At 35.9% G+C, this 144,179-nt stretch overlaps 1 protein-coding gene across 1 annotated transcript; it reads left to right on the top strand.

Moving 5' to 3' along the window:
* Positions 1 to 46,800: 46,800 nt before the first annotated feature.
* On the top strand, positions 46,801 to 121,019 carry VEGFC (vascular endothelial growth factor C). Its single transcript, XM_068681261.1, is given in 9 exon segments — positions 46,801 to 46,906; positions 46,909 to 47,016; positions 47,019 to 47,251; positions 97,320 to 97,533; positions 98,696 to 98,886; positions 110,839 to 110,990; positions 114,820 to 114,929; positions 115,376 to 115,706; positions 120,310 to 121,019. Coding segments are annotated over 9 exon segments (1,545 nt in total). The 5' UTR covers positions 46,801 to 46,815; the 3' UTR covers positions 120,425 to 121,019.
* Positions 121,020 to 144,179: the final 23,160 nt, after the last annotated feature.

Genomic DNA, 144,179 nt, shown 5'->3' with positions numbered 1-144,179 from the left:
GTCCTGACTGGTGAACAGAGGAGAATCACCTGGTTGTTTTTTAGACAGTAAGAATCAAATAAAAGCTGAAGTACAGGGGCAAAAATGCCTTCTATTTAAGATTTAATTTGAAGATACTGTACTGGTTTGTCCAATTACATCTAAATCTCACTACTTATATTAGGTGCTGTGTCATCTCTGAAGATTCACAAAGTTAATTTGAACATACGCAACAGTAAGCTTTATTTATATTTATTTATATATTCTAACCAGGCTGACCCATGACTGAAAAATATACACACAAGCAGAGCAGCCTAGTCTCTCAGCAATACACAAGGCAAGATGAAGATATTTTGGATGTGGTTTCCCACTGCATTTGTTAGAATTCTTACTGTACCCAGGAAAGGAAAAAAACTACTTTTCTTCTCCTATTTTTGAAAACTATTTTTTTTAATGTTTATTTGAATTTAAAGATACTTATCTTTGGTTTCATACCTTCCCTATTAGCTATTAACTGTAATTCATACAGTTTTTGCTCTCTATGCTTGGTCATCATAGGGGAGCTAAAGCCTGTGCTAACTACCACTCCTTGGATTTTGATTAACATAAGATATATGGAGATCAGCAAATGTCACCTATGGTTGGGATTTATTCTGATATTAACTGGTTGAAGACCATACCAACATCAAAGTATACTAATGAAGAAATCCTCTTTTACTTTTATCTATTGCCCCTAGGGAATCTAAAGCACCATACATGCTTTGTTTATTTAACTAAAACCTTGAACAAAGCTCATTCAAGGAAGCTTCATTTAGGAACTATTCACTTCAGTAGGGTTGGATCAACCCCTATAATATCTATACTTACTGTATTTTATATGTATTGATAATATATAATATATATTATATATAAAATATAAGGTAATATATATACTATATATTATCTTGCATATACTATATACCATATATATCCCATCATATAGCATATACAATTTATGATTGATTATATATATGTAGTGTCAATGATTTACATAACATGTCTTAATGAAACAGATTTTCTATATTACTAATAAAGAAATGCATGCGAATTTGCTTGAATACAAAAGTTTTTCAATGAGTGCTACGATCTCTACAGTAGCTTTGTAGAGCTAGACTCCTACAGCAAGTGATTTCCTACACTTTATGAAATGCATCCAGAAAGAAACTGTTAGGTTTAGAGTATTACATAATACTGCCTGATACTATCTCATAATATGATATTTTTATATGATATGACATATAATCTTGTTACACTAAAAGAAAATATGCAAACTTACATTTAAAGTAAATAAATCTGTATCTGGATAAGACAATTAATTCAACAAGTAATAGACCAGTACAAATTTTTTCATGTTTGGTGTACAGCCAAAAATATGCTGAAATATGTACATTATTTTTGGCAAAGCTTGAATTCAACTTGGATCACACTACTGGTTACTCAGTTTTCTGTTACCACAGTTCAGCATAACTGCAGCATATATATTGAATATAACGATTAACGTAACAAGCTGTAAACTCTATTGCTTGTTTTTATCCCTGCTAGAGAAGAAAAGCATTTGAGAACACTTTGAAATACTGGGACATTTTAGGACTGAATTAACAGAAGTCTGCTAATTTTTCATCGTTAGTATAATACAGAAGCATACACTATCTAAATAAAAAGTTATAATTTAGTATGAAAATAAGCTCTTTCACAGTCAAGTGATATGAACATTGAGAAAGCGTAAGCAAAAGGAAAGGATACCGAAAGTAAAGAACAACTTCAAGAAACCCGTTTGTATATTATGGGAGTGTTTTGGCTTCTACTCTGTGTATTAAGTCAGAAGAGTTTTCTATCTTGTGTTTCAGAAACACAACTGAAATGCCAATTCTTCAGAACAGTAAAATTATTAAAAATATAAACAAAATATAAAATATAAAAATAAATATAAAATCATTCAAATATATAAAATTATTCAAAATATTAAAAATATAAATAAAATATAAATAAAAGTATTCAAGGTACTTTTTTTTTTTTTTTTTTTTTTTTTTTTTACAGTTTGCATCATCTGTGTATCAGAGTCCTGTGCAGACTGGGACTACAGAGTATTTCTGAAATGAAAATAATAATAGCATTTGTGTTTGGTTTTTTTTTGTTTTTTTTTTTTGTTTGTTTGTTTTTTACTGGGGGTGGGTTCTGACTATATAGAAAGTATTTCTCTTTAAGCAGTCTTTAGGATTTCCTCTGAAAAATTGACTTGTACTTGTAGCCTGAAACATCATTTAAATAGTAAATGCTTGGATGGATTTCTAGAATTCCACTGAACACAATTGCCAGGTTTCATCTCTTGTGAGACACAGGGTGCCCTTTACTAGAAGAAATCATGAGGGATTTGAGGGTAATCTGTAAATTATTTTTAAAAATGTAACAAAATATCCCTGTAGCTGTTTGACCTCCCACAGCTTTTAGTATCATTAGTTGGTAATGATTCTAAAGCAATCAGGTATAAAGAAGAGGGCAAAAGGACAGGCTTCTCTGGCACTTCTTGTAGATTATGTAGCTGTAAAGCCATTCCATTAAAGATTACTGATAATATGGAAGAGACACATAAAAATTCCTGCTTTGGCTAGCAAGAGAATTAGAGATGTTTGCTTACTGGAGATCTCAGTTAACTCAGAATATACTTTCAGTATGGACTAAAAACAGCTATGTTTCTCTTGTGTTAAAAGTGCCTAGTGGTCAGCTGTCTTTACTTAAAAAGACAGCCCATTTCCCAGCAGTTACCACACCGTGGGTTTTAAGATAATGCCTCTTACCCTTTTAGTATTTCAGATACCACTGTGTACTGACTTGGTAAATGTAGACTTTTAGTGTTCAGCTGAGCTGTCCAAATATTTAACTGATCAAAACCTCAGCTGTTTTCTTATTTTAATGGGGTCTTTTAGTGGTATTTATGTAGTACTAATATATGAGCACCAAGGAAAATTCTCTAAGTTTTTTATATTTGGAAAACCTGCCATCTTTGAAGTGGGAAGAAAAATGTCAAACTAGAGAACATGGCTGTACACACTGGTAAATAAGCAACAAAACATTTATTAATGTCTGGTCACAGACAACTCCATGACTAAATAGTGAAATGTAGCCCTTAGAAGTCACTACATCTAGGCAAAATTTATGCATTCAATATCTTTATTATAAAGATTTTTAAAAGCTTGTTTTAGCAAAAAGCTACTTACCCGTATGTGCTTTATGTAATATTGGTAATATTTCTGAGATATCGTAATGAAGTTTAAATGTTAACATAAAAAAAATGTGAGGAATTGCTTTGTTTATTTCCAGATGTACTATATGCAATTTATAGGAAATATTTTTCTTTTGAAATAGAACTTTTCCAGCAGCTCCTCTGAACCAAATAGTACGAGAGGAAAATCATAAGCCAAATAAAAACCATTATTCACAAGTACAAATTAACATAAGTGTAATGTGACAATTGTTAAATTAGAAGGTAAAACGTTACTTTGCAGAACCACAACCACAGTGACTCATGTCTGTTGTAGCTCCTCGTTAGGAATGTTGGCCTTGTGGTTATGGCAGGGAACTGTGACTTGGCAGATACCCTTTCAGTCTCTGGTTCCACTAGTTTTCCTGTGCAATATTTAGAAAGGAACTTCAGGCCGGATTAAAAATAACAAACAAGCTTGGTGATACAGTGCTGAGCAGCTCCGTGCCTAACTCTCACTTCATCCCCTTCACAATTCCTATACTGTGCAGAGGAAATGATCAACAACACTTGGAGCAGAGAGACACTTTCTGCTGGCCCAACATAAAACTGAAAACAGGAACGTGGTTCAAATCAAACCCTTATCCTGTATTTAGGTATTTTTCTCAGTCTTGCAGAGAAGTGTCTCCTCCCATTCAAGTTTCACAGCCCAAATCCTACTCTTCAGATAGATGCCTGTATTCTTTCTTTCAAAACCTGTCTAAAAGAGGTGATAGTGATGCCCTCTCACTTTTGCTTTTATACAGTACCTTACTGGTTAAAGCACACTCCTAAAATAAGACAAATCCAGATTCAATACAATATTTTCACTGAGAAATCTGAAACTACATTCTTTCAGCCTTTAAATTCCCATCCAAATGACCAACCTATAGGTCATGAAAAGATAGTACCATTTCCATCCTTCCTATTTAAACTTCTGTTAGGGAAAAACAGCAAAGTTATTAAATCAGAGAGAATGTCACAAAAGTAAGCAGGCATTTTAGCCTAATTGTAAAGATCTTCAACTAAAAGTGACAAGATAATAGTTATTCTGGTAAAACTTGATCCCTAGTTCTGTAGTTTTTGGAAGAGTTAAAAAAAAAAAAAAAGTGGTTTAAGTAGTTCTCTAGCTTACCCATGTATCTTTGTCATTCTAACTGTATTATGTATGACAGTGATAAGCACCTTCTGTGATGTGGCTTTTGTTTAAGGCACTGTTAATGAGGTCCATATGCAGGTTCATAAATGACAGATATGAAGGATGGACTAAAGTGTCAAACTGAAACTTTAATTATTGAAGGCACAATAATCCAATCTATTGCTGTGGAGTAGTGGTTACCACGTTACCAGTTTCCTTGCTACACAGATAATTCAGACTGTTCATACCATGTTCAGGATGTTTCAGGTATAAAGATCATTATGGGGAGGGTGGAAAAGGTCATTTTTACTCCCTATTTCCTTCTATCTGACTATGAATGTAAGACAGCCACAAAGACAGGTATGTTTTCTACAGTTAACACTGCTAGGCTTAGAAATTCAAGAGATACTTCCCTTATCCAAATGAACGCTGCTCCCAACTAGTCCATGGTTTATAAGATTACAGTTAATTGTCAAAGATCATATTTCTTCTTAAAAATCTACTACTTAGTAAATGCATACTTATAAATTACAAAAATATATATCTTCAGCTAAAGTCCCTGGCAGGGATTTTACTACGTACTTTGGTGACTCTTCATGGCATTTATCATCTTCACGTGCAGTTGTTGTATATTGCATTTGAAAACTGAACACCGAAAAGTTCTTGTAAAGCTTGAAGGTTAATGGCATTAGTCTGCCCCTTGACTATAGGAAGCTGTCGATCTATTTTAAACTAACAGATGTGCTTTTACAGCTGGAGCAGTACAGAGATCTTCAAGTTTTGGCCTTCTGGGAGAAACTAGTGGGTAAAATAGCAAAAAATGTCATTGAGCAATTTTTCTAGAAGAGATTGATCAAAGTTTGGAATGTGTCTGGTCCTGAGAAACCCCAGAAATTCATAGGAGTCTCTCCAAAACAACCTTATTTATTGGCTGAAAACTCAGTTATGCCAAAAAGAATTCATTATTATTGTAGAACTTTATGAAGATTATATTATATAATTTCAGCCAAATAATTGCTAGCATTTTGACAGATTCAGCGTATTAGACAAACCCACTAAATAATTTCCTCTCTACAGATGTTTTTTTCAATATTCTTTTCTGAAGAATAAATATATGGAGCAAAACTTTATTTTTGCATAATTTGTATGTTAATGAAGTAACAAGCAATATTTATGTTTTGGTGGACAGAATTTGAAATCTCCATAAATGTCAAACAAGGTATTTTTTCCAGAGATTATTTCCACAAAAGAACAGAAGTAGTGATTTTTGCAACGTCTTTTTGATTTTCTTTTCATGTAAGAATACCGAGGTAAATTCTAGCTCATAATGTGTTGCACCATGTCAGGAAGGGAACCTTTTTAAACTACTTTTAAAAAGGAATTTCCTACATTTATGGAATAAATTATACAACATGTTCTTTATTACAACATATAATGTTCTTTGTAACCCAGAAAATCCCTTTCAGTCCTGTGATATCCTAAATAAGCACAAAGGCTGCTCTGGCTTCAGAATAATCATTCACATCACAAAGGCTGAAATGTTGCAGGTTTTTATCTTAAAAATCTTTTGCAATACAGAAATCTTGCATAATTATTCTATTAGCCTATTCTAAGAGAATAATTACAACACATATAAAACATTGGATTTGAGAGTCATTTCCTCATTCTTTGTAGAAAGTGAAGAAAGTGGTACGAAAAGTGCTACTGTTGATCTCTAAGGGCTAGCACTGAATTCCCCTGAGATAATACACAGATAGCATCTAAACGTTTGTTTGGAGTAGGACTGCACTGAGGTCACTGTTCAAGACAACAAACTGTCTGCTGCATTCTCTGACCCTGAAAGGTTAGAGTTTAGGAATTTCCTGGAGAGATTCTGTTTGGTCTAACATTTTTATGAAAGTATCAAGGGGATAGTTAAGAGCAATAGTAAGGTTATTTTCCCCAGAGTTGTAAAACTCTTTTATCTAGCCAAAAATACTTGCAGGGAGATGCCTGTTAAGGCTGTGTGAATGCAGAGGAGAAATGAGGAAAAGGAAACTATTTTTTCTGTAGAAGTCTAAGAACACAACAAATGTGTGTTTTTTTTTTAATGGTTTTATATTTAATTATCATAACACTTTCTTGTGACTACATTTTTTTCTACGTGAAAAAAATAAAAGATTATTTAACAGTATATTAATTTTATACTTATTTTCATGTACAAAATGATTTAAAAAATGAAAGAAAACAGACATTTTTATGTTGGTGCAATGAGTTTGCTAATAACGTGTCCTGACAAAACAGCTGGACACAGCTGACTGGACTCTACAAGATACAATTGTATTCACGATAACCAAGAGGAAGTCACAGGGAACTTAGCTATGTCATAATTGTATTTGTTCATTTTTTTCCACACGATTTGTGCCATTTTTAGATTCTGAACATGAACTGTATGTACATCATGCTATTATGAGATAAAGCCATCTTAATGAAGAAGGCAAATTAGTATAACTTCACAGTCCAGTCCATAAGGCTGATAATATTACACCAGAAAAACTGATTGTGTCTTTCAAGAGAATCAAATATTTTAACCTTAAGTCAAATTCACCATGTGTTCTTCATCAGTGTCTAGTTTTGGGTGTTAGTAATAGCTGATTGGTATATCTTTCAGTACAGTATCAGTGCAAACTCTGTCAAGCCAAGGCAGGCAACACCTCTGAAACAAGACAATGCTGGGGTCAACTATCAACATGGTGGTTAAAAGTCAGTAGTGTGACTGCTAGTAGCACTATATAGCCAACATCCCTGAGGTATGCTAAGCCAGAGTTTCATATGGAAAAAACATGAATAATCTGGTGGTAAACAGAGACCAGTAATATAGATTTTCAAAGAGCAAGTTAGCTGTAGACACTCTAATGACACATCAGAAGCATTCTAAAACAGTAATAGGTGTTAAATGCAAGTTGTATTTCATACATATATTAATTGTGACTGCTAGTCACTAGTCATCTAACCTCATCCATTTCTACCTTCTTTGCCTCCATTCATTAAGGCAGCAACAGCTTGAATTAATATCCAGATTTAGGACTTGCATCTTGACTAACTTTCAGCATTGACTTGTTTTCTGAGTACTTAGTCCTAATCTTTAAAGGTCTGTTCAAGTTTCAGCCATACATAAGTTTGTTCTTGTTCACTGTAGTACTTCTTTATCCTCATTCCATCAACCAATTTTCCTTCTTACACTCTTTTTTTTTTCACAGTCCACTTTTTGTTTAGGGCCATACAGAAGGTTATAACTATATTTGGAATGGCCTCTCCATCCTTATTTTTCATATTAATGTTCAAATTTTCCCCTCTAAGTCCTACAAATACAAACACTTAAGAGTAACAGGGTCATCCTCCACATAGACTTAGTCTTTAGGAATAACAGGGTTACCCTTCATATACATTTACTGTTAATATTTTACTATGCTAGACTGTTGCAGGTTTTTTGTTTGTTCATTTGTTAGACTGTTTTTCTTATTTTGTTGCTGTTGATTTTTAAAGTGGTGTCCTTCAATAAAAGCTTTTTTTTTTTTGGTAAATGATCTATATTTTTGAGCTATCTATTGCAAGATCTTCAAGACAGAGACTATGTCTGCTTATCGTTTTGTCAAGCAAGTCATTTGACCTCCATCTCACAGCCATACAAAGGATAGACCAGACTGCATGTAAAATATCAGCAACAACATTCTGCCAGTTGGATCCAATTTTGGTTATCAGAATCAAAACCCAAACAAATATTCCCTGTCCATCATGATTCCTCTCATTCTCTACCAGTGAAGGAGACATGTCTGAATGATACAACCTAAAAGGGTCAGTTCAGTTTGAATCAAAGGTCAAACTGGTATGTTACATAAGGAGAACCACTGAGCTTAAGCAATATTTTTTTAACATGTTTATCTATTTCTAAGAAAAATCACACACACATATCTTTTTATGAAATAATAGATTTGACTTTTTAATGTTAGCAGTATAATAGAGCTTTCAACTGATCAGTCATGAGATGTTTATGTAGCTACTAATAATGTATATTAAATGACACAGTCTAATAATAAGCACCTTGTGCACAATTCAGATCTTGATATAATATAAATTGGGGTTTTGATACATTGAAGTCTGCATTTTCATTCAACTCCTGAATTACTTGGTAAAAAAACTCATTCAGAAGCAGCAGCAGTAGAAGCAGCACTTATTCTGGCAAAGAGTCCCATTGATTAAGAAAGGAGCCAGCACATGCAAACCAAGATCTGACTGAATTTCAAGAGTCAAGGAATATTCAGTTTATTCACAGCATAAGATCTACAAAAAGCTACAAGTATTTTGGAATCATTTTCTATATTTTTTTCTATTTCTATTTTGTATTTGTATTTCTATTTTGTTTCTATTTCTACATTTTTTTTCTATTTCTATTCTGTATCTATTAGCAAGGAGGTTATATCAACCACTTGTATGGTTGTATCGTTTAGAGAGGTTTTACATGACAGTCTTTGTCTGCTTTACAGGGGAGAAAACAAACAAACAAAAAACCCCACCTTTTAAGTATTCACTTACAGGTTTTAGGAAAAGGAAGATGGTTAGTCACCAGCAAATGAGAGTAGCCCTTGAACCAGTAATTGCCTGGGTTAGGATGGTCTGATAATTAAGTTCATGAATATTATTCTTCTAGTCTCTTTTAAGAAACAGATTTCTCTATTTTCTTTTCAGAAATACATGAGGTGTTATCATCTGGTACCAACCAGTAGGCCAATGAAATCATCTATTTTCTGTCATTAAGAATGGAGATAACTGCTAGTTATGTACCCATCCAAATTTGGTAAGAATGGAATCATGACTTTTCAGAATTCCCAAATGAATTAAGTTATAAATTTATGAATATAAATTAAGAAAAAAATAATCAAGATATCTTGTACTCTTATTATATTGCTTTTATGTCTGGAATCAAGATCGTGTTGTGTTGTTAACTCAATGCTAACATGGCCAATTTTATTTTATTTTTTTGCCTGCTGCACCTCAGATGTCATGGCTCTTCAAACAAAATTTTAAAGATACTTTTCACAACAGGAGGCATAACAACTAACTTGGAAATTCCAAGTTTTCATAATGACTTTGCACTTGAATAGCTACTTTTATCCCCAGTGGCACTTAAACTTAATTGCAGCAAAGTGGTTTAGAACAGGATGTAAAGAATCCTTCCTGACTGAAACTCTGTGGCAGAAAGAGCAGCTAAGTGGTATTATTTCATAACTACAGCAATTCCAACAATTCTGTGAGGAATTCTGTATGTGGAACAGAAAAGGAGACCTTTTTTCCTAAAATAAGCTTTTACATATGTGAATTTTAGTTATAGGTGTCAATACATGTCTTTTCCCAAGGTTTTGTCACTGAATAATGCTTAGCTTTATGTTTTAAGCAAAATAAAAATAACCTGATAAAATTATCAGCTTCAAAAGTACAAATAAAAATATTTTTTAAATTGTCCTGCAAAAATTGTAGTATATTATGATGAAAATAGAATAGGTATGAAAATCTTTCTGACGCCATGTCTCATCAGGATGAAGTACAGGTTTATAACATGTACATTCTATCTGAAACAAAAAAAATATCATTTTTAAAGTGAAATTTAACCTCAAGTAAAGCATGCATAAATGAAAAATCTTCACATTTCTAATGCTGCTTAATAGTCATTTAATGGACAATAAAGCTTAGTTCCTAAATGCATTATACTCTGTAGTTTGTCCTCAAATTCTCAAATAATGCATTGGTACCAGCTGCTAGGAGTACACCATGCTAATATTAGTAAGAGGTATCATTAAAGCTACTAAGTGTGAAAGGAAGAGTATTTAAGCTACTGTGATCTGGAACATAAATAAACACTGCTACTTCGTATCCTCTATTCAACACTCTTTCTCTTAGTCTCTGTGGCAGTGTTTATACCTTCCTGCTGGGACATACACTACAGTCCAAATTAGATTGTGTTCAGGGAGCATCATGATCCTGGCTCTCATCCAAATCACAAGTCTGTGAAGAATAAAAAACAGGTCGTGAGGAAAAAAAAAAAAAAAAAAAAAGTTAAATCTTCCTGGATTTTCTTTCAAACTCTGTGGCTGTAATAATTTTAAAGTTTCCCAGTTCCTAAAGTCTTTATTCGGTCCTTCACTGGAAAAATACCATCTGAATGGATAACATTAAAGGAGAGGAATTACTTTACCATTTGACTCAAAAAGCAGTAATTGTACTTGCAACTAACATAACAGTGCAACTGCTGAAGTCTCTTTGCTTAAGTCCATCTTCCTCTTTGCCTCCTCCTATGAAAGAAGAGGCAAAGGGTAAGAAATTTGTTAGGTACCTTCATCTCTAGATTGTATTCCACGAGCAATAACAAGTCATATCCTACTTCCATACAAAAGAAGCCAAAGGTTGAAATAGAATATAGAATATAAAATGGGAAACTTTGCTGCTCTTAGGAGGTTTCTAATTTATAGTCCTCTGCTTGTTTTCCCACCAAACACCAATAAACTTGAGAATATGTATTTACAAAGCATTAAATATTAGAGAGCATAAAACCAAACATTGCAGAAAGCCTGAGACACATGCTGCCCAGTGCAATGTAAATTGTTAGACTTAGTAACCTGTAACAAGTTTCAGGAGACAAGCAGAATGTAGAACGATATACTTCAGGATACGATCTGAAGATTAGGGTTCATAATGTTGCTTGTTCATATCTTCAAAGAGAAGTGATACTCAGAGTACACACTTTGTATTAGGTCAAAGAATAATAAAACATAACCTCAATAGATAGGGAAAGAAAATACAACCAGTCTTTTCTTTTTCTTTTCTTTTCTTTTCTTTTCTTTTCTTTTCTTTTCTTTTCTTTTCTTTTCTTTTCTTTTCTTTTCTTTTCTTTTCTTTTCTTTTCTTTTCTTTTCTTTTCTTTTCTTTTCTTTTCTTTTCTTTTTTCTTTTCTCTTAATTAGGTACTTTACTTTTGACAATGGCAATTCTGCAGCATATCCATATATATTAAACTTATTACACTACTATAACTGTATGTACACCGAAATAAAACTTAACTGTTTAGATAGTATAACACTTTTATTCTATTAATTATTCTACTCATTATCTCATATATTCTCTTTTATTTTATATGAGCTTAATGCAGCAAGAGGGGAGAAAGGCTTTGTTTTGTAGCAGTCCCCAGTTCAAGAAACACAATTCTTCAGTCTGCATGTTCATCCTTTGAGTTCTGGTTGTTAAGTGAAAGTTATGATACGCTGCCTGATTTCACTGTTCCCAGCAATATGGCATGACTTTGAAAACTCTGGAATGAAAGACAACATGAATAAAAAGTCTTGCATTCCAGAGCAGGGGGTATACTCAAGAAGGGGAGGGAATAGTGGGGAGAGGAGAACTAGGGCTTTGTCTTCCAAAGCGTAACAGCATGTTTATAATAGAGGAAACACATACCCTTTTAAAACTGACTTGATTGGAAGAAAATTACTTTTTGCCGGCCACTGAAATCCCTAAGCACATGCTGGTTTGTTTAATGGGAACCGATTTTGAAAGCATTTATGGAATGTATAGAGGGATCCTGTCTGAAAACATATACAAGGAAGGCATACCAGCTGCAGTTATTCCCTTCATCCTCACCGACATTAGCAATTTAAGATTTAGCGAAGCACAAAACACCCATGACCTTCTGAGCCATGCAGTCCCAAAAGAAAGTGGTTGAACTCTGCAGTTAGTCTGGGAATTATGAACAAACATCACCATACCATGGAAGACCTAAAATAAATTTGCAACAGTATTGAGAACTGGGAGACAATAGAATAAGACAAATTAAAAACCTCTGTTTTCCTTCATATACTGCAATATTCTCTTCTGAGGATCTTCGTGCCCTGTAAAGCTAGCCAGTGAACAAGACTGAGGACCATAACTGCATGTTTAGCTCCTATTGTTTCCTCTGCTATTACTTTTCTATCTTTGTAAGTCATCGAACAGAAAATGTTGAATCATGCTTCTATCTGTTTTCTACCTGTTCATGTAGAAAAAATGTAATCCAGGGTTTACACAAATGCTTGTGTAATATATGACTCTAAATACTTCCTGAAATAAATGCTGAATAGTTCCTTTTATATGCCCTATAAGAAACTTGCAGAAGAATAATATTGTACCATTACAGTTCCACAGGCTGCCTTTTAAAAACACGTGTTCACTACAGGAAATTTGCATGCTTCAAGTGTGGGTTTTTTTGTTTGTTTGTTTTATTGTTGCTTTGTTTTGTTTTCAAACTGAGTATATAATCACTTAAAACACACGTTGAGTATATTGATATTTCTTTAGTTAACTTTCTTTTTTGTTTTTAAGAACCTTTTTCTGTGATCCAGTTTACAATATCACTCTCCAAACAAGTGTATCAACCTGAGTTGAGGGAGAAGGTGAAAAGAGCAAGAGAATGAGATGCTGGAGACAAAATGGGAGTGGGAATTTTCTAAGCTAAATCACTAATTTACAGTTTTAAAACCTACTCTAAAGACATTAGTGTGGGACTTGTTATTACAACTTTCTTAGTTTCTTCCTCAAAATGGAAGAATGTCTACAGAAGGGATTCAGAAAAATTCCCAAAGTACTTTTTGGCCTTTTACCTTTGACAGGTAAAGCACTGTCTAGGATGAGAGGATCCCTGCAGGCTCTTCTGTCATCAATGAGTTCTCCTGACCCTGAGTTATAAAATAACTCAGAGAACATCCCATTCCATGCCAAAATGTTTTTTTAATGTCCAAGCTATTCATCTGCTTCAATTACAAATTCAAAAAGTAGTTTGGGATAAGTAGAATTGTATTTGGAAGTCAAATGAACAATTATTTGCAATAGAACAACAAAAAAATATCCAGCTCAACTCCTGAATTAGGTTTTCTAGGCAAAATCTGGCTCACTTTAATAAAAACTTCTTGTATCTTTTACAATATATGATCATATGATTAAAATTGATTTTATGATACATAAGGCTCTAGAGTTGTTATAGTCAACATTCATCTTCACAATAAGATTTCCTCCTGAGAAGAGAAAAAGATGGGAACTTTCCCAGATGGCTCTTGTGAAACCTCAGCAGGTTTTTTTTGTTGCCTTCCATAGGGAAAATAAAAGAAGGCATGGTGATTAATGTTGCCTGCATTTTTGGCAACACTAAAAAATATACTTAGCTCCTGAGTCCATAATTCTTAATAATATTGTTATAAATGTGCTTAGTTAATGGTGTGCATAATATTATAAAACTTTTGAATGCATTAGGAAAGTTCAAAAAGTGCCCAAGGCACACTAAAGTAAGCACAGGGAATTCTGAGGTCATTTTTCACTTTTATTTTAACAAGAGCAAGTACTCCTAATAAAAATGTGGTGTTAATATGTAATAAAAATTTCTTTCTCGTCAGCATTACCAAATGTGTTTTTCATTGATCAAAACCTACAGTCACAAATTAATTCTTTTAATAATGGAATTAACTTTTGCACACACTGTCTTATATTACATTTCTGTTTATTATTTCTCTCTTTCTAAAACACGACTGAGAAATAAGGGCTTCTACTCTCTTATTATTAACATGAACATTTAACTGTTTTACAGCCCCATAGCATATCAAAATTGTATTTCATAGGGAGACTAGGAAAGAAAAAATCTGTCATTCATATGATTACTGTGACCCTTTCTATCATATTCTCTGGAACCTGTCACCTTCTACTTTGGACATTTCCAATACAAAGGTTTCTTCATGGTCATAGTCGTTCTCCTGGACTGTATCTGGTTATGTGTTTTTTGATTTTATTGTTTTTGATTTGAATGACAGAAAGTCATTATCTCAACTCAAGCCTTGTTTTACACCTTTATTATATAAAAAAGAAGTATGAATACTCTCTAAAGTGTTGCAAATAAGACTCGTGTATGGGCCCAGAAGTATTTATGAAGATAAAAAGATTTTTTTTTCCCTACTTAAGAATTGTGAAGCGAGACTTACTGAAGAGTTATGCTGTCAAATGCTTTTCACCACTTCATGTGTCAGCAACTGGATTTGGGCAGGTGCTATTAGAAAACTAGAGCATGTGCTTCAACAGCCCTCTGGAGCAATTCTTTACTCACACTACCATTTGGGTTGCATTCAGCACCTGTTTTTCACATGGATAAACATACCGCACAGTTCTGGTTTTGCAGAAGACAGTAGTGTTTAATGTGGGACACTGAATAGAGATACACTGGCAAGAGCTATGATACATGGGCTAATGCTGAGAAAAGGACAGGAGATGAATATCAATCCTGTACAACTGAGAGATCTCTTTTCCTAGGTGTGCCAGTACAGAAAGTAAATCACTATAAGGTCTATGCTATTGCTAAGATGCCTGCTCTATGAAACAAGGAATAGAGATAGAGAAAAAAATATTTGAACAGTAAACTTCCATAGAAAAGTTGGTTTTGTGGGCAGTAGTCTGAGGACAACCATGCAAAGATATCCTGAAACCATAATGTAAAAAAATAATAAATTATGGAGTGTTTAAAAATGCAATGAATTTGAAGCTACAGTTCTGAGATTTTATAACAAGCTTTTTGAGACTTTTTTTTTTTGAGATTTGACTTGACATTTTTATTTAATCTTTTCCATTGATCTTTAAAATATTGATACACTTACAGTCATATAATGAAATAAAAAAAGGAGAACTTACTGTTCATCTAAGTGAATTTAGGTTAAACTCATGTTTCCCAAAATGAACTGGCTAATATTTACCTGAGAATAGGGTTCTTCTGATTGCTTGGTCTGGGCATGGAATTTGATCAAAACAACTTTACAGGGTGAAAGCACGGTCTTAAACATTTCTCATGATATACCTTGTCTATCTGAATGTCTCTGCTTACATCAGTCTGACAAACTGACATTACAACACTCTGCCAGACTTATATCAGTCTTTACTTATCAGGCTATCAGTCTGATAGAGTATATGAACATGCATAATAATCCAAATGAAAGAAGCCATGGCTGATCATTTACTTCCTACACATGAATTCAAACCAGCAGTCAGGCAACACACAAGTGAAGCTCTTTTCTCCTTGTCTACTTGCCTCCAAGCAAGTTCTCTTTGTCCTTGTTTGCTTTTATGTTGCGTGTTAGGTTTCCTTTTTTCATTTTCAAGATATTTCTACTGTGAAAAACAACAACAACAACAACAACAACAAAAAAACAGCACACACAAAAAAACAAATCAATATCACTGTGGCTTCAGTCTTCCTAGTTAAGTGACTTAGCTAATGAAGTAAAACATAGAAGAATTAAAAATTCTCCCCTGGCCTCTAATGTTTTTCTAGTTATTAAAATTAGGTTCAGTCCCTTGATTTACCACATACTATTACTCAGTGGCCTATGTACTACAAGTGGAAGGATAACACGGTAAGGAAGCACTGCAAAGTCCATTGCTTTTATTTAGCCTAGAAAAGATGACAGTCAAGTATGTGAAAATATACGGCTTTCAACTGGGAACATTAAAGTGCCATTGTTGGACAACCATACTCAGCAATAGCTGGGCTCCAGTCCAGCAAAGCTCCTAAGTATAAATGCAATTCTGAGCTGAAGAACATACTTAGTAAAGCAAATAAAACTAGAAAAGTAATAAACTTATATATACATTGAAATGTGTTTGGAGCAAATCTCAGTGCAGTAGTTGTGTGCAGCTTGCTGGGCGATACACTGGACATCATTATGAAATTAAAAGTATTCAAGAGAAGTTCTAGTATATAGCATATAGAGCAGCACACATTACACAAATTGTGATTTGTACTTATTTTTGCAGCTAAGTGCAATATGTTGAAACTGCTACTAAACATTGAAATCGGCAATTAAGAATTAGTTCACCTGAGTAAAGAGCATGCTTTGTTCAGTTTCAGGTGAGGTGAAGGCTGTAAATAACACAATGCCTTACCTTTGCCCTCTTTTCCCTCACTGTTTTTACACAGATATTTCTATTAGAAAATTCCCTAGTTTCACCAACCAATGTAAAAAGTACTTATACTGCTCTAAATTCACAAGAACATCTTTATTCTTTTGAAGAAGATAGCTTTAACCACCACTGTTAGCCAACCTCCTGTTTCAACAGCCATTAGCTTTATTCAACCCCACTAGGACTCCACAAACCAGCCACCCCTAATCTGATCTCCTTTCAAAGCTGAGCAGCAGGGAGAGAAAGATTCAGGTGTTGTCACTTACTTTTAATTCCTGTGTGCTGATGCCCAGCTGTGGAACAATCAGCATGCTCCTGCAGACAGTATTTCTCTGAGTTTTCTAGTTGGCCTTCATATCCATCAGTTGATGTCTCAAATATCCAACAACTGCTTCTACAGAAGTTTGGGTAGGCTTTTTTAAAATTATTATTATTTATTTATTATGTGTAAGTGTTGAATAATATCCATCTAAGGTTAGAGTGTTAATTTTCTGTATAAAAGGTGATGTTATTTTGCCTCTAACAGAGTAGTTGCATGTGTGGATTTGTACTTCCTGAGGGGGTGGGGGGAAGCCTAGTTTACTAAGGTCTTCTGTCAGTATTTTTACCTAAAAAATTGATTTTATGTTATTCTAAAGCCATGGCTACATAACCCAGAAGCCTTAGGGAATGAATAGAAGTGAAGTAAAGAAGCACTTGTAAATCTTAATACCTGTTTCATCCTAAATGTATCTTAGTATCAGTATTCATGTAGTAGTGGTTGTTGTTATTGTTATTTCAATGGTTTTTAATATTTCAGTATGTTAGGAGAAGAGTTAAAGTTAACACGAATATTCTCAATATTTTGTAAGAGAAATTACAGTGCAAAAAATGGTTTATATTTGTGACACTTTAAAATGAAGCCTGAATATATGGATTTAACCTTGGGATTTTTTTTTTTTTTTTCCCCCAAGGGAACTTGTTATTCCTGCAGTCATTAGATCAAATTGTAGTTAATCTATTTTAGATTTGTCCCCAGAATAACTGAGACACTTAACTATAATGGTAATATTATTTATGTTATAAACAAATGTTGATTGTGTTTCTCCTGACAATAAAACTTCTGCTGTGTAACACGTGGGAAACGAGTTTAGAAAAGCTTAAAAGGAATTAGTCCATATGTTGTTAAGGGAGTATATGTCTGTGTGAACGTTTCAGACCTGATTTTATTATACTCGTAGGCAAAGTTCTTATTTCAGTAGAAATATGATGTCTGCTGATGTGAGTAGTTTAATAAACACTTGTGTTCTCATCTAAGTGCTTTGTTTACTTTTTTAAGTAGGGGAGTAGTGAAATAGTACAAAACAGAAAGAATGGAGGAAAGAGTAATGTAAGATCATGAAAAAGAAATATGCTTACTTGAAAAAATGAAGTATTTCTGGAATAATGTTTCTGTAATGTGAAACTAGATCAACAGGAGTGAGTATATACATTATGTCGTGACAGTTTGCAAGCAAAATCAGTACATCTCTGTTGATGTTAAGACAAATGTACCATTTTACAGATTGATTTCACTAGTGTAGAGAGAGAAAATATAGGCCAATCAAGCTTACTACCTTGCTCTGTATAATTATGTTTTAGCTAGACAGCTCTTCCTGAAAACTCTTCACCTCAGTGAATGTCTTCATATTATGTCTAACACTGCACAACTTACTAATAATGACTCTTTTTTTCTTCTTACAGTACTATAATTTACAAATGGAAAACTGTTTATAGTAGGCGCTATCTAGGGACTCTCAAAGCAACTTTTACCCTTTCTTCCAATACCTTTTTAATTAGTGAGTGTATTTCTGGAATTAGTAGGTAAACAGAATGAGAAACAGCCATTTCAGGAGCTGTGTGGAGGCCTGTTAATCCTTTGGGATTCACTGGTTGGGTCAACACACAGGCAACCGTATCTGATACAGTTTCCCTTAAAAGAATTTTCAATAGATGTATCAGATGTATTATAATGCAATTTGAGTGGCCCAGGTCATTTAAAAAAAGGATGGGGGGGACTGAACTTGGATGGTCAAATGAAAGAAATTGAACCACAGTTGACAATTGGTAACTGGAGGAAAACTAATGGAGTAACTGTAGAGAAAAAGAAAAAAATCAAATGAAATGGGATCTTCCTGTGAAAAAAATGCTATTTCGTCTCAGATTGAAAACGTGGTCATTAGAAAGGTGTTATTCTTACTTAAGATTTTAGTGTTTGGACCTGTTTTACACTGTTGTCAGGTTTTTTACTCTTATAAATACTTTGGGACATGAAAGTCTAAGAAACTACTGTACTGTGCCCTGCTCAGTGGACTTGGACAAATTAATACGAAGCATACCAAGAAAAGGCAACTTTAGATGTGTAAAATGTGCTAGTTCATAATCTGTAATTTGACTCTTTATTCTTCATGGTGAGCAATTAAAGTTCAAACATAGGCTTATTTTTTTATTATTTTTTTCCTCATATTTGCAGATATGGCAGGCTAACATCTACTTAACAAATACCATCATGCCTAAACAGATAATTATTTTTAATTCCTGAAAATTTCAGTGGAAGAGATCAAGAAAAACCAAATGTAATTTCTTATTTTTTCAGGCTTAGTGCTATTTTTATTAACTCCTATGCAGCCTCACAGTGCAGGTTGATCACATGCAGATAAAATTTTGACCAAAAAGACTAAGCAGAAAAAAATAAAGGGGACTAGAACATCTAGGAAGATATTTTTCCAAAATGTTTCATCTAAAATCTTCTATCTTGATTCTTAATTTGCCATAAGTCTTTTTTCTTTTTTTTTCTTTTTTTTTTTCTTTTTTTTTTTTTCTTTTTAAAAGGAAGCTGGAAAAATCTAACATCCCTTCCCCCCCCTCCACCTCCCCCCCTTATTGATTTACACATGTTATTACATTTATCAGGAATAATGCTGAAACAGTTGATTGGAGTGTACTTGCATTTTCAGTAAGGATGGATGTGGTGTTAAATACAATAAAGAGAGCTTGTTTCTGAATTTTAAAATGTTGTTACTTCATTAAAAAAGTACTATGTACTAAAAAAATCCAACTCTAGTTATTTAAGAAGACTACAAACTTTTGATGGAAATACTTGCAGTGAATGTGTGGGACATTTGGGAGCTGGAAAGGGAATCTAGTATTCCCTAACTGATAATCTGAATTATTTTTGGTTGAAGAGACATCCTTACCTCAGTTCATTTTGGAATATGCTGATCCTGAATCAAATGAAGAATGCCTCTTAAGCTAATATTCTTGTCACTTTAATTCTGTGTTGTCCTTGCAGGTGCTCTTGTTGTTGTTCCTGTTGTTAAAGTACTTCAGGTGATATTAATGTAGAAGCAAAAGACCAAAGATTCAGATTCCATTTTGCTGATACTCTGTTGGTATGCATTTGTGCCATCTATGGCATCATGTACATCATGGAAAACGTGTTTAAGTCCCTTATTAAAATATCAAATTTTCAGTAACTTTCAGTTAATAAGATAGTAACACAAGTTATGTAGGATTTAGAGGTATCAGAATTCTTACATGCTAGAAAAATACAAAATTTTTCAGTCTGCAGGTTTTTGTGGCTTATTTACTCTTGCAGTAACAAGTAAATGGGTGACAATGCACTTGAAATACAATGCTTTTTTTTTTTTACCACCTAAAAATTAATTACTTAGCACTCAAAAGGTCACAATACCTATCCTGTCCTCAAACAAAAATATCATCTATCATAAGCCTCTAGCAGCTCTATATGGGCAGAGAGACTGTCACATTACTGAACTTCTATAATCATTCCAGGAAGATGTTACTGTAAAATTATATATATATCATTTTGTTTAAACTCTTTGCGGGTTTTTATGTGGTCTGTTAGGTGACTGTAAGATAATAAGAAAATGGTAATCTCTTTGTCATGCAGGGCTTGTCCAACCTTATTCCTGAAGTCTCCTTGATAAGCCTACACTTTTTTTCAGTATTTAATGAAAAGGCAAAACAGAGAAATTTAGGAAGCCTGAACTGGATAAGGGATCTAAAACGTAACATGGTTAGTAAATAGCTGAAATAAGTGGCTTAGGAACTGTATTTGAAAACTGAAATCTTGTAAAAATGTTTAAATGCTTCATATATGGACTGTGTAACTTGGGGAAAATGAAACATAATACCCCATAGTTATGATTTAAAAAAAAAGATAATAGAGTAATGCTATGTTCTGCATACTGTGGAAAAAATTGTTCATTCTTAGTTAAACCTTCTTCATTTTATCTATGAAAAGTCCCTCTGATTAGTTATATATTGCCTAAAACAAGAAGTTCAAGGTCAGTTAATATAGTATTGAGCACTCCGACCTAAAGGGATGCTCTCTGCAACTGGGATACCTCTTATTACATACAGCATCTAATTTTATTACATCTATTTAACTTCCTTTTCTAGCATAATGCTGTTGACCTTACTGTTTTGCACATACAATGAAAAGACATTCAGAAACCAGGTATCACTTAAGTTCTTAGTCTATTAGATTTCTTAGTGTTGTTTTGAATACCACAGTTAAATTCGTGTTCAAAAAAGTTAAAACTTTATAAAGCTTATCTGACTTATTAGACTCCTATTATGTTTAGTTAGAAATATAAAAAGAATAGAAAGTCAAAAATTGATCAGCTATGTGGATTTCCTTTAATTTTGCCTTTTCTTAAGGGAAGATGAGCAACAAAATTATAGAACAACATTTTAATGTTTGAACTAGATAGTAGAATAGGGACCAAGTAGTACCAGGCACTCAAGAAACAGTTGCTACATTGAAAATAACTGTAAAAAAAATATATATATATTTTTTTTAGTGGTGATTTAGAAATACTTAAAAATGAGATTTATCATTCTGTTGCAAGAATTCCATTGCCTCTGTCTCTTTGATAAGCCCTCCTTTTTTTTTTTTTTCTTTTACCCATGGCTAGACTATTATTTATTTTTTAACATAATTTTCAGCATCTGGCATAGAAGAAAAAAACATTCTTAAATTAAGGACAGGAAAAAGTCAGTTTTTAATGTCATAATAGCACTACCAGATGTTCAGGAAATGTTCATTAAAATAGGAAATTATTTTCAAAATGTCAGTATTAAGCTTTGTGCAAATTATTCAAAAAATAAGCATTTAACTTTTGTATTACCTACCCAAGGAGTAAACATGATTCTGTTGCCTAAACCTTGGGGTTAGGGGGAGGATGATTTCAGTCTCTGGACTCCCGATGAGTTCCGCATTCCCAATAATGAGTACTGGATATGGACATATCTATTAATTGTTGGTGATTTAAGTATGGTTTGCAAAGGCACTGAACTGAAGGAAAAATAAATGAGATTTAATGCAATTTAAGAGGGAATGATTCCAGCAAGAACTATCTCATTTCTCACTTTATCATCTACTGAAATATGGCAGGGTTATATATGCATATCTTTAGATGGAGAAAAGTAAAATAGTAACTATTCCTTTCTACCGGTGGAAGTATGAGCTTCTTTTTACCCCCTAAAACACAAGTTACTTTATTTTAGGTTATTGTATGCATAAAACTAACATGTTTCTGAATGCAGTAGCAATATAGACACCTAGACAAGCCGCTATTCTAACCTGCATTTTTTTTCCTGATTCTACATTAGATTTTAAGTATTTTTATTAATGACTGCATATAAAATGAAATACTGAATTCAGCTAAATCAAAAATCACTCTAGTAAATTAGGGATGGAGAGCTGATGGTTTCCTTTTCATCTGCTATGTCATATTTCTAACAAATAAGCAAACTCGAATTAAATGTTTATGGTAACTCAGACCAGCTACATTCCTAAAACAAAGCAGCATCACCATTACAATTCGAAAACTAAATCATCATGCCATTGCACAGGCATTATTTAAAAGGCTTAAGCAGACTTCCCAGGGAGGCTCATTTCCATCCAAATCAAATCTATCCCAAATGTAACCCTACCCTATTTGTAGTGCCTGGTGGGACACTTAGGGCTTCTGTTGTTTATGAAGTATTGCAGTGTAAGTAATTTGCCTGCATAAGAGATCTATAGCTTGAAGGTGAAAGGTCTTGATCGCCTGTGACCCAGAAACAAGAAGTGTTTAGCCTTTTTGTGTATATATAGTATGACCACTTCAAAACCTTTTGAATGTGCCTGTGCTGTGCCCCTGCAGCTTTATGTGAGCCTTCTCTCAACACTAATTGTTTTAAAAATTCCTTTAAAAGTCGTACTTCCAGGGACTGTTTGGCCTGCTAGAATGTGAATGGAAAAATTCACTTTCACAATTAAGCTCTCATAAGTGAATGATATACTTGCTCAGTAATTTGTTCCTAATTAATAATTCACTTGCTACCTAAAGCAGCAGCCTACAGTGATTTCAGTGATAGAAGTGAAACAGTGATTTCACAGATAGCATATATCTTCATAGTTTTAATGATCTGTGCAACTTGGGATATGCCTTAGTATTTTTTTCCATATTCCTTAAAATCTCAGCTCATCTTAATGCAGTATATATGAATAACTTGCATATCTTACCTGAGAAAAGGAACAAATTTGGTTAACTTCAGGTATCTCTTAGATGAATGAAAGGATTTTGCCAAACAATCTGGAATTTATTACTGCAGCTGCTGGATCAAGGAGCAAGGAAAATAATCCAAAAATATGCTAAAAATCTGAACACAAACAAAGATTTTAATGCAGTCTCCTACCCAGTCTTGAGTATGATCTGAGCAACGTTTTAACACTTTTACTTAAAGTGTGCTAAACACTGTAAGATGATCTTTCAAGACTCTTGGCAATGAGATTTTAAGGGATATTTAAATCTCTATCTTACCTAGGGTTCCATGTTAGTACTCGAAATAGACTTTTCTTTTTTTCCCAAAGTATCGCTATTTTAAGAACTATATTAATACATATATATACACAAATATCCTAGATCAATAGTAGGTGAGAATGGTCAAGCAAATTTATTTAGGTATCCAGTTTGTAGATTAATTTCTTATTACTACTGATGAAGAGTCTGGTAGCAGAGCAGGATCCTAAGAGTGCAAAAAATCAACAACAGGGGGGAAAAAAAGATTATGTTGTAGAACTAGCAAATATTAATGGAGCTAATGAGAAAGGGTGGCTCTTGTCCATTACTTAACAGGACAAAATTATTTTGATTTGTAAGGAAAAGCCCACCTTGACATTACCACAGCAAAGAGCTTCTCTTACGCAACTCTGCTGATCTCTTTCCCCATATACTGCTGAAAGGGCATGAGGTACAGTAGGCAAGTCATGGTGAAGTATGATTAGGATGAGTTCATACGTGGGACCTTGCATCAATTCTAGAAGTCATCCAGACTTGTTTAAAGGACACTCCATTTCTGCAGAATGTTTTTCGAGTTGCATATTTATTTAGCTTTTTTAGTGTATAAGCCAAATATATTACTTGACTTATTTTTTTATATGGGCCATATCTCTGAGCTTTGTTCTCAGAATCTTTGCAAGCATTTCCTTTTTGCCACCTTTTCTTATGGAGATGGGGACTAAAAAAGAAGAGTATATTGTGACTGAAATATTTAATATCCTAATATGTAATTAATTTAACTTCCTTTTGAAATATACTTAAATATTTTATCTCAAGGGTGAAGGCAGGGATAAGAGAAGAAATGTGACTGAATAATTAGTAGTCAAGTAAAGCAGTACTTTCATTTCATTGGTCTACTTCACTGAAAAATCATTTATTTTTATCATTATTTATATGAAAATCATGTTTCAGTTCTTAACTTTGCTCCAGTTATCTCAAGTAAACTTCAGAAAAATATTTTCATAAATTTGATTATGCTAAATATTTGCTTTTATTATGCAAAGCCCTGTGATTGAAAAAGCTTGTATGTAGTTGAACAGCAATCCTGAACAGTGGGGTTGAACGTACATGCTTAGTGTTTTAAAAGGTCTCTGCTGCCTTGAAGCTTTTTTGTTATATCCCAGTTGAGCAAAAGTAGAATGACAACTGACAAACCTAGACAGAAAGAAAAACTAGTATTGCAATAGTGACCAGGAGCGACTTCTTCTGTGTGGTTTGTACATTTATTCATATTGCTCTTTTATTTATTTTGGTGATATTGCTAACTTGCTGTAAGAAATTACAGCTGTTCAGAAAAATGCTCTAACTTGGAATATAATGTGCTTTTCTAACTGCAGCTTATTTACGTATCATAACATGCTTTAGCAGTAGATACAACTGTAGTGTTGCATGGAAAAGGTAAAATGAAGAGCAACTATTCAAGATAAACAGTTTAATTGTAATTCTGAGATGGATATGGCACGCCTGTGTTTACTGATTGTAAGCCATGACAATTAAAGTTAAGCTGTGACAATGTTTTATCTCTCCTATACATGGCTCATAGCTCTTCATAGATTAGGTCCAACTATTAATTTCTCTTGAAGGGATGGGCACTTGCAGGTCAGAGTGTTCACTTTTAAAATACTGTTTAGTTTTACAGAAAGTTGAGTAGCCTATTGATCATGTGGGCTGCTTCTCACTTTGGAAGATACCAATAATTGTAATGCTATTTGTCATTTCATGAGTTGGAATATGATTCAAGTTCCTAGGCCCACATACCAACACTCATACCTCTCGGGAGTAGTTCTACTAGCCTACTGCTAACTTTGGCTCATTATACCAAGATCATTGAACGTTTTGTCCTTTTGATGTACTATACGTGTGATATATGAGAATGATAAGTGGGTGTTTCTTGGAAATTTCCTCTGTTCATCTGTAATATAAACAGGCCATACTTACTAGTCCTTAGGTAACTAGTTTCTGGCTCAATGTTTAATCTTTGGTATTATGGAAAGATTGTATTTTGGACCTGATTCTGTTTGTATTAGAAAATTATCTAGAGTTTGTAGAAATTATGATTTACTATACAGGATTATACAATAAGATTTACATGTATATATAACCTAAATTGAATGCCCTGATAATTCCTTTATGCTATGTATCATAGACACTTCAGCAATAAATTTTTCTAATCTTTGGGTTAGGCAGTATACCTCAGACCCCTACAAAATCTTTTCTTCGTATTTTAGAGGCTGTATCCACTAAACTGAAGTTCTTTAACTCATGAGCTAACTGTGCTGTACTTCATTGCTTTTTCCTAACTGCTTGCTCCGTAATGCCATCACAGTTATGTGTTTTTATATATATGTATATACATATGTAATTTATTAACTGTTTTTATACAGTAAATCACCTTATGATAGTAATTTAAAAACATTCATTCTTGCTTTCAATTCTGCTATTCCAGACTCTTAGAATTAGAAAACTGGAAGGTGGCAGGGAGGAGTTTGTGTTCCATCAATTGTGTTTTTTCTCATGACGCTCGTAGTGTGTACTTGTATTGCATTTACCACCTCTTGTACTGATAGCATGACTTCGTACTACCTGTTCTACCTTGTCTGCAAATGATAAATGATCTCTCTTCTCAATATGGTGAAAAATCACACTTTACACTTTTTTTTCCAACTAGAGTTTGGAAAATATGGTCAGATGCCCAGTTAGGAGAAACAGATTCCTATTCTTCTGCATTTGCAGAAAATTTTCAAGGTGGGTTTTTGGGTCTTCCATCTTAGGAATGCTTTAAGATCTCTGCAGTGTCTTCATCTGTGAAGTCCTGCTAAATGGTGCATGGCTAATGTTCCAGCATGTGCTGCTGTATGCAGATGACTTCAGAGAGTTAATCGCTCTTGTTCTCTCTTCTGTTTTGTTCCGTTTGGACTCTATGCTATCCATCTATTATGATGGTTATTAAACAAATAAAAAAATCTCTTTTCTACTATAGAGTGAAACATCTGTATAATGCTAGTTGCTTTGCTCTTTGGGATTGCTAAAAAGTCTTTCTGGTAGCTTCATCTGACAATGTTTCCTTACAGCAGGAATGAATGCCTCCTTCTTTCTCCAAGCACAAACTACCAGTCTGCACCCCTTAGTCTCTGTGTACTGTTTTTCCTATTGTTTTCAGACATGGGAAAGAAAAATCATTGGCACCCAGATTTGTTTATCCAAGTCTTTGGTTTCTCATATGCTGTAATGCTTACAAAGTATAATTCTTTTATATACACTAGCCTGCACCTCATGCATGGGGAAGAAGTCCTTTTATTCAAAAGCAAGGAAATCATTATGCATCTGGAGTAGCTAAAAACACTTTCTCCCTTGTCTTCTCCACACCTGTCACCTAGTGTAAAGACAGAGTTTACTGCAAGCAATCACTCTTCCATTCTAGCATCTCTTCAAGTAGTTATCAATTTGGCCTCTCCAGCAAATGAGCTGCTAAGCAGCAAAATCTTACGTATTGACACAGCGGTCAATCCTTCGGTCCTCAGAGGACCAAATTTAAGGAAAGAAAAAAAAAGCCTCCCTTGACAGTTTGTTTCATTTAAAAAAAAAAAAAAAAAAAGCACAAAGGCAAAACACAAGAACCTAGATGTTACCCCCTGTGACCCAGTATTTTAGGGTAAATACTACTTTAAAAACATGCAGGAACTCTCTCCTGCCTTTTTAAAAAAATAAAAAATGCACCCAGCCTTCTAGCAATACCTATTTAATTATCAAAGGTTTATCAATAGCTGTGTCTTTCTGACACCTGCGTTCCTCTGTAACAGCACAGCTTTAAAAGTGTGGGTGCAATGCAATACACAGTAATCTCAGCCAAGGGAACTGGTTGTGAAACAAATTTTTGGAAAAATCACATTATTCAAGCATTTTGTCTGAAAAATGTGGCAACTGTTAATTATTGTTACATTACAGGGTATATTACAATGAATGGGAAAGAATTTCGTGAGTTTCAGCAAAGACTACAGATGCTATTGCCATCAGAGGAAAAAAAAAATTACACACTGGTCAAGCTGTAGCTTAAAAAATTCTGGACTTTTGCCAGAGCTGTTACTTCTGTTACTTGGAGTTGTTAACGCTCACAGCACTTTCTTTCCTTCCCTTTTTAATTGCTGGGGGAGGAGTTAGCTCTTAGACTCTCCTTCCAGTCTAACTCTTGATGAATTCACACATTATGCAATGTGCCATGTATCTTTTTTAAGATAACCCTCCTATACTGATTTTGTGTACATAGAAGGGAGGACAAGGAAAGTCTTATTGCCAAAGAGGATAGTTTGTCTTATTCTTAAGTGGCAATAGTAAGTTGCTTGCAAGTCCAACTACAAAGGTATAAATGAAAGCAGTCATAAAATCCTCTTGTTTAAAACTGAAGACTTCTGGTTAAAAATAAATCACTTCAGGTGAAGTAATTCATACTGAAATACAAGAAAACTACATTTCTGTGTTTCAGTTAGAGAAAGCATAACCTGCTAATCTTTCAAAACTACATATATATGCTTTTGATCTTCCAAATAATCAAAAAGGAAATTCGAAGGAAACCTCTTGTAATTTATAGCTTGACATGTTTAAACATATTACTATTTTATATTGTGTGATTCCATTAAGGTAATAGAAGCTTTTGATGGTTCTCTTTAATTATATTCTACTTCTATGAAGTTTTGTTTAGGTATTAACTTCAAAAGTCTTCTTGTTAGGTAGAGTTTCAGAGGTGCTACAAATACTAGTCAAGAAGTAAAGCATGTCAGAGATGGAGCTTATTACCCACTTGTTGTTTACTACTCACTTGAGCAAATTAACTTGCTAGTTCAACCCTTAGCACATACACATCAATTTTCATAGAATCAGTGGCTTGGGTTGGAAGGGACCTTAAAGATCACCTAGTTCCCACCTCTCCCACACTATGGGCAGGGATGCCACTCACTAGATCAGGTTGTCCAGGGCATGTCCAATGTGGTCTTGAGCACCTCCAGGGTTGGAGCATCCACAGCTTCTGTGGGCAACCTGTGCCAGTGCCTCACCACCCTTGGAGTGAAGAATTTTCCCCTAACCTCTAATCTAAATCTCCCCTATTTTAGTTTAAAAGCATTTAAAAACCATTCCCCCCTGTCCTGTTGATATCTGACTAAGCAAAATGTTGCTCTGCATCTTTTCTTATAAGCCCCCTTTAAGTATTGAAAAGCTTAAATGAGGTCACACCGGAGCCTTCTCATATTCAGGCTGAACAGCCCCAGATCTCTCAGCCTTTCTTCATAGGAGAGGTGCTGCAGCTCCATGATCATCTTTGTGGCCCTCCTCTGGACCTGCTCTAACAACTCCAAATCTTTCTTGTATTGGGGGCCCCAGACCTGGATGCAGCACTCCAGGTGGGGCCTCAGAAGGGCAGAGCAGAGGAGGGCAATCACCTCCCTCACCCTGTTGATGCAGCCCAGTCTGTACAAGTCTGGGATTGCCCCAACCCAGGTGCAGCACTTTGCACTAAGACTTGTTGAACCTCATTAGGTTCACATGGGCCCACTCCTCAAGCTTACCAAGGTCTGTTGGAATGGCATCCCTTCCTTCTGCTGTACCAACTGCACCACGCAGCTTGGTGTCATCTGCAAGCTTGCTGAGGGTGCACTCAATCCCTATGTCATTGATAAAGATATTAAATAGTACTTATTTCTGTCACTTACTCTGTGTTTGCTTAAGTTTTCCATGATGGGCAGATGAAAAGGAGAAACAGAAAAGTAGTGAGAACAGGAAACTACAACTGGCAGCTTGGCAATTAATGTAGCTGGAGCTTTTATCTGAGGATTGCACAGTTTGTAAGGTGACAATTGAAGCCATACTGAAATTTCTAAGTCCATATTACAAGTGTGAGTGAATGTGGGCTTAAACAATAATGAATGTCTTCTGTTTTATCGCCTTTTTTGCTGAATATATTGGTGCCAAAATACTATTTAAATACAGTATGTTCACATGTATGGATTCTGAAAGAAAGATAATGTTCCTTTCAAGCTGTTACCATGCACTTCGTATTTTCTCAGCAACAAGAGCAAGGCCATCTGATTAGAAGTACCGATAGTACTAATATTTTATCTTCCTGGGAAGCTTTCCCTGGGGGGGTGGGTGAAATGAATCCTATACTCCCAGATTTGAGTCTGATCAGACAAACATAACACAGCATATAAGAAGTTGTTACCTTGTCTTGTACCCTAGAGTATGTATTCAAATGTGCCCACATCTGACTGGAAGATCTATAGTGGTAGTTTGTTTCAGTGAGCATCTCACCAATTACAAACATATTATTTATTTTCATTAGTACTTGCTTTGGTTTTCAGGGTGTTGTTGGAGTTATATTTCTGCTAGATTAAATTATAATTTCTTAACATCCATTGTTTGGAGAATTTATCTTGCTTGTTTTGAGCTTTTCAAAGCGAAATGCCAAAAATAAAGGCAACACTAGGTTTTCAGCAAGCCTGAAGATGTATCCTACATTGTACTTGATCAGTTAAGTTTTTCTGCTCTTTGACAAACCCTAAAAGCCAAAACGAGTGCTTAAAATTATCTTTTACGGCAATAGACAACTCAAACCGAATGTTATAAATCTTTTGAGAGCTGGCAGCCACAAACGACCTCTTACCATGAACATAACTGAACACTTTATCTTACAATTACACATTTTTGCTTATGAATGTAATTTTCCAGAAATAACCGTTAGTTGAATGACTTTGACAGATGTCACTGTCAGTTGCCTCCTCTGATAACGCTGATCAGTACATCACCTTCAGCCTTTACATTTGTAGAGGCACATTCACCTTCTGTATGTAGTACACTTGGATCTTACAGGTGTTTACTATAAGTTACTCTCCATTACATAGCAAAAGATTTCTAGTCCAGTGAGGTAACCTGGGGAAAGAAGAGATGGGAATGGTAGCAACTATTCTGATTCTACTAGAAAGAGTATTGATAGCTCCCTTTGCATGTTATAATGCAATTTTGAGTCTTATCAGTAGAGTAGAAGCCTAAATTATTAAAATGAACATGAGCTTCTTAAGAAATAAAGATATAAGGCATTTCTGGATGGCCTGTATGAATAAGAAAAGATTTCAGGGGAAAAAAAAAAAAAAAACAAACACGTTGCACCATGACAATGTCAAGTGTTATGTCTCCGTAAGGTTACAGATGCTATGGCTTAATACAGAAAGCAGGCATAGTGTGATATGTAATTAGCAATATAACTTATGGTAGTACAGAAGAAATAAAGCCAATTTTCTTCTTTTGTATTCTTGAGAGAACATACATACTTGCATTTGAAATTCACAAAATAAATATAACTTATTCTTAGAAAACAAAGCAGATATTGTTTTACAATTTGCAGGATAAGTTGCATGTTGTAGCCTGTCATGACCAAGTAACCTTAGCCTGATTCTGTTGATTCTGTTTCACCAGTTCCTGTTGCAGGTCTTTAAAAATGCACAAGAAGTAGAAACAATCCAACTCTTTGGTATTACCTAAATAAACAGTTCTTGCAGTATATTCACAGTAAATTAATTCTTGCCTGCTGTAATGAGCAGAAGTGTTTTATCACCTTTTTCAGTAAAATATTTAAACAAACAAGGATCGTTGTTTAAAAATCTAGTAATGTCAACATATGAAAATGTACCTTTCTGTAAAAAGATTGCATCTTAAAAGAAAGAGGACAGTAAAAGACCTCATGTATGTTAAATCAATTAATTCAGTATATGTTGCTCTTCCTTGAACCCTAGATGGTATCAGCATGTATAATTTTAAAATCTTCTTAACTTTCTCTTATTTGTACAACAGAAATAGATAATGGTTTTTAAACTTATTAATTTTCTTTTTAACATAAATTCTGCAGAGTCATGGTCTTATGCTTCACCTGAAGACCTGTAATTTTTCATCTTTATTCAGCTTTCAGATGTCTTAGAAAGAAAAGAAAAAACAGCTATCTTTTCTCAAATGTCTGTACACAATTGAATTTTGAATCCATATCTAAGTAAAATTCTTTTGTCCAACAGTATGTGATTGGTTGCATGTGATCTTGAGCTCTGTAAAGGTTCTGGTTGCTATGCATGAATTTACACTGGGAATGACAGAGATCAGAAAAATTACTAGTCAGTAATTCAGTCAGTACTCTCATGTAAAATTAGTTTCTGCTTTGTGCCATTAGTAGTTGGATATAATGCCTTTCATAGTCATGGGCTCACTCTCCACCACTGATCCCTGAAATGGAGACATTGTTTAGCATCACTAAGGAGAGACTTTTATGTGGGAACTGACACCTAAAAAGTACCATTTCCTCCAAAAATTGCAGCAGTGAGAGAAATTGCAGAGATGGTGCTCAGTCTTCTTTTGTATTACATTAAATATTCTGAATGTGTTGCCCAAATCTTGTATGGGACATATTAAGAGGTACAGCACATAAAATACACATGGAAACATCTGTGATTTCAAGTCAAACTACCATCAACTTCAAGGTTGCTTAATTTGAAGTTTGCTTAATTTTCTCAGATACATGTTAGTGGGAATTTTCTAGGCACTAATAAATATCAATACCACTTTGAGACAGAAGTTCTTCTAAGGCTATCTTGAGATAGCCTTAATGTTAATTTGATGCTTCTTGTTTTACTATTTTTGGTTGAGTGCATGCATATGTACAATGATGGGTACCTTTCAGTACATGTGATGTTAACTGACTTGTCTCTAAATAAATCCTGGATCTCCACAAAGTTTCCTGGTTGGAGGAGTCTCAGCACAGTTGCATTGTCATGGTGCAACGTCTTTTTTTTTTCTTCTTTTTTTTTTTTTTTCCTGAAATCTTATCTTATTCATACAGGCGATCCAGAAATGTCTTGCATCTTTATTTCTTAAGAAGCTCCTGTTCATATTTATATTATAAATATTATATAATAAATTATTAATATTAGTTATTAAATTAAATTTGCTCTTTTTAATGTGCTCAAATTCTCTCAGACCTTTATTGGTTTCTTTGTGAACATTTCATATACTTTTCAAGGTTGAACAATATATTTTATATTCACTGAAAAAAAAGTTCTATTAGTGTCCATTACATATGAGCAAAGTAACTCATCTGTTACATGCTGCCTGAAATACTACTATAGTTGTCATGTCCTCTCTTTAATAGAAGTTAAAATACTGTGGCAATAAGGGAGATGGAGTAGATGCTTTATTTCTTTTTTTAAAATCATTCAATCTGTTATATTCTGTTTTTTTTTTTTAATTATTTTTGTCTGAACTGAGATTATTTTATTAATCATTTTTCTTACTAGTTTAATAATTCTCTTATTTTCTTCTGCCCTAATTCTTTTTTTTCCTTTTATTTCCCCTACTTTTCAAAGCGAGAAAGTTTCTGTACAAAATCCCAATTCATTTAAGAGAATTTCTTTCAAGAATCCACACAAAACATTTCCCAGTTGTAGGATTAAATTTTGACAGCACTGAACTATACACTTCACACTTTTCTTCTGTCTAATCATATTAATTTCATTAGAATTGCTTAATGTACAGTGTTACAACTATGTGCACTATATTAAAAACTCCTGGAGCTTAAGCTTGTGGACAGTCTATTACCTTTGAAAATTTCTCTTTTTAATTCATGCTTTGTCATGTAACAGTACCTACTATTTCAATACCTTATTTCTATTGATAGAAATAAGAGGCAATTTTGTGTGACCTTAGAAAATAGGACCAGATTATATAAGAGCTGAAGTTTCAAATAAAAATTACGTTTTACGTGATACCAAGTAAAAGAAACTTGGTAATATGTGGTTTTGGTTTCAGGTTTCTGTTCTGTAGTGGTTTGTTGCTGGTTTCTGGTAGTCATTCATAACTGTATTGCTCGAGAAATACAGAGGCTTGTATGGTTACACTGTGTCTGATGAAGTTTTATGGCTTTGGAAACACTATTATATTACCCTTGCTTAACATTTTAACAAGTGCATAATAAGTTAAAAGAAATTTATTAATTCCTCTTTGAAAATTAAAAAAAAAAATAGTAGGATAGGAAGTGTTGAGTATCTGGAGAGAAAACTTGCGGTTTTGGAGCCATTTCCTTTATTATAAACTGTTTTCTTATTACTGTTCTTCAGTGTTGCAAGATAAAGTACCATGCTACTTGCTACTTTTTTTTTTTTTTTTTTTTTGGGGGGGGGGGGAGGAAGAATTTTGTTCCTTTGATTTTCTTTTTATCAGTCACCAAGTATAAGTATTTCCAGAAGCATACAGTTGTGCATCACGTTGTTTCCTTTCTCCATCAGCCATTGTGTTGGGGTGGGGGAGTCCTGCTTTAACAGAGGGAGATGAACCATTTTAGCCTTGTCCTTGCTTCCTGAATGCATGCACCTGTAAATTACCATAGTTTAAGATGAATATTTCTGTGAGAGTTGTTTGTTAGAATGGCATTACGTGCCTAGAATCTTTTCTTTCATTCTTCTAATCTAAATAAATAATATTTCTATATAGGAAAGAAAACACTTTTGTCATGATAGAATCAGCTTACTGTAAGCCTCATCTTGTCCTTAAATTACATTTTCATTCCTATAGAATGAAGAAATAGAAAGCTATGTTGCTGAGTATGCCAAGTTGAAAGAGGAACACTTCCCTTGCTTTCAATACAGGACTGAACTTGATGGAGAATCAGAGATTTACAGCATTTTGTGTTGCAAAAACAATTTTGTCTTGCCAAGGCATTTGGAATCTATAGATTTCTTTATATAGTGTTCTGCCTAAAAAGCAAAACACTGGGAATTAAATTTCTCAGTGAGGATAGTAGAAAACTGTTAATATTGTTAGGTAAACTGGCTTTTACTAGCAATAGTATTGGGACCCCCCCCCTTTTTTTTTTTTCTTCCTAAGCCATAATGAAAACAGGATTCTAAACCATAACGCTGATCTGAATCAAATTTATGGATAAAACTTGGTAAGCGCTTTTACTACTTAAGTACAAAATTGATTCATATTTCATCCTAACACTTTGGTCTTTGAACACAAATCAAAGCCTCTCTGAATGGAAATCATGGCATGGAGGGAACTGGGGAAGTAGAGAAAGCAAATTTTAAACCAGAACAAAACAGTGCTTTCCTAGGTAAATATCAGATGTCAAAGGAAAAACAGATATTTGTTTAAATCCCTTAACTTTAAATTGGATTTAAATTTATATATTATAAATAGCATGCAGGGTGATGTGTTTTTTTCCCTCCCCACCCCTGTGGGTTAAGCAACATTTTAGTAACTGCCAGTTACCAAATCACATGGCTACATGTTTCATTAATTCGATATTATGTATTCTGGTAGCGTGTGTATGACTGAGCAGCAGGATGTCTTTCATGTACAAAACACTAGCCAAATATTAATAAAACTGTATTCCTGTCAATCTTGAACATAAGCCAAAAAACTTTTAGGCCCTAGAAGACCTAATAAAGGTTTGTTGCTTTCTACTTCTGCTGGATGATTAGAAGTCTGTGAGGGTAGCAAATTGAAAATTTCTGATGTGAGTGTAAACAAATAATTTCATGAAGTATAAGTGTACTGTACATGTATTAGTGACATGCTTTCTATTTCCTGTAGATGTATTATGACATTCTGTCTGATCTTTGGAAACCGTAACTGTGACACCAATGTATTCAGTGCTATTGTCCCTGTTGTATTAAAGAGAGGGGAGGGGGAGGGGGGAAAAAAAAAAAAAAAAAAAAACAGAACTTGGAATAAGATATTCTGTTTAAGACACTCTTTGGACAAGCCGGGGGGTAAATCTGCCTGGGAAAATGGGATTTAAGTGTCTAGAAAACAAGATTAGCCTTTTCTATTTGATCTTTGGTGAAATCATGTTGAACTGAGATGTTTCATTGCTGACAGCTCCTAGTGAATTCGCTTTTTTTTCATTTTACTGAATTGGAGAGCAGAGGCCACAGGCCCTGCTGCCCTTTCATTGTCTCCTAACTCTGTTGAGTCAATTCTCATGCAAGATCTTCTGCTGCATGTGTTGAGTAGCTAAGGCTTCACTAATAGTATCTGACGTTATAATAGCTTTCCACCCAAAATTCTCGAGAAAGATTAGATGGACTCAAATCTCTGTGATTAATAGGATATGTTACTTCATGCAACTTTTTGCTTCTTTGAAGTAAGAATACATAATGAATGCCATAATGTAATTACAGTCTGTGACCTTCTAGAATTACTACCTCATATAGGTGGCAAAAAATAATAAAAATAATAAGGTAAATAACTTCTTCCTTGTTCTAAAAAAAAAAAAAAAAAAAAAAATGAGTATAAGCCTCTGTAGTGGATGTAAAGCAAGTTATGTGCTTCTCATTATTTAATTGTGTAATGATTAAGGCCATATACATGGTATAATCTAAAAGGGAATGAAAAGAAATATTAGCACAGCTGTGGAATTTATTTTTGTCAGACCAACTAAATTCAGGAGAACAGAATGTCTTCAGTAGAATTATTGTCTGTTCATAATTTTGTAACAGAAATTCAGCATCCTAAATGGAAATTAAAAGTACAGTGCCTTGGAGGAACAAACCTCTCACATGGAAGTTATATCTCAGTTGGCTCTCTCTTTCTTCTCTGCTATTAATTCAGTTGAGCAGTTTGCATTTATTGCACAAGAAACTTAGCATGGATAATTGTAGAATTTCTTCATCCACAGGTAGGCATGTTCTGTTTGCAATAAGAACTTCTCTTCAGACATGTCCAAAAATTATGAGATCTGTCATACCTTTCTTTTTTTGTTGTTCAGTAAACTCTCAGCTAAAAAAGAATGAACAAGAAATAACTCTAAAATGAAGGCTTAAAGTCAGTCAGTTGAGAAACATTCCTATTTGATCAAATATGCTATTATTACCATTGCTCCATTTTGATAGTCAAATTATCAACATAGAGACTAATTCCATGGATTTAATTATGTGTCTCAATCATATTCCTGCCCACTTTTCCTCTGTATACTTTTTTGACTTCTCATTATAATGTGGGGGCTTCCCACGGACAGGATGCAGATACTCCACATGAGACTTCTCTTCTATAACTTTAGGTATCTCAAAGTTGGGTATATAGTCTAAGTTATGCCACCCTCACCCTCTTGCTACTAACTGAGAACAAATAAATTTTAGTACATGTCCTAAAATAAATGCCAAAGAAAGGGAAAATGAGTTCCCCTTTGGAAAGGGCCTATTGCTCTTCATTGACCAGACATTTGGCTTTAGGCTAGAACCTTAACTCTGACAGCAGGGAGGTAGGATCCTCTTCCCCATGTTTTACTTTTCCCGGGTGTGGTTAGTTTTGTTGAAAATGTGCCCACATATGACTACTGTTAAGAACCATTGTAATTCTCCTTTTGGATTTCGAGTTCTTTGGCCCTGTGTGAGTAAGTGAATGCTGGCATGATGTAAGAGGAATGTGGAATAAGGCAACGGTGCCCTGGAGGCATCCTGGCATTTGCATGAATTTGGGGACTTCTGTGTATTGTACAGTTCAACTGATGAACTGAAGAAAAGCTCAAGCAAACAAGAACTTTTTAAAATATATGCAGAAATGTTAGAAAGTATCTTTTTTTTTTTTTCCTAATCTATAGTGAAAGAAAACAGTTAAATGTGCATCAAAATGTCAATTTGACATTTGTTTTGTTAAAATCAAATGGTTTAGCTTTTCATCATGGGGGAGGGGGGAAAAGGAGTTTGCTTATAAGGTCAAGTGTTCAAGCCAACCTGAAAGAATGAGTAGTGTTATAATTACTCCCACTGCTGTGCAAACATGAAGCTGACTGAAATTAGCCTTCTTAATTATCAGCTTTGATATTGTATATTTAGGGTAACCTTTTGAAAACTCACTGAGTTTTGTCCTAGCTCTTTTCCAACTTGACTGCAAATAGATTGAATTTGAGAAGTTGTTTTATTCCTGCTGGCACTCAGAATTATTACTTAATGAGGCATCTGCTACAGTTAAACTAAACATGTCACACAATAAATATGCAAAAAACAAACAAACAAACAAAAAAAATCCACTGCTGTACTATGATGTCTACTTCTGATTTGGGGGAGGGGAAGAGAATATGCTTTTCCTTTTTATTTTTAAAACTTAAATTTTCAAGATCTCCTATGTACGTGAACAGACTTACTGTTTATATCACTATATGAATACATTTCTTTCCCAGCTGAGTGAGAAAGAATCTTATCCTTTTCAGATAGTCAACATACTTGGATAAAGAAAATCACTTTTAAAAATTAGATGTGATTTGAAAGGAGCCTATTGCAATTCATAAGGCTCTAATTGCAATTAAGAGCTGCTCCTAATCCCCGCTGGCTGCTTTTGAACATTTTGGTACAAAGACTGTAGACTATAGATGTTAGGCTATCAGGTGAAAAATACTCATCTCAGAATTGTGTGGAAATAAATGTGCTTTTGGACTACTCTAACTTCTATATAGCTTTGCCAACTAGAATATTAAGACTCCAAAATATTAAGATCCACCAGAAAACATCTACTTTATTTATAAAAGCTGAGTGATTTACTAGGAGTAACCTGAGAGCAAAAAGTATGTGGTATGGCCCTCTGTGCACTCCCTCATTAGCCTATAAAGATTTTTAAAACTATGGTGTAGCTCATATAATCTCTTGAGTAGCTGCTTTTGTAGCTGGCAGCAGCAGCATGTAGGCTCATTGACTGTCGGACCTTCTCCATAATCCTGTAACTGAGGCAGCTCAGAAGCCATGACCACATTCCCTGACCACATAGTGCTTCAGTGGTGAAGAAAAATGAGATGGATGTATGAGCAGGGCTTTTCTGTATCCTGCGTAGGTGAGGTAGCTATGAGTGGCCCTATAAGTTATACAAATGGACAGGAACATAATTATGACTAACCTTCTGGCATGATTAAGGAGGAAAAACAAAATCTGGCTCTAAAACTAGTGATGACTAAGCAGGCTCTTTTGATTGCTCAGAGTGTTTTGTTTTATTTTTTTAAAGTGAATTCTGTGCATCTCTGAAAATTATTTTAATATTATATTTTGGAACCTGTCCTCTTATACAGAATATCTGCACTTTTTTTTAATGCATCTATCTATCTATCCATTCTTTTTACCTCCTCCCATATCGCCTGGTTGCCCTGGGAAGATGCCATCGCTGCAGGGAGTCTTACTAAGAGGCTGGAGTTGTTCTGAGTTTTGAATACACTCAGGCTTATATTCATTATCAATAGAGAAGATTAGGTTGAGTTCCACAGCTGGAACCTGCTACTGAAAATGGTCTGTTGCTCTACCCTTTGCACTCAAGAGTTTTATGCTGGGACAGATTAGTTGAAGTGTCCCTGTGGAGTATAGCTGTAGGTTTGTGATGGGATAGGAATTTTTAAAATAGATTAGGCCCAGCATGCTATCCGCTTTTTAGATCAGTAGTAGCTGCTTAAATTCAGGTTACAAAGAGATAAGCAAGCAGAAGGACGATGGATGTGCTGTACTGAAGGCTGCTTTGCTCAGTGGTGAGCTGGTTCCATGTTATATGCATCAGCTGCTTCGTCTAGCCTGAAGTATTAAAAGTCAACAAGAGGCTAAAGGAATCAAAGAATCATTATGGTTGGAAAAGACCAGAAAGATATTAACAGGTTGTGCAGAAACAGTTCGGAACTGGTCTAACAATGTCTCTCATTAAATAAGTTAATTAATGATGAGGGGGAAAATTAGCACAGCTTTTGCCATATTGCAGGGAATTACGATCTGTATCACTCAGTGTTAATGTCATGTGATTAGGAAAATGAAGTTTCCTGGCTAGATGGTGAAGGAGGGAATTGTTTGTGGCCTCTGATGCAATCTGCATATCAATGCACCTTTGTTCTTTAATTCTTTGTCATCATGTTTGTTTTATTTTATTTTTAGTAGATTTTGGAAAATTAAAAGGTTGGGGATTTAATTTTGAGTTCTCACACATGGTGGATCCTCATCCTCTGGTCTTGAGCCCAGAATATATCCTTAGGTCTAATAGCAACAATAACACTCTTGATTCAGTGCAAAACACAGCTTTTTGAAAGAAACATGTTATGGTTTTTATTAAGTAATTGTTTAGCAGAGACAAACCTTCATAGTGACCAAGTTAAGCATGGTGCCAATTCAAACTGTTAGTAATGGTAACTTCCTCATCAAAAATGATGTGTTTGTGTGAGTGTGTGTGTGTATATATATATTTCTTTTTAAGATGGAATGATAAAATCTATTTTCCATTGTGATGGCAATCGCACTTGTTATTAATTTCATTTTGGATTATAAAGAATATTTTACAGATTGGATTTCCTGTGTACTTGCTTCCAATCCTATCTGTTGGACTGACTTCTGCTGCAATACTGATGCGTAAAAATAAGGTTTTTTTGTTATGACTAAGCGTACGTGGTCTGAACATGAGACTGAAAGACAAGAACAAATTTACTTTGTGGTTTGGACCTGAATCAATGAGGAATTGATTCAGTTTGCCTCAAAATATAAGAAATGCCCTATTGGCTCAGACAAACTGTCTGTCTAGACTGTCTATCTAGTTTTCTGTCTCCAACAGTTGCAATTGGAAATGTTATTTAGGGAGAGCACACAAGACTGTCTGCTTTCTGCAGTCCACTTCACTCATATTCTTGCAGCACCTGTATCCACTGAATTAGGGATGCATGGTGGTAGTCTTCCACTCCTACATCATTTATTTATTTATTTACTTATTCTTAGTACCCATTTATTGTCCTGATTTCCATTATTTTTCTGATCTTTTTAAACTTTGTGGTTGTGTATGCCTACACAGCTTCTCACAGTATCAAATTTCAGAAGTTAGCTACCTGGTGTTTCAAACAAAAAACACGTATCTTCCCCACCCCTGCCCCTGAGAGGAAAAAAAACACACAACAAACCAAAGTAGAACCCCCACAAACCTCCCTTTCATCATTTTTAAACTAATTTTTAAACTACTTTCAACTAGTTTCCTCATGTGAAAAATGAAGACAAACCTAAGCAAGAGTGTTGGATCTGCATGTCTCCTGATTTGTATTTCACACTTCTGAATCAGTAACATGTGCTGAAGTGAAATTCAAAGTCTGAACCAGCACCTGAATTTTTAGAACTTCAGCCAAATCTTGCAATGTATCACTAACAATGCTATTGTTGACCCTAACGAATGAAGGGTGATGTTGGCGGAATATACTATTAGTTTGTTATATTTACAGAAAAGATCTAGCTAGCAGGGACAGCACAGACAGATAGACTTCAAATTGGAAATAATTTTCATAAAGTCAAGAAATGACAGGAAGAAATGGGAGATAATGGACACTGTTCTGTTCGGAAATGTGAATGCTCTACTTGCTTTGGAAGAGTCAGATCTACAACTGGAGGAAAGGGAATATCTAGCTGGGTAGAAATTCCTCAAAAAAAATCAAAAAAAAAAATCAGAAGTTTAATCTGACCACAACCTGAATATGAATCTGCCAAATATGTAAGTACCATATAGGAACATACAGGCAGAAGAGTGTTTTATTACTGTACTATTATCAGCACTTTGTTTTGCTCAGTACAGGTCAGTTTTGAAGTACTCTTTTCCAGTGTTGGACATCATCTTTCAAATGATGTCTGGATCAATTAAAGAATATTCCAGGGACAATTATAAGGATGAGTAGAACTTCAAAAAATGAAAATCTGTGCAGAAATTTTGGAAAAGCTTATTATTTTGCCTAAAACAAGATGGCTAAGTAGGGAGGGAATAAGTGTTCAAATACATAAAAGGCTTTTATAAAAAGGGTAAGAGAAGAATTAACTTTAGTAAGGAACCTATTAAATAATAAGGAAAAAATGTAGATCATAACAAGTAACAACACATTGCTCTGTTCTGGGCTTGGAAATGAATTCATCTTGATACTGCTTGATAACTTTTGGTGGAAGACTTAATACTTCAATTTTTAGTTGAAGGGTTCAGCATATTCTAAACTCCCAGAACTGCCACAATATTGAACAGAAGACTTGAGGCGCTGAATAAAAAAGTGGAGAATGCAGCTGAAGATACACTAGTGGAGAAAGAGGTATGCAGGAACACAGTTAATGGAAACTGCATCTCTTTACAGAAATAATTAGTTGGGCCATTGTTTTAGCAACTATAGGAAAAGGGGAGAATTCTGAATACATTCTTTGTCTTATTAGGCTGTCAGTTGGAAGGCTACTGCTGGAATGTTTGTAACATTGTAAGAGTTTGTGTGTGTAGTGGTCATATGGTGTTGAGTCCTACTATGTTTTGTTGAATCTAATTTTATTTATATAGTGATGTGGCTTCAGTTATACACAATTTAGTTTACACACAGCTTTCAGCTAAGAGGTAACATAAGCTTACAATCTGTCATTTTATTGTTTATAGTCAGAGGTTATAACTACGAACAACATCACTACATAGAGAGATTAATTTACAGGAAGTTAATGTTCTCTGCGTGCCTGCTCATGTGTGAGACCTTAAACACCAGACGAAAGAGGCACTATGATAAAGAGAGAGATTCTAATGTAAGATGGCTGAATAAAATGCATGAGAGCAACTTCCAAGATATTTAACTTGGCTCAGGGAATTCAAACATTTTCCTTTCCTTGAGATGCTGCTTTGTGCTGCACCTTTTTACATCATAACGTCCCCTTAATATGGCAAGATTTGATAGGGTTTTATGCTATTGCAGATGGCCAGTCAATAGCATAAAGAAGTTCTAATGTTAAATGCCAATAGTCTTGATTTTAAGAGTTTAGAAATAGAATCCCTGAGAACAAAGAAATTCTAAGAATCCTGTAATCCTTGAATATCAATGAGTGTCAAAGGGCTGAAGACGAAAGGTTCCTGTCTTGTCAGTTAATTTTCAAGAGGGATGAATACCTATACCAAAAAAAAGAGACATTTCCAGATGATGATTTTAAAAAATAAAAAATACTGGAAATATTAAAATAAAAATCCAGAAAATGAAAAGCACTAGGCCAAGCAAAGCATCATAGAAAATGATTTTGCAGATATGCTATCTCTCATTAAATTAAAACTATTCATTCTGTCAATATTTCTGATTAAAGTTACATTTCTGAGTCCCCAGTTGTGGGTTTTGTGTAGAACAGTACCCCATGGGTTAAGTTGTACAGTAAGGAATCCCGATCAAAGTCAAGGAAAGATTTCAGTTACTTATGGTGATCTTTAAGCCCCCACTCTTTAAATCCTTTTCTAGGATCGTATAAGGAAATATTAATTGAGGGCCTGTACAAATTATGCCTTTAAATCTTCTTGTGAGGAATGCGGAAGGCCATTATGCACACAATGAAATTTCAGTACTCCAAAATGTTTCCAGTAAATCATATATGTTTTATGTAAACAAGAGGATTTGTGGCAGAGAAGTGGACTACAGCCTCAAATCCACTGCATCGTCTTTTTCAGTAGCTAATTGTTCCCTTGCATAAAACTAGTTACACATGGTAGATAAGTAGTAGGATAAGAAATGTGTAATAGGAGTCGGGACTGAAAGATTCAACTGTCAGAAAATTCATTACTGATCAGCTGTTCTGATAGTTTGACACTGAACCCTAAGTGCCTTCTCCCCTCACACATTAGGCTTGTTTACAGTATTTTACATAGGACTTTGCTAGTTAAGATACTAATTAACATCCATTTTTTTTCTTCCATACTTTTAAGCACTGGAGGAACAATGGGAATACATATCTGTAGGAGAATTAAGGACTAAGTTTACAATAGCACCTTCATTCTTTTGAGTTACTCCATAATAGCAGTTCAAGTTGCTGAGCTTGGGGAAAAATGTCTCTATCTTTGAGATTTACATTAAATACAGATACCACCAAAACTCACCAGTAAATGTGTTTGTGGAAACAGAAGCAAACTTGCCGTTTTAACTCCTGGATATGTTTCTAAGAACAGAGCACAAAAGAGATTGATTCAAACCAAATGCAAGGCATTAAGAATAAGGAGAATGGAAATGACGTTGTGTGAAAGGAAAACATTCAACAGCTTGTTTTTCAGTCCTGAAAGATCTAAAATAAGCAAACTCTATAGTAAGCAAACAGACCAAATTACAACAGCATGCTACTGACTTTTGTTGCTGCTATTGACACTTTTCTGTTCCCCATTCTTGGCTCATGTTTCCTACGGTGGTTCATCTCTGACTTTTCTATCTCCATTCATTAGCAGTATGAAAGCAAGTAGTGAAATATATCTGCCAAATATATTGGAGAGGACTGTTAACAGATACATACATAACATACATCTACGAAACACATTCTTCTACAGCATCTAGATGTATGTTACACCAACTTCACCATCAGAATGAGGCCTGGATATATTTTAAAGCAATTTTAAAACAAGACCAAGAGAATTCATTTGAAGGAATTTTATACCTGACATGAAAAACTTCCTTTTTTTGCCAATAGTAGCTATTACCACTGTTAAAGCATTACATGCCAAGAGCTAGAACTATATTTCTACACTACTGGAGATATCTCTTTAATCATTTGTGTTTATAAGGTCAGTTCACTGCCAAGACTATTAAGAGCTGCTGAAAATTAATTAAATTGTCCTGTAGGCCTTGCATGGATATTTTCATATAACTGAAAATTATCAAATAATCTCTGTATTGAAATTTGAAAATAAGAGGAAGGATATCTATTGCTAAGCTCCAATGAGAAAAGATTTTAAATCAGCAAAACTTTAAATTATCCCGTCTTTTAGGGGACTGAAAGAATCACAGAATCACAGAATTTCTAGGTTGGAAGAGACCTCAAGATCATCGAGTCCAACCTCTAACCTAACACTAACAGTCCCCACTAAACCATATCCCTAAGCTCTACATCTAAACGTCTTTTAAAGACACCCAAGGATGGTGACTCCACCACCTCCCTGGGCAGCCTGTTCCAGTGCCTCACAACCCTCTCAGTAAAGAAGTTCTTCCTAACATCTAACCTAAAACTCCCCTGGCGCAACTTTAGCCCATTCCCCCTCGTCCTGTCACCAGGCACGTGGGAGAACAGGCCAACCCCCACCTCACTACAGCCTCCTTTAGGGTATCTGTAGAGAGCGATAAGGTCGCCCCTGAGCCTCCTCTTCTCCAGGCTGAACAAACCCAGCTCCCTCAGCCACTCCTCGTAGAACTTGTTCTCCAGGCCCCTCACCAGCTTCGTCGCCCTTCTTTGGACCCGCTCAAGCACCTCGATGTCCTTCTTGTAACGAGGGGCCCAAAACTGAACACAGTACTCGAGGTGCGGCCTCACCAGAGAAGAAATAGAAGAAAAAAGAAAGAAAAAAGAAGAAATAAAAGAAAAAGAAAAAAATAGAAGAAAGAAATACAGCCTGAATTGACAGAAGTCTGTAAAATGACTCCAAGCCAATGTAGTATTCATTTACTTGTAAACTGAAGACAATTGAAATTTATGATACTTTTATTTTAGAACCTTTAAGCTTAGACTATGACTTGAGGTGTTATGAAACCGTGATTATGAGCTTTCCATCATGATGGTTTAAACTTGCTACACAGAGCAATTGGTGGAAATGCTCTCTTGTGTAAAAGTATTTCATGCCATGAAGGATGTTCTGTGAATCAAGAGAAAAGAGTGCTGCTGAAGTGGGAAAAGAGACAAGGAAGCCAGCTGATATAATGATAGCATAGCATGAGCATCATGTTCCATTTTTTGTGATTTAGCAATGAAGAGATGCTCTTTGCATGACACTCCATTGAAATATCTGTGCATGATTTTGTCACTTTCTGCAGCAACATGATGTTTCTTAGAGATTTTTGAGTGTTTAAAACTCAATCAAGTAATGCTGTGTTTGTTTAGATGTATTTTGCATCCTGGAGTATGCTTGCTGGCTTTAATCCTGTGCTTTGATCTGTAGCACTGCAAGGGTCTGTTGAAGAACAACAGGCTTTGTAAATTATACTATTTGGTGTCTTCATAGGGTTTTACTCAATTTCTACCACTGTCATCTATTCATTGCTTCACTGTGTCCTGGAGATATTAAAATGTTAGTGCTTCAATAACTTTGTAGTAACTATGAAAACTGTTTATAAACATCTCTCTATCCAAACTCGAGATTTCATTCTGACTGCAAGTTAAATGATTGCTTCCTAGAATCAAAATAATTCCTTTGTGCAGCAGCAAGCTGTGAAATGCCATTTTGAGAAGGGTAAGGAATGACACAGAAAGAACAGAAGGTGCCTACAGGCCTGCTAGAACCCCCTGTGTGTAAACTTTAGGTTGGCGCTCCCTGGAGAGTCACATACTGGGGCTCCCAAGGAGAGGAGCAGTGAAACATGAGCAGGGTGCCAGCAGCCAGCTAGAGCAGTCCGGGATCTGCCCACACAGTATGTTCCCATATAGTATTGTATCCAGAAGATGTTTATGAGGGATGCAGAACAGTTTGAAAAGCAATTTTAAACATATACGTGTTTCAAAAATGCTCTTACATCAAGCAGTGGTGGAACAGGGAATATAACTTCTTCCGTTTGCATAGCAGAGGTTTGGGCAGGCTGTTCTCTATTATTTCATTAGCACTGTGCAATTTGCTTTGGTTTAACATTTGACTTTTTATTTTGTTGTAAGCTTTGATCAGTGTTACCATAGCACAGCGTCTGTGTTGTTTTACTTCGGACTCTGAACAGGGTGGCACTTCTGTTCCGAAGTGGCTCCAAGCTGTCATTGATAGGGAGACTGCAAATAAGTAAGAGATACCCTCTGGGGTATTCAGTTTTTCACTTGACAAATGTTTTCCCTCCAGCCAAAAAAGCTGCATGCCTGCTACGCTCTCTCAAAGGGAGCTGCCAATGCTGCTCAACAAGTAGCTGGTTAGGATTAAAGGCAAATCTTGCAAAACTTCACACGGGCTCAGAGTGCATTGTAACCAACTTGATCCAGCGGTTTCGGAGCTGAACGCAGCCAGCGGGGAACTTTGATTCCCCCTCGGGGCTGGGACCTAGAGCGGGCTTTTTTTTTTTTTTTTCTTGGCAGAGGCGCAAAGATTGGGGCTAGACAAGCCGGGCTCGGCCACCCGCACCTCCTGGGGCTCCCCCTCCTCTCCTCCGCTCTCTGGCGGAGCGGGGCTGCCTCTCCCTCTCCCTGCCCGCGGCGCGGGGCGCTGCGCTCCGCTCCGGGGCCGCCGGCGGCAGGCGGCGCACCAGCAGCAGCAGCAAGAGGAGGAGGAGGAGGAGGAGGAAGGCCGGCCCCCTCTCTCCGCCCGGAGGCGCAGGCAGAGGGCGCTTTCGCCATGCGCGGCCCCAGGCGCCGTGCACCCCCCGGCCGCGCCGCCGCTGACAGGCGTCGGGCGAGCGCTGCGCGGAGCCCTGCGGAGCCCTGCGGGCCGGGCCGGGCCCCGCGGGAGGGCGCGCAGGGGCCGCGCCGCCAAGGGGGAGCTGCGGGTGGCTGCGCCGTGCCGCTCTCCTTCCCTCCCTCTCTCTTTCCTTCCCTCCTCCTCCTCCTCCTCCTCCTCTCTGCGCTTTCCACCTCCCCTGCTCCTGAGTGAGCGCGGCCTCGGATGTCCGGTTTCCTGGTGGGTTTTTTACCTGGCAAACTCCGGATAACTTCGGTGAGAATTCGCAAAGCGGCCGGGAAAGTTGGGAACTCCCCTGCAGGCGTCTAGGAGCTGCTGCTGCTACCGCATCTTCTCCATCCCGCGGATTTTACTGCCTTGGATATTGCGAGGGGAGGGAGGGGGGGACAGGACAGCGAAAGCCGGGGTGGGGAAAGAGAGGACGAGAAGGAGCCCCGCAGCTCTGCCCGCATTCCTCCGCCCGCCCCGCGGCCCCCCGCCCTGCCATCTTAGCACAATGCACTTGCTGGAGGTGCTCTCCCTCGGCTGCTGCCTCGCTGCCGGCGCCCTGCTCCTGGGACCCCGGCAGCCGGCCGCCGCCGCCGCCTACGAGTCCGGCCAGGGCTACTACGAGGAGGAGCCCGACGCCGGGGAGCCGAAGGTAAGGCCGTGCCCCGCGGAGGATGCCAAGCTTGCCCCACGGGGCATCGGGCTCCGAGCCCCCTTGGGTGCGCCGCTCATAAGTCGGACCGGCGAGGAAAAGAGATAGGGGAGGAGGGGAAGAGGTGTTCTGGGGGGGAAGGAAAAGAAAAAAAAGAAGGCTGCACGGGGAATAGCCGCGTTCACAAAGAAACGCGAAGCATCTGATGGGCAGCCCAGAGGCTGCGCGTCCCGGGGATGGGGATGGGGATGGGGATGGGGCTGTGCCCGGCAGCAGAAACTTTCCTGAGCCGGCAAAGCTCAGGGCTTCTCCGGCATGGGAGAAGCTGGGGTGTCCCGGCAGCGCCGGCGGCTCTGTGCAGCCCCCTTCAGCGGGCTGAGGTGCAAGGAGCCCGGTGCTGCTGGAGGAAGGGCTGCGAGAAGCAGCTGGGCACAGGGATGGAGCAGTGAGGAAAACGTGGGGGACGGTGACAGCAGAAATGGAGACTTTCCACTTGTTGAAAAGTCTCTCTTGGAGCTATTGACACTTCGGATGACTTAGTGCTGCGTGACAGCGCGTACAGAAGGTGTGATGTGACACACCAATCTGAACCTTGCCCAGGCATGCGGATCGGGTCCTGCTTAAATCCTCCAGTTCTAATCACAGATACTTGCAGGGCTGCCTTAACTTCTATTTGCATAGGAAATTTTGTAACTTAGTGTTTGAGTACATCTCAGCAGTCATTGTGGTTTTGCAGTTCTTGGTATGCTGATGCATAAAAATGATGCATAGAAAGTGATTGTATATGCATGTGACATTATTAGATAGACCTCTGAAGCCTGAGCTTTATAACAGCTCTTCCCCTCATCTCATTGTTTTGAAGACTCGTGTCATGCTTTTGGAAAGCAATCAGGATCAAGTTTATTCGTTATTCATTTGGCAGGGGGAGTATGTGGATTACAAGCTGAGCTGGTATTCTGACTTCTTTTTTCTAGGTTTGCAGTGATAGTTTTGATCTGGTTGGAGAAATAAACGCAATGTAACAGTGCTGTTTGGTTTACTGAACAGGAGTTTTGGGAGTTTTTACAGTAGCTACATGGGAAATCAAGTGTTGACCGTGTACACATCAGCTGTACATGTATTTTGGATATCCAGACTGTTGCAGACCATATGTTGTTCACAGGCTTCATGCATTTCAAGTAATATTCTGTATGGAGAAGGTTGCTGAGTACGCTGTAGTCTCCCTCCAAATATTTTAATTACCAATGAATGTTATCAATTGTAATGTTCTAAATGCTAGTATGCTGTCAGCTTTCATATTGCTTAAATGTTTACTAGGTACTCTTCAAATCTAAGTATTAAAAGTTAGGAACACAAAATAAACCTGGTCACTCTTAACACTTAGGCTATTTATAAAAAAAAAAAAAAAAGTGAAACTTACAAAAGGGTAAAAATACCTGGACTCTCTCCAGCATGTGACTGACTATAAGCCAGTGAACTGAGTGAAACTGATGCTAGAGGTGTGTGCCCTCAGACTATCTTGTGCTGAAAAGGTAGGGAAAAAAAACGGAACATGGTGCATCCTTTGCACACTGAAGTGGCTGAGATCGAACAGCTGATTGTGAAGAAATGCCGGAGTGATGCCGTGCGTTCTCATGCACGTGTTGCAGGCAGTCACTGTGTTTCTTAAAGAAACTTCAAAGTCTTTCAGAGCTGCCGCTGTAGAGCACCATACAGAAGTGCAAGCACTCCCTGGAAAGAAGGGAACTGTGAACAAACCAAAGGAAGAAAGTCAAGAGACAGGGAAGTGAGTGGGATAGTGTGTGTTAAGCTATTACATTAACAGAAAAGTGTTTTTGTGCCTGGCTACTGGCGAGTAGCAGAGAGTGAGAGAGATTGTGCATCCCAGCAGGCTTAGTCACGTTGGGAGACTTTAGCTGGGAGTTTGTTGCTTCTGATGGAACTGTTGGAGTGAGTGAGTATTGTGCACAGTTGTTGCTGTGATGAGAGAATGTGGGATGACTCTCAAGTAATTAGAAAGGATTAAATAAGTAAACTGTAAGTAATTGTTTCAAGGAAAATATGATTATATTGTCAGTAAAAAGACATTTGTTTGAACTTTCTGAGCTTGAATGAAAAATGCACGATCACTTCTGTTTGTAGATACTACGCTTCCTGTGTTTTAACTTTCTACCCCATACTGCTGCATTTTATACTGATGCCTAAGTGCAAGTTATATAGCCTTTTGGGTTGACGTTTTTACAACTTTTTTTTTATTCCTCTTTGCTTCCTATTTTAAGAAGGTCAGCTTTAGAAATGTTTCTCGAGAGCATGGGTGAAGTTGAGCGTCCTCCAACACAGGAGGCAGAAAATAGTGTTGTGTTTTTATGCAGGTGAGTGTTATGTATTAGTTTTGTCCTGGAGATATGCAGCAACTTGGAAGCATTACAGATAAAAATAGTAGTGCGTCTTCATATATAGCTCTTGCAAAGGCATGCTCTGCTGCAGCTGGCCACTGATAAGCTTGTGCAACACTGCCTTCTCTCCCCTCCTCTCCCTTTTTTTTTTTTTTTTTCTTCTGCCAAAGGGTAGTGTTCATTATATGACAAGATTACAGGGTCCAGATTAAGACTTCTCAGATGAACTGTCTGATCAGTGGATAGGGAGCGACCCTTGCCCGTAAATCATCTCCTTCAGATTTCCTGCACCACCAGGGAGTTCTCCCAGCACACAGAACCTCACTCAGCTGGCTCCGCTGCCTCATCCCCTGGCACCCAGCCATGCCCCCAGTGCTTCATGCCTGTGGCACGTCTTTAAATCGACAACATGCAGCGAATATGTGCTGCCTACCCAGGAGGTCAAAGTGTACTTAGTAATAATAATAATATCTTATTGTTTGGCAAAAGCTTAAAAACGAGCTGGAGGGGCTACGTGGGCATTTTGGGTATGAACTAAAATTCTGAAGTTACTGAAATGAAGGCGTGACAGTGGCATGTACTTAGACTGAATTAATGGGAATGTGGTAACAATAGCAGGAATAGGTTATTATGGTAACAATAGTGGTAACATTAGCACAGTAACAATAGTGAGAAAGAAGCTAGTGACACAGCTGGGAAGTCTTGCTGAAGTCCCACCTTCGTCTTGCTATGTAGTCAAACCTTTAGGATTATGTGGCAATGCAAAAGCAGTGTTGATCAATTGTTCCACATCAGTTCAGGCAGTTTGAAACTATAAATACACAAGAATTCTTAGTATTGCATTAAAATTAGAATAACAACTGAAAATTTGATTTTTATTTCACTGTTTTAGGTGTGTCCCTGAAAGTAGCAATGGGGCCTCTCTGTGCACACAGCCATACAGAACAGTCTTTGTCCTTTGATTTTGTGGATTTTCTTTTTTTTTTTTTTTTTCCCACCCTCATGAAAATAGGTGCCCTTACATGAGCTCCCATTATCTTAAATGCTATCTCAGCTGAGACATGCCTTTATCATCTTAATTTTATTTTAAATCTGACCTAATCATAAAGTGCTACCAGTTGATGGCTAATGATGTTTAATACCATTCATGTGGGAGTGGGAGGAAAGCAGTCTGTCAGTTTCTGAGACTTCTTCCTTTTCCTACATCCTGATGGTATCTCAAATCTACCATGTCATGGCCAGCTCTAAGTTTATGAAGTGTGCCTTAATGCTTGCTACGCACACTGGTAAGAAATGAGGCTGGGTTTTCCGGTCTGCTAGAGCACTGCTATTTTTCATAAACCTCATGCCCAGTAATCAAGCAGTGCTAAAATGAATAGGCAGGGGGAAGGTTATTTTTCTTCTGCTGTTACTATTTTGTCTCCTGCAACTTCCTATAAACGTGGCCACTCTTTTTTCAGATGAACATGCGAAGATGCTGTCTTTTTGGGAGGCATGACTTGTATCAAATGCAACTAGATGAATCTGAGTAATGTAATAGGACCTACTGTGAAGACTAAGTACAGCTTCTGCAAGTGAAATTGTTAAACCTTTGCCTAGTTTTCTGTGTGAGGAGAGTACAATACTAAGCTCCAAGAGCTCATGGCACTTCCTAGTTCTTGGTGTATGTACGTGCATTCCTGGGTATCTTGTGTAAGCACACTTATGTGTCTGTGAGGGATTTCACAGGATTGCTGCTGACAAATAACTGCGTTTCTGAAGGCTCTAAAAAAACCCTTTGAGGATTATTTTAACTAACTGCAGTGCTTGAAGGCTTACAGAAACATCCCTTCAAAAATATTATTTTTAAGCTCATTTAGGTTTAATGTCTTTTAAGCTTCTGCATGTTCTTCAAGGGTGTGTGTTCACTTATTTTGGAAAAAATAAACCAAGATTGCTGTTTTTGCTGTTGTAGCTGGAGTGGTGGTAATAATCATCTCCTGTTGATACCCTGCATCCAGAATAGGCAGTCTGGCTAGAACCTCATGTTCAGCTGCTGCTTTTTTGAATGTGGTCAGTGATTCATTAAAACAAAATGCTTGGAACAAAGGAAATCCATATGAAGTCAGACTGGTATCCTATCAAGTTTAATATCTTTGTTTAATGTAAAAAATGTGCTACAGCTGTGTGTAGAATGAATTATAAGAAATTCCAAGTAAGGTTGTTATTTGAAAGATGTAAGCTCCTTCAGAGTTGCAGAAGAGTTATGTCTTATAAAGTCTTGAATTTTGTTTAGTAACTGGGATAAGTATAGTTTCATTAACTATTATACATATTCAATAGCTGTACTTTGGGAGGAAGGGATTTCCATCCTGAGTGATGTTTAAGTACCACGCACATATAAGAATCTGTGTCAAAGACAGTAATGGCTGAGTAAATTGCAACAGAGTTTTAATTTAAAACATTGATAGCTTAGAGGGATCACGAAGGGATTGTCTCAATTCTTATTTTATATGAATTTGTCAGCTTTTTTTCATAGTATTAAAAACTGTTTTCTGTTTATGTCACCAAAAGTTTTTTCCAATGACTCAATATTAATGCATTGCTCTGTTTGCTCTCCTTTGTTGCATTTCAGAATTTAGTTATGAAGTAGCTAAATCATAAGTCATTTACTCTTCTGTTCTCATGTTGTCATCATTGTAAATCAATCTATCTCTTTCATAATTTTTTTTAATTTTCTTGATTTTCTTTAGCCATCTTTCTAAGATGGCTAAAACTCCTTGCAGATATTTAGAGAGTTTATTTGCTGGTAGAATGAATATTTTGGTAAGGTGCTCCAGTTAGCAAAGTAACCAGGAGGAATGCAGTTCATTCAGAAGGAAAATAAAAAGCATAAGAAAAAACAGCTGACAACTGGAGGGAAAAAAATCTAATAGTAGTAGTTAGTAGATTTTGGATAGGCTGTAGTTCTCCCCAGGTATGGGTGACTTCTGTTTTTGTCATCTTCTTACAGGATGAGTTGTCTTCCTAAGAGTGGTTACTAAGTATTACAGCAGTAGTAGTTACCTCTGTATGGAATTCTTGGTTCCTTGATTAGGGTTAACTTCAATGAACATTGATTATGGAAGTTAACCACACAAATTTTCTGATATTGCCATCACCCTGAACCCTGTTGAAGTTGGTTCAAATCCTGTTCCTCATAAAAAAGAGCAGGCCTTTTGTCCTGGGTAAGGGAAAATACTGCAGAAGAGCTTGGAGACCTCTTGGAAGACACCAGAAGGCTGCAGGGGGGTGGTGGTGTTTGTGTCTGGTGTTGTAGATGTTGCATTCCCTGTGTTACTCTTGCATTCTTGTGGCTGTGTTGTGACATAAGCAATTTCAACAATGATATGACATCTGCCTGTGTCATCCCAAGCAAAGTCCTTTACACCATATAATGTCTTCAATTTTTGACTCATTCAAGATCTGTGCTCAGTTGCCAGAGAGAAAAGAGCAATTTATCAGAGGGGATTACTTCTTTGAACAGTAGTTGTGCTTGATAATTTCCTCAGTCTTTTCCAAAGGAAATCTGTAGCACCCCCACGTGTGAAATTTCCAGGACTTTGTAAAGATGTAAAACTGTAGATTTCCTACTAGAGATTATTCAGAAGAAACAAAAGTAATCCCTAGCTGCCCTTCAATTTTCTTTGACTGCAGAATTTGTCAGACCCAAATGTATTTGTGGTGGACTGCTCCAGCTGTCTAGAGTGTACTTGCCGCATCACACTATTTACAGCCAAGTTGTAATACTTAGAGCCAAGAGAAAAACTGGCCAAGTGAAACTTCGCATGTTAGCTGCTGTCTGCTTACTCATGTTTGTGATTTGGGGGTTTTATGGGTGTGGTTTTTGGTTTTCCAGATTGGCCAAGAGAGATGCAGCTAGTAGTAACTTCTGCAGTCTGCTGAAAAAATAACATTCTCATCAGAGAAACAAGGAAAAGCAATTGTAGAGGTTGAGGTATTACTTCCAGGTCAAACATTAGTTTTGGCAGAGCTTTTGTAATTCTGATACAAGAGCCCATCCCTCCTTTTCCAAATAGGTGGCTTAATGTTTGTTACCTCCAAGTATCCGTATACACAGCCATGTGAGGAAAATTTGATAGTTGTGTGCCATGTGCTGCCAACAGATGTTGAGATCCAAGGTCCTGCTCCGCTGACTGTCATCCCAGTTTTGTGGGATCCTTGCTGGTGAAGTGGTTGATGGCAGCTTGCAGGGATTCCCTTTTATGAGCCCCCTGGGACCCAAAGCCAGCCCAAGCAGATAATGCTGTGAACCTGTTTTCATGTTCAAGGTGCTCATAAACACCAAGACGGGGAGCTGTGGACTTGGTTTCACATTTATTTGCACTTAAAAGTGCTCTAAAAATTGAACTCCAGGAACTGCCTTGTCCAGGTGCTCTCACTTTGAGCTGTATACATATTACAGAAACTTAACATGGAGAAAGAAAAATTTCTGAATAGCTTAAAATATAAGGAGAGCCTAAACCAAATAAAACTTTAAGTAGAAATGTGCTTGAATGGCTTTGCTTTTATTTATTCATTTGGGAGTGGGATGGGGGGAGAGAAATTTCTACAATTCTTGGATATCATTTTGGTATATTTTCAAAATAAAAATCAGATTTTCTCTGGAAATCTTGCCTTTATTGCTCAGAAAACTCACCACAGACTTGATCTCTCACTCTTCTTAACCAACATCTTCTAAGTATTGCAAACTGCGGCAGCATTGTATTTTCTGTAATCTGGAGGCTAAGATGACGCCATGAATTGTGGGTTTCACTGGAAGTCAAAAAAAAAAAAAAAAAAAAAAAGCATTTGCCTTTCTTATCCCTAAAAGGATAGTTTATTTGATGTAATACTGATGAAAAAATCTCTGCTTGCTTCCAGTCTCTCTGTTACTTGGAGAACATCACTCCTACTATTTCTCTTTATTTCTAATGCAGAAAAGGCAAATTATGTAACATCAGTTGTTCTGGTTATGGATGTTTGTATCTGGCAGCAGATAAACTTGATAGAAAAAGAACACTGCCTGTGAATGTAATAGGGCCAAGACTCTAGATAGACACCGTGTGTATCCCTTTTAGAATTCCTACTTACGGTTAGAGTGACAGAGTAATTAACCAAGGAAACTAAGAGATGTACTTGTGAGGTAACAGCTTACTGACATTTGTCTCTTGCCTAGGGACAGATGTTTCCAAATAAAAGCAGAGCCTATGACTTCCTCTTCTCCCCATCTGCTCCCCAGCAAGTCTTGCATAACAGGCAGAATGCTGCTGTGGTACAAACATGACCATTTACTTCATGTTTCTTTTTTTTTTTTTTTTTTTTTTTTTATGTTATTCATGGATGTCAAGGCACTCTTTTTTAAGATTTCAATATTTCTTTTTGGTAAGGATTTTTTTTTTTAATTTCCTTTATATCTTCAGAATTGAATATTCTGTTACTTGGAAGAAGTCAGATAATCTTGCTAATAATCAGCAGGCTGTTATTGTTGAATCACTGTAGGTTCAGTAAAGATGGAGAAGTGTTTTTTTCCAGGAAGGAAGATAGCAATGGACAATTATTTTGTCCTTCCACTTGGGTGTGTTTCTGGCTGGCTATAGAGGAACAAAATGTCAGTTTCATTTTAAAATACCAAGAACCATGACGTACGGGCCACTGGGCACACCTTTTAGGAGAACATTAACAGTGACATGACTGCATATCACGACTGTTGGCCTGTGTCCTTTGTAAAGTTTCATATCCTTTCACAGAGGTTTCATCTAAACTGTCAGGCAGCAGAAGCCAAGAAGTTAGACTCAAAATCAAATTTCCAGGGGATCTCCTTGATGGACCATTAGTGGTGCTGAATCTGGGGCTTCTGCCTTGTGTTCCCAGGTGTACCTATGGCATGAGAACATAGTTTTTTGAACATACAGTTCAGAAAGGTCTGCTTACTTGCTGCTCAGCAGAGCCCAGCAGCTTGGGCAGCTCTTGGCTGTGTGACTTTTCCCCTGCCAAGCGGTAACACCATAGTGCTGGGCACATGAAATTGTCTGGACCATCCGTAGGAGGGGATTTGCTGTGTCTGCACTGGGGAAGGTGGGTTTGATAGCGGCCTGGGCTCAGGTGAAGATCAGGCTGTCTCAGAATAGCAAATTGTGCTATATAGTGGTGTCTTTGCAGGTACAGTTCCTTCCTAGGACTGTGGCAATCAAAAAGACTAAATGCAGCCTGTGCAACTAAAAAGGGTGGAAAAAATGCTTGCTTGTTTTTGTTGTTTTTTCTCCTTACCTAATAAGAGCCTACCTATTTTGCCCTGATCATCAACTGTGAAGAATGATCAGGATCCTTCAGATTAATGAGAACCCTGCTTGTTTTCTTCTCTGGGTGGCTGGCTCAGCAAATGATCAAATCACTAGAAACAAATGAAAGGAGTAAAGCCCTGGAGAGAAGTTCCAAGTACTTTATTATTCCAAATAGCAGTGGAAGGACTGATAAGGCAGTAAAAGCATATTGAACTGTGATCTTGCAGCAGGAAGTAGATGGGAAAATGGGGAAAGTAGCAGGGAAGGATTTTCAGAGGCCAGGACCACATTCTTCAAAGGAAGGGAGAATTAGGATGCCTTATTGCATGAGGTAGAACCAAAGAGTTAAGCAAACTCTAAGCTGAACAGTCGTCATTAATCTGGATTAATGGCATAAAAAGGTCTTTGTAGTAATGAAACTCTTTGAATATCTTAGCATAGCTAACAGTTTCAGAAAATTAATGAAACTTTCAAATCCTCATCTCTTATGACAGATGGATGATCTGTGTTTTTCTCTTGAGCCTTTAAGTCACTGCTTTATTCTGATAGTTTACTTGTGGTATTTATTTTGAGTATTGAAGTGACATTAAAGTAGAAGAATGGTGGCTGTACCTGGTCAGACAAAATGCCTGGTTAGCCCTTTATGTTCTTGTGATGAGGAGCAGTCTGTCATGCTTCTCCCCAAGTTTGTTCCACCTGTAGCCAGTAAGACTGTTCCCACTGAGTCCTGATCCCCCAAAATTTCTTTTCTAACCTCTGTCTGGTGAGCTGCCCTGCTTGCCCCCTGCACATAGCATCCAGCTGGTTTGTCCCCATACCACGCCATGGAAACAACTCAGTGGGTTCATGAGCTATTTGCTTTGTTTCTTCTCCTTTGCATCCCACAGAGCGAGCTCAGGGGACTGCCTGCAGCCCTGGTGTGTGAGCATGTACTTGCTGCTGGTTCCATGGCCAACTGGGGACTTAAGCTGGAAAATTTTGACAGCAGGCATTGACAGGGGCAGTGGAGAGAGATGCTTGCAGAGTCTTGGGCTCATGATGTTTTTTGGAGTGAGAGGGCAACCATGGTAACATGCACCTGGCTACAGCCACTCTGCTGGCCCTTCCAGTACCTCTTAGGTTGTTTTTTGGCTGGGCTTTTTCTTTCCTTTTTTATTTATGCCCTTACCATCTAAAGCCTTGCCAAATTACAGAACCTACTTGAAAACCTCATTCTAAGCAAAAGAAATGGGAAGTGTCACGACATGCTTACAGACTGCTGGCAGCAGGGTAGCCTGTGGGCCTCATCCCATTAAATGATGGGGGGAGGTATTTTTCTAATGTTTCACTTGACTTTTCTCCTGTGTGTTATCCCACACAGAGGCTTTTGACATCAACACCTCTTTGTAGTAAGAAGTTTAGTTTTAGGTGGCTGTTCTGTTTGTTTATATGTACATATAAATGTTATACATATATATGTAATGTTATATATAATAATATTATATATTATATATATATATATATATGTATGTATAAAACAACAATGAAACTGAAAGCAATTTGTCTTGAGCCTGACACTTGTGAGTTATGTATGAATCATCCCTAGTCCTTATCCTAGACAGAGCAGGGAGTAATTCTGTCCATGCCACTTGTGATTTTACTGAGTTCTCTCCTTAGTTGTTCTTTTCCTGGCTAATAGTCCTTTTTTTATATAACATGTTTTTGGTAATGAAGCCGTTCCTTACCTTTGATCATCTGACTTCATAGCTTTCCTAATTCTCTGAGCAGCAGAACAAGGAGAGGGGAAAGCCAGGAATGCCTGAAGTATTCCAGATATGGGACACCACGGATGTGTGTAGGAACACAATGACGTTTTGTTCTTTTCCCTAATAATTCCACTTATTTTAAGTCTCTTGATTGGAGAGTATTTCATAACATGTCCAACACAAGTATGATTAAAGTGCCTCTTCTAAAGAAGTTTTAGAAGTATTTATATTGAAGGATTAGATGGGGGAAAACATTTTGTAGTTATTTTCTTCCTCAAAATTCTCATAAAAGCTGTTCTTAGAGGCCTCTGTTAAGACAATGTACAGTTATTTAACTTATGTGCTCATAATGCTATGAGTTTTTCTGCCTGCCATATGTGCATGAGAGGTTTAGTGGGACTAGCTATCTTCCGAGTTATAAGCCATGAGCAGTATATTTAATGTTTCTAATGACTTTTTCTTTTTTTTTTTTTTAAGAAATGTGTTCTCAAAATAATCTGTAAAATATACCAGCAAGCTTGTAAAGGTTGTCTATACCTGTTAACAATAAAATGTGACTCTTGGGCAAGATTTGTGAGAGCTTGGTTATATGCACTAACCAGGTGCATATGACTAAGCAAATTTATCTTGAATCTACCCACCCATGCTTGCAAATTTGTGCCAAGCCTGGCCTAAAGCATCAAATGTACGAAATGCCCTTCTGAGGGTATAGGTAAAACACCTAGACAAGTGTTTTGCCTCTAACAGTCTCAGCAGAGCGTGCTGTTTAGGGAGAACAGTTGGGCTTAGTCTCTTTCTGCAAGTCACTCACTCATGCCCTCCAAACACTCATAGTTAGAGGATACATCCCTGCCCCTTCTCTTTAGTATCTGTTTATGGACATCTTGTTCATGGATTTGTCTCAGTTCATACTGAAGACAACACAGTAGATTTAGAGCTACTTCATGCCATGACTGTGACAGGAGTGTCTCTGATTTTGATGACCAGCAATATTTATAAAGAGTTGTTCATTTTCCAGTTTGTTTGCTTTCTGAAGCTTATATTGTATTGTTGGTGGTGTTTTTTTTTCTTTTTTATTATTATTCCTTTAAGTCTTGTGTATCACAAGAATCAGACACAAAAGTAATTTCCAGTAGTGAGAGAAGAAAATTAATGTTTGTTTGGGGATCTGGGATATGTGTCTTGAGATTTTCAAAGTCTGAAGAAGAAACACAAGGGTTATTTGATTCTTTCAAAAAATACTTAAATACAAATGTATTTTGGCCAGTCATGGGGACTAGGGCCAATGTCAAATTGCTTCCTCCCACCCCTCACAACCGCTCTCATTGAGAAGCCACTTTTACTTTAAGCTTTAGACATTTATTATATGTGCAATGTCTTTTCAGTTCCTTTCTGCCTGGGGTTTTGACAACTTTGTGCAGAACTTTTCCAAAGTACTACAGTACTTTCCCAGAGCACTACAGGTCAGAATCAAAATCTGGGCCTCTTTGAAGATGCTTTGTTGATGGGAACTTTTATTATGGGGTTTGTAGGAACTTCCACATTCCAAATGTCACTTGATGAGCACAACTGCAGTACACTGAGTACAAAAGTAAAGCAGAGGATCCTAGTTTGGTCTTGATGCCCTACTGCATTTAAAAACGTGGGAAGAGTTGCAGGGATATTTAGAGAAGGAAAGTGAAGGAGTTGGGTTGTCCACACTTGAGTCCAAAATTTCCATTCATTCCCCCATCTAATTTTCCAGGACGAAGGAAAAGGTAAGGGAGTTAAAGGAAACCTTTCAGGTAAGGGTTATATAGTATGAACTGCAGAGGGTATCCAGCATTATCCCTTTAGAAACATCTGTATTATCCCAAAGAAGATTCTTAGTTCATCTAGGCTTTTTTGTAATGGTGGATATCTTTCTTTTCCCTCAGTAGAGAAGTAAAATTTGCTTCTCTGAGGAAATTGTGCACTTTGTTAAGGGTTCTGAATACATTTATGTTTAAATTCATGTGATCATCTGTGAGATGTTGTCTGGCAAGTGATACAGTGAATAAAATGGAAGCTAGTCTTTTCTGAATAATCCTCAGCTTCTTATTCTAAGTCTCTGTTCCATGTTTGTGCTAACCTATTTTATTTTGCTATTGTTCTACATATTCTTTTACAGAACTCTGAAAACTGTATTTGGAATAACTTCAGTTTTATTCTTTTTTCCTCCATAAATAACATGTACAATACATTCCTCAAAATCCCTGTTATAGTCTTTATCATACAAGCCCTAATTTACAGATTATCTATTTAACAAATGTACTTGTAAAGGCTTACATTTTTATAATCACCGTCTATTTAACTTTTCAACTGCCTTATGAGGAAGCTATAAAATTGAAAGTTTATTCTGAGCCAAAGCAGGGTGTGTTCATTAGCTCACTGGTTTCATTAGAATGGGAATTTCCTTTCTATTTTATGGGTTACAGTGCAGTGTTGAGACTTTTAAAGTAAAGGCAAAGTATTGCTAAGATATGGAATTGCTTATCTTATCGTAAAACTTGCACCGATATCTGAGTAGTAATCTTAAAATAAAAATGGAATTAGTAAACATTGCTTTTGGTAATCATTAAGGTGACTGAATTTCATACAAAAACTACTTTTATCCACCGCTTACCAGTTATTTTCCAATGTCCTTCTATAAAATTAGAATCATTTTGCAAGCAGTGTCCTGATACTTTAGCTGGACCAAAATATTGGCTTCAAAGTCTTCTGGAAGATTGAAAGAAAAACAAACAAATTCTACAACCTGTCTGGCTCTACTCAATGCTGATCATAACAGAGGAATTTTTACCGCTCATTTTGGGGGCAATTTCTCTATTTTATTCCAAACTCTGGCAGAGCTGTACCTGGGAAAGACAACTTGAGACTTTATATATAGACTTTATATATAGATAAAAGTTTATATCTATATATAAAATTTATATATAGAGAGAATTTTGTTTGTTTGTTGTTGTTACTGAAATTTTGCTTTTTTTTTTTTTTTTTGAGTAAAATAGGTTTTTATTTGGCAGCAAAATTACCTGTTGAACTTTTCATGTTTATGTGGAAGAGGTTACAATATATGAAGTAAGATGAAGGCAAAACTTTACATAGAAGTAGTTCTTTTCTTAGTGTAACATGATCTGATCTTCAATTTATATTTACCACTTTTTTCTTATGTGTATAAAGTTTAGTGACAGTGCAGTGAAAGACTGGTAATACTGGACCACATTACTAATTTAACTAGATTTAGCTAGTCATCCATGTTTCCAGCAGAAGGTGGCCCAGGAACAGGGAGAACCAGGGAGATATTGTTAATGAAGTTTGTAAACAGGTTAATTACTGCATTAACGTTAATTCTGTTCCTGAGCAGCTAAAATTATCCTGATTGTTTGTACAGCCACCACATCCCTTGGTTGGTTATTATGTGTTCATGTCAAATCGAGGCAGTTGTCCATAATGTTTTCTATAGAAGTACTCTAAATAACATGTGATCTATATTAAACTAAGGGAGAACATACATGTATAAACAAGTATGATCTATATTAAACTAAGGAAGAACATACATGTATAAGTAAGTACTTGCTTCCCTTTTACTTTATACCCAGGCTGACAGCGACATGAGTTCAGCATCTGGAAACCTTTCTCTAGCTATGCTGAAGAAGATTTAGGGTTGCCGTTTTGCTGTCATTCCACATGGATAATGTGCCACCCTAAAGCCAACATATAATAGTACTGATGGACACTGCAACTGTAAATATATGTGGTATATGAAAATATGTATTAGATTGCTATTCCAATAAAAATCAAGCATTCAGAATTTACAAAATGACAATTAAAACTAATGCTAGAACTAAAACTAAAATTAAAGTTTTTATTTTTTTTTCCCAATGTTATATTAACACTTTGGAGTTGAGTAAATTCCAGGGACTTTGAAAAGACTACCAAAAATGCTCCCAGTTGTATCATCTGTACCTGATACAGTGTTTTCAGTGGGCATGGGCCTGTATGACCAGCTTCCTGGAGTATTGGGAGCTCTGTCCTCCTTTCCCTGCTGCCATCCCACATCCCGTCTGGTTCCGCCCACCATATTCAGCCTGTTCCTCTGTCTGGCACAATGGGGCTTGGGGTTAGGGGGTGTTAAACCACACCAATCTAGTTGCTTCCACCTCCTTCACCACAACACGTTAGCTGAGCTAAATGTAATCTGGGAGCTGTGAATTCGTAAGGAAACTGATCCAGCTGAAGAGATGGAAGCCCATGTCTTAAGAACCTTTGTGTCTGGACCCCTTTCCCCCACAACACATGTTCTCCAAGGCATCACTGTAAATCCTAGAGCAGCTGAGGGGAGCAGCAAGCTGTAGCTTTAGGCTTCTGTCTTTCACCTCTGCCATTGAGCAGCTTCTGTGTTTTAAATCTTGTGCCAATTCCATGCTGCTTCCTTGACTACTTGTTTCCCTTCTTCAGACCATGGTTTAAGCCCTTTCCCTCCTTGCCTGTACCTAACCCTCTAACCTTTAATTACCTTTTTTCTTGCAAATATATGCCAACTAAGTGGCACCAGACTGACTCAGCTCTTCTCTGATCCCTTTGGCTCAGTATCTGCATGTAGAGAATTCATTCCCAACTCAGGTCACTGCTTCAAATCACAGCACTTTTCTCCTACTTCCCTGGCTCTTTCCTCTGACATCCAGTTGCAAACTCTAGCTCCCTTCCCTCTCCTGGTGTCCTTCCTTTTTTACCATCTTCCTCTCAGGGTGGACAGCCTTTTTCTGCTTTCTATTCCCTTACACTCAGGTTTCCCCAATTTATCTGCCTGCTCTGGAATTGCCCAAGAGAGAAAAATGTCACTGCTGTGACCTCATAACCAGGTTCAGGCCAGAACTCTACACACACGGGAAGACTTCTTCAGCAGCTTCAGGGAGAGCCTATTGATCCTCGGTTCAAGCTTTCTTGCTGTAGCAGAGTAATCTGCCAAAGGCTCTGTTAGAAATTTGTGAGCTGCAGTGGTTAGAAAACTTATCTGTTGGGCCAGTTTTACTAAAGATAATAAAGCATGCCCCTAAGGCACCCTCTGTGTTTCTTTCTCTTCTCTATCACTCCAGATCATACTTCTCTGTCAGTTTAAGATGCTACAAATCTCCAGAGAGGAGGCTGCACAATTTTAATGCGGACAAAAAGCAGGCTTTAGGACAGACCCACACTGGAAAAAATTGAGCTTCAGGTTAAAGTCTGTCAAAATCTTTGAATAAACAACTAGAAACAAGGTCTTATAAGTGGAAAAATGGGACCAGGTCCAGCTGAAATTAACAGCTTAACCCAGTGTTGTTTGGTACTGCTAGCCAAAATAACATTCCTGTTGCCCACCTGCTTATTTGTCCCTGCTGGAGAGCCAGTGTAAGTCTGTTAGGCCACGTTTTCAGTCTGTTTTACCTCTTGACTTTATATGTGCTCAAGGACATGGGGGGTGCAGGAATAAGTGGCTGGGAGCAGACGGAGCAGAGCATTGGTTGTGGTGTTAGCCCAGGGTATTTGTTGAGCAATAACTTCAGATCACAGCGGTACAACTAACTGTCACGAGGGCCTATTTTCTTTTTAGTTTGCAATGCACTATGAAAAATAGCCATAGAGCAGGAAGTGTCTTGACGGATGCAGTAATCCTTTGAAAAACACCTGTGGTTATTGGCTGGATTTATCTCACTTTATCTGCCTAGTGGTTAAGTAACTGATTCATGCTGTCTGGACTCCTGTATAACTAGAAGACAGAGAAAGGCACCTGTGAGGAATGCAGGGCATTATCTCATCAGCCACTGTTTCAAGTTTTCTAATTTTCAAGTTTCAGAAGTTATCACTTTGAAGTGGGCATATACTGATTGGGGGGTATTAAATGAAATAATTATGTGCACACATGCACCTGGTTCTTACGTAACCAGAGAAGGTATTTTCTGCTCCATCCTTTCTTCTCTGTGTCCTCTTTGCTGAAGTTGGTGAAGCTAGATGCAGTGCTGAAGTTTTACTTGTAGTTTAAATCCTGTCGGTTGGTGTGGAGTTATAAATAGCAAGTGGCTGAAGGAGACGGTGACAGGGGTAAAGAAAAGCAGCAGCAGAGGAGAGGATGAAAGTGAAGGGGAACAGCCATGCAATTATTCCCTGAGCTCCAGTAATATGCAGCTAGAAACTAAAGCTAATAGGAACACTATATACCAAGATACTCTAGGCTGAGAGAATCTAAAGTATATTTGAAAACAACAAATAAACTGTGACTTAGATCAATACATCTGACACCTAAAGACAACTGTTGTCTTCATTAGTGTTCAATGCTAATACAGTGGTATTTAAGGGGAGATAATTTTAGTATGGTATTTCCTGAGGTCATATACTTTTATTTTAAAGTATTGTTCTGTATCCGGATGCTGTTGCTTAATTTAGCTCTAACTGTAGAACAAAATGATGCTGTTCTCACCCTTGTATGTATAGGCACACATGCATGCACACACAAAATGTATATATATACACATAGGTATGTGTAGACATATCAATACACGTAGATTCTTTCAAATATTATTTTCATTATATTTAATGCTTAAAACTGTCAGATAACAATTCTGCTACAGTTGAAGTAAAAATATTTTTTTTCCCCATAAAATAACGTCTTGTAACTTTATGGGTTTGTTTCTAGTAGGTCAGCCACAATTTGCAAAATTCAGCATCATAGGGAAAATCATTTAAAAATGGAAATAGTCTTTAGAAAGGTATATATTGGAAAAAAAAAAATTGTCTATTTTATACACTGCCTGATGCTTTCTTGTCAACTCTGGTAAGAGTTGACAAGCTCATGTCAGGGAGACGGATTGCAGACAAGTTATTCAGGAGCTGGTTGTTATGTTTGTTACAGTGTTGATAAGATGTTACACTGACATTTGTTAAGAGTACAGGATATTTACTACTTCTTTATTAATATTTTATAAATGTCAAGTTTTTAGGTCTATATACTCTTAGGTTAATATACTATTGAAATCTAGTATAATGCAGTGCAGCAAATGTGCATTGTCAGGAAAATGGTTTTTATTTACAGCAGAGACACACCTGCAAGCCAAAGCTGTGTCTTCATGAAGAGAAGCTTTTCTGTCTGTTAGAAGACTGACTCTCACTCAAATCAGTGTCAGCTCTATTTGATGTGAATGACTAGTAGGCTGTGTTGAGCTAACTTTGGATCCTCTCACTTAAATGTTGTCTTATGTCATTTCATAGTTGTAAAAGTTGATAAAGATATGCATGAGACATAAGTGATGAACTGAATAACCTTGTTTTTATTAATCTGATGCCTTCAGTTGTGCAGGTCTTTATGTCCTGATCTGCACAGATAGGAGTTCAAGAATGATTATAGTTTGTTCCATAGTTCCTTCCATGATTAAGTGTGACTGTTCACATATGTACCTTTAAATACACTCTGAGATCTTTGTAGCTGTGCCAATGAACCAATTGCCTACACTCTCCTAACTTAGATGCCAAACATGTTTTCTCTTTCATTCCTGCTCCTAACCCACTTGCCTCATTTTCATCCTCCTTTAATATATTTTTTTTTTATTTGAGTGGAAAAATGAGACTTGTGTCACCCTCTTACAGTTATTCATTTCATTTAAGTCAAAAGTAATTCACAGTGACCTTATTTGTTTCCCATATTTGTCCCCAAACTGTGAAGTGCAACAGAATGCATCTCCCTGCTTTAAATAGAAAGAAAGATGCTTTAAGTAGGCCATTATTTAAAAAAAAAAAAAAATTGTCAGTTTGTACTTTGTACTTGAAATGTTGTTCTCTACACTAGCACTCCAAGTGGTAGTTTCATAGAAAATATGACAAATGAGGAACACTGAATGCAACTCCCTGCATTTCCCACTCATGGTGTGTTTTTGTTTTTAAATGGGAAAAGGCTGTTTAACTTCATTAGAGAGGAAATTGGAAATGAATCAATTAAAACCCTTACTTTAATCCAGTAGAGTGCCCTAATTTTTCAGCATGATAATACTGACCCTGTCAGGCCTCCTTGTTATGACTGGCAATGAGCATTGGCAGAAACGAAGTATTAGATGATACAATGTTTTCTTGAAAGCCTGGAAACTTTATCTTAAAAATAGTTCAACTGATTTACTGTGCCAGCTTGAATGGCCTTAGTAATAAATCACAATCGTGTTTTATATGGCCTATAAAATGACAACCTATAAAGATAGGCAGAGTAAAAAGCAAACATACGTTACTGTTGCAAAAGTATTTCCTATGTTATCTGCTACATCCCATACAAACAGTTCCCATTCCGTTTTTAGTGTAAGCCCAAGGTGAACAGAGTATTAATTTAAGAGGATCTCTAAAAATTGTTTAGTTTTGTTTTCACCCTGCTCTTTTAAAATGCATTAAAATAGAATCCTACATGTGAAAAAACAGGCAAAACAAAATATAGACTTTAAACTGATGAGACTTAAAACTGATTTAGGTTGCGTAGGTATTCCTTCAAGTGTTTAAAGTTGAGTACTTGGTAGATAATAAAAGACTATTATGGCAAGTAGTACTAGTAGAAAGACTTAAGGCCACAGGAAAAATTATTTCTATTTGATCCTTCGTTAGAGTGTTGTCATGGGAGAGGTGTCATAAGAACATAATGCATGTAGAAGGGGAAGAAGTGAGCTGCACCAGGGAAGTACCCTCCTCCCCTCATCTTGATGTCTGTGGATCAGCCTGCCCTGGAAAAGAGGGATGGGGGAAAGAGAAATATAACTATAAAAGGAGAGAGGGAGGAAAATAGCTTCTAGGGAGAATCTTAAATAAATGGTGACTGGAAAAAACATGCAGATATCTTTGGTAAAGAGAAAATTTCAAGTGGCAAAGTGCATATCAAAATTAAAAGCTGAGGTCTGAAATATTAGTACTTTTTTTTTTTTTCTGAGCCATCAGAGTGACAAAACTTTGGAATAAACTGACAAGGAAAATTGTGACTTCTTGACAATCTCTTCTGATTATCAAGTCTAGATGCCTCTCAGGTTAAGAGATTTAAAGTTTACAAGATGTTAGATTCAGTGATGAGATATGGAAATGGCCATTGCACAGGAATTTGAAGTAGGTGATCTGTTTCTGTGGTACCTGACTCCTCAAGCACCATACCATCCTTGTACAGGCACATGTAGCATGGCATGTCAAATCCTCCTCAGTCTGACTACAAGTACAAAAAAGCTTAAGACATCAATCAGGGTTGGTATTTCATCAGACTGCGTTGTGAGTGCTTAGATCTTGACGGGCTGTATTTGGAGAGATGCTTCCTGCCGCCTCTCACCCCAGCTTTATCCTTTGGCTTTATCCTTGCAGTGACTCCAGTCTATCACATTTATTATCCACTCATCCACGCAGGTTTCCTTAATTCCTGTGTCAGAGCTGTTTTATAGCCCTGGCCTCTACAGCATTACATGGCAAGAAGCTTGTGTTGCACAACCAGCTTGAGTGTTGGTGGGGAGGTGTAACTAACTCATTTTTCTTTGTTTTTGATCTGTTGTTTGTCTGTTTCTTTAGATTTCTATCAGATTTTGTTCTGTGGGAAATAGTGTATAATTATTTTTATCACTTGTGATTTTATAATTCTTGTCCAGAAAGAGCTTGACTTTGTGGGTTGCCATTCTTGTGTTTGTGCCTTTGCATTTTGAGATGGGGTGATCTGGTTATGACATGATGTGAGAGAACATGGAAAATATTGGAAATATAATCATACATGACCAAAATGCAATTATGTCCTGTCAAATCAACAGCTAATAGAAGCCTGTTTTATTCAAGTGTTTTCATCCCAAGATGCTCATTAATAACATACAGGTGCCCATCTCCATTGTAATGAACATATATTTCATCACCTGATTGAAGATTGTATGCTGCCTCTTACCTGTCCTTACGTATCCTCTTACAAGTACACATTCTTCTTTTATATGATGGACAAATGTTTACTTACATTTCAGTAAGTTAGAGTAGCTATCATCATGATATGCCTGTTTGTAATTAAGAGAGAGAAGCTGTGAACTTCACATAAATGATATGGTAGGGAGCAAGCTGCAAGAACAATTCAGGCAGCCCCAGCTTGCCTATATTCATATATAGCAGTATCTGAAAAAGAGGACAGGAGGGAGTAAGCTGTAGCTATGTACAGAAGGAATTATTCTAGTGAGCCAAATCAGTCTGTAATTTGGGCACTTCAGTCCAAATGACCTTACTGGCTTTGGAAGAAGTATCACTTCTTTTACTTTTTGTGTTTTTTTTAGTTTTTTTTTTTGTCCTTGCTATGTTGTGGGCTGTGTTTTTTGTTGTTATTTCTTTTCTTGTTTTTTAATAACATATGTGAAAGTTCAAACTATGATTGCCTCCAGAAGTTTTAAGTAAAACAGTAATGGCCATGTTAGAAGATGAAAATAAGATTTGGCAATATTGCTAAAAGGAAAAAAAAAAAAATCTTTCATGCAGTGTTTTGTTTTAGATAATTTGTTTTATAATTAAATGTGGATACACCACTTTTCTGAGACTAAGCATGCCAAGCAACTGAGAATACAATTTATATATTAAAATATCTAAATTGTTCGGATTTGACTATGGTTCTAAATTGTTAAGGATTTTAAAAGCCATAAACTAAGAGTTTTTTGGCTTATATTCTCTTATTTACTCAGTTGTATATCTCAAATCTATTAAGCCAATTGTTAGTATGGGTTTGCACTAACATGCAAATGGAACTTGACCCATATTGTTGTCATAAAGTGCAGACCTACGTGCAGATTCATGTGTAGAAAGAAACAAAATATGTAGCCAATGTCCCTAGTACAAATCTCACTCCTTTATTGTTGGTTATATTTTTGGATAAAAGATGAAGGATCTGATCAGTAGTAAGAATGGGGGGAAAAAGGAAAACCTGCTAAGGGCCAGACTGTGTGGCCCTGCACTCAGGATATCATGGTTAACCTCTAGGCACTGAACAGATAGGGAGGGGGAGAAACCCTGAGCAACAGCCAGTTATGGAGCAAGACAATGCCCTGAATTAGGGACTTGGTAAAAATCCCTCAGTGGTTTTGAATTTCTGATACAAACAGTCCTGAAATACTGGATTCACATTTCTTAGGTGAACTATTAGAATGTATTTTTTTTCTAGTCTTCTGAGAAGCACAAAGAAAGTGCAAATGAGTACAGGATGATACTTAATTTCCTAAATTTTCCTTACTGCTTTATGAATACAGGCAGTCAAGCTGTTTTCTATCTCTAACCTGTCCTTTCAAAACATGGACAGTGACTTTTTATTCAGGTAGATAACATTAGAACAAGGGAGAAAGGTTTTAAACCAAAGGAAGACACATTTAGATTAGATGTTAGGAGGAAATTCTTCACTCCAAGGGTGGTGAGGCACTGACACAGGTTGCCCAGAGAAGCTGTGGATGCCCCATCCCTGGAGGTGTTCAAGGCCAGGCTGGATGGGGCTTTGGGCAACCTGGTCTGGTGGGAGGTGTCCCTGTCCATGGCAGAGGATTGGAAGTAGAAGATCTTTAAGGTCCTTTCTAACCCAAGCTGTTCTATGAAAATCAAAACAATGATATCAGAGAGGAGTTTAGAAAGGAGTGTGTATGCCAAGCAAATGTTCACAAACAGGAGACATGGATCATGCATTTTAGTTAACTCAGATTTGTTTTCTTACTATCAAAGCTTTTCTTTCTGCTTAGTCATAACTTCTGAGTTATTTTTTTATTAGTGCAGTGAATAGAAAGGAAAATACCTGTCGCTTAGCTATTGTAGTATGCATCTTGAAAGGAAAATAATTTAAATGTGTAAGCAGTGTGTTCTGGGAAATCCTGGAGTTTTATACTGTTGAAGGTTTCTGCTTGTGTATTTTGCTTCTTAGCACATCATGTCTGGCATGGTAGAAAAACTATCCAAGTTAGTGAATCCTTACTTCAAAAAAAAAAAAAAGAAATTTGTGTGCATTTTTGTTGTATGCCTTAGTTGTATACTCACGTAGCAATATTATTGCAATATTATTGCAGGGATATTGCAGCTGTGTTAGCATTGTTACATAGTACTTAGGTCTTTCAATGTGATTTGTCTTGTTGCTCTACATCTTGTAGTAGCAGGGGCAGAACCCTGCCTCAGAAGGCTTTTTTTAAAAAAAAAAAAAAAAAAAAAAAAGAAACAGAAGAGACAGAAAAAGCTACACTGCCCTTAGGTTCATTTAACAGTTCTGTGTGTATGCTTACCTACTTCACAACTGGAACAATTTGTGATCTACAAGAATAAAATATGACCATTGATATGTAGCTGTAAAATTATTTTTTGCAAGTGCTTTAAAATAAAATTGAATTATATTAAAAGCAGGGCCAATATTTTTATTATTATTTTATTTTCTCTTAAAAACTAGAGATAGTATAAAATAGCAAACACATGAGCTCACTTACCTTAGTCAGGACTTCAGTGACAGCATCTTTATCATAGGGAAGAATTCTCTTTCAAAAGCAGATATTGCAGCTCTATATTACATAATTAGTATGAAAGATGCTTGCTGTAAGTTTAAATTGCCATGCAACTCAAATAGACTGATGGTTTGATTTTCACAGTTGCCCAGATTAAAGCCATAATGTGACACTGAATATATTTTGATGTGATTAATTCATACCTATATCAATTTTAGAACTTAAGAAAGGTTCTGCTGATTGGAAAATCATGGTTCTAAAAAGGCACTTTATTTAAATGAATCATTTAGTTTCCCGTCTGATTCACTTTCCAACTCCTGAAATACAGTTGAGTTGCTTCTGGTATTATGATTTAAGACTCTACTGTAGTTAAATACTGAAGTGCTTTAAAGCATCATTTGGAAAGTGAAAGAAAGCTGTCATGTTCTAATTGCTCATTTTTAAGAATTCTTATCTGTCTTGTGTTACTCATAGTTAATTTGCTTTTGCTTAATTTTTTTTCTTACTGTGATCATATGTAAGAAAGATAAACTGTAGCCACGCACATAAACTAAATGTAAATAACAATTATCACTACATTATGGGCTTATTTAAACAAAGAAGGTCCATAGCAAAAGCTCCTGTAAGTGCTCCTGTAAACTCTCTTGAGGAGATGACTAACTGTGGACTAGCCTGTATGAATTATTGCAAACAGCAGCAAAGCTGAATGAGTTTGGTTAATGCCCCTCATGTTATTTCCTCTTCTTACATCTTCCACTTCAGATCACTTTCTGTGTAATCCACAGGCTGAAGATTTTTGGGGTTATGAAGGCAGTACTCATTCTTACAGAATCTTAAATCTCGTTCTATAGATTCAGGCACCCCACATGTTTGGTTAATCTTCTATCAAAACCAGTGGATGTTCCACTACTGATAGCAGCGGGGGTTGGACCAACTTTGTGTATTTGTGTAGCAAATGTCTCTTTCATTGAAAGCTGGTATCTGAAAAAGAAACTTTACTTGTCCAAGCGTGATTTGCAGACTTCTGCATTGTTTTGTGTCGCATACAAGTTTTTTGTTTTCAAGAGAAGGAAATATGATTTCTGTTTTGCTGTTCCTTCTACTACCTTACATTATTTGAAAGTAAGATACCACTTTATATTATATTACTTTATATTACAATTTACTTTGTATTTCATCAAGCTAATGAAAGTCAAGATTTTTAGTTATTTAAGGTACATTATTATCACAAAACATTTTATTTAAACAAAAGGGCAAAATAATGTTAGAAAATTATGCCATGATTTCTTTTAATTCTAGTAAAAAAAAAAAAATAGGAATGTATCATTAGTCTAAATGCAAAGCTTTTAATTCAGAAAGATCCTTAATGTTATGTGTACACACCTTAGACAGAAGTATTGGTGAGGAGGTGCATGTATTATGAACAAATCACTTTAAGACTACATTTCCTTCTTTTAATGAACTGAAGATTGTTGTAGTGGGTCAATAAATTAAGCAAATGTGAGTGTTTATTACACAAAGAGCTGGCTTCTGCTGAATGTCTGTGTGATGCAATTTAGAATGGAGGGTAGTCTTGTGGCTAAGCCAGAGATCAGATTTTTATGTAGACCCAGCACAGGGATGGGTGGCTTATGTTTGAATCCATGAATGGAAAAAGTAGCCAGACAGCAATATAAGTGTGTATTGATGACTGAAAGCATTTCACTGCTGTGGTGCTCTTGTTTTATTAAAGTCTAAGTACATTTCTACCTGTTCTAATATTGACTTTTCTATATGCCTGTATATGTTGCGTTACGTGGTTGGAATGGACTTTGTAGTCTGAGAGTTGTCATAAATTCTGCAGATATCAAGAAAACAGAACTACATTTTAAATTGTATTTATATTCCTTATGAGAGTGATACTGCTTCTAAAATAAGCATTTGGAATTATTTCATTAGTCATAAGAAGATCTGTTTACCTTTCATTCTCTCTCCTTACCCATACCCTCTTAAAGTACCAGGTAGCAATATGATAGAGTCTTGATTTTGGAACAGATGTTGAAACAACATTTATTAGGCCTTTTTTTAACTGTAGCACAAAATAATAGTGTAGAAGGACTTGATATATTTTCATAAAGAGATTTTGTCAGCTGCTTATGTAAAACAGACTTATTGAAAGCAAATATCCTTCAAATATATATATATGTGTGCGTGTATATATATATATATACACACATATGTACACACATATGCATACACTTAAGACCACTTTTTTATGAAATTAAACTCCACTTGTTAGGATCAGGCATCCTGTAGCTTCCCATATAGAGCTGTCTATACCAATTTTGAACAAATATTTGATCCACTGAATCTAGTTGAAGCCAGAACAAATGAAATTACATGTCCTTATTTTGTTGCATACACTGGAATATTAGTTTGTAACAATTTTTAATAGGATATGCTGGTCTATTTTCATTAAATAAATTTGTCTTGATTGTTTAGTCTGATTTCATCTGTGGTGGTACAGTTTTACCATGAGATGCTGACTTGATTAAAAGCAAACAAAAAAAAGCTGTGAAGCTATGATATGCTCTTCATATGGGACAGTAAAGGGAAGACTGGTACGAGAGAAATAGTAAACTACTAAACTTTGTTTATGTACAAAGTTTACTGTTGTACAAATATCTAGAAAAGGGGGATTATTCAAACACAACTCTCTTACCTAACATCCAACGTGAATGTTCTTTGCTCTAGATTTAGGTCAACTGCTATCTGTCCTGTTTAATGTGGACAAGCAGAATGGCTTATTTCCTTCTCCTTAGTTCTTAGCCCTTTATTTCCCTTAGACTTCTCTTCTGTAGACTAAACAATGCTAGTTCCTTCAGTTTGTTCCTTGTGGATGTTAACTAGTGCTCAGCTTGTGACTCATAGATCACTGTTTTGGAGAGCAGAGTACAAAGCTGGAATTTCTTCAACTTGTATTTGTCCAATTGAGTATTCCTTCTTGGAGGACAGAACTTAAAAGATCCTAAAGACTGGATATGTCCTAATGAATTTACCATCTTTATTTTTCTCTGAGTATTTCTCTTGTCTGCCAAGTTCCTTTGGAGTTCCAATCCTGTCTTCCTGTTTTTACAGCCTATCACGAAGGAGTTGGCTGCATATTTTGTAAGCATCTCCCTCCTCCACCACCCAAATCTGTAAATACTATATTCAGTAGAACAGCACCATGAGTACAGCTGTGTTCGCTTTGACAGTTAACCACTGATAAACAGCGTAGCATACGGTTTTCCAAAAGATTTGCTTCTTTGTAGTAACTTCCTCTATACCAAATTTCCTGCATCTTAGAATATCAAGGAAAAAGTCTTACTAAAGTCAAAATAAATTAGAGAGTGGACAAAATGAGACTTCTAAATCACACTGAGGTCACAAGCTTTCCAAGAAAAGTAGGTTCAGGCATCTGAGCTAGCAGGAAAAAAAATGATACTGATTTTTCTCAAGAATAATTGTTAAGAGGAAGTGCAGCTCCATGGTAACTGTTTCTGTTTCTTTTAGTCCCTAACCAGTGCAACACATTGGAGAAAGTGCTCTGTTTGCTTATCAGTATCTTTTAGTGGGTCCCTATGACCCATGGGGCCTCACAAAATCATGTGCAGGGTAGGACTGTGAAGGAAAAAAAAAGTCTGCGTTGTACAAGTGCTTGATGTGCAGCTAATGCCGTTTTTGGCTGAAAGCTTTCATTGTGCTGGGGGTTTAAAAAGCAGCCATGGTAAATCTAGAAGCACAAGGTGTCTGGATCGGACTGGAGTCTGCATTTCCATGCAGAGATTGGGAGAAGACTGGGAGAAGGGTGCTGGGAGCAATGAGTCTGGTCTGCTGGCTTGCAAAGAGAAAGTGTGGCACTTCCCCACATGTAAATCTTAGAGTGCTGCTTACCTTCCAGAGGTTTTATCCTAACTCATCTGATTCATATTGCTTCTTCCTTATCACCTTGTCACACTTCACTGTCATGGAAGGAAAAGATACTGATACTAAATTGACATGATTTGTGTGTTATACACAGCCATGTTTACAATCCCTTGAGAGGGCAGGGGGCAAGGATTCTTCTTTTCCCACTCCCCAAGAACTTGCAAATAACTTGTTTGTTTATTGTTTGTTCCTGTGTTTGTGCAATTGGTGTTGAGCTTTGGAATTCTGCTTTCCTTTTCCAGTCTCCTGAAACCACTAATACTCCAGAAGGTCTCCAAGACATCAGTTAATAGCTCTGCAGTTGCTTCTGTCAAATCTGAAAGTATCTTAGGGCTAACTAGACAAAGGCATTTGGTTTTGAAGCATCCAGATTAACATGTTGGAGAACACTTCATGCTTTCCCAATTTTATTTGAAGTTCTTTGTCACTGTGTTAATTATGTCAGCTAATTACAAATGAGCTTTTGTTTTAAAAAAATGAAGTCTGAAAAGAGACTGAAAAGTCTGTCTTCTCAGATTAATCTGTCATTAAACTTCTGTCCATCATCATCTTTGTTTTGAAGTTTAATGGACACTTTAGTCAAAAACTCTATTTCCTTCTTCACATTCTGGACTAAGTTCTGCCTTAAAGTTTTACTCAGATTTCAAAATATTTGCTCTCTACTTGTTTTCTCTATCATCTCTGTAAAAAAAAAAAAAAAAAAAAAAGTAAGTATGTAACAGAAACTTGCTGGACAATCTGTTCTGCTTCATTGCTTCATTTTTTTTTCTCAGCAGATGGGCAAGTTAATGCACAGTTCCCTGTACTAATATGTCCTGCATATTGGTTGGTTAGATCATGAGAAGCTGCATCCTACTCACCTTCCTGTGGCTAACATCCTTACTACCACCTTTACTCTTTTCAGTCTTGTCGTTATCCATCTGCAATAGATGTCTGTCTATAAACAACATGTGCTGCAGCAGATATGTGCAAATGGCATCTGTTATAATTGCAGCTTTGACCAAAGTCAGTCATACTTACTGATGGTCTTTCATACCAGTCCTGTTTATCCTGCAAGTATGTTCTGTCCACAACTCAATTGCTCAGAGGGGGGGGAAAGAAATGTAAAAGTTAAACTAGATAAATTTGTGCCTTGTAAATCATTTGAATTGATTAGAAGAGAGAGGGCTGGATTTTGAGCTTTACCCTTTTACATAAGCTAACAATCTGTTCTAGGAAAAACAGCTTTGTATTTGTAGGGACATAAGGTAGATTTATCAGAGTTTATGTGTTGTTGGTGATTGATGTAGTACACAGACATAATAAATGCCAGCTGTTCCTCCCCCATAAATCAGAAACAATAATATTTCTTTCTATTTTGGTTTGAACTGTGTGACTTGGTTGAATTCCTTTTTTTGATTTCAAAGGCCTTTTTATTTACAGTTACAAAATAGCAATTTATCTACACTAACAAGTTAGGAACATTATAAATATAACATTATAATGAAACCTGAAAACAGCATCACAAATACTTTCATATTACTAGGAATTGCTATGCTTCATGAGGTATGCAAAAAAACATGTTTCCTTTTTTTTTTTCCACATTTTACAAATATGTAATTCTGTCTTTCTCCATTAAAGTTGATTTGCTTGGGGCTGCCCACATCACTCAGTGTTCTAGCTATATTTGGAAGCATCATGTTTTGTATTGTTAACCGGATTGAAACAGATTTGACTGTCTTACTCCTTTTGATCTCCACTTTCAAAGTTCATGCTTTGTCAGCAACTGTTAAATAAGGGGATTGTATACTTAGCATGAAAAAATCCAGATGTTTGACAAAGTAAACATATAAATCCAGTGATCTACATACTGCAAGTAGCTGTATGAAAATCATGATTGATCTGTCCTCTTTAGGCTAAAGGAGGTTGCATTTCCTTACTATTTCTTCTCAATTTTCTGTAACCAATAGGTGTGTTGGTAAATATCATGTGTTATGTAATAGGATCTAAAAAAAATTGTTACGTATTTGCATCACGTGAATGGTTGTGGAGTATGCAAAACGGAATCAAGTGAAGTTGAATTCAACACTTGTTGAATATGCATAGTCATGTAACGCGACAAGCACGTTACTGCAGCTCGTTAATAAATTCAATAAATGAGAGTTATCAACAGCTGGTATCTGCTTTTATAGTTATCCAAACTAACAACTGGTGCATGGTGACCTTTGGTAATTTATTTTAATTTTATTTTAGTGGCTATTTAGAGTTCTCAGACAGGTTTACTTAATAAAAATTCTGTATGCTGGCATTCTCATAGATATTACATGTCTTGTGCTGTTTCTTGACCTTCAAGTTACACGGACTTTTAAAAATGAAAACGCACTGCTGCTTGTAAAAGAAAACAGGACTGCTCTGTTCATGTATATGACAAATGGCATCTGTTCACTTAAAAGTCTTGTTCGGTTCCAATGACATTTAATTTCTAGGCCCCAATCCTGCTAAAGTACATATTGCAGTACTTAATGCAAGTTTTACTGAATTCTCAACTCCAGACTGAAATAGGTTACACATAACACAAAATACTTTTTGTTTGGATTGTTTTGTTTTATTATTTATTTTAAAATATTTTTTAAAAGTCTGACTTTTGTGTTGTGTGCCTTTCTCATGTTCTGCATTTACATGAAAATTAACTAAAGCATTTTTTTTGATTTATGAAAACTCACAAAACTACAAGTTGACTTTTAATGTGAAGTTCTGTCATTTCTTCTGTATTTTGTTTTGTCATTTCAATCCACATACTCTTTTAAAAGATAATTAGAAGAAATAAGACAGGTGCTACTGCTTAAAAGTGTAAACTGAAGCTTTATTATTTCAGGAGTTGTGCTTTTCAGAAATATGTTTCTCTAATTTGACCCTCAGTAACCCTTGAGAGACATAAGCACAAGTTAAAAACTAATTACATGAATTGCTTTACTGGAACTTGTTAGGCATTTTCTGTTTATACATTAATGTAATATAAATATAGCTTAGGCAACAAAAGCCCTTGGGGTAAATTTATGTCCTGAGTAACCCTGTTCTAGTGACCTTAACAGAATTACTCAAAGTCAAGACAGAATTTAAATTAGAAGACCAGATCTTCAGCAGCTGAAAATAGCGAAACTCACATAAAATCAATGTTCACAACTGCTGTAAAGACAGATTTGTGCCTTCAACTATATTTTGATTGGGTTTTTTGATCTGCAGGCATTTCTAGCAAAGGGGTTGCCTTTTTTTTTTTTTATTCTGGTGTTAGGCTAGAGTTATGTTATGCAACCTGCTTTTGTGTGCATTTTGAAAAGGGGCTTCAATGGAGTGATGAGGAACTTAGTATCTTTCAATCTTGCGTGTTTGCTTTTTTCTATTTTTTTTTTCCATGCTGTGATCTATTTTCTAAGAAACTTTCTCTAACCAAGCAATACAAAGAAAATTATGCTCAGTGCTTATACAATCTTGCTTAAGAATCTCTACACTTTTATAGGGGCAGTCACCAGATGATGTTCATGTGTGCTTCCTTAATAGCTTTGTTTCAAAAATAAAATTTAAAAATAGATAGTCTGTACTCTAGTCCTACAAACACGTAGTGCTTTACTTTAATCTTGGTGATTATCTCCTTCCTTAATTAGAAAAAAAAAAATGGTAAAAGTGGTCTCAGTGTGAAGTCTGGATGCAGTTGGTTTCACTACTGGAAATGTGGATTGAGAGTATGTGGTTTATGAAGAGCAATGAGTGATCTGCAATTTTTCCAATACTGTAGCAGTAGCCCACCAATGGGAGTTATCCAATAAATGTTTTTTCCGTTCAGTATCAACATTAATACTGATTTTTCATCATGATGAGTTGTGTGTCTGTCCCTCCTCTCCAAGATTCCCTGAGCTATAACTAAAAGGGTTAATAACATCTCCATTCACGGCACAAATACTAAGTGACTATCAGTCAGTTGATTTTGATGGAAGAGAAACAGCATACATTTCTAATAAATGAATCTTTTTCCCCATCATTCTCTGAACCTGTCCTGCCAGCTTCACCAAGGAAGTGGGAATGTAGTGGAAATATAGTTCAAGATGTAGGGCTGGTGTTCTTGACTGTTGCTCAGTGTTTCCATGTCTAGCTGGACAATATCCTCTGCAGAAATGAGACCCTGCTGATATTCTGGCATAAGACATGTTTTGAGCTCTGTTGCTTTGTGCTCTGAAGCATGGTAGGATAAGTGCTGCAAGCCATTTTATGCCTCTCAAAAAAGTTTAAACAGGCACTCTTTCTGCATTTTTGTGGCAAGCAACACAAAGTCACCTTCCCCAAGAGTGTCCTGCTTGTAGAATGGTTTTAGAATGGCTGTTCACAAGCAGTTCAGCCTCAAAGGAATAGCTCCAGTTACTTTGAAATGCTAGTCTGTGTCCTGGTCCAGAGAGTATCCCCCACAAAACAATGGAGTTCAACAATCTCAGCACTGCAGTGCGTAAAAACATGTAGGGTAACTGTTACGGGCAGTAGCAGCATAGCTGTATTTATGTCTCTTCAGTCAATCTAATATATTATTTTCAGTTTGCTATGATAGTCTTTAAAATCACCGTGTTAGAAAAGGCTTAAGCCATGCTTGGGGTTTTATCTGGTAGATTCTTTCCATTGTCTGCAGATATAGTACTGAAAGCTGTAATGCATAGACTTCTACAGCTTTTTCATCATTTTGATTTACTACAGTACAGCTTTCCCAAAAGTAGTAATGCTAATTTGAAAATGTGATAGCTGCCAGGCAAACTGCTACTGTGTCAGTTTGTCTATACACACTTTTTAATTAATGTTTTCATGTCAGAATGGAGAGCAATAGGAACAGATTAGAGAGAAAGAAAAAAACGTTGGGGGAAGAGAATCCAGAATTTGGATGACAGACAGAAAAGTATTATCAGCAGATGGTCAAATCTGAGGAAAAAGCTCACATAAATTTTCTGTTTTATAGAATGTCAGGGAATAATTGCCTGCACAGAGATGCACACAACCCGGGAATCAAACAGGAGGATGCATGCAGATGCATCACTAAGGCATTCTTGGAACAACCGTGATGAATGGATACAGAAAGGCATGGAGGGAACAGAGATATGGGCTTCCCTTTACAGAGCGAAGCAGTTTGAGTGGATGAGCTGATGACAGGGTTGGTTGAGTATTTGTGGATTAGAGGGGCTGGTGTGGGTGACATTACAGTGAGCGTGTGTCACAGACCGTTAAGTCAGCATGAGGAAGAAGGCAGTTATACTTAAGCAACTCAGAGACCCTTGTTCATAGGGGAGGCTGTAGCCACCCTGTTGCCTGCTGAAAGGACAACTCAGTGGCTTATAAGCAACCCAAGAGATTTCTGGAGACTGCTAAGGGACTGTAATGTAGATGCAACATGCAGTCAACCTGGGTCCTTCACAAATAAAGAAGAACTGGTCAATAGCATCCTTGGCTTTTAGCAACCACAAATTAATGGAGCTTAACATCATGAGGGAGACAAGTAGCAGAGTCTGCATTTTAAACTGAGAGTGTAAACTTTGGTTTATTTACGGAACTGGTAGATGGCATTCTTCTGGAGGCGAAGTGGTTATAAGGGTAAATCATGCTTGACTAATTTAATCACCATCTATAATTAATCAATCTGTGGAAGAGGGCAGTGGATATCACCTAGCTTGACTTTAGCAAATCTTTTGATGCTGTGTTTCACAGTATTGTATTTGAGTTAGGATGTTTGGTCTGGGTGGGTGGAAAAACGATGAAAGAGTTGGTTGGAAGACTGTTCCATGAGGTAGTTGAAGTTTCATAGTCTGAAGTTGAAGTTTCATAGTTCTTGGAGCCCAGTTACAAGTATCTTTTCTCAGGGGCCTCTCCTGAGACCTATCCTGTTTTATATCTTCATCAATAACAGAAGAGGGTACATTGTGGAGGAGACAGGGTGCACCTGTATAAATTTTGTGAATGACACCAACCTGGAGCTGTAAAGGTAGTGTAGCTGACAGATTTTAGTACAGGGTTGTCATTCAGAGAGGCTTAGGCAGGCTGGAGTAATGGCCTGACAGGAATCTGATTAGTTTCAGTAAAGACAAAGGTGACATTTTTAACCTGGGAAGGAAGAGCTCCTTGCAGAGGATGAGGCTGGCTGGCTGGGGAAAAGCTCTACAGAAAAGGACTTGGGGGATATTAGAGGTGACAAGTTGAACACGAGCCAGTAGTGTGTCCTCCTAGCAATGTAGGCTTATGGCATCTTTGGCTTTATTGAGAGGAGTGTACAGCCAGCAGATTGAGCAAAGCAATTATCCCACTCTATTTGACTTAAAACTGCTAAGTATGGAGTACTGTATCCGATTTTGGGGTTTGAGGAGGCAGATAGGGGGAAAAGAAAAGAACAAGTACAAAAAAGAGTACAAGACATTGATAAACTTGAGTGATTCTAGTAGCAGGATGCCAAAATGGGCAGGAGCAGATGCCCTATAAGAAGAATCTGCATGTGGGAACTAATAGCAGTTTTCCAACACTTGAGGGGGATACTGAGCAAATAGAGATGTGTATCTCATAATCTTGTGTATTTCAGTGAAGAGCCTAAGAGACAACGGTCATAAACTGAAAGAGGAAAAGCTCCAAGAGTAAATAAGGAAAATGAGTTAGTGTTGGGTTTATTTGTTTGGTTGTTTGTTTTCCTAGAAGTACAATTAAGCATTAGAAGGATTTGCTGAGAGAGGTTGTGGATTGCCATCCTTGGAGGTTTGATCAGCAGTTTTGACTAGATGTCTTTTGGAGGACCTTTTTAACCTAAATGATTCTATGACTATAAAAGGAATAGAGAGTAAACACCGCTGGCCAACATTAAACAAACAAATAAAACAAGAATAACAACAAACAAACAAAACAACCCTCAAACCTTCTGCTGTTCAGATGTTTCTACCAAACCCAAATAACAAATGCTAATAGCACTGGTTTATGCAAACTATTATATGGTAATAGGGGGTGGCGTATGACACACAAAGAGAAACACATGTATTCCTATTTTCAGAAACCATGGAATTCACTCCCGTATTCTGATGGGGAACATGCAGATGTCAAAAATGTCAAAAAAAAAAAAAAAAATCACCTTGAAAGTTGCTATAAAACTGAGTTATTGTTCTCCAGGCTCTAGTTTTTATATTTGGGCTTGATAAGGATATATTTTCTACTGACATTAATCCTTTAATCCTTTCATTATGGACATAGGAGTTCCAGTTTCCTAGATGTTATCCAAGAAGGGTGAAACACTGCTCTTGAGTCAATACTAAAGGAAAGAAGATGAAATACCAGAGGAATTGAATTTAAAATTGCAGATCCAGGAGAAGAAGAATAGGGAGGGGTAGAAAGGAAGATTTTTTGAAAGGAGTCCCCTGACACAGACTCTAAAACAATGTAAGAGACAGAACGGGAGACTTGTCTGGGTTGTCTCTTTTTTGTTTGTTTGTTTGTTTGTTTGTTTGTTTTTTTGTTAAATGGCTGTGGTAGAGTTCATCTGTCTTTCAAGATAAAATAAGTCCTTCCTGGGGTGAAATTTTCTAGATATCAGCTTTCTCAGTCTAATCTTAACATTTCTTCTTCAAATACGGATGACTTGCTCAATATAATTAATAACTTGCATTATATTCTGTATGTTGGTATTTTACACACAAATGCATATCAGGAGAAAGAACATATTTCTGTCACAAACTTTGACAAATTTTGTTCTTTAAAAGAACAAATAACAACAACAGAAATCTCCTTTAAGATGCGGCAGTTTTTGATATTCAATTCAACTATTAAGGCGTTAAACGTGTTCTGTTTCTCGGGCTTTTTTGTGGGATATTGGATACTGCATTACTGTAGTATTACATAACTAGAAATCAAGAGTCAGATATAAAACACAAACATTTGCATTTGTTCCTTTGTTCCTTGTCTCAGTCCATGCTGAGACACCGTAATGCACGTGTTATTTTGTCTTAAAGTCTGTTCAGAAGGGTTGTATTCATTTTATCTAAGTAATGATCTGAGGGAATGCTAGAGTTAAGCTCAAGGAGCTAATCATTTAGGGAATGGGAGTCCGTAAATGACAAGTATTTGTTAAATCTTTGAAAAAAACTGAGAATGGAAAAGATGCATCCAGTTATTTCAGAGAGGATGTATTTTCTGTTCTGTACGTAGGCTACAAGCTACCATGGCTTAGTGGAAGCTTTACTAGCAGGTCAAAAAATAAGCCAAACAAAAAATTTGGAATCATGGAAAAGATGCAGATTTGAGTTCAGTTTAAAAATGTGCACTTATTTGGCAGGGCTAGTTACTTTCCATAAATTGGGTTGTCCATTTTTGCTTTATGTCCAGCATGTTTGTGCTTTAAGTTGCTTACAGACAGAATGGCAATTACAGTTACCTAGCCTTTGAACTGAATCAAACTGACAGCTCTTGTTATCTGATGTCCCTGGTTGGATGTGACCAAATACCATGATACTGAAGACTGAAGGAGAGCTAGCAGTACTCATGCAGAGCCAGAAGGCATCTGGTGAGCAGGGTATAATCTGACAACTAGCTGTATGCTCTGCTGCTACTGCATATGCCTAGGGGGACGAGTACAGCAGTCAGGCTGGTCATTGAAGCCCAGAAATCACAAGTTAACTGCTGTTCCTGTACGTGGGCAAGACGTGGCTGTGTCTGTTGACTGTAGACATGTAGCAGAGTCTCAAACTTGGCACTGAGCTTGTGTCCTATATTTTTAATAGGATTTAAGTGCTTTTTTGTGTGTGTTTAAAGTAAATAGATGATAACATCTCTTGACTAGCATGTACTTTTCAAGCATGAAAAATACAGGTGCATATATTGACTGTTACACACCGTATTGGAACATAATGTAACCTTGAAAGTCAACCAGATTAAACTGTATTCAGATTACTCACAAAGAGATATCAGAGAAACTGGAAAATCTCGAACAGTGTTTATAGATAATCTGTTGCTTGGTGGCTTTCTTACTAAATGGATATGCTTTATCCAGTTTATCCAGTGTGTCATTGTAGTTCATGCTGCTCATTCTTCATCTTTCATCTACTGCTCAAAAAATCTTGTTAAAATTATACTGCAATGCATGTACACCAGAGGAAGGAAAATAACTATAGTTATATGCTTAACCACAAAAATGTAGATATGGGAATGTGATTTTTCTCCTCTTTGAAAATGCTGTAATTCAGTTGTACAGAAGAGAGGCTGTACTAATAAAAACATAGAGTATTGGCCTCTCACAAGACAAAAATCAGTCTGTTAACACCCAGCTTCAGTCTGAGGTGCACAGTTAATGTGTTGCTCACAAATCAGAAATGAATAGTTAAAACTGAGGCCAACAAAAACATTTGATGCTGTCCAAGGACCAGCATAAACTGAAGACTATGGGCCTATGTAGAAACAAAGTCTCTAGGAGAGATTGTCAGACATGATATTTAAAAGCCTTTAAGAATTAGGGGGGGGGGGGGGGGAAAGGTTTTAAATCTAGATGCTTAATATAGTAATTCACCCATTCAGTGTTCCCCAGCACATCTTTCTAATTGATTGAATGTGTTTTTTTTCTTGAAAACCCATCTTGGAATCTATGTAGTCCCCTAACACAGATCTTGATTTTCTGTCAAAGTATACTGTTACAACAGTATACTGAGAATATTAACTGTATATAGTAACTGAGAATATTATTTTAGTATAGACAGTAGGGACCTGAGATAGGATGAGCAGCATTGAAGGGAGATCAGAGGATGTGAGACAGGCAAGGCATGTCCTGCAGTAAGACCAGTAGGTACTTGGCCTTCTACCTGGACAATCCCGTCTGGGTTATTCTTGGTGTTTTGCTTGAAATTCTTGCAGTAGCACAGTCTGTGATGTGTAAAGTCTTTCACCATTAACATTTCTCAATTTAATCCAGCAGAAAATTTGAATATAGCTGGTTAGGGAGTTTGAGGCAGCTACATTTTCACTAAGGCTCTGCCTCCATAGGGAATACTGTGTAAAAGCCCACCTATAAATTTATCTGGGAAGTACAATAGCACAAGAGAATATTAATATGGATCGATACAGTTATTAGACTAAGCTGCAGCACCCTGAAGCTGCTTGGCTTCAACCTGCATGGGAGTTACTGCATTGTAAATCATATGCATCGTTTCCTGACTTCCTTGATCTGTTCCCACTTTTCAGGAAAGTGTTGTGCCAGGCCTTACTTTGTGAGGTATGAGGAGTTAACCAAGATTTTGCAAAAGGTCACACCATGTGTGTCTCTCACGTATGCTATTTCTTAAAGAGGAGAGTGTCTAGGCTATCTTTGTGGACTGTAGCAGAGAGCAAACAGTGGCCCCCAGATCTCTTGGGTCAACTCTTGTTGCTGTTGCTGGAGCTTAATATTGCATCACGGAGCAGGCTGCCCACATGCACTTGGCCTAGCAGTTTATATGGGTCTCTTGGGCCCTGTGTAACATCTCTGAGGTGTAATTCATTTTGTATTTTGTTTCTTTAGAGGGTTGTTTGGTTTCAGAGGGATTTTTTTTTTTTTTGGGGGGGGGGGGGGGGGGGAGGGGGTTTGCACTGTGAAATTCTGTGAGTGCCTGTGAGTTTTGAGGGTGCCAGACCAGCTGGGATACAGTTGAGCGTGACTCATGGCATTTTGTGTTTGTGCTGTTTGAAGCAGGTCCTTGAGTGAACTGTCTTGTCAGCTGTGTCTGGGTTTCCTCATGTATTCGGTTTGGATGAGGAAGAGACCAACAGGCCTGAGCTGACAACACAGAAACACCCTTGCCTTTGAGAAGTACAGCTGGTCTGATAAAAAATTATAGCATGCATTTTGTCTAGATTGTAGTGTTTGCATAATGATGAAAAAATGCTTTATGAACATATGCTGTGGGGTAAACTAAGGAAGGACTGCAGGCGACTTGATGTAAACATCTGAAAAAAAATGGAATTGGGAATTAATCACACAAACATGCTGCGACAGGCAAAAATGTTTAGAGAAGTCAACAAAAGCTATTATGGGCATTGGTCAGATCATCTAAAAATCAGCAGACTGCTTTAATGAGGAGCTGAAGTGTAACTGAGAATTTAAGTAAAAAACTAGGGTAGGAAAAATACTGTCTTTGTGTTTTATCAGAATGACTTAACAGTAGTTAGGTAAATAAAACAGTAGTTAGGTAAATAGGTTTTCAAAGCAATTAGCATGTTTTAAATGAAAAATATAGCAGCAATGAGACAAATATTGGCTGCCAGATTAAAAAAAGTCCAATAATGTTGAAATAGGAAATTTAAGTATAACAAAAAGAATCTGTTTTAAGGCTTTTAAAGGGGCAAGGACTTCAAAAAGCTCAATGTGATACTTAGGGCTAGTAAAATTACAGCTATTATGACCATAGGGACTGAAACATGCTACACATGGTGATGTATAGATGCAATACTTAAATAAGCTAGGAGGCCAAATCCTGTAATTCTCACTAAACAAAAATCCCATTGAAGTCAGTAGAAGATTTGGGTGAACAAGGAATGTATAACTGGGCAATTAGAGACAAACTTGCAGACTGACCTTGACTGGGTCTTTGTGCCTGTGATAAGCTGTACCCACAGCATCTGGGCACATTTGTTTAAAGGCACAGACAATTTTAAAGAAATCTCCAAAAAAAATACAATTATGTCATAGTGAAATTTCTGGGTGATCTAAATGACAAATGCGGATAGTCACATAGACATGAATAAAGGCCACACTTGTCAAATCTGAGTCTTATGGAATGGCAGAATTCTTCATTCTTTGTTCATTTCCTGCTCAGGCAAATCAGGAATTTTACAGTGTTCTAGTTTTGTCCCTAATAATATAGGGAGATGGTTAAGTGACTTTTCAGAAATGGAAGACAGATTATTGTGTAGGATGTCAGAAATAATATCTGGGTAAATTAATAAAAGCATACAGCAACATCTGCCCTACAGGCTTTTAAAGTTGTATTAATAATTGCTCTTGTTATTGTTCTAAAACTATGTAAGAATGAAGCAAAACGTTCCTGAGGTTCATTCAATTACTTTTTTTTCCCTCTGTTACCATCTAAGTTAACATAAATAAACAAAACACTTTCTTTTGAAGCAAAATTTAATTCATTATACTGGAAGTGTCATTCTCACTGCCAGTTATTGTAGTGGGATGTGTGTTCCATGGGTCTGAACCTGCTTTCTTTGAAAAGCTGCTGTCTCAAAGAATTGAGGAAATTGCAGTTCACAGTAAAAGAAATCCTAGAAACGTGTGCAAGAACAGACAGAAATTGTTTCATGGTCCCTTCCTATAAAGGGTAACCTTAGTGACTACAATGGGCTCTTGATATTAGCAAGTACATGCTGCAAATTCCAGTTTGCAGGCCTGTGGTCCTGTAAAAGCGTATGTGTGCCTCATGGTACACACAGTAAACTGCTGGGAAAAAAGTTAAAGGAATCCTTCTACTACATTAACTTCATATGCACATATCTCTATTATGGTTTTATATGCAAATCATTATAAATAATCTCTGCAAATTGACTTTAGGAGATGGTTTCCTATGCCTAAAAAAGTCCTTAAGGGTTGCTGGATGTGCTAGAAAATTTCAAATATCTCTTCTGCATAAATTCTACTGCTTTGACGTTTCCTTCTGCTAAAATCTTAAAAATAAAAAGGATACTTTATTTTGAGAAAGCTGAGAAGTGTGTTAGAATCTATTTTATTCTGAAAGTCCAGACCTGTTTACTTTAATTTCTTCCTCTTGTATTAGAATATAAAACTGATTAGAGGCCATCTACACTTTCAAGTCCATCTTGTCCCATCAAGATGTGTACGTTTACTTCTGAAAGTAAACGTAAGCACCTCAGGGTGCTTAGAGCCTGAGATTGGGTGTTATAGTGCACTGTCCTGGTACTAACCTACATTTACTCTTTCATCTCTTTTCTATCCTTACCCCCATTTTCCTTGGTACCTGGATTTGTGCATTTAAAGTTCTTCTGTCCGTGACACTGTGACCAGGTGAGTACAAAATTCAGTGATCCAAAACAGGTTTATTTCACAAAATAATATTTTATTTCTTAAAACAGATAAAAAGCTTAATGTGAGAAAATAATTTAACAGGAAGATCTGGCATGTGCTTAATTTACCTTAAAATTAGCTTAATTTTACATATCTTCCTTATATCTTTCCACAGACTTTGAAAAACTAGAACCTCTGCTCCCCTTTCTTCTGCTCTCTGTATGCCTCCTTTTAATATACATAATCCCTATAAATCTGTTTTCTTTTTCATTAGTTTCTAGGCCTGGGTAAGAATACTGGCAACTCAGCAAGATATTATAGGGAAAGTTTATACTAATGCTGCTGTCGTGGATTTTAAGGTGCTGTATTGTAACTTCTATTAGAGATTATACATATTCTTGCAATCCAGTAGTTGTTCTGTATTTTGTAAATGTAAAAACTTCATTCTGTAGTCAAGACCTCTTCGAAAAGTCTTCCATGTTCAGCATTGGATTACTCTGTGTCCTGTCAGTATAAATTAGGGTCTTGTTGAATAGTGCTGATGTTCCCTGACCTTTCTTAAGTGACATTATGGTATAATAGACTATTCAGAATAATTTAAGCCAAAAATAATGGGCAATATATATTTGTCCTGATTTGGTTGCCTGAAAGGGAATCGTGAGCAAGTCTCAGTCTGGTTCTTGAGGATTCATTTACGTTTCCCCATCTCTCATGCCTTGCTGACAAACCCCTTAATACCTGTCAGGTTCTACATGGTACAGTAAGCTTTCTCTTTCAATGATACACAAGTGTTCTCATTTTCTGATTCAAAAATGTAGTTTTTTTATTTTCCTTCCCCCTAGTACGGAAGGGATGTGACAACTTCACAGAATTACTGATCTTTTACTCTGTAGTTGCAATAAAGTTAGCCCATTAGAGAAAGCAAAAGTGGGTGTGTCTGGCATCTTTCTTACCCCTTCTGTAGAGAGGAATACATGAGCCAATTGCCATCCCTGGAAGTGTGAATCTGGTACAGGCTATTTAAACATAGGAGGAACACAATGGTCTCCTTCCATGCCAGACTACTGTAGTACTTAAATATTGAAGTGTTGAAGTGCTGTATTTACTTGTGTTTAAATAATTTGCTCTTAATGGAACAATATGGCTTTGTGTGGGGGTGAAGGCTTTTGTTGTTGTTTTTTGTTTTTAAACTGCTTTCAATGTAATGTTGTACTTAAAGGCTTGAGAATAAATCTTCTTCTCTTTGTACTGTTCTAATCCATTTGGAATTTTGGGATTAAGATTGGATAGTGCTTTTCTCTGTTGTCTGGCTATTTTTTTATGCACCATCAAAGCGTTAGCGCAAAAAAAAAAAAAAAACGGGCTCAGTGTCTAAACAAGTGCTTTTTTTCCCTGTATAATTTCTCTGTAACAGATGTCAAATGGTGATCCAAAGAATGTTCCATGCAGAATTTAGGATGGAACAAATTTCCAGATTACCAGAATGGGCACAAGTAGGCAATGGATAGCAAGTCCTTTGTGCCTACCTACCTCAGGCTAATGAATTTCAGATCATCTCTTTCATACATTAGCAAAGAACTTTTATATAAAATATTTGTGTAAGGGTTTGACAACAAAAAATAAAAGCAGCTTACAGCATTTTGTGTATTAATGAAATCTCAGAATGTAATAGCTTAGTTAACAAAGACTTAGCTGTGTGGTTTGTTAGTCTGTTGTGTTACTTTGAGTTACTAAATATACTTTTTTATGACTTTTGTAAAATGAACTGAAGAAATGTGATACTAAATAAAAGAAACAGATGTTAATATAATCTTAATAGAATGCACTTAGAAACCTGTGCATTTTACTAAATTTGAGTTTTCAAGAACCTTTGTTTCTTTTTTCATTTATGCAAAACTTGCCCAGAATAATTTAAAACAAAGATGTTGCAACTGGAATTACTATGTTGTAAATTGCTTGTTATTCTTTTAACTTTTTTTTTGTGTTGAGCTTTGAGCTTTGTATTATGTTTATAATGGGCATATTTGTTGAAATAGGCAATGTAACAAGGTAGGTGGTCTTCTAATTAATATTTCTGTACAGATCTGTAAACTGTGTAAAGCTTGTTTAACAATACAGAAATCATGTCCTGTTAGATTAAGACATTTGTTTAGGAATAAAGTTCAGCTTTTTCTTTGAAATCCAATTGATCTTGTTTCATGGCCTGTGAAATTATTTATTTTAAGAACTGCTTTAAAAGTATAATTAATTCAAGAAATTTCTGTGACCTGTTGCTAAATATTTAGACCGTGGATTAATTATGTTTGCTCAGAGTTTTAAATAGTGATTTAAAAACTTGATGAAAAGGAAAGTTACTTAGCAGTGAGAGAAATTACACAACAATGATAAGAGGTGATGTGTTCATGTAATCCTTCTGTCCTATAAACAGCCACATTGTTAAAAATTCAAGAATACACAAGAAAGTTGAATTTAAAACTAAATACTGTCATTGTGGTGAGAATGTCCCAGATGATGTAGCCATATGTGTTCAACATAATTCAGAAATGTTCATAAGAATGTGCAATTTCTTATTCCAGCTGTTAGGAAGACCTCCTCATATGCACTATTGATTTGTAGAATAGAAATTATTACATGAAAATCTATACCAACTGCCTTTTTGAAGTCCACCTCTTGATACATGACCAGAATTCTCACCTCTTTCTGGTGTCTAGGATGTTTTCATACAGTGTGACTCAGGTACTGTCCCAGAGTGGGCTGGCATTTAGATTAAAATAATGGGGTTTTCCCTTACCTTTCAGTCTAGTAAATCTCTGCTTGATAATTTAAAAGCCTTGAAATATCACTGCCAGTATTACATCTGCCAAAGTGATGACAGATAACTGCAGTGTTACAATGTTAATAGTTTTCTTCAAAAACCGTCTCCATATTTGTTTGCTTTTACTGACAAAGCTAATGGCAGTTGCTAATAAAAGTCATGATAATACCAATGAAAGCTCACTAAAGACTGAAAATAAACAATCTTGTTGTAAAGTCATGGTAGGTTATTCTTGTGTACTGATTTTAATGAGATATGTCTGACTGTTGGAAGGAAAACAAAAGGTTGCAGGGCATTTAAAACAGACATATTCAAAAAAAAAAAAAAAAAAAAAAAAAAACTTACTTGTAACAGGCATTTTACCATTTTTCCAGGATAATAAGGTCTCAGAACCAGAGTTTTTAGTCAAAGTTCAATTTCTATTCAGTTTCCAAGTACTTTCAGAATTGAATGCTTCACTTTCATCCTTAATGTTAATGAAAAGTTGCTTATTCTTAAAAATGAACATTATATTCCCTCATATAAGTCATACATATGTTATAGAAGTTACATATATGACTTAAACTGACAGTCTGCAGTGATTATGTTGCAGGGGACACAGGGCTGATTTTGCAAACTGTCTCCTTTCTGGTAGATGGCGTTGTCTGTTAGCCACCTTAATAATGCAGCAGTCATCACAATGTTTTCCTTTATTTTTAGTTTTCAAACATTTTCCCCTTTCTTCTGATCATGCACCTAGTCCCAGTGATCCTTGCCATTTATCACCACTGATCACTGTACGTGAAGATGACCAAGAAAATGCATGTATCTCTTCTGCTACAGAATGTGCTGCCTGGCGTCTCCACGATTTAATCAGGTGTAAGCTTTTCAGCACCAATAATCCAAATCCTTATTGATTCCCAATCTATTTGTAATGCTAGTGGAAGCCCTGGTATGAATCTTTCAATCAATTAAAGAATCTAGATGCAGCTGCACTTACACAACAAATGGTTATCCCATAAATTTACATGACTGCAGTACAGCCTTTGACCTTTAATTTGTATGCTCATCTAGCACAAGCTTCTGAATAGTGAATTGAGTCTTTTGAAAACAGGCATGATTTTCATAATTTATTTTGTAATTACTACGTGGTGTATCCCTAGAAATAGCCAGTAGGTTTTTGCTAACCACAAGTTGAGAGCTATTGCTGTGGAACAAGGCTGATTTTCAAAGACCAGGCTGAAGTGCATGGGAACAAAGCCTTTTCTGTTGTTATAATGTAGTTGTGAAATTGCTTCAGAAAAGGTCATAAATATTCAGGATCTGGCTATGGTGCCACCAACCTCTTTCTCAAAATTACTTTCTATTCCTTCAGGAAGGGTGTTTAACACCTTTTCTTTTCCTGTGTCTACACACACAGTCACGTATGTTCAAAAACAAAGGTCTGTATCTTATGGATTTCTTTCACTGTGCACTGTGGCATTATGATCTCTACTTGTATCAGATATCGTGTCACCTACAACAGTGTCTTAATTGCCTAGGCTCATGGAAACCTGGGAGAATTGGCCACCTAAGATGAGTTTCTAAAGAAACCACTGAGTGGAGTGGGGAGTTGCTCTAGAAAGAGAGGAATGATCTTTCTCTGCTTCCCAGGGAAATCAGACTTAGATTAAAAAGTGGTATTTTCATAAGTAATTGCCATTGATTGGATGAAAGTACTGCCGTCTTATTAGGGAATGTTGAGAACCGTTCAGGAATGCATGTACTTGAGGAATAAGTACAAGCCAAGAAGTGCATTTCAGAACCACAGGAGCACTGAAATGTTGACTAAAGGACCAAGCATAAATGCCTTTGTACAAATATACAATCTTAGAATATTTTTCAACATTTTCTAAGAATATTGAAATAAAATATTTACTGCAAAGTGTTGATGCATATAAAAATGGGGTTTCCCACAAAGTGGAAATTGTACGCTAAACACTTAAATGCTTGTACTCATAAATAGAAGAATACTAATGGAATCTTGGGATGATTTTCTAGTACTTTATCCTCACCAAAAATACTCTGAACAAAATATGTGATTTATAGTACAGGAGTGAAACTTCTGTAGTTTTAGGGTTGTCCTCATAGCCAATGTAATTTTTAGCTTATTTTTAACAAATTCAGTCTTCCACATATCTCCTCAAACTCATTTATTTTTCCTTCCCTATCCATTTTACATATTTTACTTTTGTTTGTTTTTCCTGGTGTTATTCTTGGTATTTAAAATGCCAGAATGAATAAAGGTCATTTAAAGCATAAGGTAGTTCATACCATTTTATTCATTTTCTACTTTCTGTGTACCTTCATTCTTATTTGCTGTGTTTGTCCAATGCATTTTGTAAGCTCTTTTGGAGCAGAGACTGATCTTTTTGATCAGAGAGATCTCTGCTGTTATTATGATGTTCTGATTTAGTTCAAATTAGCTGCACTGGTGTTACTACTTCTTTAATCTGAAATAAAAAAAAAAATGCTCAGTGTTAAATTTAATTTCAGTAAAGCACTGTTTTGTAACAGTATCCAACAGGAACTTTGAAGTTTGCAATTCTGGAAAGTCATTCAATTTTGCTAGTACCGAATCAGTGCATATGCGATCAAAATCAGGACTATTCTGGCACTACTGTAACGGCAAACAAACAAAGAAAAAAAAAAGTTGATTTTAATTCTTAAGTATGGTTAAGACATTTTCTCTAATTAGCGTATTTTGTGTTTTTTTTTCTCATAGCAACTTCCAAAAAATAGTGCTGAAATACATGAAGACTGCAATAAAATATTATGCAAGTGAAATGTTTATACATACTTTTGCAATATTTCCATTTGCCTGCACACTGTTTCAACATTGTAATTTAACTACTTGATTTTTACTGCATTTCAGTCAGTCAATAAATACAGGATATAAGCATATTAAAATGGAGGGTTTTATAGGCAGAATTTTCTTATTAAGATTTGTCAACAAAATCCTTGAAAATGTAGTGAGTTGACAACTATTATTGGAACAGATGCATAAAGTACCATTATAGCACATTGCACCATCAATTATGTGTCATGTATTCTGCCAAATATTAAGTGTTCTGACCTTTGTTATTAATAATAGAGGCATACACTGGGGATATGAAAGACAAATAATGCGTGGAAAATCTATTATAGATCTGATTTTTTTTAATGGTTATGGAGTCTGCTTTGTGTCCTGCCTCTCCTTATGTTAGGTATAATTTTATGAAAAACTGGACATTCCAATTGTGGAAACCCACATTGTGAAAAACCTACTTTGACAGAATAAAACATTCCTGAGTTAAATAATTTTTAATGAAAGAAATCTTGTCAGCAAGCTTTATTACTTTATCATTTGGAATGGAAGACAGGTATATAGAGTCAGCATTTTTTGTGAAATTAACCAAAATTTGGACAAAATAGGAAATGTTGCCAGGCAAATCTTACATTTAGAAAAGCAGTTGCATTCAGTTCTTTGGAGATAAAAAAAAAAACAAACAAACAAAAAAATCCAATCTCCTTTTAACAGTTCTTAATGATCTGGTGTTTTTACTATATGCAGCGTACACTCTTCTATCAACCAAAATTTAACATTTAGCTTGATGTTCATGTCAATAATAAATTTTGACTGTCATGCAAAAATTGAATCACTCTAAAAGCTTCTTATGCTTGTGTTCCTCTGAGCAGTTTGACACAGCTGAGAGTAATTTGACACAGTTCAAAAATACATGCCTTTCATAGACTTGCAGTGAATACACCAAGCAGAAATCATTGAGCTGTGTGTCAAGGTAATATTGGAAACATATTCAAAAATGACATTCATATATATCTATAATCCAGAACACTGCATATACCAGTTAGTACACATGCATGGTTTTCCTTCTTTTCTTGCTAAATCTGAAGAGTAGAGAGAACAAAAGCCTTCTAGTCAATGAGTTTTCTACAGAGTATTCATAAATTTGAATTGAAGTTATCTTTACAAGCAAAGGGTTTTATAAAACTCTACAGAAAATAATTCCAATGCAATAATTAGGATTCACTTAATAATAAAAAAAAAAAAAAGCATACCCATATATTCACACTTGAGATTGTAGGCTATCTGGTAGGCAGATTGTTATTCTTTGTTATTCTGTCTTTCACATAGCTCTGAGGCCCATGGAACGTTTAGGAAGAAATGCACTTGGAGACAATACTTTATTAAATTACATTCACTACTTTATTAAAGTCACTTATTTCTTCATGCTTTCCTTTATTCACATGCATTTAACCTGATTCACATCCATTTAACCATTTATACTGAATTTGCTGTCCAGCTGGAAAGATATGACTTGATTTCCTCACCAAAAAGAATTTCATTAGCACGAATTATACGTAGTAAGTACAACCTCTTTTCTGCTCTATACCATGTTATCTTTTCAACTAAGTCATTTTGAGTTTCAGTACTTACTTTTCTGATGATTTAGGCCTGTACCTTGAATAACTGAAACAGCACTAGTTAGCACTTTGTCTACACTGGTCCATATTGTTTTTAGAAAGTCATCAAAGTGTGGAAGGTGCCAATTCACTTTCTACTTTCACATCACCTCCATTCAGCTAGGATGCAGCTATTAGATGACTAACAGTTTCCATCTCTGTCTTCTATGTAATGAACTGGCATTCAACCCTGTGACAAGATATATAAGGAGCCTCCATGCTGTGACCTCCCATGACATATTTTAACATCACATGTCAGTTACTACAGTACAGTGCTTCAACAACTTGCTTCTCAACGGGCATGTGCTGCAGGATGCTTGGGAAACTACCTGATGGGAATGAGGCTACTCAAAAACCGTCCTCTTTTTATGGAATCAAAGAATGGCTTGGGTTGGAAGAGATCATCCTTAGAGATCATCCAGCTCCAATGCCCCTACTATGGGAAGGCACACCTCTCGTTTGATCTGGTTGCTAAGGGCCCCATCCAACTGGGCTTTAAATACCTCCAGGGATAGGGCTTCTCTGGGCAACCTGTGCCAGTGTCTCACCACCCTCAGAGTGAAGAATTTCCTCCTAATCTCTAATCTAAATCTCCCCTCTTTTAGTTTAAAGCTATTTACCCTTGTCCTGTCATTGTCTGCCCGAGCAAAAATTTTATCTCCATCTTTTTTATAAGCCCATGTTAAGTATTGAAAGGCTGCAATGAGGTCTTTCTGGAGCCTTCTCTTATTCAGGCTGAACGTCCCCAGCCTTTCTGTATAGGAGAGGTGCTCCAGACTCACGTGCTTAGAGAGATGAAAGCAAGCAGACAGTGGCTGAAGTAGTTGTTTGTTAAGATTGGATTTTTGCCTGTGACCAATGGATTGAGAAACTGTGTGGTATCTTGCAAGGACAGCAGGAGTGATGGGAGCACAAGATACTCTGTGTTGCCAACTATGTTGAAGACAATGCCCAAGATACTGCTTGCTGCATGGCTTGGGCCAGAGAAGGCACTTCCTAGGGAGGCAAGGAAAGAGATGAAGTCCTGAATGTGTGTTTCTGAGACTGAAAGCTTGATTGTGAAAATGATCGAGGACAAAGTAGTCTGTCATGGCATTGTGGTTAGCAGGGCTACAGTGATTTATATATTTTTTTTATTTAACCCACAACACTTTGACATATGAAATGATTTTGAAGTTTGCATTAGTTCCGGCTTCTGTAGTTACGGAAGTGAGTTCTGTGAGCTTGTCTTACTGAGGCATTTCTCCTGGATTTGGTACCTGGTAAGAAAGTAGATGCTACACTGTGTGCTGTTTTGTACTTTTCTAGTTGTTTGTGAGATAAAAAGTAGTTTAGTAGTTTTGGTTTGGGTGAGCTAGTTTAGAACTGGTTACTTTACTTGGGAGCATTACTTGTTAGCTAACAAAAGCTAATTGGGCAATTCATCACTGAAGAACTTAATCACTGAATTGAAAGAATTTCTTATTTTCGTAATAGTGGAGTTTGATAAGGAACTGAATCTTGAATTTTAATTTCTGTAGTTTTATGTTTCTGGTTTTAGACGTACATTTTATTTACATTGTGTTTCTTGGACTAACAAAACAAGTTTTGTAGCAGCATACACAAAATCTACAGTAGACACCTTACTAAGCATACCTATATTTCATGTCTCATACTGCCATCTAAGGGTGATGTAAGCTGAGAAGGTGACTAAAGGTTCTTTAATATTTTCTGCTTCTCTTCCCTTTAGGAATTCAGCAGTCTGTGGGTGAGAGGGTGGGCAAGAAATCACAGCTGTCCCTTGATATTGTTTCAGCTAAGGGGATAGAGAAATCTAGGAATCTTGAGTAAATGAGAAATTAAAATGTAAATCCCAGTCAGTCTTTTACGAAAATGCCATTGCAATGAGTTTGTGTAAAAGCCAGCAAATAAGAAAGTGAGATTACCAGACTTGAGGCTTCTCTGGAAATAATATGTTACCAAGCATAATACTCATACAATCATAGAAGAGTTTGGGATGGAGAGGACCTTAAGGATCACCTACTTCTAACACCCCTGCCATGGGCAGGGACACCTCCCACTAGATCAGGTTGCCCAAAGCCCCATCCAACCTGGCCTTGAACACCTCCAGGAATGAGGCTTCTCTCGGCAACCTGTTCCAGTGCCTCACCACCCCCATAGTAAAGAAATTATTTCTAATATCTAATCTAGTTCTCCCATTTTTTTAGTTTAAAGCTGTTATGCCTTGTCCTTAGTCCTGAAGAGTTTCAATTGAAAGTCTTACTAGCAAGGGAGTATGCAGTTCAGATTCTTAAAGGTATCAAAATCCTTGACTCATACAAATTTAAGGATTAATCCTTTATAATAAGAATTTACTCACTAGGGATTTCCATAAAAGGATGCAAAAATCATTTTAATTATTTTCTTCTTTTTCTAAATTTGCTTTCACCCTTTTTGTATTTCTGGGTGTTTTCATTTTCCTGGACTTTTGGAAAATGAAAAAACTATGTTAAATATTAAATAATGTGAGCATCATATCAGTATTTTTGGACTTAAGCATTCCAAATTGTATCATGAAAGCTTTTGTTTCCAGGAAAAAATGCTTTGTTTTGTTTTGTTTTAATCTGCAAATTGTACTTGGATAGGCATAATTCTACAGCTTCTTTCTCACACAGGTGTTTTGAACTACATGTATGATAAAGAATTACTGTCACAGGCAAAATGTTTCAGTATATGTCAATATAGTGTTATGTCAACATCGATTGACAAAAGTAGATTTTGAAATGAGGACCCCTTTGATCAAAACTTTACAATGCATGAGTTGTTTTTCAGGCTAATTTCCAGCAAACCTTGTGTAATAGAGAAAGTAATTAATCTTACATGTTACTTTGACAGGCTCATGCAAGCAAAGACCTGGAAGATCAGTTGCGATCTGTGTCCAGTGTGGATGAACTCATGACAGTACTTTACCCCGAATACTGGAAAATGTTCAAATGTCAGTTGAGGAAAGGAGGTTGGCAACACAACAGGGAACAGTCTAGCTTTGACACAAGATCAGATGATTCACTGAAATTTGCTGCAGCACACTATAATGCAGAGATCCTGAAAAGTAAGTACAAGTTATAAAATAGGTTATAACATGATAAATTAAAATCTGAAGACTTGTCAGTTACATCAATCTATAGATTGCTTTCTTAGCTCGGTAAATGTAAGAAATTGTTTCTCTTAAGGTATGAGAAATCTTGATTTGTAGAGGCTATAAAAAATAGTAAAAAGCAAAGAAGGCACTAATAGTTCAATTCAGTAACTGATTCTGCTCATTTTCTGCAATTAAGTCATGGCTGATAATGTTTTCTTATGTGTTATTGCTGTAGGAGGTCAAACTATCCACTTGTAACTTTTTGCTTTTACAAGAGGACAGCTGACTTATATTCAAACAAGAAGAAAACAGCTTTCAAACAAATATGTCAGTACCCCCTTAATATTTTATGTGACCTGAAGCTTACAATTTAGCAAGTGCTTGCAGGCAGAGGAACACAAGATTTATAGTACTAATTTTTGACATGATATTGGAAATCACATACCTTAATGGAGCCCATTTTCTCTGAGTTGCCTACCAAATACTGGCTCCATCAGAGAATAAATGGCCTGTACAACTGCAAGTCTCATGGCTGTTTAGTGTAACTCTGCTTTTGGTAAAGGCTGTATAACACTATGTGAAATACTGGCTGAAATTTATGTGGATGATCTAAGTGTATATACCACCATTCAGGTTAAATCACGTGGTGTGCATGATAGCTAAATAATAGCCTTTTGCTTTAAATTACTCTCTTGTAGTTAACAAAGTGAATGTATTCAAATTAATTTCATGTTAAATGTGGAGACAGCAAATTTATTGTTTTTAATGTATAGTATGATCCAAATGGAGTACAGTGTTGGGACCATTAAATTTTAATTTTCAGAAATCTGCAGTACTTCTCTAGACATCGCTTAAGGTGGGACTTAACTCAAGCAAAGAAGGAACCCATGCAGCTTCAGCATCCACAGCTCCATTGTAAATATGCCTCTGCTCCATGGCACATGCCTTTGAAGAGAAAATTAGCTAGATGTTAACACTGAACAATGTGTATTTCATTGAATAAAGGGTGGGACTCTTGCAATGCATATTCTGTTTCTAACCATAAATAAAAAAAAGCTACTTACTTACTGCAGAAGAGTACTGTTTTAAAGCAGCTGCTTAATAACATATGAAATTCCCTATATTTTGGCAGGTATTGATACTGAATGGAGAAAAACTCAGTGCATGCCACGTGAAGTGTGCGTAGATGTGGGAAAAGAGTTTGGAGCAACTACAAACACCTTCTTTAAGCCCCCATGTGTATCCATCTACAGATGTGGAGGTTGCTGCAACAGTGAAGGACTCCAGTGCATGAATATCAGCACAAATTACATCAGCAAGACAGTAAGTTCTCACTCTTACTACAATCCAAGTGCTCCTTGCAAATCTGTTTATGGCCATGCATACTTAAAACTTATTTATTGCCACAATGGGGAAAGAAAAAAATAAATCTTAAAATATATAGGAAAAACAGCTGAAGATACTACTGCCAGGAAGAAAATGCTTAACCCACAAATATATTTGGTTTAAAAAAAAAAAAAAAAAAGATTATGATGTTATGATGTCCAGTTTTGTTATGACATTTTCCATTAAACTTAATTTTATCTGTTTGCTGTATTTAGCCTGTAATTTTGTTAGTGAAGACTGTATTAGGACATGTGCAGACAGGATTCACATTGCAAAGAGAGGCTTTTAGGAGCTGAACCTTGGCATATTAAGAGATACTTGTGTAAAGTAGCTTTTTTGTGTGTTTTCATGCAACATCCTCAGGTATATGTCCAGTTTTTATTCTTCAGGACTAGCTCAAGGCTAGTGAACAGGTAAGAGTGTGCAGGGATTGTGCATTGAGCCTGTGAGCTTCTATTAAAGGAAAAATATACATTCCATATTCTATTTTAGGTATCTATAACAATTATTACATCATCTTAAAACAATGGTTTCCACAAAATTTGTGTAAAAATAGTCACACTTCAAAATATTTGCTAGGGTTTGCTCTTGTTACAGTATTTGATCTTTCTGTTGGTTGTGGGCTTTTTTTTTTTTTTTTTTTTTACACTTCTTTCTAATGCTTTGAAGAAAACTGATTTTAGAGTAAATCTAGTTTCCTTTTTCAACTAGATTCTTCTAGCTGAAGACATCCATATGTATATATAAGTATGATATGTAACTGCATAGCCAATGATTAAATGGTAGCCCATGGAAATATCATTCCCTTGTCACGATAATTCTTATTGCTCAGAGCCTTCTTGAGAGAAGATTAAGAAAAATTCAGAAAACAAAAGCAAATTTTTTTTTTTTAAATACATCTTCTGTCTTCATTTCTCATGAAACCTGTCTATGCGAAATGGTGTATTCTACCAAAAATTTTTAATCCTGAGTGTGAGCTAGTGCTAGACAGCCACACAGCACAGGGATAATGCAACTCAAATAGCTTTAACAAGGAAAACTACAACACTGATACCATTCAGCTCCGTAGATATTATTCCCCCAACAACTGTCCTAATTCCAGTTGCTTGAAAGATATATGTTTTTCATGTTACAAACTAAGAAATATGGCCAGATTAGTATTATTATTATTATCTGGCATATAAGAAGTTTATCTTACCTGAAGAAAGGATGATCTAGTTGGAGACAGTTGTTGCATTTTGCACAGACTTCCTGGTCTTGGAATACAGTGTAAGCTTTGGGTGAATAATCCCCTTTGATTCATCCTTCTTTTTATACCTGTTGAGTGAAGTCATTAGTCAATTTTTTTGCCTAACATAAAATGTTTAGATTAGTACTGAGTTTCTTTCTAAGTTCGTGATGTCATTGGTGATGATATGATACAGGTGTAGTTAAAGATTTGAGAGACTCTGAAAAGGAAAATGCTACAAGGCTTGTCAGAAAGAAGAGATGACAGCATTGTTTTGCTTTCTTACCTATTCTGTAAAAGCAAGCAATATAATCTCAGAGTTTTCTATCTCGCTTCTGCTTTCCAGTTTTATCTGGTCCTTGACAGAATGCAGTTTAAAAAAAAAAATACTTATAAAGGAAGAGAGCTATAGCTATATCTCTTCATCTGTCATCATCTCAAATCTTTTTAAAGTTATGTGACTACAGCTTGCCCTGTATCAGATGAGCATTAGGAAGAAAAAAGTGTTGGATTCAAGACCCTTCTGTGGAATTCAGGTACCCTGCACACCTATTTTCACTACTGTTTTCCTTTTATTTCCTGAATGAAATGAAAACAAATGGTTAGTAACCAGGCTTCTTCTGTTTCTTTTCATAAGTCACCATTTTTGGTAGCCTTATTTTTTGATGTATAAACTCCATAAGAGAAGCCTTATGGTCACCTTGCAGAAAAAGTGTTTAATGGCAAGGGAACTTTTCAGCTGGAGATCTTACTGTGAGGGCAAACACTGGTATTGGTTCCAGACATTAAAATCTAAAGAAAATGGATATTGGCTTTATTCGTAATGAATTAAAAAGAAAAGAGCTAAGCATAGAAATTACTTTTATGGAGACCAAATAATTGATTGGCAGGAGAATGGTCTAGGTCAGCTGTTCCCAGGTTGGCTTGTGGAATGCTGTGGTGGTCCAGAGAGAGTTCAACGGTTCTCCAGTGCTGGCTGTGCTTCTCCTTTCTAGCTACTTAACTTTATTAAGAGAAAAATAGAAAAATATTCAGGTTTGCTTTTAATTTCAACAAAAACTGTTTTTGTAATGCTAGGGGGTGTTTATACAATCACGATTGGGATATGAGACAGTTCCTTAAGATGTGGTACAAGGTCTATGAAAACGTTTGAAGGTCCCCTTAGGCTAATTCATAAAATGCCGTAGATCATTTCTTCTCCTTTATCCATGACACTGCAATAGCCTAGGTTTGTAAGTGGTGGCTTATCTAATAAAGGTCTGTGAGGAAGGTGGTTGGATGGGTTTTGATTGTATTTTGGTTTTGATTTTTTTATGGTTTTTTTTTTTTTGTTTGGTTGGTTGGTTGGTCGGTTTGTGTGGTGGTGTTTTTTTGTTCCAAAATTGTTATTGATCCTATATCCATTCTCTGTTTCTTTTATACGAGTAATTCAACAGCAGTTACAAAGATTGGAACTACTTGGTGCAACAATAGCTGTCCCAGAGCTGTATTTTTTGTATGCCCCACCTAGAAGTACTTAGTTACAGTGTAAAGAGAAGCAGTGAGGAGATGTCAAAAATGAGCCATCTCATTCCATTCTTCCTCTTGGCTGGCAGGATGGACAGTTTTTTGGCTTCTTTCACATTATTTGATGTAAAGATCCTAAATCTTTTTTCATGGTTACAGTAATAATCCCTTAAGGGAAAACATCTTTCCAAACAGTTTGAGATGAGATTTAGAGGAGCTTTTCTCACAGGAAACAAGCTAGCAGCTTGATGTTGTTTGCCATATTTGAGATGTACATGATGTTCCTTTAAACAATTTGGAGATGCATTTGTCACAAGAATTTTCAGTCATTTTGAACTTTACCATTTATGTCTTTTCCCATGCATTTTTCTATATTAGACTGGTGATCGTAATGATAAAGTAGCTACTATTAATAGTGGGAGATAAATCAATATAAATTCCAAATGTTTTTTTTGTTGTTGTTGTTAAAATCTATTGGAAGAAAATTGATTCAAATATAAGAAGATAGAATAAGGAACCCTAGCATGCTAAACATTTATGAAATCATTTATGAAGTCTTCTATGTGGTGGTCTGTGGTACCACACAGTTCTGCCCTGCAAGCTCTTGCAAGAGGAATAAAGAAATAATGAGGTTGAAAAGAAAAGGGGACTGATGCACTTAGCATCACAGTAATTGCAGAGTGCCAAAGGCCATTTGGGTTGGATGGAACAAGTCAGGACCACCTTTGCAATGTCTCCTCTGACTGTACTTCTCACTCGAGAAGCACAGCACAGAGCATATGCGCTGAACTTAAAGAATTTTAAAAAATTACAAGTAAAAAAATGAAAATTCAGGAAAAAAATGGTTTGATAATTGCATGTGTGATTCTGTAAGGGATCTAATTATCCTCTTACCTTTTTATTAGTCTGAAAAGTTCTTTAATTGCATACCTGTCTGTACCAGGAGGCAGAAAATATAAGCATAAGCAGCTGACATTCAGGTCTGTAGGACAAGTTTTTTAGTTTTGGCTGGTGCAGTGGAATGAATGATAACTATTTAGCCTAAAATATACCTGATTATAGGTTGTGTCTGAGGTAGAGAAATTTGCCATTGAAATTACAGGTCTCCTACTGTGGAGGAGAAAAAATCAAAACAGCCTTTTCAAACCTTTTAAAGTACATGTATGTTATGTATTTTAGTGTTGTTCTTTGTGAATAAAATGCAGTTTCATATTACACATATTCTATAATTAAGACATTATGAGTTCAAGATGACCAGATACCTCTTGTTGACATTGAAAAGTTATAAGAAATATATTAAGAAATGTATTAGATAGTGAACTAACTACTTGACTTTTTTTGCTTCAAATCAGTCCTATGGAGAATTAAAAGTAATTAAATGCCCAGAGATTTGTAAAAATATTTATGGACTATAGCGATAGACTCGAAGCCTGTAATCCAAATGTTCAAAGAAAAATTATCTTTCTTTGTTTTTGAAGATGAGCATTTCATGTTTGGCTAGGTTGAAAGATTTATGATGGGGAAGATACTATATTCAAAGTATCATCTGTAGATAGATTTGTGTATACTCATTTATGAGAAAGGTTATCATTTTCTCTTTCTGTTCCTGTTTTCCGTTTAGTGTTGTGCTCAGATGAATTTAGTCAAAAAATCAGTCTTGAAAGATGATCTTCAGATTCTGTTTTTATTAATGCAAAATGATAGCTGTAGAAGTCTGTAAAAATACAGTACATAAAAATCTTACTTTTCTATAAATACAAATATCCAGTGATAAATTTGTAAATGTCTTGCAGGGATAACAAAATCAGTCACAACTGGTGAATTTAGCGAATAGAAGATGTATCAGGTTTTGGTCTAAATTTAAAGACTATTCCTTGTTTGTTTGTGGGGTTTTTTTTGTTTGTTTGTTTATTTGCTTGTTTTAATTAACATGAGAAAGCCAGCATTGATAAAAGTATAGAACCTGTTTGTGTGTTCCTACACAGAAAAAAATAAATCATCTAAATTGCAAAAACAGGTGTATATAGTTACTGAGGGAAACTATTGTACAGAAATTTACCTAGAAATATTTATAGAATCAAGTTCTATAAAGTGCACATTATCATGTGTCAGGGTGAGAGACATGGACCTGTTTAGCTTGGAAAAGAGAAGACCAAGGGGAGACCTCATCAATGTGTATAAATATCTGAGGGGAGGGTGTCACAGGATGGAGGCAGTGTCTTTTGAGTTGTGCCCAGTGAGAGGACGAGAGGCAATGGGCACAAACTGAAGCACAGGAAGTTCTGGCTGAATATGAGAGGGCACTTCTTTACTGTGACAGAGCACTGGGGCAGGTTGCCCCAGGTTGTGGAGTCTCCTTCTCTGGAGATATCAAAATCTTCCTGGATGCCATGCTATTCAATGTGCTGTAGGGGATCCTGCTCGACAGGGGGTTGGACTAGATGACCTTCAGAGGTCCCTTCCAACCTTCGCCATTCTGTGATTCTGTAGAAAGTAAAGCTTTTTTTTTTTTTTTTTCAATATAAAACAACAGTCTCGTAGCTGACTTTCACAGTAGCCTGTTTGATAATTAACACTTCTGTTATTAAGCATAGTCCTAATGCTTTGAAAAGTAAATGTAAAAATGACCATTAGTATCTGAAGAGACTTTGATAAAAAAAAAAAAAAAAAGATGGTACCTGAAGAAGAATCAGCTTTAAGATCTAGAGTATATTTAGCAGATACATGAGATCTGATGATAACTTAACATGTGTTGTTGATCAATAATTAAATCACATTTTCTTATACTATAGGCATGGAAAAAGTTGTGATGGAAATACAACTCTCTCATTCTAAATATAGGAAATATTTTTTCTATTCAGTATGTATGTTCTGTACAAGGAGAAAGAATATCAAGTAATCTCGATAATGGTCAGTAGAAACTACAGAAAATATGTATTCTTAAAAAAAAGTCCTGCAACCAAAGCTTTTTGAAAATCCACATAGTATCAATTACTACGATGATTTTGGCACAAAATTCTTGCTTTAATAACACTATAGTTTTTACTCAAAAGTGGATGATCTTCTTCCAATTTACTGTGCAAGGCTCTTCAATCTTTTTGTGACACAAAAAAAAAAAAAAAGGAAAAAAACATCAGAGTCACACACTATCATGTTCAATGGTAAACAAATATAGTTTAAGCAGCCTAGTGTTAGGAGTACCCAGTTTACCCCATTGGGTAAATCACCCCATTAGGTAATTACTCTATTGTCATTCTCAGCCTAACTTTGCTATTCTTTAATCACAGGTGATGTTGTCTGTGCCAGACACTTGATGCGTTGTTTTTACTTTCTTGGTTTTTGCTTTAAAACTTCAGCAAAAGTGGTGGTTCTGCTGCTTCTTAGACCAGAATGAGAGAGAATCATAGAATCATTCTGGTTGGAAAAGACCTCAAAGATCATCTAGTCCAACCTTTAACCTAGTACTAAAGTCCACCGCTAAACCATGCTGCTATGTTGTACATCTACACTTTTCTTGAAGATCTTGAGGTAAGGTAACTGAACTGATTCTCTGGGCAGCCTATTCCATTGCGGCACAACTCTTTCAGTAAAGAAATTTCCCTAATATCCAACCCAAACATCCCCTAATGCAACTTGAGGCCATTTTCCCTCATCACTTGGTGTTTGGAAGAAGAACCTGATTACCCACCTCGCTACAACCTCCTTTAAGGTAGTTGTAAAGTACTCATAGAACCTGTTTTCTAGATCCTTCACCTTCACCAGCTTCATTGCCCTTCTTTGGACACACTCCAGCACCTCGATGTCCTTCTTGTAGTTGAGGTGTCAGCATAAAATGAAACTTAAAGAAAATTAAAGGGGCCAACAAAATAAAATTATTTTTTTTTCTCTGAAAAAGTTGTAATGTTTCCTGGCTTTAGGCAAAGTATATGATGATTGTTAATTTGTAGCAGGAATATGTGTTTTGTTATCTTCAGGACAATCTGCATGCTCTTAGGCCTGAAAAAATACCTTTTTTTTTTTTTTTTTTTTTTTTTTTAAGACCTAGGAAAGGCATGAAAATGGAGAGTTGGAATTATTTGTGACTAGAGCACTTCATAACTTTGAGTTGAACAACTATGCAGTTTCAGATATAGACACCTAAATCATATTTTTTTAGGGAGAACCTGTCATTAATACATCTATCTTTATCATGGTGGGAGGGATGGAACCTGGCTGATTCAGAAGGAGCTGGGACAAGATTTGCATGTGCTAAGAATTATATTAAGGAGACCAAAACCAGGGAAGGGCATTGAGCTTTGCAGGCTGGCTGGCTGGCTGAAAGAAAAGCTATGTTTGGGATGAAGTGAGGGGAGGCTGGCATGGAGAATCATACTGGGTATAGACCTAAGGAAACAAGGGCTGAACACAGTGCTTTGTAGAGGAATACTGGGAGGGGTGAGAAAGACTGGAAGACCTGCAGGCTAGTTGTCTGTTGCAAAACAGCCTTAGACTGGCTGAATGGAATGTGCTCAGTTCCTGTGAAATGCATTAACTCTGTATGTTTTATAGCTGTTCTTCCATTGTGTCGAGATTCCATTAGTATTTGTGATATACTGATATATACAGTATGTTATTTATATATGTTGACAGTATTAGCTCATGTGGAAGAGGCTGCAACAGAGCTTTAACTGTAATTATTTTTTTCATGTTAAATATAAATATATATAAAATACTCTTTAGTTATCACGTATTGCTGTGGTGGTTGTTTTCCATTGGTTTCCTGACCTTAATGTAGTGTTGGTAGCATGTAAATACAGAACAGCATGGGAAAGTTGAGTCTAATTTTTTCTTTTAAATTATGAGTATTTGCCTCTAACTTTAGTAATACTCATTGCACGTACTTTAATTTGCTGTTAAATGTACTATAATTATTCACATTTTTCTCAAAACTTTGAGCCATAAAAGCTCTCCACCTTGAAAAAAAAAACACTACCCTAATACCTCCTACCATCAGATTTCATGTTCTTCAGGAGATTGAAGCTCATTCTTTGCAGCCTTTCATCCTGAGTATCTGTCTTTACGCAACAGCCCCTGAAGAACTGACCTGGTGGAAATGTCTTTCCCCTTATTGTCTGTAGCATGAATTAGCCTGATTTTTACTATCATTTGAAGCTGAGAAGGAAGGGCAGATTTGGGCCTTTAAGAATACAGTGAAACCAATCCTCTACTGAATGGGGCAGTCAGACAGAAATATTAACCATCTGCTGGCTTGAGAGGAGGTACCCACAGCAACAGTAGACACCCAGCAATGGTGCCAGCAAAGAAGGCAGTCAAGAACCAGCATCCTGCTCAGATGCTGTGGTACATTTCTTATACAACAGTCCTTTCTGGATATTGACATTTGGCTATTAGGTATTGTTAAATATGGCCTGTAGTTGACAACAGCTGTTTAAACATATTGCTCTATTGGATGAAGAAGATTAGGAAGAAATAAATTAGAGATACTAACAAAACCAGAAAGCATTACATAAGGTCAGATCTTACCTAACTTGAAGTGATTTATTGACATAATAATTCAAACTCTGTGTATGTATATTCACTTTCACTTAAATAACTTAATTGGATTTAGAGATGCTGCTATCAGTTGAGAGCAAAGCATTTTTTTTTAGAATGGATCCTATTTCAAAATGCCAGAGATTACTTAAGCAGAATTATTCGGAGTTATATAATACATTTTCTGTAGCAGATTACTTTTCAATAATGTATTTCTTGTGAAATCACTTCTTGATATATTTTGCGTTATCAGAAGAGAAGAATAAATATCTCCTTTTCCAGAATGCATCAGAATATAGTATCCTAATAGCATGTGCAGACATGCTAAAATATAATACTAAATATAATGTGTTATAATCTCTAACATAAATAGGTGAGTTTGGGTTATTGGCTTTATTTGTAAGCAGTAGCTGCAAGCGGGTGATGTAAAATATGCTGTTAACAGAATTTTATTTAACAAATTGAAGGTTATTCTATGAGAACAGGGAAACTAGTTTACCTTTCCATTGCTGAACTAGGGTACTTTGTACTGTACTACTGAATGGTAATAGTTGTTAGCAATATTCACATCTAAACTGATACCTTTCACAGTTTAAATGGAAGGATAAATGTAGATGAAGAAAATTCATGCCCACCCTCTTTTCAGCTCACAATTGGGAAGTCTTAGAATTTTTAATGAAATTTCTCGTAGTGTACTCCAGAAGCCCAACATGTGCTTGGGGATTGTAGCAGTGGTCCTACACTGCCATCTCCAGTGGTCTGGAGTCTGTTACACTTAGCAGCATGGCAGACTGATGTATTCCTAGAGCAAAGGAAGAACAGACCATGCTCTTTTTTCAAGAAGCTGCAGTTTGGTCCATGCAAAGAATCATGTTTATCTTCAGCTGCTAAATTTTATTATTTCTCCCTAGAACTAGTGGGTTTTAGTGGATTTTTACTTCAGCTTTGAAAAAGCAAATTCATGTTGTCATAGGAGAACAGAGAAAGCAGAAGATTCTCTTTATATGTGTAATATTGTAATTAAGTGCATATTCTTTGTCCAGCCCTAGTGTTTGATCTGCCCTTTGGTTCATATGTGTATTAAAAATCTTTTTTACAAGATATTTAATACATTATAAAGTCCTTTGCTTCTGTAAGTTCTTAGGTGCCCTTTTTTTTTAAGGAGGCCTTAATGGCTGTACTGTCCTTCCAAAAGCACAAATTGTTTAAAAAAGTATATAAAATGGAATTCTTGCATACGTAGGTGACTTTGACTTTTGCCAACTCTTTAGAGATCAGGATTTAAAAAACAGATAGCCAAAAACCTCAGCATGTATTTTCTCAAATGTGTACTGTATATAGAAGTGAAAGCTATTTTTCATAAATGTGGTCCTTTCTCTCTTTACACCCTCCTCTCCGATTTCTTTGTGTGTGTGTTAATACCAAACCTATGATGGTCTTCAAATAGATTGGTATTTTTAAGAGAAATAAATAGGTACATAAATTTATTTTCATATAAAAAAAATATTAGTATGAAAAGACTGTGTTATGATTATTGCTCTCTTTGGATGAGACGTTGGTGAGAATGCCTTTTGTGATTAATTTAAAAACTTTTATAACAGATGAGGGTAAAGGAGACAATATTGATTTGTAAGCCAACAAGGATTATAAGAATAATAAAAAGTTGATAAAATTTCTCTTTCCAGAAATCTATATTGAACTTAGTGAAAAGCCTGGAAGTTTGCCTGGTGATAGTTATGTTTAAGAGAGGCAGACACTGATTTTGCATTCATTTTATTAGTACCAAACTTTAAACTAGGAGTGGACTTGTGCCTTTATAACGACCCCAAAATTTAATAAGGGTTATTTATTTTGCAACGGGAACAGGAATCCAAATGTTAATATTCTTTGTTGAGAAGCCTCTTTGTCAAGATAAACTCTTTCCATGGTAGCTCCATAAATGGAGAGCTTTTTTCCATCAGTACTATTTTCTGTTTGTTTTTTCCTTGTACAGAAGCAAAGATATATCATTTTGCATTTTTAGATTCTATTGGGAAAAAAAAAAAAAAAACTAATATAAAGGATTTAGTACTTCTTGCAGGAAAGCTAATACTCTGTAACAGAATAAGATGCAAATATAGTACTTTTGCCAACTCAATTCTTTTATGATGACACTCACAACATTAAACTTTTTTAAAGATACAGTCACTCAATGCTTCCAAAATTCGTTTTGTAAAATAGATATTTGTCAGAGTTGAAAGCCCTTCACAAAGTTTAGGTTTAAGTTGCCTAATTTAGGTACGGCAATGATATGAACTTTATCGTGGGCTGTGCAAGCACCCCTTTACCTTGCGGGTCCTTGGTGAATACACCCCATACAGCTGTACCTGCATGCTTATTAGCACCCAGGCTCACTTGTGTACTCCTATGTAAGATTTTGTGTTCAAGACATCCTGAATATGTACTTTGCATCTTGAGTAATTTAAAATGATCAGTGTTTTAATTACATTTGCAAGCTTCCTATATGCCATACTATAAAGTTATTGACTGTAAAGAAAAAAAAAAGCATAAAATATATTATAAAAACACATTGCAGATTCCAGCTAAAAATTAATTATCAACTGAAACTGGACAAATAACTAAAGACCATATTTTTAAAGGCCCCAGACTATTCAGAAATATTCTTAAATGCATTTGGAAATGTGACTGCACACCTAAAAGTCAACAGTGTGCTATTGTATTAAATATACCACCAAAAATATTTTTTAAGACTTTGACCTAAAGTATTTGTCCTAACTTTTCAGTAAACTATTGAGATTTTAGTTTTGAAATTTTCTTAATTTCTTAAAATTAGATGACCTGAATTAAATAATGAAATGTGTCTGGGTGGTTTTCTGTTATCCCATGTTGAGTTTTTCCACAAGGCATCACTGAAGTTATCTTCTTTGACTCACTGAATTACAGTTCCCACTAAAATTAGGCTTTTGTTCATTTGCATACATTAATATTTCATTAAAATATATCATTTCTTAATATTCTGGAAATATATTCTTAGTACAAGATGCATTCTGTTAGGGTGACCATATAATTTTCACTGATATAAATACTAGAAAGTCAAAAATATGGTATGTGTATCTCAAACTCATTTATATGAAAATGTTTTGATCTAAATATGTTGCTGTTTTATACAAGCTCTGTAATTTTTCAACTGATGTATTATGTCATAGCTGATCCCCTTTTTAAATTATTATCGTTTTCCAAATTTTTGAAGAATCTTTCAAATACTATGTTTTGGATATTAAAAAGGCTGCCAATTTGAAGTAATTTCCTCTAGAAGAATGAGTTCTTCATAAATTTTAATCTTTTAACATCTTTGATTTGAATGTCATAGTAAGCAAACTGGCATATAACAGGATTTAACACTAAAAATGTTAAGTGTTATGACATAGATACTGTATTCTTTTTTTTTTTACTTAGTAATTATTTAGCAGTATCATTGAATATTGAACTGAATGATAGTGGAGAACAAAAACCGAAGCTTAAATTCCCTATGGCGTTTTGTCTATGTCATTATATTATCTTTAGTTATACTGTTACCGGTCTATAAAAAAGTTCTTTTCTTCTCTTTGCTTTCCCTTCTGTAGTTGTTTGAAATTACAGTGCCTCTTTCTCATGGCCCCAAACCTGTAACCGTCAGTTTTGCCAATCACACGTCCTGCCGATGCATGTCTAAGTTGGATGTTTACAGACAAGTTCATTCTATCATAAGACGTTCCTTGCCAGCAACACAAACCCAGTAAGTATGAGACTTGTCTTTCCTTTCACCTTACAAGCAAGCATACGTAATTAAATTTAAAATATTGCTGGAAGCTTTCACAGTTAAGATAGGTGACCTTGTATACATCAGTAATAGCAGAATACATTTTGCAAAGGAGCTAATGGTGGTTTACATGGAAAGAACATTACTAAAGTAATTAACACAGTACCTTTCTACCCAGTGGGTAAACTGGGAATAGGTCACTAATAAAAAGTGAAGAAAAAAAAATTATAATAGTTGGTTTGTTTGTTTTCCCCCACGGAGGAGCAAAAATGTAGCTAAGGGGAAAAAAAAAAAAAATCAACTTCTTAAAAAAAAATAACACTAAGAAAAGAAAGCTATCAAAAAATACTGACTTTAGAAATAAGGAGCAGGTAATATGTCTCCCTCAAGCTGTATTTTACTGTTAATATAATAAGATTAATAATAATATTTTTTTAAAAGCTGTTAAAAGAAAACTCCTGTCCTTAGGGAATCTTTGACTAAAAATCTTTTTGGACATTTTCATATGCCAGAAGTGAAAACAAAATAGAGCGGAAGGGGGAAGCAGTCCACAAAACTGACAAACTGACATATCAATTTGTTTGAGTAGTTCATAGGCTTGGTGATTTTGTAAGGAAAAACTCACAAAAGTATTAGCACTGAAGTAATTGTCATTAAAACACTTGAAGAACTTACTACCATTAATTCACAGGACTGAGTGGTGATTTCATGGTGCATACATATTTAGTAGGACAAAAATACTTAACAGGCTACTAGTTGCTTTATAGACGATGAATGACTAAAACCTGAACTGGAATCAATTATATACATTTTTAATAAGATGAGTGAATAGTTTAAAACACCCATAGAAGCAAGCTAGGTCTTTCTCTTTTCATTTGTTCATTCAGTTAAAATGTGAATGTTAAATGTTTTTATCAAAATGTGGATCATAAACAGTGGATTAGAAAAATATTAGGGAATAAATCTATTTATAGTTTGATTGCATAATTAATGGATTGTAAAAAGTCAAAATCTGAGAGTCAATAATGAAGACAAATTATACTGACTGTTGGCAGCTTCTCAGTATCTAAGATTACAATTACTATTACAGGAGTTTATTCTGTGCATGAAAGAGCTACCTATATTTAAAGGGAAGTAAGCATGGACATACCAGACTTTGGCCAGCTGACTGTCCTGCAGTAGTATACTGTAGTAGAACACACTATATAGTAGCATTCTGTAGTAGTAGAACACACACAGGCCTTGCCTACTGTTAAATATTATCTTTACTTTCATTTCCAGAATCTTGAGGCACTCAGGCTCATTGGTTTTTGTGTTTTGTTTTTGTTTGTTTGTTTTTCATATTTTCATTTTAGAAATCATTGCTTTTAAACTTAAAGCCATTTATATGTTGCTGATGACTGCCTGGATTCTTTTCAGAATCCCACTGTTTTCTGTGTTTTGTTGGTGTTGTTTTTAATTTACATTCTTGTCACAGTGGTAGATCTGAAAGTGTGCATGTATTTCTGCACCTCTCATTTTAACAGAAGTACAATAATAATATGCATATTATTTATGCATATTAATGTATATGTATTAATGGAAAGAAAAGCCTAAGAGTGTAAATTCTGGTTTTAGGGTAGTAAACTTAGCATCTAGTAGGAATTGAAGGCTGGACTGTGCCATGATGCACATGTTAGAAAGAGGAAAATAACTTGTAAGACATAACATAAACAGTTGCGCTTTTTTGTATAAAATATATTTTCTGCACAACTTTATCATGCGAATTAAGGTCCAGGTCTTTGCCTGTTCTCCCACTTTGCTCTGTTTATTTAATTTTAATAAGTAGTAGCTAGCACTACATACCTGTGGGGCTGAGGCATGTCAGTTCATGCTAACCAATGTTTCCGAATACCTTCTGGATTAATGGCATCTTAATCTGTACCCTTCTCTGTCTGTATAGAATTTCATCAAGATGTGCTACTCAGTTAGAAAATTGTTACTTTATTTTAGGAGCTTGGTGATTTTGGAGGAGCAGGAGGGGAGGGCATGCTCTTTATATATCATGGTCTATATATATCATTCAGATTCGAGTCTCTGTGATGACCGTTTTTTTCCATGGTAGTGTAAATAGGTACTTACAGAGCTGACAGGCATATTTTATATGTGGTTTGTGTGCATGCTGTACACATTAAATGTTTCTCCCTCCTGTGCATCATCTGTCTTGACAATGACAGGTAATGACTTAGCATGCTTTTTTATTTTATTGTTTTATTTTGTTTTATTTTATTTTGAGTTGATAATGGTTAGGAAAGAAGGTAGTGATTTTTTTTTTCAAAGTGTTTTTCCTCTGATTTTTAAGCCTTCTTAACTTTCCAAAAAAGTTATAATAAGATTTTAAAATTTGAGCCATGTCCCCCAGTAATTTGCTGTCCCAGCAGCCAAAGAATTTCTAAGGAAAGTAGTTGCAGTTTGTTTTGCTAGTTGTTTCCAATCTTGATGTTGAAATACATACGGTTCTCTTCAAATTCTTCGTTTTCATATCAGCATCGTCTTATTATGGTTCATGTGTTCTTGGTGTTTTCACACAGTGTCACCCTTCTGACAATTGCCTTCTCTGCTCCAGGTGTGATTTGGGGCGGGGGGGTTAACAGAATACAATTACATGCCTGTACATTCTCAAGCTGCAACAGGAGACAGGCAAAAAGGCATATATGCCAAGTGAAGGAGCAAGAATGAGATCATTAGCGGAATGAAATCAGAAAACACCAGCTTGATAAAACAGGAGGTGTTACAGGGTGATGTTGAACTAGAGGCAAAGAGTTGTTTAATGTGGTTGAATGATAATCAAGGAAGAATGTCCTAGCACCTGCATTTTTGAATGTGTGAGTAATGCTGCTGCTCTCAGGGAAATGAGAAAGTGCCTAAAATGGGTAATGTATGAGCTGTCTTAACACATGAGAATTTTAGAAATACTCTAGACACAATGAATTAACGACACAGCCTGGATGGGTGAAGTTAGGCATGACTCGTTAAAAGTTGTAATGGGCATCTGCGGTGATAAAGAAACTGCAAACAAGGAAGATCAGATAATATATATAAATATTCTCATGTGGTGGACCTACTAGCTGTTTCACATCCTTTAAAGAGATTAGCTACTGTTAGGATTTTTTTTGCTTTCTTTGGCACCACTATGTTGGCTACAAAACTCCAGCAGGTACAGAGCACTAAACTGTTAAATTTTGTATTTTCTTTCATTTCTAAAGTGACTTCATCGCTGCTGAGGTCCAAATCTTCAGAGTCAAGAAAGCTGGCCAAGATTTGAGAGGCTGATGAGAAATAATCAGTTAATGACACACAACTATCATATAAAGGGGAAGAGAATCTGGTTACATTTTAGAAAATTGAGTTTGGTCTACACCATTGATTCAGAAACTGTTATCAACTGTCGTCATGTCCTGCTAAAAAACAAAATAGAAAATTATTCCAGTTGCCACCTATGTGGTATTTGACATGCAAACACTTTTTATACTGCTCTATTTTATATATAAGGCTTCCATTCAAGGGTTAGAAAGTACAAGTATCAGTTTCTAGAAGTTAAAGCTAAAAATTGAAATGTAAGAATGTTTCTTCAGCAAATGGTTGAAGATTCTCCTACTTGGGGGAACCTTAACTAGTAGCAGACTTTGATAGGAGTTAAAAACAAGATCATGAACGAACCTTTGAAAGGCATTTTGTAATGGAGGGAAAAATGCAATCAGCACCTAAAAACAATTTCTTCTTGTTTTCTTATGGCAATAAACCAACTGTATATTTCATTCTATAGGTGTCACATGGCAAACAAGACCTGTCCAAAAAATCATGTCTGGAATAATCAAATTTGCAGATGTTTGGCACAGCATGATTTTGGTTTCTCTTCTCACCTTGGCGATTCTGGTAGGTAGTTTTGCTTAGCAGATTAAATGTAGTTCCATTGTTTGACTTACCTAAAGAAGGTAAAGAAATTAAGAGTTGAGAATTAAATCATAGAATGGCTTGGGTTGGAAAGAGACCTTAAAGACCATCTACTTTCAATCTCCCTGCCATAAGCCAGCATGCCACGCACTAGATTGCCTAGATTGCCACGCACTAGGTTGCCTAGGGCCCCATCCAGTCTGGCCTTGAACACCTCCAGGGATGGGGCATCCACAACTTCTCTGGGCGGCCTAAATGAATTTTTTCTTTATTAGTGGTATTACATAATGTTGCCTGTCTTCTGATTTATGTTTGTTCTCCAGACACCTTGAAAGGTAAGAATTTACTATCATTTCTGCACTTAAAAATATGGGAATAGGATGAAGTAAAATTCTGATACTTGTGTAACTTCTTTGTTGTATTTCCAGACACATCTGATGGATTCCATATTTGTGGACCAAACAAAGAGCTGGATGAAGAAACCTGTCAATGTGTCTGCAAAGGAGGCATGCGGCCCTCAAGCTGTGGACCTCACAAAGAATTAGACAGAGCATCGTGTCAGTGCATGTGCAAAAACAAACTTCTCCCTGCTTCCTGTGGACCCAACAAAGAATTTGATGAAGAGAAGTGCCAGTGTGTATGTAAAAAGACCTGTCCCAAACATCAGCCACTAAATCCTGCAAAATGCATCTGTGAATGTATAGAATCTCCCAATAAATGCTTCTTAAAAGGAAAAAGATTCCATCACCAGACATGCAGGTAAAACATCAGTCTTAATCTCTTTTGGTGTGCCTAAGGTAGAAAATTTGGGGTTGTGTTATTAGCTGTTTTGCTGAATCATTTTGTAGCCATAAATTGTAAGCCTCTCTTAGGTTCAGTTTTATCTTCTATAACTTTTATATCTCAGAGGAAACTACTAGGCAGAATAAATATTCTACAGCGTGCTTAGTTTCTTATATTCTCTTTTACTAGTACTTCATATTAATCTCTTTTCTTTTGATGAAAATTAAATAACATGAAAGAAAGAAAGAGAGAAAGAAAGGAAGATTAAAGTACCACTTATTTTATTTCCAGGAACAAAATTCTTCTTAATTAGATTTCAGAAGTCAGTTCTGGAGATATAATCATTTGTTTTATTTTCCACAATTCTGCATATGCTTCATTTCACTCAGTTGATGCTAAAGATTTATGAGTACACAAAAAGTCTCTTAGCTCTGGGTGATTTCTGTGAAAAGGCAGATCTATGTAATTTTACAGTTATATACACACGTTCATCCTTTAAAATGGGATTTGGCCAGGCAAGAAACTCTGAAATTTATTTATATATCACAGGAGCTTTTCCTTCCATGACTGCTACATCAACAGAGGTAGCAGTCTATATACATACATATTTAAATGTCTAGGTTTTAAGAATCAAACAATATTATTTCTGCCTTATATAATTTTGTTGAGGTAAGTTTTTCTGCAAAGTTAATTTGTTAAAACATAAGACTATGCTATTTGGAGGAGAAGGATCACTTCTATTTATTAATATATCAAAATTATTTATATTGTATTGATTACTCTTAACATTTCCTGAAATGTCCATTCATTGGAAATGGAAAATAGGGAGATTTAAATATCTCTGGTAATTTGTAGTTTATCGAAAGTAAGCCACATGCTTAGTTTTCATAAAACATGTAATTGACAGTTATGTCCACATTAGTTTATCGTTAATTAAGACAACATGTCTAATATCAGGAATGAGAGCTGTGCTGAAGAAAGGAGAACAAAAAAAGATTAACAACTGGCATTATCTGCTTTTCTCTCTTGTGGTTGACATAACAGAGTTTGAATCTCTTTCTTACTTTCAAAGACAATATGATATAAGAAACAGATGGAGAAAAGGAGGCTCAGGGTGCCCTTATTGCTCTCTATAGGTACATTAAAGGAGGCTGTAGAGAGGTGGGGGTTGGTCTATTCTCCCATGTGCCTGGCGACAGGACGAGGAGGAATGGGCTAAAGTTGCACCAGGGGAGTTTGAGGTTGGATGTTAGGAAGAACTTCTTTACCGAAAGTGTTGTTAGACATTAGAACAGGCTGCCCAGAAAAGTGGTGGAGTCGCCACCCCTGGAGGTCTTTAAAAGACGTTTAGATGTAGAGCTTAGGGATATGGTTTAGTGGAGGACTGGTTAGTGTTAGGTCAGAGGTTGGACTAGGTGATTTTGGAGGTCTCTTCCAACCTAGACAATTCTGTGAAGTATCCTATTTATAACTTTTACTTCTTTGTGTGGAAAAGATTTGCATAAAGTGTAACTCTATAGGTCTATAATCAATAGCTCTGTAAACAGTAGACTGTCAAGGGAAATAGAAGATTTGATCTCTTCTCGTTCCTAATAAAGGATTTAGTGTAATTTATTTGCATTTTAGCTTTGTCCACAATCCACAACCTTCTGTAAAAAAGTTAAAGACCTACAACATTGTCTTTCACAAGAAAGATCCCTTCCTGTTATGAGACCAAGTAAATGGAGGTGCTGCTCTATAACTTTGTGATTAATAATAATTTCTTTTAATAATAATAATACTTATTATTATAAATATATAATAATAAGATGATACGATTTCTAATAAGATTAATAATAAGATTTCTAATAATTAGATTTCTAAGACATAGACAGCTGTCCTAGACAGCTCCCTGTGCAGAGAGAGAACAGTGTTACAGATTCTTGTTTGGAAGCACCTAAATGTTTAGAGGCAGAAGTGTTTTAGGTACGATACATAATATTAGAACATGCTCCAGAGGTCAGGGATAAAAACCCATTTACAAAGCACAGGATAGGAGGGAAAAATAAAATAAAATAACACTGAAACTTACTGTCAAGGTGCTACCATCATTAGAAGTAGCATATTTACTTCAGTATCACCTTTGGAGATGTTAGACTCTCCAAAATCTCACACCTGAATTGGATTTTTTATTTTTCTTTTGGTAGCAAAAAATCACAATCACTGACCACAAATAAAAAGTTGCCATTGATTCACCCCAACACTATACATACTGTTGGCACACTCCAGCATGCTCAGATTGTTCTCATCAAAACAGACATCAGCCACATAAGAGCGCCCATAGAATAACTGAATAAACAATATTCAGTCTAAATCTTTGAAATACTCAGTCTGTTGTTCAGCAGTTTCCTAAGAAAGTCACATTTATATAGTTACAATGATTGTGCTACTACTCACTCTGTACCATCACATTAAAACTTGATTTTGGCCAGTTATGGTGTGGCCAGATCACTGGGTGCCTATCTGCAAAGGAATTTAGAGGGAGGAGAGGAGAGGGAATTTTTTGCTCTGTTGAAGTGTCCCAAACAATGATACGACTGCAGGTAACTGGAGTGTGACTGCTGCCAGAACTGAGAGGCTCACTTGGGAGAGATGCTTTATATCATCTCTCAACTGCAAGTTGAGTTGAAGTCCACAGTTCACTAGCAGGCATGACGCCTAAACAAAACAGACTCCACATATTTAATGATGACATGACTGCTTTTCATTTTGTGCAGTGTGTCATAGGGGAGTTTGACTTTGTGTATCATCTTTTCTTCTTTCTTATTTCACTGTACTATCACTCAGTACAGTAAGTAGTCTGCCTGTCTCTGCCGTGAAAGTTAAAAAGACAGAGTTCAGTGCTTCATCCATTGCATCACTAAGGAATATCTTTTTCCCAGTAGAACCCTCTGGCTGATTTGCAGAGTATTAGATCCTTTAGCAAGCATAATAGTAAAGTTTACTTGCTCCCTTGCTTTCTCTCTCTCTAGTGACAATAAGATTTTCATGCCTTTCACCACTGTTTCCAAACGTGATTGGACAAAAGGTCAGTAGGGCTCTGACAGGTTCCTCTGAGCTGTTGGGCTGATCTCAAGTATCTATGTAAAGACTTAGATTAGCACAAAGTAAAGTTACTCTCTTAATTACAGAGACCACACTGGTGAAATAAGCTATGATTAATGACACTGAAAACACTGAACAAGACGTGACTAGTTAATAAATGCCATGTTTGCAGCCTTCCTCGTTCCTTATTGCTTTCTTCATAGCCAAGTTCATTGGTTGAACTAACCAGCTTGAATTAATGTAACTGTAATCCAGACCCCATATCATAAACAAATTATTGCAAAGTGGTAATTTGGTATCCAAAACAAGCATGCGACATACTATCTTATCTGCAACAATAATAAGAGTACCCTCAAGCCTGAAACAAAAATTGCCTAGGGAAAAGGATACTGAAATTGCCTTAGTATAATGTAATGTAATGTCTTTAAACTGAAGTTAGCAATATCACTATTTCACAGACACACAATATTTAAATATAAGTTTTAAGTATAACTCTGTTGAAATTTGAAACATATACTTTTGTCTTTTGACTCATTGCCAGTGTCTGAAAACAAAACAAAACAAAAAAACAGACTTGTACTTTGTCTTCATTATATACCAGAAAGTATTTAGCATTGTTTTTGCAAGGTTATTTTAGGTCAAGTTCTTGTTTTAAAAGAATAAAAAAAAATAAAAAAGGAAAAGGAAGAGGAGTTCAGGGACAACCACAGATATTATCTTTGTATGACTTCTATTTTTCAGTTAAGGAAAAATTTTCCTGCTTTTTAGATACTTGTGCATTATTTTTGTTGAACTTATTTTAATCTAAAAGAGGCTATTTCTGCTCTTTTTCCTGTCAGATTTATCAGAAGTATGCAGGCTATGACCTTACTTTAGAATGCACATAGATGCAATATGAGGTATAGATAGATATAACACTACTGAACTCAGAGAGTGGTGTAGGAATTTGCAGCCTGAAGAAAGTACGTTCTCATTTTGAAGATCAGAGTCACAGAGTAACAAAAATAAACAAATCTCTTATGCCCACTGCATTAAGGTAAGAAACAGTCCTGGGTAGGAAAATGTTACATTTGACAATCAAAAGGACTCCAGGTTGCCACCTCAAACTGGCAGGATACAGTATGCAAGCTCATCACAAGCCAATTTAAATGCAAAAATATTACTGTATTTTCAAAATTAAAAGGGAGAAAAAAAGATGTGATACTGAAGGTTAGACTGCAGTTACAACCTAGCAATACTTTAATTCATGGGTATTTCTTGCAATGAAACTATTTTCCACAACATTCATGATTCTTGCCCTTGTCTTTTGGAATTATCTTGGAAGAATAGGCCAATTTAAAGGGGTTCCCAGAACACAAACAGAAGTCAAAGGATATGTATTCATGGGAATAAAACTTCCCATTGAGCAACAGCAATGTAAATGCACACAGATTTATACTCCAGGTTAATATAAATGATTGTGTTTTATTAATGCCCACTTTTTTCATTTCTTTAGTTGTTACAGACCGCCATGTACAGTTCGAACGAAACGCTGTGATGCTGGATTTTATTTTAGTGAAGAAGTATGCCGCTGTGTACCCACATATTGGAAAAGACCACTTATGAATTAGTGAAGAGAGCACTACTTGCTATTTTGGTGTACATTTTTCCACTAGAACAAAAGAACAACAGAAACTTTGCAAATATTTGGAATTAAATGTTCACCAGAGACCCTGTGGGGCTTTCAGAGACAGATACATTGTGCTTTTCTGAAGATGTGGAAAGCAAATGTAGAAAATAACTGGGGTTCAAGTTTTGTAAAGAACTCAATAAGGACTTATTTTATGCCAATGACCAAACAGCCTAGGTTCTCCTTCTTGTGATTTTTTTAAAGAGATAATGACTATATAATTTATTTCCACTAAAACCATTGTGCAGCATTTCTGTTTATAGCAGTAACAATTGTTAAAGCTCACTGTGATCAATATTTTTATATCATGCAAAGTATGTTTAAAATAAAATGGAAATTGTATTATATAATGCTGAGAACGTTTGATCATCTACCTATAGAAAGGAACTACAATTCAGCTATGTTACTGAAGTCCTAAAAATAGGGAGAAATATGTTAAAAGGAAGTTCTTTTAAGAGAGGAAGACTACAGGCATTTTCTTGAATCTGTTGTATATGTCATTTGAAATATAAGGAGTTATACTTAGTGTTTCATAATCCAGTGATATACTTGTCTTTAGAAGGAAACTAGCAAAGCAAATATAGCTAATAACTAATGAAAACTCTGGAGATCCTGTACCTTGCACAAGGATAAGGACAACAGCAACTGTTCACATTCCACTATGTACACCCTTCATTTCATTTCTTGTTAGCATTCCTAAAGAATAATATAAAACCATGATCTGTTGAAGGTTAGTAGTGTGAAAGTAGAAACACCAGCTATGCTTTTTATATAACATTACAGGCTGTATACTACTAAATAATTCAGAATGCTTTGTTGCACTTTTACCCTTTCATACAGTTGGTTAGCTTGGTCAAAAATCTGCATGTGCAAAAATACTTTGAAGGAAAATAGTACATTTTACATTCCACTGGGAACATGAGAAGACATCCATGAGTCCAGTATGAATTGACATTTACTGTACACAAAAAAAAATAGTCAGGACCACTCTTAGTTAAAGAGAATGCAAAATCGAACATCTTCAACTCTAAAGATAAATAAATAAATAAAGGTAAGATTTTTTAATTTGCATGGGAAGAGCAATGTGCATAGACAACCTATTCAAAATTGAAATATTTCAGTATTTCCAAAGAAGTTGTTAAATTCTGCACCCAGTAAGGTTTGCATAAATAGAACAATCAAATCTTAAAAGCAAGATTTTTATAATGGGTAGATCTACAAAAATATTTTTAGTTGTCATAATTATTTCTCAACCAAGTGCTGGTTCTGAGTAGCAATTACTTAGAAAGTTTCCTGGAAGTGGGGCTTGCTTTTCTAGGTTTTTGCACATTTAGCTATCAGAGCTTCTTAAAATTAGTGAAGGCTATTTTTAATTACTATTTCCACCGTGCGTTGAGATAGGTCTAATAAGTGGGCAAGACGTAAAGTAGTTTAAGAGATCACAGATTTCATTGTACATCTGCTATCTTCACAGTTTTTTCTAAAAGACCAACTATTTATTAGCTAAATAGGATGAAGTTTAGGCATACAAGTACTGAGAAATGTCTTTATTAGTATATTGCCTCAGCAACTAAATGCAGGTAGAACTGACAATTTAGCATCTAAATACAGCTTTATACTAATACAACTACGCACAGCTTCTCATTGGTGTCTAAATTGTTGGCTATGAAAATCTAATATCAAGAGGTTAATAGCCAAAACTTCATCCAGTATTACTAAATACTGGATTTAGGTCAGAGGTTGGACTCGATGATCTTGAGGTCTCTTCCAACCTAGACAATTCTGTGATTCTGTGATTTTGTAAAGATACTTTTATATATGCCAGCTGCTTGATTTCTTAAAATATTTTATGCTTCTTTCAATTAAGGAGCAAACTTTAATGAACTCTTGAGAAAACAAACTGTAGATGAAGCTTCTAAAATAAGTTTCCTCGTATCTACCCATGTCCAATACAGGAGAGAGGTAGTGGTGGACGGACAAACCAAATCTGAAACCAGGACTAGAAGCCAAGTAAGTCAGTATATGACTGACTAAAATAATATGTAGTTGTGGTTAAAAAGGAGGAAGGCACAAGCAGCGACAGAGCAAAACTGCATTCCAGAAAGTACATAGATTATAAAAAGCAAATGTTATAATACTGTATAAATAAAACTACTAAACAGTGCAATGCTCACATTGTCTAATCAATTTGAAATGCGTTCATTAAAATAACAGAGCTAATAAAGTCGTTCTGCTTAAGCAGATATTTGGATTTCTACCACGATCTACACTCAAAAACTACACTCCAAAATCATAAAACCCAGCAGTGTGGGGAAGAGAAGTCAGGCAGTTTAGAAGTGACAGCACTGAACAGGCAGGTAAACTATTACAACCAGCAGCAATTGATAAAAATGACTTTTGTGAATGTACCTTCTTCAGTCTCTTAACTTTCCAGATATAGAGACCTTTAGACATAAAAAATTAAAAAAAAAAAAAAATAGATATGTAAATCACCAAGTAAAACTAAGTTATACAGAAACTAAAGACCTGAATTCTAAAAGTTACCACAAACGAGGCTTATGCCTGTGCAAGAGACTGGCCAGGCATTCTCAGAGGTACACAGTTAAGTAGAATAATATATGCAAGTAGTTGATTGCATTTTCTGGTAATCATGCTTTCCAATTCTGCTTTACCCTAAAATAGCTTCCTTTTTTTAAAAAAAATACATTATGCATAAGAAGAAAATATATTACAACTATTATTAGTATTAGCCTACAGATTTCCTACCCTATGTGATTGTTTATCTCAGTATAGGCACAAAATCAGTCATCTATATTTAAGCAAGAAAAAAATAATTTACTGGTGGCATAATAGGTGGTTCTGTGCATCGAGCATATAGAGTAGCCAATAGGTTTACACTATTTTCAGTTAGAGGTGTTATTTCATTATAATTCCCTTGCAATTTTCATCTTGATTTCTAATTCATTAAATATATATATAAAAAAATAGAAGATACAGTCTAAAAGAAGATCTCAAAATACAGGTGATAGTCCTATATAAAATTTATTCTATGCCAACTCTGGAATATAAAGTTCATATTGCCATTTTTGTAAAAATTGTGCACCTTCTAGAAAAAAAAAGATACAGGGAGAAGAAGGAAAAAAAGAGAGAAATAGCAGTAAATCATGTTTAATAGTAAACAGATTTATGTTTGCATTTCATCAGGAATTTACAGCCGTTCCTGCACTCTCTCAATTATGATACTTTATAGAAACCATAAATTATGCAAAACAGTCCCTCTCTACCTTTATTAACAGAAGGAGATAACATTTACAGTATGAGTGTTCGTCTGCTGACATTTAATTCGTGTTGAACAAGTAAACCTCTTAAACCTCTTAAGTCAATTTGAAAGACCAGCACAAAATCTTGAATATGTATAAATCTTGAATATGTAAATGATACTTCATTTTGAAAGGCTTAGCATTAGGATTACTTTTGATATTCTTATTTACTGTCCTCAGTTCTCAATGATAAGTATGAATGCCCTTGAATTTTAACATCATTCTCTCTGATTTTCTGCAGTGATAATAAGCTATGCCAAAAGCTAGGAATGGACTAATTTATGCAGCCAGTAAGTGCATCAACAGATTAGCCTGAGTAATGGAACGTATTCTTTGAAATATATACTGAATCATTTGAAGGTACAAAAAGGTTGTACTCAAGTAGAAAAGTTTCAACGTGATGAGCTCAGAATTTTCAACTTTCGTAATTTAGTCATTATAATATAGTCACAATTTATAATATCAATTTTACTTTATTGCAAAAAGTGACAATTATATTTGATGATGTATTTCATAGAAGAATACTTTTGTTCTCTTTCTCTTTTCCTTTCCCATTTCAGATAAAAACTTCTGTGAAAGAATGCAGGACAACCTTCTGAGTGACAAAATGCTAACATCATATAAACCAGGTATTTATTTATGTAATAAATATGAACTAATTAATACAAGCTAAAGAGTCCAGACTACACTAGAGCTATTAAAAGGCTCTAGATAAATCAATACATTTTTATAATCGTAATATATCAGGAACCATCTGAACAGTAACAAACACCAAAGTTACAATAGCATAATTTCTAACATTTCAATAACTGAACATTATAAAATTGTACATTTTATCTGTATTCGGCAACTAGAAATTAGGAAACAATTCTTAGGAATAGACTGGATCACAAAAAACAGCACATTCCAGAAAAATATTAATCACAATACTTTGCTCTTTTATATGAGTATTGCCATTTGTTGGCAAACCAGTGTGGAAATCTCTGAAAATTGTGTATTACCATTTACTCCTTTTTCTACTCAGCAAAGCAGTAATGAAAATCACACTTTCTAGCTTCAGCCATCTTTCCTGGGTAAGGGGTCTGAATCTGTTCGTGACAGACACTGACCTTTCATCTGAGTTTCAGCAAAATCTATATCCATTCCCTACATTTTGTATCAGCTAAACGTGGTCATTGAACTCTTCCCCTTTGCCCCCTTTTTCAACTTAAATTACTTCTCTTAGATTTCTGGACCATATCTCAGTCTCCCCATAAGAATATCTGAAGTTCTCTTTCAGCATTTCTCACGTATCACTGTTAACTCTAACCCTTCCATTTGCTTTTTATGTCTTATCTCCCACTAAAAATATAATTGTCTTCCTCTATATTACCATTAAAACCTCCTTCTACTATATATTTTAGATAATCACCCAAACAAGTGGATTAATCCATTTTAAATGCCTAGTGATACTTTTAACTATACATACATGAAAGAACAAGTTTCAAAAAGAACTCTGAAAGTGAATGACTTGAAACTTCGCATTCTAAGACTGCAAATCCCATCTGCCCAAGATAAATAATAATAAAAATGATTATGCAGTTGAGAGACTCCCAAAGTGAATTTGCAAATAAAATTAACACCTACAGAAACCACTCTAACAAATTACAGTTGAAACATAAAAGGCAATTTATATCACCTTTGCTGTACAAAATACCACCTTTAATTCTGAACACTGCTGGACACTCTCTCCAGTCTAACATTGCACTCATACAGTCCCCAGCCACATCCAACACAGCAGTTTGGCCTTGTAAAATTGAGTTTACATTCACCTCATTCACACTTGCCTGGAAAAAATCCAGGGCTTATGGGCAGGTAAGGTGACTTTTGGAACATAACACAAAACCTGTAGCTCTTTGCTCTTTCTTATCACAGAATTACCCACCTCTGTGTTTAAAATCACTGTGAAGAGAGAAGAGAGATGAAATGAGGTCACAGATTCCTTCCCAGAAGGGTAATGCTATTTTTAGGGATAGGTAGTACTGGTAAGCTCATGGTAGTATTGGTAAACTGCCTTCATAAGGAGAATGTGTTTTTCACCAGCCTGCTCCCTGTCCACAACTAATAGTTTGGATGCAGATAGCTGCCAAGTCACAGAACACTTCAGGTTCAACTTAGTCCATGGGTTAGCATCAAGGTAGATACAGCTATATTGGTTTTGGTTGCTCCAATCAGTTTTTAATAAACCATTTAAGAGAGACTTATTTTACAATACAGCATATAACCTGTTAATGAAGACATGTTGGATTTGTATTGCTTTCAAATAATAAATAAATAACATTCTAAATATATGCGTAGGCATGCTGCCTGAAAGCCTATCTGGAATTAAACTCAACTAAAATTAAGATTAGCTCAGAGAAGGAATGCTGAAATATTTTTTCTGAAACAAAATCAAGTCAGTTACACCTATTAGAGGAAGATGTAGAACTAACATTTACTTTCATTTCCAACCTATGAAAAAATATATATATGTATGCTTTATGTAGAGATTAAGTGTTTATCAAAGATAATTTCCAAAAATAAGAGAATGAGTTTTTAAATACATTTTAGGTACATATTTGTCATCTCTGGAGGAATCGTAAGACTGACATCCCTTTCACATTTATGTGCAAGAACAGACAATGAGTAATAAAAAGAATTTTAATGTTTCTGCAAGTATATTTATATAAATTAGTATTTTGTTCTTTTTTATGATTAATAATCAATAATGTGTTATGCTTAAGTGAATCAAAGCACTAAAAGTTCATTTAGTCCTCCAGTACATTACTGCATTTTTGTTAAGTTTACAAACATTCAGATTTTACAAATCATTACAATCACAAGTCTTTAGCTATTGAAAATCTACCAGTTATCATTTCCCTTTACTTTATTATGTACTGGTCATTGTTCCTTAAAACATACAGGAAGTATGTCTTATATTCTTTAACTGTAGGTTATTTTGAAAAATACTTCCAAAATAACTACTTTTATTTTAGTAACGCTAACTGTGATATGACAAAAAGCCCAAAGTAGCAGGTTAATAAAACTTTACCTTCTCAAAACCACATTTCTGTTATTGCCTCTATCACCGGCTGGGATCCTGCACTACACCGCATGTGGGTTCCTAAACCAACATCCTTCCTCCAAATGACATCAAGCTGGGGGGTGAGGCTACAGCCACCAGTGCTTCTAAGGTGCTGGCATCAATTGAGCATACCCATAGGGCAGCTCTTTTGACCTAGTTTTAGCTTACCATGAGGAATATCTGTATTAGACAAGGGGATTCTCAAACTACAAGGAGAGTAATCAACACTCATCCAAAAAAAAATAGTAATAATTAATAGTAATTATATATATATATATATATATATATATATATACTGACCTCTGAGAAGAACAATAAGAAGAGTTTAGCTAAAAGCAAATCAAAACCATTACATCTACAGGAGACAACTTGTTGCTGACATCACTGATTCTTTCCTCTGATTTAAATGATATTACTCATGTTGATGGCATGACTCTAAGACTGTGATCAGTCTTCAGAGTAGTAAGGCCTGGTAAATGTCATCAAGCACTCCTGTTCTTTACAGGTTGTTCCAACAGCATTATTTGCTCAAGGAAGAAAGAATTACATATAATCACAAATATAGCATCATTCTACCTGAAATCTCTTAACTGTTACCAGAGAGTTAACTATAGCTGTCAGAATGGTGCAGCTTGAGCAAACATCATCCACAACTTTTGCTATTGCTTTACACAAAATGAAGCACACAGATGCCTAATAGAATTCTTGTCAACTTTTCAGGGGGAGTGAAAAACACTGCTAAGCTCAAAGCATGCTTTATGGAGGACTGAAAAAAGTAAGAGAAAATTAAACATCCCAGCATTGATGAAGTGTTAATTAAGATTAAGTGCATTTGAAACAACACATACCGACAGCAAAACTGTTTTATATAAGGTTCAAGAAGTTTTAAAACATACTTTAGACTGCATTGTGGTCTATTAACTATATTCTTCCTGCAGTGAGTGTTTGCAACATAGCCACATGCCGTACAAACAACTGATGAGTACTCATGAGTGAGCATTTAAAATTTCATTATTTATCACTGAAGAATGGTAAAAAAAAAACACAAAGGATGTACAAAGGAAAAAAAATATAAAGGATTAGATCCACAACTGACTTTATAATCACTATGAGAAGTACTTGAATCCCAAACTTGACTAAAAATCCTCATTCATTTGACACTAATTCACAGGAAGCAAGTTTTCAAAGCAAGTTTCCCTACCTCAATGATGCACTTCTGCAAACGCCTATAGTTGTCAGTGCTGTTAGTAAAACATAACTGTATGCCTAACCTCCATCAAAGTACATGAACTATTGACTCTATTTACCCTGTAAAGTAAAAGCTGGAAGACTTTCAGAAAGTACTAAAGTCTTTATGCACAAACCAGAAAGACCTGAATTCCAGTACATACATCTTTGTTCTTGTAACGTGCCAGCCAATGTTTGAGAAAGGACTAAACTGACCTGGATGTTATCACTCGCTATTACCTCATAGTTCTGGAGCTTTGACAAGCATGGAAATAAACTTTCTTCACCTATTCCATGCAAATAATTTCCATTTCTCACTTCTGTCATGCTTCTCTTATCTAGGATATGACAAGTTTCTGTTTCTTTGATTAAACGTCTTGCTGTCATGAGTTGCAACTGTTTTACAATGAACAATAACAACAAAAAACATGTATTTTTGCTGTGGCTTTTGTAATTTTCATTTGCCTTTTTCAGCTTTGCCTGGTATGCACTAGATTCACAGAACCAATACATGGTTGAGGTTGGAAGGGTATCTGGAGGACATCTGGTCCAACCCTCCTGCTAGGACCACAGCAGGGTGCCCAGGACCATGTCCTAGCAACTTTCAAAGATCTCAAAGGAGGAGACCCCACAGCATCTCTAGGCAGCCTGTGCCAGTGCTCTGTCACCCACAATGTAAAGGAGTGCTTCCTGGAATTCAGACAGAACCTTCTGTTTCCATTTCTGCCTATTGCTTCTTGTCCTGCCACTGAACACCGCTGAGTAGAAAACATTTTCATAAGCAAATGAAATTATTCATCTGGATCCTGCCGTCTATTGAGACACACCAAGTATGAGAGGAACATCAAATATGACCTTAATGAACTTTAAAAATTCATACTGCATATAAATATTTTTCCTTTAGTTAGATTTCTGATTACTCTGGGTTTGCTTTTTAATCTGACAGACATTATGTATTATTAATAGAGATCTAATCTCCCTCTCATGTCAAAATAAAACAGAAAAAATCAATGTTAAACATTCTGTAGAGATGCTTAACTGCAAATAAGACAGAGAACACTGCACGATTTTCTTATTACTCAGTAAAATCATGGTTCCGGTGCTATTCATATATCTCATAAATTTTCAGCAAATAAATTTTAAAAAATGACATATACATTGAAAACAAAAGAGAAGTGGCTTTTCGCTCTAACTAGCTCTTTCAGACTAGCATTAGGCTGATCTGTTTTCTAACTAGTCTATAAACAGTAGACTGATTCCTATGACAAGATACATTTCTGAAGACCTATCTTCTTATTTCACTCCAGACTTTGATGGAAATGAAGAATGCTCATAGCATTGTACAAACAGATCTCACTGTGTGTCACATATACTTCATATATTATATAGAGTATATATATAGGCTGATCCCCTACAATAGCAATTCAGCCTCTGGCCAACTTTTTTGATCCATTTTGATTTTTTTCCTCAACTACTCTTTCTGTGAGGAACACCATTATCTGCAGAAGACTAGAGCAGCAGTCTCTTTTCTTAGTTAGGGTTTTGCATCCTTGCAAATGGAATTTCAAAAAGCCACATCTATATACACCTTACTAAGTTGTAAAGTTTATCATTTGTTACAAAATCTTGCAGAAAAAGTTTACCTTCAATGTCTATTTAACCTGAACTGCTGACTAGTTTACTACACAATCTCAGATGGCTGGAGGAAGCTGCCCACATCCAAAATGCTCAGTTCTTAATTGGTCCCATTTCTTAATTGATCCAGTTCTTGAGGAATGGGGAATGGTTGTCTTTGAAAGACAGCAGAAAAGACAGTGAGAAAAATAATGCATAATGATACCAGAATAGTAATAAACTCATCTTTCCCTTCCCACAAGAAGGCTATTTTTTTAACCTTCCTTCTGCTTTCTTTTGAAATCGCTGAATTCAGTGAATCTACACACAGAAGTAGATCTCAGATTCTGACATGCTATGAATGGGAAATGCTTCATAGGCAGAAGGTACCAACGTCCAAGTCAAACAAACAGATACTTAAGTCTCTCTTGATCAGTGAGTTAAAAATAGCATAATTCCGAGAGCACTTCAAGATGTAATTTTTGTATTTCATGTCCTTACTTACTCTGTAAACATAATAAAAGGAACATGAGTATTCCTTTTTAAGTGTACAGTAAAACTGTTTTTTTACTATCTTGGCTAATCAACTTTAATAATCTTTACTATCTTGGCTGATCAACTTCTGCATTTAGATAGCCAAGGATGATATAATACATGTTTATAAATATAGACATACAGAACTGACGTATTTATAAATGTATACGTATAAGCAAAGTGTATATACATATATTTGTATATGTAAGCATATACAGATAAAAAGGGTCAAAAAATACAAGATCTGAGTTTTGAAATTAAGGGAAAACTGGGGAAAAACTATTTTTTTGAGCTGCTTCTTGTTGTATTAGGCAATATATGACTATAGATTGGAAGGAAAAAAAAAAAAAGACAAGATATTACCCTGAGCAAAGAAATGAACCCTGTAGTAGGTCTTTGATGAGATTACCTGTCTGAAACTGCAGCAAGTCTCAAACCTTTTTGTATGTGTCCCATTTTCTCATAATTTTCTCCTCCCAGTACATACTATGAATGAATTTAGAGAAATGTTTATTTACCTGCTATTGTTTAACCTGTAAGAGATCTATATACGTATAGTTTTTCTAAATATATTTTATGTAGTACTACTGGAATTTAATTTTATGTTAAATGCTAGGTCAAGTCCCTTTGAGTTTCTCTTACCTTTTTCTTTGTGCACTTAATTTCATACACAATCCTTGTGTAGCAATTCAAGTCCCACCATTGGTTCTTTAATCATTGCTGTATTGCTGCTTGGGGTAATCTGCCCAATTCCAAAACCGAGACTGACTGCTATTTGCCCCTTGTTCATACCAGAGCCAGTGCCATGTCACACAACCTCGTTTGCCTCTCCAACTTCCACAGTAGTAAGCTGTCACTGGAAGAAGGCCTGAATGTAACTTTGCATAGTTTCTCTCCTAATAGAGCCACAAAGTCTCAAAATTTAGCTCACTGAATCAGAATATCAGATATATACATTGCAGAGATGATCATCTTTTTCTAAGTAGTCCATAAAGAGTAGACTGATTCCTATGTTCTCCATTAATTAAACTCACCTTCTCTATGAAAAGCTATGATAATGAAAATATTAATCTTCATACAACTGTATACACAGCTTCTTCCACTTTGGCTATCGAGCAACACAGATCAAACTAAGTTCTGTTCTCTTTATAGAGATCTAAAATCATGCAGGTGGGCGGGGGAAAAAAAGAGGAAAAAAAAACTGCTCTGCTGAATGTAGCTTACCCTTTCTAATTGTAACTAGTCCATAATACTAGTTACATGTTAGTCACATCTGAAGGCTAAAAGTTATGCTATTGGGCATAAAGTTATTAAAATGATTGAGTTATCTTGATTATAAAGGGCACAGATGCATTAACAAATTAATTTGTTTTAGTTCTTTTCAGCAAATGGCAGTCTGTAAAAATATTTCTGAGCTCGTTTACTTCCCACGTATAAACTTGTATAGTAATTACTTATATAGTATGTATAATTCCAGCCATGTCTTTCCACAGCATGGTAAAACTGGTGGATGAAAATGAGAAACATGATTACTTTTGATCAAAGCCCTTGTTCAGTTTCATTAGTATAACATCTGCACAGTAGTCCAGTACCCACCTCTTCCCAAGTGAATGACTGCACTAATCCATGAGTCACATGCCCAAACCTTCACATTGCTAAGAGTCACAGGTTACCATGTTCCCCAAAGAGATAAGAGAAGGCACAGCCCTGGAGTGGTGCAAAAGCTGGAGGGGATAACTTCTCAGGTGCCCCAGGGCAACAGGTCCAGACCTACACCAAGGCCCGAGGTCAACCTCTGCCTCAAACATCCCCTGCCACCACCTTCTGCTAGTATCAGACACATTGTTTTATGTTTGGGAGAGTTTCCCCTAAAACCCAAGGCTTCCAAGAGTCACATATGGACCATTCCAACACTAACTGATTCAAATATAAATTAAGAATTAACAAGTAGAGATTGCAGACTTATTTTGTTACTCCTTTTAACAGGAGTCATGGTGCCTGGCAAGGAAAGAAGTACACCCATTCTACAGAGGTAGAATGACCACTTGGCTTCCAACCCATACAGGATATACTATGTAATAATGGTAAGATGTTAAGAATAAATAAAAAAAATAATAATAATAATTAAAAAATTATAAATTAAATGCACATTTCATGCTTATTTCTGGGTCACTTAAAATTATTTCTTTTAATGGTTTTTAATAGTGAATCTAGGAATGCTAACTGTGCATTTGTCACCCTTACAAAACATATCTGCTAACAAATACTGTTTAATATTTAAAATAGTTTTACTCTACATTTAGAATAAAATTTTCTTTAATATATTTTTTGAAGAAACTGTCTTACCAACAAAGACAGATGATGAGCAATAGCTTAACAGAGTTTGAAATATGAACTTCTTTAAGCATTTTTTGAGTTTAGAAAATCTATCATTCCTTGGAAGGTGTTTAAATACCTTGGAGGTATTTAAAAGATGTATGGACATGGCACTAAGAGACATGATTTAGTGATGGGATTCGGTAGTTCAGGTTGATGTCTGGACTTGGTGATCTTAGAGGTCTTTTCCAACCTATATGATTCTTGATTCTGTGATTAAGTAGTCACCACTTTGACAATTTTTCCCTTTCCTTTATTGGACAAACATCTTCCTACATATTTTGCACAGTTTGGCAGGGAAGAGAAATTATACCGAGCAGTAGCCAAAAGTACTTAAGAAGGAAGGATATATGAAATCTCAGGTGTTCAGCAAGACTTTTGAGCTATCCAGAAGAACCAAATTTATTCATCATGCTTATTCAATAAGAATCTGTATTTCATTTCTGACCACATATATGTGTATACACTTGATTCCGTCTAGGCTCTTTTCAGCAGCATGTAGTGATAGGACAAGGGGCAATGGCCAAAAACTGGAACATAGGAAGTTCCACACAAACGCATCTAAGAACTTCTTTACAGCAAGGGTGACAGAGAACTGGAACAGGCTGCCCAGAAAAGCTGTGGAGTCTCCTTCTCTGGAGATATTTAGGACCTGCCTGGAAGCTCTCCTGCTCAACCTGGTTACTTTAAGGGAACCTGCTTTTAGCAGGAAGGTTGAAATCAATGAGGTCCCTTCTGACCCCAACCAGAGGTCCCTTCCAACCCCTATGATTCTGTGATTCTAGTTTAGATTAGATTAATTTAGACCAAAATTTTACTATGTACTTATCCTAAGATGGGTTCAATAAGTAGCTTTAAAACCTATTTATTTTTTCTCCATAATACTTGCTAAGCTTTCAAATTGTAGTCTAAGTGACTACATTAGTATTTTCATGCATATACATAAGGACACCACCCATGAGAAGTCCTTATTTCAGTAACACTTCTTCTATATAAATTTTCATAACAACCTCTCCCACAACTCTCTAACCTCATGAACTAACAATATTTTGAGTCAATTCCACCATCATTGTTTGTATCTCCTATTACACCTGAGAAGGCATTTGATCTCATACAATATGCAGCAGTTGCTATTGTTCTAAAAATGGCCTCTATTGGATTTTCTGTGTGAACGGTTTCTGAAAATTATGATGGTTGAATTTGTGGTCAAGTCAGTGGTTCTGAGAAAGCTCATAAAATCCCTAGAGACTTCCAAAGAACAATCAATCCCTACATCAGGAAGCAAAAAGGAAGTGCCAACCCAGTGGAAATTTATTTATTACACGTTTGAAGTCTGCTGAAATAACAAAACATCAGACTTAACAGTTAAACAGGGCATATACAAAGGTGCTGGAATTAAATCTCATTTTCAGCCAGGGAATGGTGTTCATATAAGTATTAAAAATGGATTTTTTTAAAGTCACTCCTATAGAAGTTAAAAGAATGTGTGATCATATAAATTACATTAGGCATCAGTGAGAAACTTTCCTTGAACTATATTCTTGCAGGAAATTGGCTAAATGTAGCCCCTTGGCGCCAAGGAGGTCATGAGCTCTGCGTCAGCGCTAATTCATTTTTCGTGACCGCATTGTGTTGGGAAATCCCGATTCCCAGTGCTGAAGTGTAAAACAAAACTTTGAACTCTATGGGGTTATGCACATGATATGCCAAACATGAATGAAATTTCATTCCCTTAAACCTGTACGGAGTGTATGATTACAGAAAATATTCCATATACCAGTAATCATTTTATTTTGCAAACATTTCAGACAATTTTATTTTCTGAAATTAAATTTATACTTGGAATGAAAATACCAAATACCATCATTTTTGTTCATTTTTTCATTTTTGTTTTAAGATATCACCCAAACTAAGAATTTCTTAAAGCAAAATTAACCTATAACCACCTTTTAAGAAACCATCAATTGCAAACAGGTATTCACACACACACACACAAAAAAAAAAAAAAAAAAAAAAAAAAAAAAAAAAAAACTATTTCATATTTATGCTCAAGAAGTACTAAAATAATTTAATGTGCAAGTGTGAACACAATAGAGACTAAAACCACCCAACAGGCTGTGCTTCAACATTAAAATAGTCATTAAAGCTATAAATTATCCTAAATAAATGACAATACTGAATGCAAGTCCTCAGATGTTGAAAAATACCTAGATAGAGATGTTATAGAAACTAAAAACCACAGTTAAAAACTTTCAAATTGTGTTCTTCAGATAAAACATTAAATGTGACAAAGAAAGAATATAGCAATGTATTCTTGAAGGCAAAGGTTAATCATGCATACTGCATGCATCTGTGAATAGGGAAACCACAGCATTCTGCACCTGCACTGACTTCTGAGTATGCCAAACTTATGTAACCTGCGTTGCAGTCATGTTTTATAAAATCAGCAGTAATTTTAGAGAGTGCCACTTAAAGAGAGAAAAGATAAAACTCTTGACACCTAAGATGCAATTATCATACATGTAATAAGCACACAAACTAGAATTCAAGACATTGTAATTCAGGACAGATTTTCAAATCTTTGCAGACCCTCTTTGAAGGGTCCTACCAGCTCTTTCCCTGCTTCACCAGCTCCACTCATCAGCATTATTGCTGTTTGTCTAGCCAGAGCTGTGCTGAATTACTACTAATGTAAACTTAGTTCCCTCTATAAAATGGTCTAGGAAGAGCATGCCACAAACAACTACTAATGTAACGAGAGTCAGGTTTTCTCTGTGTAGGTGCCTACAAAGCTCTCCAACTTTGGAGGTACTAATGGCATACCAGGCATACTCCTGCGTCCACTGCCATCCAGAGAGCAGCCTCTTTATGTGGCTCATGCAGAATTTAGAAAAGGTTGAAATAAGCAGCAGAGCAGAGAGGTTTAGAGGAGGTCAAGGTCTCATTCTGTTACTGAAGTTTTATGGCAGAAAGTGCAGTAGAAAACACAGGATTTCTTACAAGTAGGGCGCATCATCAATGGGGAGGGCTAATTCATCAAAAAACACATTTATTATACATGTTATATGGGGGGAACAAAATACATTCTTCTCCCATGGCAACAGATACAACTTGATGTTAGGGAAGAAACTAACTGCTAATCACATGCAGGGGGTGACCTCCACTTCTCTCCCCTGTTCATTGCTTCCATATTGGCAGGCAGGTAACTGCCTCAGGAGGGCCACAACTCTGGGACAGACTGAACAGTCTAACTCCTGCAGCCCCAGGGCTTTCCCTGCATGAAATTACTGGAGTCAGTGCAAATTTTCTTTTGAATAGAAACCCAGCCAACCTCATCTGCTGAAAACTTGATGGCAATTTTGCATTTCACACAAAGCACTTTCTACCTGAGTATAGCACTGGTATAGTTGTGAGTTCTCTCCAAACACCTAATTGTTGGGTCTGTACTCATTTCCCATTTTCTTTGATCTCTACCTGATTTCATGTCCTGCTACCACGTGTTAAGAAGGGAAAATTTCACCACATCCCACTGACACTGACTTTATATTTGATTTGTTCTTTAAATAATTCATTTGAAAGTACACATTATGGAGGTCTGAATTAAAAAGATCATATAGATTTACAACAGGCTTTAAACAAATTTCAGAGGGAAGATTATGGCATAGTCTGTATGACATTGAAAACATTTAGGAAGATATATTATTGATAAACTTAAATTGTCCCTCACTCTGTTTTTCTACTTTTCTTTCCTTTTATTTTCTTAATAACTTGCTGCTAGACCTGAAATGTCAAAAGTCTTGAAAGAATTTATCCAGTTCCCACCAATAATCCATTCGGAGCATATTACATCCTGAGCTTTATTTTGATCATTAGGGAGGTGATTTCCATTGCCACACATTTGTAATGACTAGCCATCTGGCTTTTGCAGATTTCTTTGCACCGCTGTTTAAAACTGAATCTAAACACTGCTCTTGTTTTGGGACCAATACAGGTATATCTGAAGAATGTATGTTTATTTTAATTTCCTTGCAAAGTCTGTTTCAGCCCGAGCTTTGGCAATTTTAACCTCCTTCTACTTCATCTGACCTACAAGAAATGGCTTTCTTTCACGCTGTCTTGCAGGATGGAGGTTTGGGCAGAGAGGAGGTGGCAAAGGCAAGAAATTCCTTCTTAAATCACTATTCACCCCAGTAAGCCTGGAGATCTTCTCTAAAAAGGTATTTTTGGATTTAATTAATTAATTTTGGATGTTGACTTCAAGAGGTACTAGATTTTACTTTGGAAAAAAAATCATACTTATAGTTTCTATGTATATTTTTATTGTTTGTTTTAGCATCTGGAAATATATTTGAAGAACACACGCTTAGTAATTCTTAAAATTTGTTGTTATGCATTGAACATATATACTTATTGTTTTTTGTCAATCATAACCTGGTAAATTTTTTAGAAATATTTTGTATTGTTATATATTAACAGATTTGTACACTGAAGAAATAACAAATGCACGTATATTTTTTTAAGGGACATTTTAATCACATGTTAATACTGAAATGTAGTTCTCCACAAATTCAGATGATGTTTTGATCTCCTGGACTTAGTCAAATGTTTATTCTCTTTTAAGTAGTATACACAATTTGAAGCCTAAGCAGAATGTCCCTCTTCAAGTTAATTATTATACTCAAGGGCTGCCACACACGTATATAGTAGGTCAGACAAAACGCACATTAGGTGTTGTCCCACATCCCAAGGATGTTATTTGATGTGTTAACATTACAGTTTTTCTCTTTATTAGTCCCTAGAGTTGTGCTAATTTTGACAGCTGCTAAACTCATTTTCCTGCATTTTAACTGCTCTAAGACAATCATCATAAAGGGACAAATCCTGCTTGGCTTCATAATGGAGAGAGGTTTTGCAAAAGCTTTTTAAATCATGATGAACACAAAGTGATTGTTAAGACTTTATGGTTTGTTTGGGTTTTTATTTCCATTCAGAGCAAAGAAAGCTTCCCAAAGCAGTGATCTTTGTCCCTCTTCCACTACTCCAGTCCCTCAGTATTTAGAAGATAGCTACCTAAGCACTGACCTTTAAAATTCTGTATTTTGTCTGCTGCTAAACTACAATGGTAAGATAATAAGCACTTGTTTCATTAAAAGGTTTCTGCAGACAATTGCGGCATCAAATCACTAATGTAACTTTTTAAACAAATCTCTTCTGATGAAATCAGAAATTAAAATTTATGTTTAAAGTGAAATGTATTTTAAAAGCGAAATAGGAGCTCTGCTTTATGCTGTTTCTGGTGTTTCTCTAGAATGTGTCTCTTTTTGGCTTTTCCATACACCTCATACATGTTATGTCATAGACCATAAATTCATAGAATCATTGGGGTTGGAAAAGACCTCCTAGATCATCTAGTCCAACTGTCTCCCTGTTACATCTGTTTTTTGGGTAATGCCACAAATATTATATTAATTATATTATAATTTGTGGTAATACCACAAATATTATCCATTAAACCATGTCCTTAAGTACCACATCCAACCTTTCCTTAAACACTTCCAGAGATGGTGACAATACCACCTCCCTGGGCAACATGTTCCAATGACTAACCACAGATGTTGGAAAAGCTCCAAAAAGAACATCCTAGCAGAAGGGTTTGAAAGTGAATAGCATGAGAACTGCGAGGTGGAAGAATTACCTCAAAGGATGCTGTCATTGTGAGAAAAGGAGCAGTACATTTCATCAAGAAGACCGGTAATATGCATTTCAAAGGAGTAACTGGGAAGACACACGTCCTTCCGGAGGAACTACCATCCTTTCAGATAAAGCAACAGGTAGAGAATATGGTCTAAAATGTGTTTAATGAAGTTAAATATCCAAACTACTATCATAATCAAAGCTATCAAATATATGAGATTAATTTCTTTCATGTAAATGATTCTTTTGAATGAATATCTAGAAACAAGTCTGGAAGCAAATTTCACAGGCCAGAATCTGGAGGTGTTGCACATGCCATCAGAGATTTTACTTCCCCTCTAATTTCCACACCACAAAGCTATTCAAACTACTAATATTCATTTTAACTCCTCCAACAGGGTGGTTTCATAGAAATTACTATTTTACTTATGACCAAACTTTACATGAAATGCACCAGGAAGGTTAAAGGTATCCTGAGAAAAGTTTCCACAACTGAGTCTCCTTCTTTCAGCCTCTTAATATACAGGAATTATGTCTCCTCACTACCATCAGTGGATTGGCCAAGGACGACACAACTCCAAGTACCATTATTTGCAGTAATTGAAATTTCTTATGCTTCCTAAACTGTAACAAATACTTTATGTTCCCTCCTATGACTTGCAGCAGCCTAATCTTTGATAAACAAAGAATTAACCTGAAAAGGCTACTCAGAGGGGAGAAGTTGAACAGGAAAAAATATGTAAGTATACATACATACATATATATATATATATATATATACGTAATTTGTGTATATTATATTGACTAAAATCAATGAGACCTCAATCAGACCTGTTTGTTATATAAATTATAATGGGGTTAGCAGGAGCAGATACCCACTATACCTCTTGCTTTGTCCAGGCATATTTCTCAATCCACAGCTTACTTCTATCAAAATGAGGCCTCAAGGTAGATATTTAATTTCATTTCCCTCTTAACATGACTCATAAGGGAATGGACTGGAACTGCCCTCTTCACCTCTATGATTTCATGAAGAAGTAATTCTGCATGCTCCCCTGCAAAATACTGTTATTCTTAGTTCACACCTTTTATCTAAGGTTACACCATAACATTACTGAACATTACATATAAACACCCTAACAGTCACATCCTGAGCTACTGTCATCTTGTGGCAGAACTGAAGACAGAGTCGAAAATGACTTAGTGGCAGTTTAAAAACGCTTTTCTTTAACGGTTCTCTTAAAAGCATTTCCTGCTATTGTCCTTGGAAAGCTATGTTGACTGCTCATTGTTCTTCAGAGTCTAGGCTGACAACATAATTTTTCAATCTGACCAAGTTTTGACTCTGTTACCTTCCATTTTCAATGACATATAGGTCCCCTGTATAATTCTCAAAACTGGGACTTTAGCTTTTAAATCACATGGAAACTGTTTTCATAGAGCACTACAAGGGAACAAATCATAAGCCAGTCTTGAACAAATGACGTGTCTCCAAGGGTCAGAAACCTAGTGCAGCAGTTTAGTAGATTCACCTCATTTCTCCCAGCTCCATAAGTACAGCTACATACATGTGTACTTTTTACAACAAATACCTCCTTCAACATCTATTGAGCATCTTTATAAATTTGGATTATTTCCCCATACTTTCTAATTAAGAAACTATATTTCAGCTCCACTGCATCTATCAGAATCATGTTTGTATTAAAAATTTTATAAGAGACATTAAGTTATTAAAAAAAAAAAAAAAAAAGGAAGAGTCACAAATCACTCAGTAGGCTCTTTGGGCTCTTGGTGATTGCAAGCTTGCTTTTAATAATTCAAGAATGCTTTCTCTTTAATCACCAAGTTAGTTTAAACAAGAAATTAAGTACACCACTATTTGTTAATATAATCAAAATCTCTCAAGCAATACATACACAAGTGAAATAATTTTTCTATGACTTGACTGAAACTATTTTCCTAATTACTAGGAGCCAAAGAATTGCACAAAATGCACACAATGCCCACCAGTCAGAACAATTTGCAAAGTTGACCACTGCTTCTATATTATTTCATTTTTAAGGTCTTAGAGAGGTTTTATCCTCTTTGCCTCTCCTCTTCTCTTTCAGCTCAAAGGAAAACATAACCGGTTAGTTTATGACAACTGTCTTACATCCCTGGAAATGAGTTTGAGTTTGAATCTGTTTTCAGTTGAAAGAACTAAGAGTAGATATGTGTCACTTCTTTTAATACCCAGTTTTTCTATTGTTTAGTCCTAGAAAACACTAGCTTAATACCTAGTTATAGAACTATTCTCTATACATCAGCCACAACGCTATTCTGCAAGGAAACAGTTGTACAGTTGAAGTGATGTATACCATCATATTCCGGATGTGGAGGGTTATCCATAACATAAGAATACCTCTTTTTCTTTGTTATAATCTGCTTTTTTTTTTTTTTTTTTTTTTTTAACCAGAGCACATATTTTGTCATATTTTATTTTTACAATCTTTCTTAGGAGTCTTAAAAGACTCTGTGAACTGTTGACATTATAATATTCAAAGCACCCAAGGAAACAATATTCTTCATTATTTCTATGTGGCAAATTATCTTGTTCCTTTTTTTATATCTTAATTTTTTACTATATACAAGGAAGAGTATATCTCCAGTTCTGTCTCACTCTATTTAAACTGGCCATGAGCACTTACAAAACATATGTAAGATGACAGACTATATATTGTGTAGAGTGAAAACACAAGCAGGAAAAAAGGAAAAAGAAGAAACAGTTATAGAAAGATCCTCTAAGTATCTTCAGGATGGTCTCTAATACATTTCCATATGTTAAGGTGTGAATCACCCATACTCACATAATTCCTTAACAGAAAAGTTTGAAAATACAAACAAATATTAAAATAAGCAATTATAGAGATTTCACAGCCCTCTAGGCATTCTATCCATCTGTCCTTACCATTTATAAGTTTCTGTCTTGCCCTAATTGTCCTCATTACAATTTGAAGCCAATTGATTTCTGTGTTATCTAAAAACAAGAAAAAAGTCTGTATTTTCAAGCAGTTTTCTCCACATTAATTTGAACACCATTCAACCCGGTCATCTTTTTTTTTTTGTTTTGTTTTTTGTTTTTTTCCCCCTAAACAATCTCAAGACATTCCACTTTTCTTCATGGGATCATGCCTTCCAAAAGCTTATTTACATCTTTCTAGCTTTATTTGCTTGTTTGTTTAAATAAAATTCTTATGAATTTCAAACTATTTTCTCCACCTCCCAGAGCCCATTTTAAACAATCTAAAATAGACACTCTGATGTGTTTTTGTAGATCACTGGATAAAAGCGGTCAATAAAAGTGTGCTTCTCTTACCTTCCTATTCTCACTGAGGACCTTCTAACAGTACCACATCCCACTGAAAGCAATAAGTCACATATAAAACCAACATCTAACACACCCCATTTCAGTCATCTTTCAGATCCCAAACCGAGGTAGGTACCAACTAAACTACAACCTTTATATCCACCCAAAAGAGAATTCCTCTAGAAACAGTTCTCACTGAAGGACCAACACTTTCTCCTAAAATACACTCTGAAATCAGTTCACAAGTGAAGCTTAGGCACAAGTAAACTCAAACTATCCCCCTTTTTCATGGGAGTACAGAAATCAGTCAGAAATAGTGAGCACAACTTTGTTGAAAGCAGACCACTGCTAAGTAAACCTTCGGAGCCACTTTGTAAACAGCCAGAAACATGCAGCTAGTTTTTTGTAAACAGCCAAGTCACGCACAAGCTGAGGGTGGCAGCCTTCCGCAGAAGGTTTTGGTTGATATTTAACAGGGTTACATTTTAAGCTAGCAAATAGTCATAGTTACTATCACTGCAGTTTGATTGCACAAACTAGAAAACCAGAAGAAAAAAAAAAAAAAGAACCATAACCTTTTCTGATTTGGTGACACTAAGAGGTTGATGGGACAGAATAAATCAGATGAAAACTCAATCCACCTCCTTCTAAAACATGACAGGCAAATTTATTCAAGGTCTGTTCTTAGTCCTTACAAATAAGCAGAGAAAAAAATTAATTCACGTTGACTTTACTCAGAGCAACAGACATAAGTACAAATATTTATGCCTTGTTTGCTTTTTTCTACTTTACACTTAGGCCCCATTAGCATACTTTGAGAAGGAATTAAACTGATCATGTGAATGACTTTCCTGACCTCCAGAGCTTGAAAGATTTAAGACTTGTATTTACTCAGAGCAATATTACATGTTTTATCCAAAGGAATTCTCTTTCTTTTGATGTGGCTTCTTATTTTTCTTTACAAAGTGAGTGTATCACTATCACTCCCACAGGAATTCATTTAACCAACTTAGTCTTTTAATCCTGTCTCTCTGATTGTACCTTAAAAATAACCTAAATTACTATAAAGTACTCAGTGCCACAAAAATGAAAGATTTAGCACATTGGCCACAGTTTAGGCTATGGCTACTCTTACAAATTGCTTGGTGAAGCTTTTAAAACTCCTGAGATCTTCTAGGTTGAAAGGCAATGTAAAAATGAAACTTGTTGACAGAATGAATACATTTGTACATTTTCTGCAGAAATAAATTACTTAGTGCCTTCTCTCATTTTTGCTGATGTAGAAGTTCTGGAGGACTTCTACACTACGGGCTTTTATATGTTCATTTTAAGTTTTTACAGAAGTAGGATTGATAAGTATCGCGCAGCCTAATCATTGTTACTTTGTAGTAATAATGAGTATTATTGATAGCATACATAATCGATCCCAATACCAATTTTAAGTATTCCCCCAGTTCACCTCCTTCTAAAAGAATACAAGATATTTTTTTTCTCCAAAACTGTAAACTGCTGCAGAAAATTGAAGAGGTCTAAATAGAAAAGCTAAAACTTAACACGATCCTATTTCTAACGCAGATCTCTCAGTAACTTCAGTAAAGTATGAACCTAAAAGGAAGAAACTAAAACTTCCAAATACCTGCAAGCTAGAGGATAAGACTGGTTAGTGTATTTAAGGCACCTTGATATCTGTGACTAACATGCAAAAATGTTAGGAATTTTGTTATGGCATGGATTCTGAAAACAGTTTCACAAACTAAATTCAAGAGATTTCTATAGAACTACAGATTTATTCTGAAAGTTCAACCTTTAATTAATTTTTATCTTACCATTATCTTACTTTAATTGTAAATTGAAAAGATATGATTTCACAAAGTACTTTGCCAAAACAAACAAGCAAACAAAAACACTACAGATTAGGTCATTAGTGAATATTCTGATATAGGAAGAATATTATTTGGATATTTGCATTGGACTGGTCAAGGACTGATTTTTTTTTTAAGTTATGAATAATGCATATTAAAGTTCTGAGGTTTATGCTCTCTATAAAAACCAACATTAGAAGAAAGTATGAAAATGTCATCTTTGTTCTTATCTTATCACTACTAGTGTGAAGTGCAGGGCATGCTGGTTAGCCAACAGGAGAAGTGGAGAAGGGACTACAACTAGTTTCGCTAGTTTTCTATCCTTGAATCCTTGGCAGGCTTTTCCTCCATGTATGCCAAGGAACTAATCAAGAAGCATATTTGGTAGTTTTTGATGAAGAATGCAATTGCTGAACATCATCATCTTTGGCAGGAACAGTCCTGCAATTTTGGCCAAATTTCTGTAAAACATAGGTATTCCTGAACCTCACCTGTATTAACAGCTAGATGGTTCCAGTAGAATGTTGCTACTGTGAGAGGTACATGTATCAAAGAGAGATACACTGGAAGGGATGAAGTCTGAGGGACCCTACAGATTTAACCTTTGAGCTGAAGTGATG

Source organism: Anas acuta, chromosome 4 (assembly GCF_963932015.1).
Source record: "Anas acuta chromosome 4, bAnaAcu1.1, whole genome shotgun sequence".
NCBI lineage: Eukaryota > Metazoa > Chordata > Aves > Anseriformes > Anatidae > Anas > Anas acuta.
This window is presented reverse-complemented; position numbering and strand designations above follow the sequence as displayed.